This window comes from Rhinolophus hipposideros (genome assembly GCF_964194185.1).
Source record: "Rhinolophus hipposideros genome assembly, chromosome: 3".
In the NCBI taxonomy this organism is placed as follows: domain Eukaryota; kingdom Metazoa; phylum Chordata; class Mammalia; order Chiroptera; family Rhinolophidae; genus Rhinolophus; species Rhinolophus hipposideros.
In genome coordinates this window covers 105583802-105727980 of record NC_138049.1, presented here as the reverse complement: position 1 = coordinate 105727980, position 144179 = coordinate 105583802, and the positions used below count along the sequence as shown (strand labels likewise).

General features: G+C 42.7%; 6 protein-coding genes and 1 pseudogene across 11 annotated transcripts; 2 read left to right on the top strand and 5 right to left on the bottom strand.

The window, feature by feature from the left end:
- Positions 1-10528: 10528 nt before the first annotated feature.
- On the bottom strand, positions 10529-11137 carry LOC308495500 (HIG1 domain family member 1A, mitochondrial-like). Its single transcript, XM_081043854.1, has 2 exons — positions 10771-11137; positions 10529-10666 (listed from the first exon to the last, which is right to left on the bottom strand). The coding sequence occupies exon 1, from the start codon at positions 11089-11091 to the stop codon at positions 10810-10812; it is 282 nt and encodes a 93-aa protein (XP_080899980.1). The 5' UTR covers positions 11092-11137; the 3' UTR covers positions 10529-10666; positions 10771-10809.
- An 18516-nt stretch (positions 11138-29653) lies between these two features.
- LOC308494695 (otoraplin-like) lies at positions 29654-30032 on the top strand (annotated as a pseudogene). The gene has a single exon. The product of its transcript is annotated as an otoraplin-like (transcript).
- Positions 30033-46904: 16872 nt separating this feature from the next.
- On the bottom strand, positions 46905-53335 carry LOC308495463 (HLA class II histocompatibility antigen, DO beta chain). Its single transcript, XM_081043740.1, has 6 exons — positions 53182-53335; positions 49911-50180; positions 49171-49452; positions 48591-48701; positions 48307-48338; positions 46905-48163 (listed from the first exon to the last, which is right to left on the bottom strand). Exons 1-6 carry the CDS (start codon positions 53270-53272, stop codon positions 48128-48130), a joined length of 822 nt encoding a protein of 273 aa, XP_080899866.1. The 5' UTR covers positions 53273-53335; the 3' UTR covers positions 46905-48127.
- Positions 53336-65547: 12212 nt separating this feature from the next.
- TAP2 (transporter 2, ATP binding cassette subfamily B member) lies at positions 65548-76427 on the bottom strand. The gene is made up of 12 exons (XM_081043548.1): positions 76261-76427; positions 75335-75835; positions 75133-75247; positions 73006-73136; positions 72528-72733; positions 70204-70401; positions 69903-70031; positions 68612-68800; positions 68254-68427; positions 67925-68084; positions 67497-67633; positions 65548-67129 (listed from the first exon to the last, which is right to left on the bottom strand). Exons 2-12 carry the CDS (start codon positions 75825-75827, stop codon positions 66950-66952), a joined length of 2112 nt encoding a protein of 703 aa, XP_080899674.1. The 5' UTR covers positions 75828-75835; positions 76261-76427; the 3' UTR covers positions 65548-66949.
- A 1579-nt stretch (positions 76428-78006) lies between these two features.
- On the bottom strand, positions 78007-81282 carry PSMB8 (proteasome 20S subunit beta 8). Of its 2 annotated transcripts, none has more exons than XM_081043720.1 (6): positions 80838-81282; positions 79960-80107; positions 79691-79802; positions 79139-79268; positions 78573-78777; positions 78007-78337 (listed from the first exon to the last, which is right to left on the bottom strand). In XM_081043720.1, the coding sequence occupies exons 1-6, from the start codon at positions 80982-80984 to the stop codon at positions 78249-78251; spliced, it is 831 nt and encodes a 276-aa protein (XP_080899846.1). In that variant the 5' UTR covers positions 80985-81282; the 3' UTR covers positions 78007-78248. The 2 variants fall into 2 exon arrangements, with proteins under 2 accessions (XP_080899846.1, XP_080899845.1); XM_081043719.1 differs by having other exon boundaries at positions 80829-81017.
- A 913-nt stretch (positions 81283-82195) lies between these two features.
- On the bottom strand, positions 82196-89898 carry TAP1 (transporter 1, ATP binding cassette subfamily B member; the record flags this gene model as incomplete). Of its 4 annotated transcripts, none has more annotated exons than XM_081043513.1 (12): positions 82196-82835; positions 83477-83613; positions 83874-84036; positions 84269-84442; positions 85015-85203; positions 85361-85489; positions 86324-86521; positions 86942-87147; positions 87911-88041; positions 88204-88318; positions 88805-89034; positions 89622-89843. In XM_081043513.1, the coding sequence occupies 12 exons, from the start codon at positions 89678-89680 to the stop codon at positions 82623-82625; spliced, it is 1944 nt and encodes a 647-aa protein (XP_080899639.1). In that variant the 3' UTR covers positions 82196-82622. The 4 variants fall into 4 exon arrangements, with proteins under 4 accessions (XP_080899639.1, XP_080899640.1, XP_080899641.1 ...); XM_081043514.1 differs by having other exon boundaries at positions 88805-89022; positions 89622-89809; XM_081043515.1 differs by lacking the exon at positions 88805-89034 and having other exon boundaries at positions 89622-89898.
- PSMB9 (proteasome 20S subunit beta 9) lies at positions 89587-94908 on the top strand. Its single transcript, XM_081043843.1, has 6 exons — positions 89587-90054; positions 91921-91988; positions 92700-92831; positions 93446-93575; positions 93820-93961; positions 94507-94908. Exons 1-6 carry the CDS (start codon positions 89995-89997, stop codon positions 94632-94634), a joined length of 660 nt encoding a protein of 219 aa, XP_080899969.1. The 5' UTR covers positions 89587-89994; the 3' UTR covers positions 94635-94908.
- Positions 94909-144179: the final 49271 nt, after the last annotated feature.

Here is a 144179-nt window from a genome sequence, read left to right as displayed (position 1 = left end):
CAAAATGACTGACCCCAACACTTGCTCACGGCAGACCTCGGAGCAAAGACTGAGGATAGAGGGCTGAAATCCGTGGTTTAAGCCCTCACTGCCGAGCAGAGAACGGAAGCCTTAGGCACGGAGACTAGCCGCCCCTCCCTACCCTCCCAGAGCTCGCCCCGCCCCCACATGCCCCGTGCTAGAAGCGATAAAGCAGCAGTGTCGGATCAAAGGACAGAATATTTGCTGCTCTGAGAACTGTGGACCACAGACACAGATTCGCAGCTCAACTAGTTCCGGCAAAGGGGAGGGAGCTGTGGAAGCAGGACTGGCTGTGGTGGTGGTCGCCGCCAATGCTCTGGGCCACCTCTCACAACTCACCCCGCCCCTGGCCCCACCTATCTGGATGGATCCCTGCAGGAGTAAACAGAACTGCTGAAACAAACGAGCTCTGAATCTGGTGCAGAAAGAGCTTTGGAACTCCAAAAGCTCTTCGCATACCTATTAACCTGTTGCAGAAGCCACTCCTGTAGATGTCTAGGAAGAGAAATAGTAAATCAGTGATTGCCATGAATAACCAAGGCAACAAGATAGCTCAGAAAGAAAGTGAAAAGTCTCCAGAAAAGGAATTTAGAGATATGGACATTTGTGATTTAAATGACAGAGAATTCAAGATTGCAATTCTGAAAAAACTGAACGAGATGCAAGAAAACACAGAAAGGCAGTTTAATGAACTCAGAAACACAATCAAAGAACACCATGAGCATTTTACAAAAGAGATTCAAATTTTGAAAAAGAACCAAATAGAATTTCTGGAGATTAAGAACTCAATAGAAGAAATTAACAATAAAATATCCAGCTTAGGTAGTAGAGTTGACCAGATGGAGGAAAGAATCAGTGACATCGAAGATAGGAACCTGGAATTTACACAGATGGAAGAAGAAAGAGACGTGAGACTTAAAAGAAATGAAAGAACTCTACAAGAACTTTCTGACTCCATCAGAAAGAGCAATATAAGAGTAATGGGCATACCAGAAGGAGAAGAAAGAGGGAAGGGAACAGAGAATATATTCAAACAAATCGTCGATGAGAACTTCCCAAACTTGTGGACAGAACTGGATCCTCGAATCCAAGAAGCAAATAGAACACCTAATTACCTCAATCCCAACAGGCTTTCACCAAGGCACATTGTATTGAAGCTGTCTAAAATCAATGACAAAGAAAGAATCCTCAAGGCAGCCAGGGAAAAGAAGACGGTAACTTACAAAGGAAAGCCCATTAGATTATCATCAGATTTTTCAGCAGAAACTCTACAAGCTAGGAGGGAATGGAACCAAATATTCAAACTATTGAAAGAGAGAAATCATGAGCCAAGAATAATATATCCAGCAAAGACCTCCTTTAGATATGAAGGAGGAATAAAGACCTTTCCAGACATCCAAAAGCTGAGGGAATTTTCTAATACACAACCTGCACTACAAGAAATACTAAAGGAGGCTATTAGACCACCATCAACAGGGACAACTTGTGGCAACCGAAACATAAAAAGGGGGAGCGTAAAGGCCTGAACTGGAATATGGGAATAGAGAAAGTAAACGTACTGAAGAAACTGGAATACTCTAAATATCAAACTTTCTTTTACATAAACTCAAGGGTAACCACTCAAAAAACATCCAAATCTGAAATATATACTGTAATAAAAGAAGAAACAGAGGGAAACATCATAGAATACCACCACACAGAAATAACAGACATCAACAAAAAGGCAAAGAAACAATGGAGACACAGACTTACCAGAAAACTAAAGACAGAATGACAGGAAATCCTCACATATCAATAATCACCCTAAATGTAAATGGACTGAACTCACCAATAAAGAGACACAGAGTAGCAGATTGGATCAAAAAACTAAACCCAACCATATGCTGTCTACAAGAGACACATCTCAGCTACAAGGACAAGCATAGACTCAAAGTGAAAGGGTGGAAATTGACACTCCAAGCAAATGGTACCCAGAGAAAATCAGGTGTAGCCATAATGATTTCCGATGAAACAGACTTCAGGGTGAAAAAGATAACAAGAGACAAAGATGGACATTTCATAATGGTAAAGGGGACTATACAACAAGAAGACATAACAGTCATCAATATTTATGCCCCCAAACAGGGAGCACCGAAATATACCAAGCAACTACTAACAGAACTAAAGGGAGAAATTGACCAAAACACAATTATACTAGGGGACTTAAATACATCATTGACAGCTATGGATAGATCATCCAAACAGAAGATAAATAACGAAATAGCAGCCCTAAATGACACATTAGATGAATTGAATTGACATATATAGAGCACTTCATCCTAAAACATCAGACTATACATTCTTTTCTAGTGTACATGGAACATTCTCAAGGATAGACCATATATTGGGACACAAAACCAGCCTCAGCAAATTTAAGAAGATTGAAATCATACCAAGCATATTCTCTGATCACAAAGCTTTGAAATTGGAAATCAACTGCGTAAAGAAAGCAGGAAAAAACACAAATACATGGAGATTAAACAACATACTTTTAAAGAATGACTGGGTCAAAGAAGAAATTAGAGGAGAGCTCAAAAGATACATAGAAACAAATGACAATGAAAATACATCCTACCAAAATTTTTGGGATGCCGCGAAAGCAGTTTTAAGAGGGAAATTTATATCATTACAGGCCTATCTCAAGAAACAAGAAAAATCCCAAATAAATAACTTCATGTTACACCTTAAAAAACTAGAAAAAGAAGAACAAGCGAAACCCAAGGTCAGCAGAAGAAAGGAAATAACAAAAATCAGAGCAGAACTAAATGAAATAGAGAACAAAAAGACAATAGAAAAAATTAATGTGACAAAAAGCTGGTTCTTTGAAAAGATTAACAAAATCGACAAACCCTTGGCTAGACTCACTAAGATAAAAAGAGAGAAGACACTAATTAACAAAATCAGAAATGAAAAAGGGGAAGTTATTACGGACACCACAGAAATACAAAGGATTATCCAAGAACACTATGAAGGACTATATGCCACCAAATTTAATAACTTAGAAGAAATGGACAAGTTCTTAGAAACATATAGCCTTCCAAGGCTGAATCATGAAGAACTGGAAAATCTTAACAGGCCGATCACCAGTAACGAAATTGAATCAGTCATCAAAAACCTTCCCAAAATCAAAAGTCCTGGACCAGATGGCTTCACCAGTGAATTCTACCAAACCTTCAAAGAGGATCTAATACCAATCCTGCTCAAACTCTTCCAAAAAATTGAAGAAGAGTCAGTACTCCCTAACTCATTTTATGAGGCCAACATTACCCTGATACCAAAACCTGGTAAGGACAACACAAAAAAAGAAAACTACAGACCTATATCTCTGATGAATACAGATGCTAAAATCCTAAACAAAATTCTAGCAAATTGAATACAACATTGCATTAAAAATATTATTCATCACGACCAAGTGGGGTTCATCCCCGGGGCACAAGGATGGTTCAACATTCGCAAATCCATCAATGTGATACATCACATAAACAAAATAAAGGACAAAAATCATATGATTCTATCAATTGATGCAGAAAAAGCATTTGATAAGATACAACATCCATTTATGATTAAAACACTTACTAAAATTGGTATAGAAGGAAAATACCTCAACATAATAAAGGCCATATACGACAAGCCCTCAGCTAATCTCATAATTAATGGTGAAAAGCTGAAGCCCTTTGCTCTACGTTCAGGAACACGACAAGGTTGTCCCCTATCACCTCTGCTTTTCAACATAGTGTTGGAAGTCCTCGCCAGAGCTATCAGGCAAGAGGAAGAAATAAAAGGCATCCAAATTGGGAATGAAGAAGTTAAATTGTCACTCTTTGCAGATGACATGATGCTATATATAGAAAACCCTAAAGACTCCACCAAAAAGCTATTAGAAACAATCAATGAATACAGTAAAGTTGCTGGCTACAAAATCAACGTACAAAAGTCCATTGCTTTCCTATATACCAACAATGAAATCTCAGAAAAAGAGATAGAAAAAACAATTCCTTTTGCAATTGCAGCAAAAAGAATAAAATACCTAGGAATAAACTTAACCAAGGATGTGAATGATTTATATGCTGAAAACTATAAGACATTTTTGAAAGAAATTGAAGAAGACACAAAGAAATGGAAAGACATTCCGTGCTCATGGATTGGAAGAATCAACATAGTTAAAATGGCCATATTACCCAAAGCCATATACAGATTTAATGCAATCCCCATTAAAATCCAAATGGCATTTTTTAAAGAAATAGAACAAAAAATCATCAGATTTGTTTGGAACCACAAAAGACCCCGAATAGCCAAAGCAATATTAAAAAAAAAAGAACAATACTGGAGGTATCACACTCCCTGATTTTTGCTTGTACTACAGGGCTACCACAATCAAAACAGCTTGGTATTGGCGGAAAAACAGACACATAGACCAATGGAATAGAATTGAGAACCCAGAAATAAAACCACATAAATATGGACAGATAATTTTTGACAAAGAAGCTAAAAACATACAATGGAGGAAAGACAGCCTCTTCAATAAATGGTGCTGGCAGAATTGGATAGCTATGTGCAAAAGAATGAAATTGGACTGCTATCTGTCACCATGTACCAAAATTAATTCAAAATGGATCAAAGACTTAAGCATAAGACCTGACACAATAAACTGCATTGAAGAAAACATAGGTACTAAACTTATGGACCTTGGGTTCAAAGAGCATTTTATGAATTTGACTCCAAAGGCAATGGAAGTAAAAACTAAAATAAACAAATGGGATTATATGAAACTGAAAAGCTTCTGCACAGCAAAAGAAACTATTGACAAAATAATGAGGCAACCAACTGAATGGGAGAAGATTTTCGCAAACAGTTCCTCTGATAAGGGGCTAATATCCAAAATATACAAGGAACTCATGAAACTCAACAACAAAAAAACAAACAACCCAATTGAAAAATGGACAGAGGACCTGAAGAGACATTTCTCCAAAGAGGATATACAAATGGCAAATAGACATATGAAAAAATGCTCAACATCGCTAATCATCAGAGAAATGCAAATGAAAACCACAATGAGATATCACCTCACCCCAGTCAGAATGGCTTTCATCAACAAAACAAATAGTAACAAGTGTTGGAGAGGCTGTGGAGAAAAAGGAACTCTCATACACTGTTGGTGGGAATGCAGACTGGTGCAGCCGCTATGGAAGGCAGTTTGGAGGTTCCTCAAAAAATTACGAATAGAATTACCATATGACCCAGCAATCGCTCTCCTGGGTATCTACCCCAAAAATATAAAAGCATTTCTCTATAGAGACACGTGTACTCCAATGTTCATTGCAGCTTTGTTTACGGTGGCCAAGACATGGAAACAACCAAAATGTCCTTCGATAGATGAATGGATAAAGAAGTTGTGGTACATATACACAATGGAATACTATTCGGCGTTAAGGAAAGATGATATAGGAGCATTTGTGACAACATGGATGGATCTTGAGAGAATAATGCTAAGTGAAATAAGTCAGACAGAAAAAGCAGAGAACCCTATGATTTCACTGATATGTGGTATATAAACCAAAAAGAACAAGACAAACAAATGAGAAACAAAAACTCATAGACACAGACAATAATTTAGTGGTTACCAGAGGGTAAGGGGGTGGGGGGTGGGTGATGAGGGCAAAGGGGATCAAATATATGGTGATGGAAGGAGAACTGACTCTGGGTGGTGAACACACAATGGGATTTATAGACGATGTAATACAGAATTGTACACCTGAAATCTATGTAAATTCACTAACAATTGTCACCCCAATAAAATTAATTAAAAAATAAAAATAAAAAAAATAAATCATTATACATTATGACCAAAAAAAAAAGAGAAGTACAAACTGATAGACACAAAATATCAGTTTTGGGGATGTAAATTAAAGCATAGGGAATATAGTCAATGATATGGTAATAACTCAGTATAATGCCAGGTGGATATTAGACTAATCACGGGATCACTTCTTAAATTATATAAATGTCTAACCACTATGCTGTACACCTGAAATTAATATAAGATAATATTGAACGGCAACAGCAATTGAAAAATTGTAAAAGGGGGGGAAAGGTGAAGGGGAATAAGAGATTAAAATTCAGTTACAAAAACAAATAAGTCATGGGATGTAAAGTACAGAATAGGGAGTATAGTCCATAATATTGTGATAGCATGGTACGGTGTCAGATGGTTGCTGGACTTAGAGTGATCACTTCCTTAGGTATAAATGTTGAATAACTATGGTGTACACCTGAAACTAACATGATATTGTATGTTAGCTATATTTTAATATAAATCTTTTGAAAAAGTGTACAGTACAATGGTTTTATGTATATGCACATTACTGTGTAATAGATCGCTAGGAATTTTTCATCTTGCAGAATGGAAATGCTACAACCATTGAACAAAACCTGTCCATTTCTGTCCCTCCACGCCAGTAACCACCATTCTCTCTTCTGCTTCTAAGGGTTTGACCACTTTAGACATCCACGTAAGTGAAATCATACAGTAGTTGTCTTTTTGTGACTAGCTTTATGTCTCCTCATTCACCCAGGGCCCAGTTTTGCAGAGAATTTCTACTTGTCTAATTGCTCTTTCCCCTCCCCACCTGTCTAAGCCCCATCTGTCCTTGCTCTGTGGCTCTCAGTGGGGAGCCCTTGCAGTGGGCACATGCCTGGAGGTGGTGGTGAAGGAGAAACAGAGTATGTTAGCGACTCTTCACACATACCCCTGGCGATTTCCTATGTGTACTTGTCGTCACAATACACTTTCCCTGAAATTACCTTTCAGTAAGTGTCTGTGTCCGTGTTGTTGAAGACCTAGGGGAAGATGCCATAACCTGGCAGGAGGTGATCTGCATTCCCCCTGACTACCTTGTGAGGCCATTTTTTTCACTTATGGCAAGCTGGTGAGATTGGCAAGCTGTGACTCCAACTCTCTCTCTCTCTCTCTCTCTCTCTCTCTCTCTCTCTCTCTCTCTCTCTCTCTTTTTAAATATTCAAGCACTATATCTATCTCTCCATCTTTAAATATTTAGAATCATTTTAGCATAAACACAATTATCGGTATACTTTATCATGAACCCCACGTTGCTTGTTACCTAAGTCAACATTCAACATTCATCTCCCTATAAATCTTCCCTCTGTATTTGCCTGACTGTTTTCAGTCACGCTGCAGGCGTCATTAGGCAGGTGTGTTAAAGGCTCTGTGGACCGTCCCCGAGGGAAGCTCCACATCTGCAAAAGACACAGAACATGTCACACCAACACATTCCTAACTAAATGTTCTTTTGTTGGGAATCATGTTTCCCTGCTTTTGGTAAGTTTATGAAGATTGCAGAGAAATTTATTTCTCAGTGACATGAATAAAGTATAAGGATATCACAATAGGATGTCACTGTTGACCCACAATCTCTGCTCCGGGTTAATAAACCCTCCTCGGTGCTCCAAGGCTCAGTTACCTGTCTTGACATCCACCCTCTTGCCAATCGGCCCGCCTAGGTCTTGTTTAGACAATGGAGGAATTCTACCTCTGGGAAGAGGAGAGAAAAGCACTATTTGGCACAGCACTTAAGGGTGAAGAAAGAGTCTGTTGGCCAGTTCTGCATCTCAGTTTCCTGCAATTTCAGAACTACTATGATGACAAAAAGGATCAAAGAACAGTCCTGTGCAGAAAGGGGAGTGAGTCATCCCTAAATGTGGCAGCTCTGAGACACCAGGACCCTCAGTATCTGGAACTCTTCTGTGTTGTGTCCCTTCTACAGTGACTATGGTTCCTTGCTATTTTAATCTACACGAGTGTCCTGAGCGAAGAGAGAAGGCATATCTAGACTTAGAGAAGGAAACCTCAATAGTGTGCATACGTTATAAACATTTGCTAATTATTTCATTTTTCTATATTATTTATTTAAATGAGTTTTGTATTTCATTTTACTAGCTGCACAATAAACTGGGACATAGTGAATTGAGAAATCACATCAGCTTTCCTGTGTCAAAAAGCCCTGACCAATGAGGTGAGAAGGAAACAGTCCTTGTTTAGAGTTGAGAACACAATGGGCTGGGCCGGAGGATTTTACTTGGAACTAGAAGATCAGCGATAATATCCCTCTCCTCCTCATGAAGCTCCGCCCTTTTACCCTCTCCTGGGAGCAGGAGCGGCACAGCACCGCCACCTGGTGGTCTCTGGTTTTCCTTTCCCGGATCAAGTACCTGTCCCTGAGATCCACCTGTCCTTCCTATGCGCTGGACAGCAGGCCTGAGTTGACTCTCTTGTAAAGCAGAAATGAGGTGGGGCTATGGTGGGGGAATGGTGTCATCTCCAGCTCTGGAGAGATCGCTGCCATCATGTTCAGGGGAAGGGCCAAGCTTCACTCCCATGCGGAGCGGCCATGACTGGCCTGTGCGAGAGGAGGGGACTTGCTCCCTCACACTGATGGCCCCGGAGCCTGCGGACTGGAGGAGCCTTCTCCTCAGCTGTGTGGTAGTCAGGTTCATCCATACGCCCAGGAATAGACCCTGCATATTGCCCAGGTGATGTGAGCTAGATGCACATTTGGAAGTGAGGTCGCCCTGACAGAGGGTCCTTGGGCCTCCAGTTATTCTGGGTGCTCAGTGCTCCCAGAAGAAGGTGGGTAGGAGGTCTCGTGTAAGATAGACATTTTTTATCGTTTATTTTATTTTAGTTTTCATTACCCATTTTATTATAAAACAAAACACAGATACTCTCTTATATGTGGAATATAAAACAAAAACACCAAAACCACCAAGCTCATACATAGCTACAGACAACAGAGGGTAGTTGTCAGAGGCATGAGGTGAACAGTGGGAGACATGGGTGAAGGGGGTCAAAAGGTGAAAACAAAAATAATTTGAGCAACAGAAATGGACTATATTCATGAAATATTGGAATTTTGCCATCACCCAAGTGTATGTTTAGGAACCAATGTGTAGCACAATTTGGTATAGCTATTAAAATAACTTCTAAATTGTTCTTTAGACATTATAGGTTTTCCGTAAATAGCTATATTTAGATTTTATGATTTTTTTTTGTTTGTTTCTAAAGTTAATATAATTTGTGTCCTTTGCAGATTTGGATGTGTAATTCCCAAAAAGAAAAACAGTAATTAAAAAAAATAAAATAGTAGAATGCTCCAACTCAAAAACAAAACCAAAAACTGCAGATACCAAAACAAAAAACAAACAAACAAAAAAACTATATAAAAACAGGGTCCCTTAATAAAAGGCAAATACCCTTACCCACCAGAAAGATAGAAGTTTGTCAACCAACCCACAAGCCCCAGCATTTGCCCCGTATCAATCATAACCTCTCCTCTGCCCCCTAAAATGTTGACTTTTATGATAATAACTCCTTCGCTTTATTTAATAATTTTATTGTTCAAGTTATAGTTTAGTTTTATCTTTAAAATGCTTTTTGTTCTCTTTTGTTTTGTATGTTCCTCATTTATGTCATCTATCCTCCTGAAATTTGTCTTGTAGAATTTTCCATAGTTTGGCTTTTGCTGATTGCATCTCCAAAGTTTATTTCAACATGCTTCTCTAGTGTCTGTATTTTATAAATTGGCAGTTGGATACAGAGGCTTGATCATATTCAGGTTTGATTTTTTTTTTCCCTTTGGTACAAGTACTTCATTGGTGGCAGGTGACGTTCTTCCATCATGAGGCACTTCATTTCTGGGTTTCCTTTTATTGTGATGTTAATTGCATTGCTGTTTAATGGCTAAATCTGTTCATTCACTAGAGTTTGCAAAAGAGCTATATTCTAGTCTCTCATTCTTTCCTCATTCATTAGCTGAATAATTTCTAAAATAAGAAATTTACCATCTTCTACAATTTGTTTACTTAGTAGAAACTTGTTTTTTTGTTTTTTTTTTTTGTTTTTTCTTTTACAGGTAATTCGTTCAATTTAATCTTTATAATTCATACAGAAAAAATAAACATACTGCACACATTTAAAAAGTGTTTTTCATTACTTTGCATTAGCACTTAAAATACATGTTTCTATTTCAAGATGACATTAAAAAATTATTCTAATATAACAGCAACAAAAATATAATTCTGCAATTACAAAAGAGCTAATTTGGGATCCATATTTAAGTTATTCTTATGTTTACAAGTAGGATTCTGAAATAAATACTACTTTCTAGCAGGCCTACTATCGGCATTTTAGGGTTGGCTACACACACACACATTTTCAGCTGTGGGGAGGCTTGTAACGTTGCATGTCATGCCCTGTTCTGAAAGCGTTCTTCAAGAGCCAACCAGCCCTAAAAACTGAAGCACTCTTTCAGTCCATGAGACAGGCAGAAAAAAGTTAAATTAACAAGGGCAAACGGGATTCCTCCATAACATCAAAAGCATGTGATATTCTGCAGCAACTGGGAGTACTTCAGGATTGGCATGTTGTTTTCTTTAGAACTGATTTCAGCAGAAGGGTTTAACAAGGTGGACATTTTACCACTATCCAGTGCATTTGAAAGTGACATGGTTCTTAGGTGCTAACTTGACTCCTCTGAACAACGTAGTTAGTGAACTCTAGTCACTAGTAATTTAGTCAGCAGGCAAAACAAGCCTGCAAGAAAGGATGCCAATATGCAAGTTACCATGTTATTGTCTGACCCACTCAAACGATTTATTTTCAACACAAACATATAACCTCAATGTGAGATGTCTTACTACAGCAAGCTTCACCAACCAGACAAGACAGCATCTCCTCTAGGGCTTACGTTTTGCCCAGAATTCCTGGTACATAGAATAGCCCATACCAAGAGTCATTGCTCCCACAACAAAGCCTTGGGCTGCCACGCGCATGTGGATCAGGTGAATGGACATTTTGGTATTTCCCCTGCTCTTCAATTTATATAATCCATATGCAACAATTGCTGCAAAACCTGCCATTCCAATGGGGGCAAATGGTGCCTCTTTAGCTTTTCGGATAAGTTTAGATCCCTGACCTTCATCATATGAAGAAAGAGAAACATCTGAGTTGGATGACATAGTGATTGAAGAATCTTCAAAGAATCACAGACTCCCCCAAACTTCAACCGGCTTCTGAAACTTGTTTTTTAAGAGCCATCTTAAAGTCGAGTATTTGCAGTTTCTGAGAATTCTGCTACTAAAAAGAGATGATCTGATCAGTGAGTCTCCTCCATCTACTACTGGTCAGTCCCTCAAAACAGCACCCACACGGGGGGCCTGGCTCAGGCACAGCCCTGGCCCAGCACTATGGTCAGAATAGCAGGGTGCTCAGAGCGGGCGCTTTATAAGGATGCAGGCTGAATGCTTAGGGGACATGTGTTAGTCAGGGCTCTCCAGAACACTAGGTTTGAGATGTACACACACACACCCCAAACATAATCATAACAAAATAAGAAGTAAACTTATGGAATGACAGTACTTGTTTCTGTCACTGGCCACGTGCTGGTGTTTAGAACCACTTTCTTCCAACACCCATTCGTGTTCCCTTTGCCCTCAGCACGCACAACAGCTGCCTGTGGTTCTCTGCCTGCAGGTCTGACCAAACTTTCACTCCTGAAGGCTTAGGGCCACTCGTAGTCCTTCCTGAATTGGGGTGCCGTGTTTGCTATTGACTTCCGTCGCAGGACATGGTAATGCTAAGAGACTCTCCCAGGGACGCCCACATTCCAGACAAACTCTTCCTCGCCTCCACGTGGGGCAGCGGCCCAGTTTCCTGTAGGTGGTCAGGATCAGTCGCCCGGCCTGCACAGGGACTCCCCTCCGCCTGCTGAGTCAGAGGCTTGAGGGCCCAGAGTGGCCGAGTGGCCGTCTCAGCAGCTAGTCCCACGGAGTCACTGCTGTGTCTCCTGGTGGAAGCATTCCCCTCTTGAAACGAAGGCCTCTAGGCCAGCAGAGCATAAGGTCAGAAAGACGGGGAAGCTTTGCTGGTGGACAGCTAAGGGCCATAGTGAGTGGTCCGCTCCACCTCCACTCCTGACTCCCGCACCTGTGACTCCTGGCCCTGGAGAAACAGCACCAGTAACTGGACGCCGGTTCTGCGCACGCTCAGCCTCCTCCAGAGCCTCGCCCCAGCGCCGAGCAGTGCGCCACCTGGCGGTGACTGCGCCTGAGTCCTCCAAGGCCACTCCGCTAGTCAGGCTGCAGGTAACGACGTGGGTGAACGATGGACGGCGTATATGACAGTGGTCCCTTAACATTGGAAAGGAGCTGAACAATTCCTGTCGCCTGGTGACGTCGCGGCGGTTGTAACGTCGTAGTGCAACGCGTGCGTGTGGAAATGCTGGAGTAAACACGCCTGCTGTGCTGCTGGTCGTATGAAAGCACAGCACACACAATTGTGTGCAGTACACGACACTCGACAATGATAGTAAACGACTATGTTACTGGTTTATGTCCTTACGACACTGTAATTTTAATCGTTATTTTAGAGTGTGCTGTTCGTACTCACAGAACGTTTGCTGTAAAGCAGCCCGCTGTGTTTCTCTGGCAGCAACCTCCTCTATGTCATGTTTACGGTGTCTCTCGATCGCATCCTTTTCTCTTGTGCTTGATTTAACCTCGTGTTGTTTATCGCAGCGCCTAAGCGTATAAAATCCACCGCTAACACTGCCAGTGCGAGGCCACGTTGAGTGACTGGCCCGGAAATAAAATTAAAAGTGATTAAGGACCATGAAGGGGGAAAATCAGTGATGGTTACCGCTTGCCAGGCAGGCATGTCCCATTCCACCACAGCTACGATCGTGAAGAACAAGAACAAGGTGATGGAAGCTGTTAAAGGATCTGCTTCATTGAAGATGAGAGACTTAGCAAACATTCGAGAAGGGCCTACATCAGACGTGGAAAAACTTCCAATGACCTGGATTGAGGACTGGACACAGACACATATCCCTCTCAGCACCATGACGATCCCAGACAAAGCAAACAGGTTTTTTGTGATGTTGAAAGAAAAGGCTGGACCCCACTATGATGTTGAATTTACTGCTAGCTCTGCATGGTTTAAACAACTTAAGGATTGTTACTCATTACGTAATGTGAATGTGAGGCGTGAGTCTGCGAGTGCCGATGTGAAGGCAGCTGAAGAATTTTTGTAAATTCTAGATGAGCTGATTGTGGAGGAAAATTACTGCCAGAGCAGATATTCAATATACATGAAATCTCCCTATTCTGCAAACTGCTGCCTGAAAGGACTTTCATCCATAAGGAGGCCAATTTCATGGCAGGTTTCAGGGCTTTTCAGGACAGTATACCAGTGTTGCTTGGGAGCAGTGCTGCAGGTACAAAAGGAAACCCTCTGTGACCCGGCGCAGTGGGAACCCAGGGCCTCCATGCATGTCAGTGAGCACACACCGCCGGAGTCCTACAGGAGCAGTAAGAGGTCATGATGACAGCTCCTCTCCCAGGTGCCCTCTACTTTGCTCCTCCAGGGAAATGGAGGAGTGCTTTTGGATATTACATACCTTTCAAGACTGTGCTTATTGTAGATAATGTTCCTTTTATGCTGATCTTCATCCCAATAGCGAAGTGGTGTTTTTTTTCCCTCCAAACACCACCTGTTTGAACCAATCAGTGGATCAGCTTTGAACGCCTTTTAAGGACCTTTGCCCAGGCTGCTGCTGCCAGTGAGGGAGACACTGATGCAATTCTGGGAGGGTTACAGCGTCTGTGGTGCATCAAGATCCTTGCTTGGGCTTGGGGTGATGTCACCAAGGAGTGTGAGTGTGAATGGCATCTGGAAGGAGACACTCAGGAGGTTCATTCATGACGTCAGAGGGTTTGCCAAGGGTGAGGAGGCTGCAGGAATCAGCGAGGCTGTGGCTGAGATGGCCAATAACCCGAACGTGTCAATTCATCTCACAGATGAGATGACACTGTGGAGCCCTGGAGGTGGTTCCTGGGAGCCGACTGATGGGGGGGGGGTTGTTGGGACTGGAAGACAACGCATAACTGAGGCAGGGGCAAGAGAAGAGGAAACTGCAGGGGAAGCAAAGAAGAAACTGCAAGAAAACTCACAGTGAAAGGTTTAGCAGAAGCTTTTCCAGACCTCAGCCAGCTCCTTAAAAGATTTGAAAACATGGACCCCAATACTGAAAGGTTTTCATTAACAGGAGGAATGTTCGTGGTGCATTATCTGCTTACAAGCAAATCTACGATGAAAAAAGAAACAAACCCAGCAAACCACCATGGACGTATGTCTGAAAAGCATGACAGCTCCTCAAGAAGAGCCTCAGGCAGGTCCTCAGGAGGTGTCCCAGAAGAGGACACTTGTCACGGAGATGACAGCTGCATGGGTGTCACTGTCCCTGAAGACCTTCCAGTGGGACAGGATGTGGATGTGGGAGACCGTGATATTGACAACCCTGACCCTGTGTGGGCCTGGGCTAGTGTGTGTGTTTGCGTCTTAGTTTTTAACAAAAAGTTTAAAAAGTAAGAAAAAGTTAAAAGTAGTAGCCTGAGTGCACAGTGCTTATAAAGTGTACAGTCGTGTACAGTACGTCCCAGGCCATCATATCACTCACTGACTCACCCAGAGCACCTCCAGGTCCTGGGGCTCCATTCATGGTACGTGATTGTCCTTTAGACAGGTGCCATTTTTAATCTTTCACACTGTGCATGTTCTATGATTAGTTACACACATGCTTACCATGGTGTTATACTCGCCTACACGATTCAGTGCAGGAGCAGCTGCACAGGCCATAGCCCAGGAGCAACAGGCTGTACCACACAGCCTAGGTGTGCAGTGGGCTGTGCCTTCGAGGCGTGTGTCAGTCTCTCTGTGATGTTCACACAACGACAAAATCGCCTAACAACACATCTCTAAAACTGTCCCCATCGTGAAGTGACACATGACTGTATTTGATGACACCAGCTCCTTCAGGATGGTGGGAGCATGGTGAGACCCGTGAATTCCATGAGCAGGCGCACTGGCACATGTCAGTGGCTGTGAAGTGAGTTCTCTGACTGGGAGCGATGCTTTGTGCAATACCATGATGGTGGGTAAGGCATTCTGTGAGTCCACGGATGGTACATGTGGCGGAAGCAGCGCTTTCAGGGAGGACAAATCTAGAGTGAGTGTGTGTTCCAGCATGAACAGAATGCTGCCCCTTCGGTGCTGTAAGGGATCCAGCGTAACCACCTTGCCACTAGGTAGCTGCCTGACCCCACTGGTGAATGGCGCCCTAGGAGGGCTCAGTGTTGCTGTCTGTGCTGGTAGACGGGGTGCTCAGCAGAGGCCGTAGCTGGCTTGGCCTCGGTGAGAGGAAGTCCGTGCTGTTGGGCCCAGGCATGACCTCCATCCCTGCATCCGTGACCACTGTTTTCATGAGCCCATTGGGCGATGACAACTGAGCATAGGACATTCCCCATGAAGCCATCAGTGCAGGCTGGGAGACAGAAAGTGGTGCAGTAGGAGTGGGGACCATAGGCTTTTGGGCCCTTTTCATGTAACTTAATTGTGCTTCCGGATTGCTCAGGTCTGGTCTCTTATATCCCACTTCCGTTTGGTGAAGCTGTACTGCTGTGCATGCCTGACTCTACAGGTTAGTCAGGTAACACCCAGTTCATGATGGGCAGCCCAGCTGACGTGGTGGCCGATGGTTAAGTGTTTTCTCTATGGCAGGCCAAGACCTTTTTCTCAAAGGAGAGTAGTTACCTGCAGAGGGTGGCAGGGCCTTGCTCCAAAACCCACAGGCCTGCACTGTGATTCCCCTTAGGGGTTGCTAAGGGCCCCAAACAGCTCCCCTGTCTACTAAGGACCCTTCAAGCATCCTTGAGTCTGCTGGCTCAGGTGGCCCACATGGCAGAGCAGCCAGCACAGCAGCCTGGACCTGCTGCACGGCCTTCTCTTGTTCTGGGCCTCATTCAAAGCCAACAGCTCTTTGGGTCACTCAGTAAATGGGCCAGAGTAACACCCAATGAGGACGGTGCTGCCTCCAAAACCCACAGAGGCCCACCAGGCATTGTATTTCCTTCATGGTTGTAGGAGGGCCAGATGCAACTCCTTAGGCCTCACCTTAGAAGGAATATCTTGTTTTCCAGCTTTATTGAGGTATGATGGAAATTGTGTGTCTAAGATGTATGACATGATGGCTTGATACACGTATATTTTGCAAAACAATTACCATAATACAGTTAGTTAACACCCCCATTACCTCATATAATTACCACTTCATTTTGTGTAAAGAACGTTTAAGATCTACTCTCTTTCCAACTTTCGAGTATATAATACAGTATTGTTAACGGTAGTTACCATGCTGTACATTAGATGCTCCAAATGGATTCAGCTCATCACTGAAAGTTTGTACTCTTTACCTAACATCTCCCCATTTCTCCTAATGGATCAGGAAGATAACATACCACATCTTCGTGATCTATTCATCCATTGATGGACACTTATTCCATGTCTTGAGTGTTATAAATAATGCTGCAAGAAACATGGGAATACAGATATTCTTTCGACATCCTGTTTTCATTTCCTTTGGATAGAGTCACAGAAGTGAGATTGCTGGATCATATGATAGTTCTATTTTTCAGTACTTGAGAAACCTCCATAGTGTTTTCCATAGTGGCTGAAACAATTTACATTCCCACCAAGAGTGTGCTAGAGTTCCCTTTTTGCCACGTCCTCGCCAACACCTGTTGCTTCTTGTCGTTTTGCTGATAATCATCCCAACAGGTGTGAGGTGATATGTCATTGTGGTTTTGACTTCCGTTTCCCTGATGATGATCATACTGAGCAACTTTTCATGTACCTGTTGCCCATTCAGATGTCTTTTTGGGAAAAGATTTGTATAGTTCCTCTGCCCATTTTTTAGTCAGATTGTTTTTGTTGTTGTTGTTGTTGTTGTTGTTGATGAGGAGGAGTGTGAGCTGTTTATCTGTTGGATATTAATCCCTTATCCAATATATGGTTTGCAATTATTTTCTCCCATTCTGTAGATTGTTTTTTCTTGTTCTTTTTTCCTTTCCTTTTTTTTTCCTTCACAGAAGCTTTTTAGTTTGATATAGATCTACTTGATTTTTGCTATTGTTGCTCATGTTTGTGCTTTCACATCCAAAAATCAGTCAAGACTAATGTCAAGGAGATTATTGGCTGTTTTCTTCTAGGACTTTTATATTATCAGGTCTTATGTTTAAATCTTTAATTCATTTCAAGTTAATTTTTGTGATTGGTAGAAGATAGGGGTTAAATTTAATTTTTCTGCATGTTTATCCAATTTTCCCAATACCATTTGTTGAAGAGACTATCTTTTCCCCATTGAGGATAGTCTTGGCTCCCTTGTCAAATATTAATTGGTTACATACGCAGGGGTTTATTTTGGGGATCTCTATTCTCTTATGCTGGTCTCTGAGTCTATTTTTATGCCAATATCAACTGTTTTAATTATTGTAGCTTTGTAGTATAGTTTGAAATCAGGAAGTGTGGTACCTCCTGCTTTGTTCTTCTGTCTAAAGATTGTTTTGGCTATTTGAGGGCTTTGGTGATTCCATAAAAATTTTAGAATTTTTTTCTATTTCTGTGAAAAATGCCAATTAAATTTTGATAGGGATTGCATTGAATGTCTAGATGGTTTGGGGTAGGATGGACATTTAACAATATTAATTCTTCTAATCCATGAAGACAGGATTTCCCATTTGTTTATGTCTGCTTCAATTTCTTTCGTCAAAGTCTTGTAATTTTCACTATGCAGATCTTTCACTTCCTTGGTTAAATTTATTTTTTTTCTTTTTGATGCTATTGTGAATGGAATAGTTTTCTTTATTTCTTTTTCAGATCTTTCTTTGTTAGTGAATAGAAACTCAACTGATTTCTGTGTGTTTATTTTATATCCTGCAACTTTACTGAATTTGTTGACGAGGTCCAAGTTTTTTGTTTGAGTCTTTAGGATTTTCTATATCTGTCATCTGCAAATAACAACGATTTTTCTGCTTCGTTGCCGATTTGGATGCCTTCTACTTTTTGTCTTGCCTAATTGCTCTAGCTAGCACTTTAAGTATACGTTTAATAAGAGTGGTGAGAATGGGCGTCCTTGTCCCTGATCTAGAGGAAAAGTTTTCTATCTTTCACCATTGAATATAATGTAGCTGTGGGTTTGTTGTAGATGGCCTTTATTATGGTAAGGTATATTCTTTTTACACCCCATTTTTTGACAGATTTTTATCATGATAGGATGTTGCATTTTGTCAAATGATTGAGATGATCATATGATTTTTTTTTTAGCTTCGTTCTCTTATTGTGGTGAAACACACTTACTGATTTGTGGGTGTTGAACCACTTTTGCATCCCAGAAATAAATCCCACTTGGTCATAGCATATAATCCTTTTAATGTGTTGTTTACTTGGTTTGCTAATATTTTGTTGAGAATTGTTCCATCTATATTTATCAAAGATATTTGTCTGTAGTTTTGTTTTTGTGGTTTTTTTTTTTTCCTTGTAGTATCCATGTCTGGCTTTCGTAGCAGGTAATGCTAGCCTTGTGAAGCGAGTTTGTAATTGTTCCCTCTCTTAGATGTTTTAGAATAGTTTAAGAAGGATTGGCGTTAATTATTCTTAAATGTTTGGTAGAATTCACCAGTGAAGCCATCTCATCCTGTGTGTTGGGGGTTTTTGATTACTGATTCAATCTCCTTACTCATTATTGGTCTGATCATATTTTCTATTTCTATCTGATTCAGTCTTGGTAGGTTTAAATTTCAGGGAATTTATCCAATTTTTCTAGGTTATTGAGTTTGTTGCTCTAAATTGCTCATAGTAGTCTCATGATCCTGTGTATTTCTCTAGGACCAGTTGTAACATCTCCTCTATTGTTTCTGATTTTATTTATTTAAGTCTTCTCTCTTTTCTTCCTATTTATTCTAGCTAAAGGTTTGTCAATTTTGTTCATCTTTTCAAAAACCAGCTCTTAATTTCATTGATTTTTTTCTAGTGTTTTTCTAGTCTGTATTTCATTTTTTTCTGCTCTGATCTTTGTGATTTTCTTCCTTTCTGCTAAGTTTGGGTTTACTTATTACTTCTTGAGGTGGAAAGTTAGGTAATTTATTTGAGATCTCTCTTTTTTCTTAATATATGCATTTGTCACTATGAACTTCCCTCTCAGAACTGCTTTTGCAGCATCACATAAGTTTTGGAATGTTTGTTTCCACTTTAGTTTGTTTTGAGATTTTTTTATTCCCCTTTTCATTTCTTCTTTGAACAATTGGCTGTTCAAAAGTGTGTTGTTAGAGCTTTTCCATCTTTCCTCTTGTTGATTTCTAGCTTCATACCATTGTGGTTGGAAAAGATACTTGGTAAGACGTCAATTTTCTTAAATTTGTTAAGACTTGTTTTATGGAACATCATATGATCTATCCTGGGAATGTTCTGTGTGCACTTGAGAAGATTGTATATTCTGCTGTTGTTAGATGGAACGTTCTACAAATATCTGTTAGGTCCATGGGGTTTAATCTATGGTTCAGTTCCAACATTTTCTTGTTGATATTCTGTCTGGATGATCTATCCATTGCTGAAAGTGGGGTACTGAAGTCCCTACTATTATTGTATTGATGTATATTTTCCCCTTCAGATCTGTTAGTATTTGCCTAATATATTGAGGTGAACCAATGTTGGGTGTGTATATATTCTCGATTGTTATATCTTGATGAATTGATCACGTCATTATATAATTGTTACTATTTTTTGGCTTAAAGTCTATTTTGCCTGATATAACCGTGTGTGTGTGTGTTTTTTTCTTTAGGTTTCCACTTGCAAGGGATATTTTTTCCATCCCTTCAATTTGACCCCAGTGTGCCCTTAAATCTGAAGTGAGTCTCTTATAAGCAGCGTGTAGTGGGTCTTGTTTTTCATACACCCAGCCACCTTTTGATTAGTGAATTCAATCCATCTATATTTAGGGTAATTATTGATATGTAAGGACTTATTAATGCTATCTTATTAATTGCTTCCTTGTTGTTTTTTATTTCCATTGTTTCTTTTGCCCACTGTTTCTACCTATCTTTGTAAATTGCTGATTTTCTATGGTGCTTTCCTTTTTCCCTATCTCTTGTGCATCTACTCTAGGTTTTTGCTTTGTGGTTACCATGAGGCTTACATAAAACATGGATAAAACAATTGATTTTAAACAGATAGCAACTGAACTTCTACTGTATGCAAAAGTTCCACCCCCTCTTTTCATTTTTGATGTCACAATTTACCCTTTTTATTGTGTTTTTTAACAAATTATAGTAGCGATAGCTATTTTAAATATTTTTCCCTTTAATCTTGATACTATAGTTAAGTGATTTGCACACCATCCTATTACACAATTAGATTTTTCTAAATCTGACTGCATATTTACCTTTATTAGTGTGTTATATACTTTCTTATGTTTTCATGTTGCTAATTAGTGTCTTTTCATTTCAGCTTTAAAAAGTCATTTCAGCATTTTTTGCAAGACAGACGTAGTGGTGATTAAATCCCTCAGCTTTTGTTATCCTGGGCAAGTTTTTATTTCTCTTACATATTTGAAGAATAACTTTGCCAGGTAGAGTATTCTTGGCTGGTAATTTTTTTCTTTCAACACTCTGATTATGTCATTCCACTGTCTCCTGGCTTCAGTAGAGTTTCTGGGGAGAAATCTGCTAATGACTTAATGAGGTTTATTTGCATATTAATATTTTTATTATCTGGCTGCTTTTAGGATTCTATCCTGCAGAACAAGATCATTCTTACACTATGCTCAACAAGAGAGCATATCTTCCTGTGTATCACCGATTGTCCCATGGTTTATTTCTGAATCCCAAACTAGATCACTCTATTGAAGCTGGGCTCGATGGTAGTCATGATGAGGAAAGGTAAGCTCCTTCTCCTCTTCAAGAACAACATAAAATAAAATACTAATTAAGTTTAGATTATTTTTTAAATAGCTCTTATTTTAAAAATGTATCAGTAACCATTAAAACAATAAAAATAGTATGTATCATAACAAAACCAATTCAAAAGTACATGTGGTCAACACCACCACTTAGATGATGAACTCCACTTCATTCCAGGGGTTGGCGAAGTGTGCCCATGTGATAGAATTCTGGCCAGTGATACAGACGTGGAGATTCATGGGTGCTGCTGCTCGGAAAACAGGACGGGCTTTAAAGAGGACGGGCTTGATTCAGTCACAAAGCCCTTTGAACATTCTTCCTTTTCCGTATCCTTGCCTGGAATGGGGCCATGATGCCTGGAGCTACAGCAACCAATGTTCTTGAGATGAGAAGCATGAGGAAAAGGCCAAGAGAATTTGAGACACTCTGGTTCTGACGTCATTAAGGGCAGAACTAACACGAGAAGTTGCCTATTTCCAAATAAAGTCCATTTATCTATATCATTTATACTTAGTCTTCTCTCTTGTAACTCAAATACATTTGTTGCTTACAAGCACAGAGTAAGGAAAACTCAATCAAAACAAAATAATGAAATAAAGGAAAAATACATAATTTTAAAACATAAAATGTGATAGTATAAGTCTAAAAATATCAGCAGTCACAATAAATGCAAAACTCTTAACTCACCTTTTAACATACGGAGATTTTTGGAACTTATTTTTAAACAGTCCAGTTAGTATTTGGCATTTATAGGAGACACACTAAAAAACAATTTTCAAAATAAAATAATGGAAAAGGATATTTGAAGCAAATGCTAATCAAAACAGAGCTAGCATGGTCACAATGTTGATTTAGAAGTAGAATTTTCTTAAGAATGACTGGATGTGAAAAAAATTTACTCTTGATCAAAAGAGTCCTCCAAGACAATAAAACAGTCTTGAGCTTTGAGGCACCTGACAATAGAGCCTTGAAAAGTATAATGGAAAAATAGGTAAAATTATGAGAAACACTGACAATCCTATTACCGTGGTGGAATTGTTAGCACAGTGCTTACAGAAACTGATAAATCACACAGATAAAAATAAGTAAAGTATAGAAGACTTGAGTAATACTCAGAAACGATGCCTGTCTATATTTATGTATCTTTCAACAATCAGGCACTTACCACATAGCAAAATTTTGGCTGCTAGCGTAGCCACGGCAGTTATATTAGTGGCCAATGGCTCACTGGTTACAGCTGATGGCCAGCTAGCCACAGCTGATAGCCATCCAATCATAGTTGATGGCCATTTACTACCCGAGCCAGCACCTTTCCACGTGAGGCCAAGAGCCTGGAAACTGCTCTCCTGGCTCTGTTCCCACAGCAGGAAACCATATAATATTCACGAGTGCTCAAATAATGAAAGTACTAAATGTAAAAACATTAAAATTTATAGCCTTGAGTGCATTTATTTAAAAAAATAAAGATTGGAAATAAAAGAACTAAGTGCTCAGCTTGAGTAGATAGATAAAGCAAAACATAATAAAGAAGAAAAGATACCATAAAAAGGTAAAAAACAAAATTCACAAATTACTGAAAGAAAAAATGGGGATGACCCACAGAGCTATAAGCTGGGTGTCTGAGAAAACAAGCCTGTGACAATGGTGAGGAAGACACACACGGTGGTGAATGAGAGAAAAGTCACAAATAAGATTATGGAGAAAAGAGACGTAACTCTAGATACAGGAGGGATTTAAAAGATTACATGAAAATAGCATGAACTTTGTGCTCAAAAGCTAAAATACAGAATTGTATACCTGAAACCTATGTAACTTTACTAACAATTGTCACCCCAATAAACTTTAATTTAAAAAAAAAGTCAGAAAACCAGATGGAACAGAAAGTTAAATTTTTGATTTAAACAGAAGTTACCAAAATGGACTCAATTACTAATAAAAAGCCAGAACACCACAAAGCCATGTGGCATGGTGCTGAGAACATGACATCTGGGTGAGAACCTGGCCCTGCCACTAACTCACTATGTGACCCCTAGCAGGTGTCCCGATCTTTTTTGCTTCAGATTCTACACCTCAGTAAACTGTTGTTAGGAGCAAATGTTAAAATTAAGACATTGAACTGGCACTTAAAAGTTCTCCCCATCTTGCTCAAACAATTGAAAACGAGACTGAAGGAAAACTACACATCTCCTTTTTGAATTGAAAAGTTTGATTCTCAAACCAAAAGGAACCAGAAAAGAGAATTGTATGATAACTTTTGTTATGAACATAGACACAAAAATCATGAACAAAACTCTTACAAGCTGCACCAGATTCACATGTGGATAAAAAAGGGGCCACACACTAAACCTGACAAGCTCAGGGGAGGCCTGCATGGCAGGCCCTACAAACTCAGAGAGCAAAATGAAGCACAAAGGATGGCCTGAACAGAAAAATTCTTAACTAAAAGAGGGTCATGGCTGGTAGTCACATCCTTGGCCGGTAGCTTCCTTGACAAAGGTCAATCTTTACCTGAAGTGAGCCTGTCTACTGTCTTTTTGCATCTAAGAAAACTGACTGTTAGAATGTCAGAATATTCCCTTTTCTAGAGCCCTCAGAACACAACCCACCACACCAGAGCACCAGACTACAGAACCCAATTATTATCTTGTTCCCCAGATACCATCTCTATGTGCTGTTAATGTTAATTATTAACTATCCTGTACCCACCAATGTAAAAGAGGTATGTGTCTCTCCATTTTACTTTTGATCCAATCCCAGAGATTTCCCCACTTTGCGTTCTCCCACCCCCTTAATATAGATTCTAAGGTATAAAATAAGCTGCAAAACTGCTACTGGTATTCTCCAGACCATTTTATGAATCCATTGAGATTTTGCTTCCAGATAATTGTCAGTTTGGCTCAGATAAAGTTATTAAACTTTTCTACATGTTTGGACATTTCTTACATCGACACATACACTTATACACACATATACAATCACACTACCCCACCCCCTTTCTTACAAAAAACATCAGCAGACTGTATGCACTTCATCTTGGGGACCCCTTCATATCAGTACAAAGAGACACTCTAATTCCTGTGCACCTGCTGCCCCCACTGTGGGGATGGCCCCCGGTGTCCACCAGTCCCCTGTCCTGTGAGCACGAGTGATTGACTGTGTTTTGAAGCACGCCATGTTTTGCCTTCCTTTCGTCCTAACTTTTATTTTTTGCTATACATTTATTTTTCAGTAGTTTGAGGGAAGGTAATTGTGAACAGTGGAAAGTTTAAAAAAAACAAAAAAGTGCAGATAATGGTACACAAAGCAAAGAACAAGAGAAGTTCAACTACTGAGCAAAAGCTGTGTGTGTGTGTGTGTGTGTGTGTGTGTGTTGCCAATGATAAACAAAACTGAGCAGTAGCTGAAGCAGTGAAAACAGCTTTTATTCAGTAGGTCCTGACAGGAGGGGAAAGAGCTAAACCCCATTCCAATTTGAACAGAAGTGACTGGGCATTTTAAAGGGAAAATGAAGGAGTGGGGGGAGGGGCAGTGGGGCCAGTGTAGAGTCAGGAAGAGAAAACTCACAGAGGCGGGTCGTTGTAAATGCGATTAGGCTGCTATGTCTGCTGCTGGCAGACACATCCAAGTTACGGGTTTTTTAATTATTATTTTTATAAAAGTGTATTTGAAGTAAACTGACACATATGCTGGAAGCAACATCTCACATGCTCCCCCAGTTAGGATTCTATCCCCCACAGAGACCGGTAGGCAGAGGCCATGTATTTCCTGATGATCCCATTTTAAAGGAATGGCTTCCAGGTCCCTGAGAAAGATACTCCAGAGTTGTAGGAGATGCATCTTCATCTCAAAGGGCAGGAGGAAGGACTCACAGTTGTAAGCCTCTCTGCAAGCTTTAGGAAAGGGGGGTCAGGTGTCTGTCCACAGATGTTGTCTAGAATAAATGGTAAATCAAGTTCTTTTGACAGCCTTGTGCTTTTCCAGGCTGGGACTCAAAGCAGGGACTAGGTCATCCCAGGGGTATGGCCTTAGGCTGCCAGAAGCCATACTGATGTTTGATCAAGTCTCTGAAAGCTGTGATATGAATGGAGTGTTCCTTCTAGGAGTTTTTATAGTTCTCTGTGTGTGTGTGTGTGTGTGTGTGTGTGTGTGTGTTATACAGGCAATTGAAAATAGAATAAACAACATCATATTCTCCTTATGGCTACATTGTTCTACTGTATATATAATATTAGCAAATAATGAAAACAAAAAGTCATGAATCATTTGCATTTTCTGGAAAATTGCTACACATCAGGAAAAACAGTCATGAAATATTGGAGACTCCATGCTCAGAAAACATACCCACTAATAAGACTATTCTTCCTCCTTTGACAGGTACAAGAAAACTGTACATTAAGTTTTGTGGAAGTCTTTCTATATTTACCTTCAAGAGCCTAGCTATTACTTATATAATAAACTTGGATTCATTGCTCTATTTTTCTATCTGAAAAAGTTGTCTGTTAGTCTTGTATTGGCATAAAAATGTACCTGCAATGACGAGCAGGAGAAAAAAGCCAATTTAAAGAAGGTGCTAATGACAGAAGATGTGTGTGTGTGTATATATATATATATATATATATATTTATAGTTATACAATGTATATACAATGTATATATAATGATATGCCAAAGAAGCTCACCAAACCATAGGGAACCACACTGGAGGTGAGGAACCAGCCAGAGCTCACGTCCGCGCTAGAATCTGGGGCGTCTCCCAATGCTATATGCAAGTTTCCAAGAATGCAAGAATGATGAACCACCAATAAATAAAAAGAATCCTGTACTGCCAACTGAGGTCTATCTATGTATCTCTTCAGATGCACTTTAGAGACAAGTTTCTTGTTCCTGCCTCCTACTCTTGCCTCCCTGTTCCTGCCTCCCCCTCAGGGAATGGCCAGTTCCAGGAGGGTTCGGCAATCACTGTGATAAAAATATTGTTTATGTGGCTGAAGGGTCAGTTTATCCGGACAAAACAACACCTACTGTTACCACTTGGACCATCGGCCCAAGGCGTTCCAAAAGCTGGCAATGTGCCTGTCAAGTCATGGTGATTTAATTTGGTTACTTCTTCACCTCATCTCTCCTCTGCCTGGGATGAGATGAGGGAGACACAGACAACATGAAACAATGAAGCTACATCAGCCAAAGAAGGTAAATTTTCCTAACATCTTCCCCACAATTCGTCCTCAAAATTGGCATAATAGGTCATCATTGCCACTCGTTACGAGTAGTATTCCCGCACATTTGATAAAATTGCAAACAGCATGGGATAAGGATATCGAAAAGGAGGAAACCGGCAACAACTATAATAATACTCTTACTGGTCCAGTTCATATTGGAAAACCAAGTAGCTACACAGTCCTCTCGCAAACTATCAATGGGAGAAACATGACTTTTCGTGTCTTCCACAAGGGATGAGACATTTATCCTACAGTCTGGGATGTATATATAACAGCTTTTATTACAGCACATACCCCTCCTTGAGCTGCAGTAAGCAAGTCTAACAAACACCATCTGATTTTGTAATACAAACAGTAGTAGGGATATGAGGCCAACCCCACGCACATCATCCATTCCAATGGGGTGGAAGACGTCTCCACGCAAAATGTCCACGTTTCCAAAGGGCTCCCCAAGGAACAGGTGAGGAAAGAGAAACATTCATGGAGGCCATAGGTGGGGTAAGAGTGACATTTAGGATACGAGTACAAAGACTAGTATGAGTCCATCCTACTGTAACATTGGTCCATCCATGAATTTTTAACGCACCAATAATTTATCTGCAGAAGATGGACTTCCTCCTGGAGCCCTGACACTTCTCCCCGCAGTCGCCATCCGCTCGGACGAAGGGCGCTCCGGCGTGGGGCCGATTGCGGGGCACCGCGGCGTCCGCACACCGCTCCTAAGCTGGGGGTCCCGGAGGTGGAGCTGGCCCGGACCCCGCCCGGCTGAAAAGCGCGGGCGTCCTGCGCCGCGAGCTGGCGGACGCGCTCCCAAGTGTCCGGCCGGAGAAGCTGGGGGTCGCTCAGGTTCGGCCACGAGGAGGCCCGGGGGGGTCGGGGGGGAGGGCGGGTCTCAAGGCTGTTGTCCGCTGAGGCCCGGGGAGGGGGCCCATGACGCCGCAGAGGCGTGGGCACTGCCCTGCGCAACTGCTGGAGAGTGGCTCCAGGCGGGGCGTGGCTCACGGGGGCGGGGCTACAGGGGGCGTGGCTCCCGGAGGGCGTGGCTCCCGGCTGCTGCTGCTCTGCCGCCGCGGCTGCCCGCCCCGGTGCCATCCCTGGGACAGAACCCAGCGGTGGCGGTGGTGGCGCACCGTGCTCCCTGGAGCCTAGACGGCCTCTGGCAGCTTCCGACTCCCAAAGACATAAACTCCAACAGTTATAATCACCATCTAAAGAGACCTGCAGTTCTCCAGGCCCTTTCCTCACAGGTCAGAAGTCTAAAGCAGTTTGTACTGTCATTTTAGCAGCCTCAAATGAAGCTGCTTGTTCAGGTCCCCAGGAAAACTCGTATTTCTTCCGTGTGACTGAATGCAAAGGCCTTAGAACAGCACTCAGGAGTGGCATATGATGTCTCCAAAATCCAAACAAACCTCTAAGTTTTTGAGACTCCTATTTGGTCTCTGGGGTGGCAAACTCCAATACCCTGCTTTTTGCTTTATAAACAGTCAACAAACACTATTTGCCTAGCCAAAATCCCTCGACCTCCCTTTCCCAGGACAGTCATTAACATCTGCCAGACATCCTCCGGTTCGACAAGATATAAAACAGCATCTCAATTTTCTCAGAGGCCCACCCTGCGAGCCCATTTTTTGCTAATACTGCGAAGTGGGTGTCCTTCCATCCCGGGATTTGGGAGGAGACCCCAGGCCCCCAGGACTTTCGAAATAAGAAGGCCATCCTGCCAGCTACACCAATTTGTAATGACGAGCGGGGAAAACAAAGGAGTACACACATACAAGTTTAAAAGGTTTTAGTATATATATATATATATATATATATATATATTTAGTATATATATATTTAGTATATATATATAATAATATATATTTATTATTGATCAAAAATCACTTGGCTAAATATACAAAGTTAATAGGGAGCATCCAAAAGAGTAATAAATTCTACAGGATAGCAACTATTAGAGTAGATGCCAAAAGCTCATCAAACCGTGGGAAACAACACTGGAGAGGTCGGCAACCAGCGGACATCACCAGTCCCGGCTGGAAGTCAGGGCCTCTCTTGGCACTGCAAGCTGCATACAAGTTCCCAATGTCAATGCCAGAGTGGTGGTGACTGACGAATGCACTGCCAGCTGAGCTGTGTCTTATGTATCTCTTCAGATGCACTTTTGAGCTAAGTTTCTTGTTCCTGTCCCCCCCACCCCGTCACCCCCTCACCCCCGCCCCTGGAATAGCCAGTTCCGACAGGTTTCCGCAGTTACTGCGATAAAGATATTGCTTATCCTACTGAAGGGCCAGTTCATCCGGACAAACAATGCCTACAGTTCCCGCCTGGGGCCATCTAAGGCTTGGCAACATGCCTGTCCGTCACTCTGATATAACATATATGTAACTTATATATATAACATCTGATAGAACTTCCTCACCTCCTATCTCCTCTGCCGGGGATGAGATGAGGGAGACACAGACAAAATGAAACATCTTCACTTCATCTGCTGATGAGGGAGAAACAGACAGCATCATTTGCTGATGAGGGACAGACGACAGACGGACAACAGAAACCTAACCATCACCTCATGAGGGACCTACCATCACCTCATCAGGGAGAAACAGACAACATGAAACAATGAAGCTGTATCAGCCAATGAAGGTGAATTTTCCTAACATCTTCCCTATAGTACCATAATTTTTTACCGTTAGAACAAATTTTAATTTATACCATATTTGCGCACTTTTGGCCCAAATTTGTGAGGGAAAAATAAGGCTGTGCATTATACATTGGTAGTACTAATTCCATATCTATATAATTATTTTACTTATGCTTATGCGTTAAAAGTGTAACTAGAAATTAATAACGATATCTGTATGCTGACTAATACCCTGGAATACAATCATCAGTTTTGTTGAATTGATGACAAACTTGCAGTGACGAAGAGTTCTTCACCTTCTGTGATGCGTAAATACCATAAATTTGTTATTGGTCAATAAAAATTCTTGTACCTTGTGTTTTGTGTTTTTATGTTTTGTAATTACTTATTACATAAAATTTTTTGTACCATAATATGTTAAAAATAAATGCTAAAATTTCTTTATGACACAAAAAACAAGTACCTAAATGTAAACAAATAAAAACTTGAATTAAAAAATTAAAACCAAAGATGTTTTCCCTGAAAGTTTGGGCCAAAACATGGGTGCGCATTATACACGGGAAAATATGGTAAGCTGTGAAACCTCAAAAAAAGTCACAATGCGATAGTGTTGATGTTGTCAGATTTGGGAAAACTCCCCAATTAACATGACGCTGTAGTGGAATTACAGTTAAATTTGAATTCATCTGTGAGGCACACAAAAAAGTCATGAGCGTGTGAAATGCTAATGACAAGACTGGAAAGTAAACTGTGAAACTTCATGTCTAACACAGATCCAACTTTCTATACTGTGTTGATACATTTAGGTGATATTAAAAATGGTAGCCTGCACTTCCACTCAAAGCGTGATAGTATAAACAGCAAAAAGGAAGATGGCAAGACTCCTGTTACTTTTCCTTCTAGATCTTGTGGCTGTAGGCGCCACGCAGGAAACATTTATGGACAGACTTGCTTCCAAGAAGCTCTGTACACATGACGAGTGTGTCTATCCTATTTCTCTGGCCAGAGCTGAAGAAGATTAAAATGCCCCAGACTGTAGATTCATTAACGTTAAAGGGGCAGCAGATCTATGTTTACTCAAAGCTGGTAGAAAACGAAGCTGGAGAGTTTTGGGCTGGCAGTGTGTAAGGCAGTCGCTCTGAGGACAAGATGGGAACGGTGCGTTATTTCCCCAACACCTTGGTAGGGGAGCAACAAGTGTCCCACGAAGCCACCAAGGAGGTCCCTACCACAGATACCAACTTCTTCTAAGAGGAAGAAACTGGACAAGTCTGCAGATAGAAAGAAAACACCAAAAATAAAGAAAAAAGCTAAAGTAACCAACAAAACATATGTCCCTAATTTCTGACTTCCGTTTCCAGGGTTTGTTACCTCACAGGAGGGCTGGGGTTGGGGCTAGAGGCTGCAGACAAAGGACGGGCTTCAACTCACTCTCATTTTCTGTTGGCGTGGTTGTCCCATCATTTAGCAGGGCAACATTTGCCTCAAGTGGGCGAATTGAAAGCAGAGAACTATTTTTCAGCCTTCTCTTGCACAGGGACGCATATAGAAGGTGGGTTATTTGTAGCTATTTGCAAACAGTAATTCTTCCCAGCTCTTTGGCTCCCTGTATAAAGTTGGTAGGTCTTCCTTTTGGATACGTTTTCTATTTCTTTGTCTCTCTGGCTAAGGAAGTGTTATAATGTACCCAGAGGGGCTGTGTCATCAAAGAGTATTCTAGGATTGTTGTTACTTTTAACATTTAATGCCTTTGGGATGTGAGCAGTCAGGGAAAACTAAAAGAGATTTTTAGACTCATAAAAAATAAATAAAAATGGTAACCTGTTAATTAAAATTTTAATGAGGTTTACATCAAAACCAACATTTCACAAATGCACTCTGAAGGCACAAGGAGGGTCACCATTCGAGGCAGTGAAAGTGGTTTCTTGGCACCCGTGATGCAAGTCATAGATAATCCAGAGAAGTGGGCTTCATTGCTACATGGGAATTACATTTAAATTTAAGGGCATTGTATATAAAGCAAAACTACACACCTAGCAATTGTGGCATATTAAGTTATAATATTTTTTCTAGAAAGCAGGTGATGTTTGTATTCATGATAAAAAAAATTTGATACAAAATCCACTGCTGCAATCTAGTCCCATGGAGAAAATCAGTTTTTATTATATTAGTAACTCAAAATAATATCACCGTACACTTACTGAATTTAACACTTCAAAAGTTTTCATTAAGGACTGTTTTGATAAAACTGCCATTTCTTCTCATTTAGAATCGTGTTTCAAATGAAGAGAATATAGTTTCACTAAGTGCCCCTCCTGTGCCGACAGACAGTCTTAAGAAGACAAAATAAGCATCTTCACAGCCATGGGGTTGCTGGGGCGTGTTCAGGGTTTTCTGTGCAGTCAGTGATGTGAGGACATCCACAGTGTGAAGTGTTGGACATGGTTACCCAGCGCGTCTGTATACGTCAGTACGTCTGTAAACCATGTTTTGCAGATAACTTTTCAGTTTTCCCTGATATTTTTCAATATTTTTATTACATCGGTGTTAATTTTGAGTTGGCAGAGGTAACCTAAGGAACTACCATTATGTTTTGATACTGTTCAATAAAGTTATTGAAATGCAAACAATAAAATAAAAATTAAGAGAATTGCCAGGCCCCTAGTTTAATGCGGCTGCTGTGAGATGGGGCTGGGAGGGTCTGCCCCCTCCGGGAACACAGAACATGCTTCTTTTAGGTCCCTGGGGAAGGCAGTTAGCCAGTGTCTGGGGGCCTCCAGGAAAACCCTCAGAGGGATTCTGTCTGCCAGGCTGCCTCCATCAGCAGCTTCCCCTGAAGAAACCCTGACATCTTAGAAATCAGTTAAGGACAAAGATAGTCAGTGAATCTGATAAATAAAAAAACAACACTCCACCAGGCAGCAGGGAAACTACTAGACTATATGTTCTGCAGATGGAAAAGATACATTGAACATAGAAGTGGGAATTTATGCAAAAATGAGAGGACATGGTCACCTCAGAAAACCTCATGAGACATTCTTCAGGAGCTGGACCCAGGGTGAAGGAGGCCTGTGTTTCTGACCCCCTGTCATATCCACAGTGATGGCGCTTAGTCCTGGCATGAGGAGAACTGAAAATGTGGGAACGCAGGCACACAACCAAACCGATGACTGGTGTCCGTTTCCCGTGTATTTGTCCGTCGCTCTTGCTCTGTCTGCTCTCGGGGAAATTTCCTGAAAGAAACAGCAGAAACACTATTCTTGGCTCCAGACCTGTTTGCCTTTCCCATAATCAGAGGACAGCCTGCAGATGGCAAACTAGCCATTCTGTTTTCTTGTCCCTGTTTTGTCCTCCAGTGCCGCCCACAGGGAAATCAGTCTAAGGAGAGGGTGGGGCCTCAAGGTACAAATCAAGAAGGGCAAGAATTTTCTGTCATCTGAGCTGGGGAGTTCCTTTGTGAGGTTGGGAATAGAAATGTCCAGCTAATTCAGAAATGACAAATGCTGCTCTGGAAAAAGGCAAAAGAAATTAAATAATGTTACATGTCTTTGCTTCTCCGCTCTGAGCTGCTGATTTCTGAGAGTCTAAGAGACGCTGAACATTCAGTATAAAGCGAGACACTTAAGAGTCCTCAGAGCTTCCTCGTCATTAATTGTACTGGGAAACACTTTGTCAATTTCATCCTCTCTCTCTTTCTCTCTCTTTCTCTCTCTCTCTCTCTCTCTCTCTCTCTCTCTCTCTCCTCTGTCTGTCTCTCTCGCTGTCTCTGTCTGTCTCTCTCATTTTTAAAGAAGCTAAATATGGATTTCTTACAAAAAACTACCAATAGATGAAATAAAATACTGTGTTGGGTTCACCTCAGAATAACGCATGTGGGTTATGGTTGGGGATACAGATAAATCATGAATGAACATGACTGATCATCGTAGCTGAATGAAGGATACGTGAGGTTTCACAGTACTCTGCTCCCTGCTTTTGTATATGTTTAAAACTTCCTTTGTACAGAGTTTTAAAAACAAGTACAAAGGTGACCTAGCATCCAGTGGAGGTGTCATGGATTCTGAAGAATCAGGAGGTCCTGGTTATAATTTCAAAGCAAACCTCCAATAAAGACAGACATTTTGGAATGAAACCACAGGAACAACATGCCTTAAATATGAACAAACTTCTCCATTTCCTCTTCTCAGTTCAGATGGGTCACTGTGCTTCCTTTCATCATCGGTTCCATGTGGGTGAGGGCTGGAGCCCCCCCCCTCCCATTGGGAAGAGAGGGGGGATTGGAAAACACTATATTATCATCAATGATAGGAAATAGGATTGGCACTGAGAGGGAGGGGCAGGCAGGAGATACCTGGACAGCTGCTGTTCCCAGGAATTTCTTTTTCCCTCTGAGAGAAGGTGTAGATGGAACCATAGATCCTTGGTCTCAGGGTCTCGTAACCTCCTGAAAATTGCATAAAAATGTGGGGTGCAGTTAAGTGATTTTAGCTGGGACAGGCACGGGGCAAGGCCATAGCTCTCATCAGAGTGTCACAGTGTCTGTATCCATCCGACTGACTCTGAGGGAAAGCACTGGAGACAAAGGCGTCAAGGGACCTAAGCCACCAGCAGGGAGCGGAGGGGTGTGACCCCTTTGGCAGTCATTGTCCCTCAGCTCTTGCTTCAGCTGCTGAGCTTCCTGGAGGCTCCCAGGTCCTGCTTCCAGCCTGAGTGGGGTGACCCTGACGCTCCTGGAGCTGAAGCCCAGAGCCCCTCACTCCACAGATCCTATCCTAATAATTACTCACTTTTTTATTGAATTTAGTATTTATGTCTTTGTATCCTTTTTTGCTAATGGAGACCCCAAATTGTGTAAACTCTGGCCCCCACAAAACTTGCTGTTCACACTACAGAGATGGTCCCATGTGTATAAATCTCAGAAGTGAGAGGTAAGATGCTCTCTGTCCACTGCCCCCCAATCACCGGGTTAACCCCCCGCCCCTTCCCCAGGAACTGTTGTTGCCAATTGCTTGTGTATCTTTGCAGAGATTGATGAAGCATTTAACCCTTACACTGTTCCCCACACAATAAAGATTTTTCCGTCTCGTGTCTGGCTCTGTGAGCTGCTAGGAATTCAGCAGTGTGCGTGGGCACTGCTTATTGTCCTTGCAAAGGCAGAGTGTTCACATGCGAGTCAAGCCAAGGCCTCAGTTTGGCGCAGACACCCCCACGTCCTTCCTGCTGACAACCGAGCTGCCCAGGACCTCACCGCAGTTCCCGTGGGGACTTAGGTGAGCTCTGCCCTGATGCTGTCGGTGTGGGCTTATATTCTCACTGACCTTGAGCAGAGAGCCATACCTGGGTCCTGGCCCTGCCCCCCACCAAAGCCCGTTAATGCCTCCGCACTCTCCACTCTGCACTACTGTAGACAATAGAAAATTGGGTGGAAGAGAGACAGGGCTTTCATCCAGAGTCAACGCCCATGCACTTTAGAAACTTGGATTCTCCTTCATGAAGGACAAAATGGAAATACTGCATATGCATAAATACAATGATAGTAATGATGTGTATTAATTTTCTTACCTGGCAATAGGTGGCTGATATTATAATGCAAATTTTATGGGACAATTCAAAAGAAATACAACAAAAATTGACATTTTAAAGGGAAGATCTACATATCCCATTTATGTGGGATACATTCAAAAATCATGCTCAGTACTTTCGTGGTTCTCGGCTTTCAGCACCTCAGGCAGGGAGAATAAGAACCCGGGAATGTGCTAAAACCCCGGGAGACAAAAAATCCTGTGATGTGTTTAAGGAAGAACTTACGTAGATTTAAGAGGTCCTTGCTTACAAACATAAAAAGTATTTACAACTGTAATTTTTAAAAAATACAAAATTGTTTTACTAAACATCCACTTGAAACATTTCCCAGAGAAAGATTGGGATCGAATAATTAACATGATTTAAAGAAGCCCATTTCATGCAGATCTGAGAAAATAAGCCTAGTAAAATTCCTTCTCAATAATATAAACTAACACACGGAAGGGCGAGCCCAGAGGGCAGATGCCTTAGAGCCCACTGTTGAGTTTATTGAGAACATCTCTCGCTCACTCAGAAATCCCAACAAGAAAACTGCAGAGCTGCCGACACTGTGAGAAGTCCATGCCTTCATTTTCATTCTTGCTCAGAAAATCTTTTCACCTAAATTTGCTGTGAAGGGAGCTACAAGGGAGACTAAAACTAGGGCTGAATTTTAATCGCATGTCCTCCACCAGGTTAAGGTCCAAGCACAGGTTTAGATACCAGACTCCAAGTGTCACAGGCACGTGGCCCTATAGAGAGTGTTTTCGGCAAACTATCTCCAACAAGAGATTTTGCCAAATAACTGTTTTACTTGGAAATTAGTCTGAGCAACACATGCCTACCCACCTCAGTACCTTTGCACTTGCTTTGCCTCCTCCCTGGAATGCTTCTCCCTGATTTCCCCAGGCCCTCTCCCTCACTTCTTTATGTGCTCAGTGACGCCTACTCTGTTTAAAATTTCAACCCCTAGCACTCCCTACCCTCCGTATACTTTCCCTCCCTTGATCGTTCTCCATAGCATGAATCATGAGCTGACATACCACATCACTTAGTTATTTAATTTATTGTTTCTCTTCTAAAAGTATAATGAAAACTTCATGAAAACGTGGGTTTTTTTTTTCAATTCTTTGTTTTCTGCTTTCCCCCAGCACGCACAGGATTCCACGGCAAATTGTGGGCTCAATAAACATTTGTTGAATGAATGAATCTTAATGTAATTTGTTTTCTTGTTTTCTTTTTTCTTTTTTTTTAATTAAAGATTTTATTTGGGAAGGGGAACAGGATTTTACTGGGGAACTATATTTCCAGGACTTTTTTATTGGAGAACAGTGTGTTTTCCCCAGGAGCCATCAGCTCCATCCAAGTCAATTTGTTGTCCTTTCAGTCTTAGTTGTGGAGGGCACAGCTCAGCTCCAGGTCCAGTTGCCATTGTTAGTTGCAGGGGGCACAGCCCACCATCCCTTGCGGGAGTCGAACCAGCAACCTTGTGGTTGAGAGCACGCACTCTAACCAATTGAGCCACCCATCTGCCCCATAGTTTGTTTTCATTAGGTCACATTCTGTAGGGCCCATCAAGAGGAACAGCTGTAGAGTATATCTCCAAATTTGCTAATCAAGTTAGTCTTTTTCAGTGTAAGAGATTTGTTTTGTTTATTTTTATTGAGTTCACTTTTTTGGTCATTGTTATTGATGATGGTGGTAGAAAACCGTGTTTACTTACCCCATGGAATCGGCTTTCAGTGCACACTTCATTAACGTTAGACACACTCTTAAGAGTCCTTTATTTCCATTGTCTCCTCATACCATCCATTTCCTACACCTTTTGCCTCTCAGAGTTCAGACTTGATCTTGCCCATGGCCTTCAAGGTTAAGGCCAGAGACACCGATGTCCTGAGCGCCTGGGGGACAGTGCACAGCTGCCCTCGGTGCACCCTCATTCCCATCCTGTGGCAGGGCGAGGGATGGAGCTCCTAGGACATGAAAAAGAACCCTCTCTTGTTAATATTGATCAGCTCATCACTTCTCATGGCTCCACACATGGGGTGGGATGACGAAGGTGTAAGAGGCTGACAAGAGACCTGGCGTCACTTAACAGCTCACTCACCCCTACCTTGTCAGAGAACATTGGAATTGGAAGAAAATGTGAACAGTTATTGAATCACCTTAGAAACTGAAGAGTCTAAATAAGAACAAGAGAAATAAACTACATGTAGAACCATCAATAGACACTATTGAGAAGAGGGGAAATAATAGGTCTAGAAAATATTCAAGTTGTTGATGAATGGATTGTTGATTGGGGAAGTAGGACCATGTAATAATATTCATTTAAAGATTGGAGGGTAGATGCCCATCAGCTTCCCCACAGATACAGACCCTGTAGACACCTGGGCAGTCCCCGTGTGCCACCTGCAGCCCCAGGGCTGAGATGCAGCAGCCATAGAGGGGGGAGCACCCCAACATGCTCCCTGGAAGGTTGTTATGCCAGAGCTGGGCCATTCTTGTCTCACTCATGGGTTGTTTGCTTTTGTTGTTGTTACGTTATTATTTTATTTCTTTTTTATTAGATAATACTTTCAAATTTTCTGAAGTTTAAAAATACCCAAAGGCGTAATGTGTAAAGTCTTTTCACTGGTGTCACCCATTGTCACTGTTTCTATTGCTCTCCCTCTTAGAGAACCATTGTTCTTAGTTCCCTGAATGTCTTTCCAGCTGCATGCATGTAATTTGTATGCTTGTGTATGTATCTATGCATGTATGCATGGATTATGTACGTGTGTATTATGTATGTTTGTGTATGTGTGTATTATGTATGTATGTATGCATGCATTATGTACATATGTATTGTGTGCATGTACTGTGTATGTATGCATGTATGTATTATGTGTGTATGTGTGCATTATGTATGTACGTATGTATTGTGTGTGCATGTCCTGTGTATGTATGTATGTATTATGTGTGTATGCATGCATTATGTATGCCAGTGTGTATGTATATATTGTGTATATGTGTATTATGTGTGTACATATGCATTTATGAACAGTAAGTGCTCACTTAACATCCTTGATAGGTTCTTGGAAACTGACTTTAAGTGAAACAATGTGTAGTGGAACCAACTGTACCACAGGTTAATTTACATAAACAAGAGGTAAGTTCCTATAGCATATTTCTGGTCACGAAAACATCACCCAACTGTAAATAAAAACCCCAACACTTCTAATATGAAACATTGAAATAAATGTGAGCTATACAGACATTTAAGAAAGATAAATACAAACAAGTAAGATAATGATTTTCCAACCCGCTAACTCCACTTCAAGGTCTCAGGTGGCTGAGTCCATCCCAGCACCTCAGGACGCCAGGCGGGAGCCCACCCTGGACAGGACGCCCTTCCATAGCAGAGCCACTCACACCCACCACACTCATCAGACTGGGGCAATTTAGACCCACCAGGTAACCTATATGCACACCTTTGGGATGTGGGAGGAAACCAAGTGCCTGGAAAACACCCACGCACACGTGGGGAGAACATGCCAACTACACAGAGAGTGGCCCTGGCCAGGAATCTCTTTTCTTTATCTCATCAGTGTTATAATGAAACAACGTTGAATGAAACCATGTTATTCGAGGACCTGCTCTGTATATGTGTAAGTACAATAAATTCTTGTTTCCCCTTTTAAACAAAAGGTAGCATAGTACACCCAGTTCTGCAACATGATTGTTTTCAGCTAACAATTGAATTTGGAGGTGTTTTTATCAATACCTAAAGAATTTCCCCTTTGCTTTCTCTTTTTTTAAAAAAAACAGCTTTATGGTATTCTATTATGTGGATGGATTTAACTGGTCATCTTGAGTTGTTTCCTCTTTTGCTATGAAAATAGTGTTGCAGTGAATAATCTATGTATATCATTTCTAGGTGTGATGATACATCTGTAGGATAAATAATCAGAAGGGGGATTGTAATTTTAATAGATATTTTATCCCCATGGGAGTTATAAAGAAGTACTGTTGTTCTTCATTATACATTTGGGCAAAATTAGGAGAAGTGCCAATTCCATATCACTGGGAATAATCAGATCTCTCAGTTCCTGACCTCAAACCTGGACAAACCAGCCTCTCCCAGCTCACAGTCACAGAGGACCGTTTACTGTCCTGGGTGAGACTTGAAATGAGCAGAGCTGCTGTATCCTTAAAGGACTGACAGGCTTGGCTCAGGAGTTGAGCAAGAGACAGCACAGCGCCATTTCTGTCTCCAGAAACTAATGAGTCAGCCACACGGACTGAAGGGGAGACAGTGGAGAACCCTGGAAATGGGAGGTTACGGTCCACGGAAGATGGGCTGGGGTGGGTCTGAGTCACACCTGTAGCGGCAGAGCCTGAGAGACTCAGGTATTCAGACATATATGTGAATTGTCAATGTAAGAAATATCCAAACCTGTGGAGAATTATTATGAAAATTTACTTGAGCCAAAAAGAGGATACACCTGGAAGATTGCAACAGACTGAGATAAATGCTTCTGAGAATAACAGTTTGCAGTTTCTTTTATGCATTTGAAATTACAGAAGGAATGTAAGGAAGATGACATGAAGTGGGAGAAAGCAAGGTGGGATTGGATTACAGGATACTCAACAAGGTCATGTGCTCTCAGCTTATTTCATAGGTGTCTTAACCAAGGTGGACCGAAACCATGGACAGGGCGTGCAGAAGGCATAGATAAACATTTTACTAAAAAGTGATAGGCCTGGGGCGTGACTACCCACCATGACCTGCCCAGTTAGGAATTTATGATCAGATCACCCTGGGAGACTACTTTCCATAGAACCATTTCTTTCTGCACAGGATGAATAAAGAAATACTCATTGAGGCAATCTGGGGAAAAGGAAGGAGTACGTCAGCACACAACTCTATTTTACACGTGAAAACCTTCAGACCTGATGCTTTCACGAACAAATGAAGGAAGAAATCTCAAGAAGAAGGGGAGGCACAGAAGACTGGCATCTAAAGGTCCCCTTGGGAACCAGGAGCCACCAAACCCTACTCTATTCTATTGTGTCAAAGAAATGGATGCTGTGCATGGCTTTCTGCCCCAAGTCGGCATGAGGGGCTAGTCGTCCTTACTTTTCCAATCTGTAGTTGATAGGGTGACAATTTATGAGGCTCAGATAATAAAATGGAATTGAGACAGGTTAGCTAGTATGTTGTTAGGTAAATAGGGAAGTCCTTGGTGAATAAATAAGGCAGGCAGTTAGAGATAGACATCGGGTCTCTGCATTCTTGCACATCCAACATCACCCACAGAATGCGACCGCCCAGAAGACCCCTCTCAGCCCAAAACTTCCCCTTTTCATTGTAATTACCTACCCCTATGAGGAAACAAATGGGTACAAAATTACCCAACTATATTAAACCGGTCACTCCCACCTGTGCAGTAAAGGCCACAACGACCTTCATTTCACCTGGGCCTCATTATACCATCATTATAATATCATACATATGCCCGGAAGTTCATTAATATCATAATAGACTGAATTCTGGGAAGGAACATGCACAGTCTAAAAAGATGAGGTAATAGCCTCTTGTCAATCACAGGTGTCAATCAAGTGGTCCCACACCAGGAGAGGAACAGCCCATTCTAGAGAAAAAAAGGGATAAAAACTCCAAGTCCTTGTCTGTCAATGCCTTTTGGCCCCTTCTTTTGCTCAGCCCACTCCAAACTCTTTGGCGCTCCAAACTGTCTTTTCTAATAATGCCTTTGGAGTCTTGCATTTGCTCAAAGGCCCCCTCCAAACCCTTTGGAGTATAATTTTTCTTCTAATAATGACCCTGGAGCCACTGCTTTCTGCTCGGGCCCACTTCTATTTCTTTGAAGTATATTTTTCCTTCTAATAAACTGCACTTTCACTACTTTATCTTGGTATCAAATTCAATTCTTTGCTCGAGACGCCAAGAACCTGGACTCCACTCCAAGGAGGGCACATTCTCCCGCCGAGAAGGGCCCACTCTCCGGTGACAGAAACATCAGTGCAATTCTTCTCTTCACACCTCTGAGAAAGCCCAGCATGCATCTCACCTCTCCACACGTAAGAAGCACTGAGACATGGTGGCCTGTGACACGCCGGTCTTCCCCCTGACTCACAGCAGTGCCCTTTTCCAGCATCCCTGAGGTCTGGGTCATTTTCACCTCTTCCTCGTTTTCAGAAATCTCATACCCATCAGACTAGGATCTATCTCTTGTCTTTCACTCCACTGTCCATCAGCCACCCCGCCCCCATCTCAGTAAAGCCAGTGAAAACGAACAAGGAGAAGAGGAGGAGTCATTTCCCTTAAGCCACGATGAGAACAATTTTGGCTTATGTTCTGATAAGTTGAGGCTGCTGAGATGCAGCCACTTCATGATACGTGTGGTCTTGCCTCAAGGACCCAGGCGGCTGTGCCCTTGTGCTGATATTTCCTGCCCTCTGACGATGTGCGCCAAGGTTTGCTTTGGACGCGCCCATGGGTGACTCATTCCCACACACTTCTTTTATTGTCTACCTCAAAGAGATCATTGTTAGGTTATGAAGACATAGGAGATGCTATGTTTCTTCCTCGTGTGTTGAAAAACCTGTGTTTCAGTTTGCAACATATTTATTCTTTATAATTTCACCTTCAGTTGGCTACCTAACTTTCCTGTTTCCAAACCTCTATGGGTGATACTGAGTGCCTACGAGTGAGGATACGCACCCCCATTTGTTACTGAGTGGTGAAGAGCTAACGACTGCAGGTTTGTTTCCACATTCACTCTGCCTGACCGACTCACTGCTAAATCCAGCCATTCTGATATCACTGGCTGATATCACTGGCTGGATCTTGAAGGGTGGGGATGGAATTTATAGCTGGGTAATTCAAAATCAAATCCAGAGGATCCCCATCAAAAATCTCCACCCAGGACTGTCTTTTAAATTGTGCATCTGAAGGCAAGCAGTGTGTTTGAGAAGAAACCCAAACTAGAATTCTCAACTCCTGCCCTGTACTCAGAAATAAACAATTAAATCAGGGAGGGGCCACCGTAGACCCCTATCTAGTTACAGGTTGGTCTGGTTTCTGAAGAGATTAAAGAATCAACGTTCTGAAGTGTGGGGAGCTAAGATCAAACACGATCCTGGGTAGAATATTTTTGGCCTCCTCCTTCTTATTTTAAGCCAAAAATCATGACATTCAGGACACTTCTACAGGCAGATGAGCACAAGATTGGAGTCAGGGTATAATTGGGATTAATAAACTTTAATGGAATTGATGCAAAATTAGAAAATGCAACCTTAGTTTTACTCTCTCTACCTACTGTAAACCAGCTCATTACCATTTGGGCTAATTGCTCCAGTGGAAAGATTGATCCTCCCCAATTTTTTCCCTATTATTTCTCCTGAAATTGCTGCTTTCATTCAAACATATTTCCCAGTCCTGCCTGCACATTATAATCACACAGGGAGGTTTTAAAACATATGGATACTTGGAGGAGGGCAGATGAATTAAATCAGGAATCTCTGGGAGTGGGTCTCAGAAATGGTTATTTTTTAGAAATTTCCCAGTAATTCTAATGTCCAGCATTGGTTATGACTAAAGGAAAGAAAGGAATCCTCAGGCTGAGGTTAAGAGGAAACTACCGGAAACAATCCCACCCCTGGTGATGTGGTAGCTCTCAGTGGTGGAGCGCTTTTTCTGAATGTTCTAGACCCTATGGCTGATGGGGTGGCTCTGTTAGGTAGAAGTTAGAAAATATAGAAGAAGGAGGAGGGATGTCAAGGGGTCCTTAGAGCCTGCAGAAAAAACTCCTAACTAGCTTTGATTAACTGCCTCCAGCCACGTATCTGTTTTTACAACAGATGACAAGAGGTTGGTCTGGAGCAAGATAAGAATCTGGGTCAACAGACCTCCACCCTTCCTAGGACGTGACACCGTCCTGTGGAAGAGCATGCACCACTTTTCCCACCAAATCAATATGTAACTCCCTTACCCCACCCAGCAAACTATAAGTCCTCTGGACAAGAGCTCTCTCTTGTCCTTTATTTACACCAGCTCTCTCCCTCTCTCCCTCTCTCTCACCTCGGCTACGTCCATTCTCTTTCCTGAGAACGTATCACTAATACCGGGTACTTGGGCTTCTCTCTCTCTCTCTCTCTCTTTCTCTCTGCCCTTCGCCCCCATCTCAGCTAGGCCCCTTCTCTTCCCTGAGAATGTATCACTAATATACCCTGCTTGCATATTTAAAAAAATATATAGGGGGAAAAATCCTGATGGTTGCTAGATAGGAGTGGGGGGATGGGGAGAAGGTAAAGGGATTAGAAAGCACAATTTAGCAGTCACCCTATTGTCACAGGGATATGAAATACAATTTGAGAAATATAATCAATAACGTTGTAAACATCATGTAAGGTGCCAGGTGGGCACGGGACTTATTAGGGACACACCCTGAATCAAGATGAGTGGGAAACTGTGGCGACAGAGCCCCAGAAAGCAGTTTCCAGGCTCTTGGCCTCACGTGGAAAGGTGCTGGCTCGGGTAGTAAATGGCCATCAACTGTGATTGGATGGCCATCAGCTGTGGCTAGTTGGCCGTCAGCTGTAACCAGTGCCATTGGCCACTAATATAACTGCCGTGGCTACGCTAGCAGAAAAATGGGGCTAGCAAGAAGATGGTGGCTGAGCTAGCAAGAGCGGATTGCAGAGAGGCAGATGCTGCCAGCGAGAATACAGTGGTATGACTCCCCCATCTATGGCTCCATGGCTGTTCCTGTTTGGCCTCACAATGTCCTGCGTTCTTATGTGGGGAGCGGGAGCAGAGACCCTGCAAGCCGCCCCACACAACACATGGCGCAGCGAGCAGCGTCCCCTGCATGACAGAAACCATCTCAATAAACACATTTTGGACTTTAAAAATCACTCAAAAATGAAATATTTCGGTATAATTTTAACAAAACATGCAAAATTTGTATGCTGAAAACTACACAATATTGATAAAATAAAATAAAAAAATATCTAAATAAATGGCAAGACATACTGCATTCATGAACGGGAAGACTCAACATAATAAAGATGCTGATTCTTCCAAACTGAGAAACATGTTCAACTCAATATCTATTTTTAAAAAAAACAGTGAGATTTCTTTTATATATAGACAAGATTATTCTAAAATTTATATAGAAAAGCAAAACAACTAGAGCAGGTAGAAACAATTTTGCAAAAGAAGAATGATATGGGAGGAATCCATTTGCCTGCTTCAAGGCTTGTTACATAGAGTAATGGAGACTAAGGTAGTGGTGGAGATACAGACACACAGCTCAATGGAACAGAATAAAGAACTCAGAAATAGACCCACACAATATGCCCAACTGACTTTTGACAAAGGTGCAAAAGTAATTCAATAAAGGAGAGGGAGACTTTTCATCAAATGGTGCCGCAGCAATTAGACATCCATAGGCAAAAACATCACACATTATATAAAATTTAACTTAAAAGATGGATCACAGACTAATGTGTAAAATGTAAAACCAGAAAACTTTTAGGATAAAATCTTCGGGATCTAGAGCTAAGCAAAAATTCTTAGACTAGACACCAGAAGCATGATTCATAAAAGAAAAAATTATAAATTGGATTTCATCAAAATAAAAAATGTTATTCTCTGCAAAACACCTTTTTAAGAGAATGAAAAAACAAACTACAGATGGGGAGAAAATATTTGCAAATCACATAAATGACAGGACTAGTACCCAGATATATACAGTCAGGTCTCCATATCCTTGGTCCACCACATCTACAGATAAAACCAACCACGGGTCAAAAATATTCCCAATTTCTGTTCTGTTTGCTCATTTATTACATTCTTTAGATTCCACATATAAGTGAGATCATATGGTATTTGTCTTTCTCAGTCTGACTTATTTCACTTAGCGTAATGTCCTCTAGGTCCATCCATGTTGTTGCAAATGGTAAGATTTCATTCCCTTTTATGGCTGAGTAATACTCCATTGTATAAATGTATCAGTTTCTTTATCCAGTCATCTATCGATGGGCATTTCAGTTGTTTCCATATCTTGGCTATTCTGAATAGCGCTGCAATAAACATAGGGGTGCATATAAGATGGGACGGGGTGGGGATGAGGGAGAAGGTGAAGAGGTTAGAAAGTGAAAACTTCTAGTTACAGTATAGTCACAGGGGTATGAAATACAGTTTGGGGAATATAATCGATAATGTTGTAAAGATTATGTAGGGTGCCAGATGGGCACAGGACTTATCAAAGGGATCACGTCATAGACTGTGTAGACGCCTGACCAATATGGTATACATCTGAAACTGAAGTAGAATAATATTGAATGTCAACTATAATTAAATATATATATAAAAAGATGATAGATAGATAGATGATTGATTGATAGATAGATGATAGATAGATAGATAGATAGATAGATAGATAGATAGATAGATAGATAGATACAGTCTGCAGAGTGCATCATAGGGAAGATAGTCCATGGTATTGTAACATGTCAGACGATGTCAGAGGGGTAGTAGAACGGGGGTGGGGGTGGTTATCACTTTGTGAGGGGTGTAAATGCCTAACTATTACATTGTTTCGTACACCTGAAACTAACGAAAAAACAAAACGAGGGGGAAAAAAATTTCCCAAAAAAGTTACACTGTTGCTGACATGTACTGTGTAGTTAGGCCTACAATGGTTGCATCTGTATTGAACATGTGCAAACTTTTTTTCTTGTTATTGTTTCCTAAATAATACAGTATAATAACGATTTACATAGGACTTACATTGTATTAGGTATTACAAGTAATCTAGAGACGTGTGTAGGTTAATTGCAGATACTACATCATTTTATATAAGTGACTTGAGCATCTACAGATTTTGGCATCTGTTGGGGGTCCTGGAACCAACCACCTGCAGATACAAGGGATGACTATATAAGGAACCTTCAAAATTCAACAGTAAAAAGCAAACAATCCAATTAGAAAATGGGCAGAAGACATAGTGACATTTCACCAAAGAGGATATGCAGATCCAAATAAGCATATAAAAGATGTGCAACATCATTAGCCATTAGAGAAATATAAATTAAAACTAAAATGAGATCTCACTACACACCTATCAGAATGGCTAAAATTAAAAACAAGAACACTACCAAATGCTGGTGAGGTTGCAGAGAAACTGTCACTCATACATTACTGGAGGAAATGTAATATGGTACAGTCACTCTGGAAAACAGTTTGGCCACTTCTTTGAAACCTAAACATGCAACCACCATACAACCCAGCAGTTAGACTCCTGAGCATTTATCCCACAGAAGTAAAGATTTGTGTTCACACAAAAACCTATACTCTAATGTTTATAGCAGCTGAACACAAGGGGCCTGGGTCAGTTTAGAAGGGAGTCATCTTACTGATAAGAAGTCTCTAAACTGACCATCCAGGCACCTTTCGAGGGCAGGGCTGTACATGGAGGAAAACTTAGGATAGTGGAATCAAACTTGAGCCAGGCGGGGACAAGGAGATGAAGGAAAAGTAGTGCAAAGCAAGGGATGGAAATAGAGTCGGGAACTCCCAAAAGCAAGCTGCCCTATTTTTGAGCACGATGCAAAAACACCAGAAAAGGGAGCTCTGTGAAGGAAAGGAAAGTACCCTGACGTTGCCTCCTTCTAAAATTCCAGAAAATGAATTTCATGTAAAAAAAGCAACAGATTAAAAAAAAGCAACAGATAAGGACTAAAGCTATATCTTATAAAGAGTTAGAGTGAGTAAGAAGAAAATACGGAACAGAATAAAATCCTTACAGACAAAGAAAGAACATCAGAAAAATCATGCTACCAAAAAGATGAAATTATAACCTCTTTCAAAACAAGCTAAAAGTCATTAAGAAAGTGTTAGAAGATATGAAATAACAACATAAATCACAATGGGAAAATCTCAAAATAGACAATAATATCATACAATAATAATGTAATGTGATAAATATTTCTCCAATATAATCGTACTACTGTAATACCCCTAAATTTACAAAATGCAACGTGTCAAATTTATCAAATAAAAAATTATAATTTTTGAGAAAAATCAGAGAGTCTCAGAAATGTGACAGTACTCAGGAAATAATTAGTAACTTTTAAAAAAACCCATTTCAGAAATGAAGATTGAACTAGAAAGAATAGAAGAATAAATAAACACAATGCAGAAGGCCTCAATAGAAAGAGAGGTGAAAAGGAGCTCTTTTTTTCCCCCCTTTCTTCAGCCTCCCGCCGCCCACTGGTCGCCAGTCATCAGTGGGCGGCTCACCTCTGCTCACCACAGCTCACTCCCGCCGACCTCCGGCTGCTCAGGGCAGCCCAGCTCCAGGGAGAGCTGTTGTTCACACTCGTAGCTGTAGAGGGCGCAGCTCACTGGCCCATGTGGGAATCGAACCCGAGATCTCGGTGTTAGGAGCGCAGCGCTCCAAATACCTGAGCCACTGGGCCGGCCGGGAGTTCAACTAAAAAGTATAACTCAATATAACATTGTTAAAACTAAAAAAGATTTGAACAACATATTGAAAGAGAATGTGGTTTATTTGAGAAACACAATTCAAACGACCAAGGCCAAGATATATTTTAATAAAATTTCTGGACATGAAAGAAAAAGAAAATACCACTTGGGCATCCCAGCAAAAATAGTGACTTAGATTATCGTCAGACTTTTTGAGAGCGATGCTACATAAAAATGTAACATTATATTAAGATACTGCAATAAAGCATAGAAATGAAGGATTGGTATAATTAGAATATCCCTGTTCTGCAATCCCCAGTGAATTAAAGGACCGAGGCAATGAGCATCAGTGGTTCCTAACATAACAAAAAGAGAGACAACCAGACGTTGTGTGCCTCCTGGTGAAAAACCACAACCCTCTCCCCCATAGACTTTCCAAAGGAACCACAGCTAAATCTGATCCACCTGCTGCATCCAGATGCCTATTTGCAGAAAAGGCAGAGGACGGCAGGATATGTTAAACTGCACCATGTGTGTGCAATCAGCAAAATCCAGACTATGGAAAACTCTGCAGGTCAAAAGTTCAGCTAAGGAAAAGAAAGGCATGGAGGAGAAACCTGTCAAGTATAAGGGACATAAAAGACAACTGAGCTATATTGTCCAGGAACTCATACTTGAGGGAATAGACTATGCAGAAACACCAAAAGAGGGTTACCATGGCAGCCAGGATATGATTACCTCTGAGAGGACAGAGGGGTTGACGGGCCTGAGGCACGTGGAGACCACAGTGGCCGGCAAAGTTCTATTTCTTGACCTGAGTGGTGATTACAGAGGATTTGCCTTAAACAATTCATTAAAGTATACATTTTGTGTAGTTGTCTGTATCTGTTTCATTTTACAATAAGATTTTTTTAAACAGTGAAAAGGAAAGCATCTGTCTTCTGAAGACTGTGGGGGTGGAAGTCGGAGGAGAGAAGGACTTGGGGGTAACAACTCAAAGCTGAGGGCCGGACCACAGAAAGTGAACAGCTTGGGACTGGAAGGAGTTAGGTCTTAGGGGAATTTCTGGGCACTGTCCTTGGAAACCGGGACTCCTGGCATATACAAGAAGGAGGAGGAAGGGCGGAAGCGTGAGAGATGCGTGATCTCGGAACACAGAACTGCTCCAAGTCCTCACAGAAAAGGGCCACTCCAGAATAGTGACCTCACGAGTGTCCGTTACTCTAGTGTGGGGCCCACGCCAGGCAGTACTGCTCCAGGCTCCAGGCGAGAAGCTTCAGTCAGGACCTCAGTATGGCGGTGGTGGGGAGACAGCTCTTGATACCTGCAGGGACAGTGATAAAGTCTCATGAGGGACCCCCACTCTCCCATTCGAGGGCTTCAGCAGACAAAGCCACCCTTCCATCATACCCCCGTGAAGGGTTGAGAGAATGATCTGCCACCCAAAGACAGGGAGGAAGACATTACCTCATCACCAGATAGCTGAGTCTCCACATATCCTGGAAAGAAAGAGAGGGAAGAAACAGAACATTCCAGTTAGGACTAAATATTGTCATTATCTGAGGAGTGGGGGACGACCTGCCTTATCACAGCTCCATCACCGCTGACCCCGGATGTTTCTGCTTCAGAAAAGACTATCCCAGTGATCCTGAGAAGTACAACAAGCCTCCCCGCCTCACATCTTTGACATTAGGAAAGTGGGAAGTGGGGAAACCCCAGAGCCAGTGGCAGGTACTCCCAGAGGCCATTACCTTTCCGAACCCTGAGATGAATGGCGATTCCCACCAGAAGGAAGACAAGCCCAAACAGGAAGGCTACCACTGCACTTAGCACCTTTCTCCAAGAGAGCTCACACTGGGCTCCTAGGGAAACAGGGCTCCAAGTTAGTAAAAGCTGTCGATATTTGGTGCACCTTCCTGAAATCCCAGAGCCTTTGCTGGATATCAATTCAATGCCATCTGAAGAACATACATTTAGAAATGGTTCTTTGAAGCCCAGGTTTTCACCCATTAAGTTTCTGTTACAGAATCTTATAGCCCATATGAATGCCCCCTAATACCAAGACCAAAGTATTAGAAGATACTAGTTCCCCACGCTGGAAGTGAGTGACAAGGTGGTTAGATCTCCTTATTTCTTGGAAGATAGAAGGACAGGTATCTGCCATGCTTTCTCCCACCCTAACTCCAGAACGCCTGTGATGCCCTGACTCCCTCAGATCGGGGCAAAGAAGAATTAGTTTTGTGCCCAAGATGAATGTGGAGGTCACAGGCCCAGTACTGAGTCAGCAGGACCTCGAGTCGGGCCCAGAGAGTACAAGAAACTGGTTCTCACTCCACTCCACAGACACAGGGCTTGGCAGACTGGCATGCTCAACGAGGCATGTGTAGACATCTCCGAGTTCAGGAGTCATTTCCAGCATCACCATTTTCTGAAAGGTCCAGTCTCCATTCCCAATAAGGCCAGTGGACATGACACCCACTCTCTCCTCCTGCCCATTCCGGAACCATCTGATCGTGATGTCCCCTGGATAGAAACCGGTCACAGAGCAAAGAAGCACATTGTGGTGCTGCAGGCTTGGGGGCCTCTCCGGGTACACTGTCACCTCTGGTTGCACTAGAAAGGGAGAGAAAAATGACACTGTGAAGGAAAACCATAAAGCCAACACCCGAGTTTCTTTGGGGACTATCTCTGCCCCTTATAAGCTCTTTCCCAGACCATCCAAGAAGAAACTGAAAATGTGAGGAAATCTCGGAAACTGGATGTGGCTGTGCCCCCGGGGAGGATTTAGGCCTTATCAGACAGTCCCCCGCTTATCCGTTACCCATTGTAGTTGAGATACACTAGTCCTAAAAGTCCCTGCGAATCTGGGGGGCCTAGGACCAAGGTCACAGTGACCTGACCTGTGAGGCTAATGAGTGAGTCACAGTTGGGAACAGAACCTATACACAGACTCCCCTGCTCCTAATCAGTTTGTGCCAAAGCAGGAAGTCGCTTCTCATAAGGAGGAAGAGTGATGGCCAGGTTCACACGGGGAGCTCCCTGAACCCACCAGACCCACCCTCCCACCTCACCTTTTCTCCCCACAGTGAAGGGCGCACCCAGCTCGTAGTTATGTCTGCAGAGCATATCCACAGCAGCTCTACTTCTCTCCAGTATGTCTGGCCGATGGTTCCACAGCTCAGCATCAGGCTGCCCCAGCTCCGTCAAGGCCACAAACTTCCCCACATCACTGTCGAAACGTGCATACTCCTCCAAGTTAAAGATGAACCTGACCACAAACTGCACCCTTTCTGTCCCGTTGGTGAAGTAGCAGTCAGCTTTGGCCTGAATCACAAAATCTTCTGGGGGAAAAAACAAAAAACACTATAAACCAGCCCCTACCTTTAGGAAACCCTACCAGGTAAATTATGCTAGCCTGCATGGATTTGAGAGATGGCCTTTGATCTAAGTAAATAGGCCCTTGGGCCCCACCCTGGTTCCTCTTAGCAAAGATATCCACAGTGGGACGAAGCCTGTGGCCCATCCTATCAGGCCAGCTGAACAGGAGACATGTAACCCAAGAAGCAAACCAAAGAGAGTCCCAAGAGACATAAACATTCAACAAATATTCATTCATTCATTCATTCATTTTCAACAAATATTTATTGACTGTTTTGCCAGACACTGTGTTAAGTTTCTCCAAACCAGGTTTTCAGAAGCCCAAGGTTTGAACTCCATTATCAAGTCAAAAGATTCCTCCCCACATAGAATAATTCAGTAGTATTCTTGACCTTAGCTGGTTCATTCCATACGTTCCTTCTGGAGTAAAATGAAGGAATAATGAAGGTGGGGCAAAGAAATGCAGAGTAGGTACATAGTAGGTGTGAAATCAACTCCCCTTCTTCCTTCCACTCACTATAGGTTTTCTCCAAGAATTTTGTCTGGACCTTTTCCTTTGTACTCTTATTCAGAGACCTCTTCCCTGCTGTTGGCTCTAATGAGGTAATGACCTCATGACCTCTATTGATGTTGGGTGAAATAACGTTAATCCATGAATTCAAGTTGCCTTTCATCACCATCATCACTGACACATTATACCTACAATCTTGTAGTTGCAACAACATGGTGATTGGGAATATAAAGTTAGTTTAAACCTTCTTTGGGAACTTTTAAATTAAACACTGCCACCTAAGATGGAATAAAAAAAAACGCAATTCCATTCTCTATTATGATTTTCTACTTTCAAAGTATTTTACTAATATTGATAGTGATTAATTTGAGCCATATATTAACATTCATATAATGTACCTCATTTTTAATCTTCTCATGTTCTCCAAAGTAATTTAATTGTCCAAAGTTATTCAATCAGTCCTCATAGGAAAGAAAAAGTATGCCTCTTACTGGTAGAGCATAGTGTGCTATGGCTGAATGTTATGTCCCTCCAAAGTTCATATGTTGAAATCCTAACCCCCTAAGATGATGGTATCATTAGTTGCTGCCTTTGGGAGGTGCTTTAGGTCATGAGAGTGGAGCCCTGATGAACGGGATTAGTGCTCCAGAAAAATCCCTCACCCCTTCGACCATGTGAGGACCCCGCGAGAAGGGGCCAGCTATGAACCAGGAAGAGAGTTCCCACCAGAACACGACCATGCTGGAGCCTTGATCTTAGACTCCCCAGCCCCAGAACTGGGAGAAATAAATTTCTATTGTTTATCAGTCACACAGTCTGTGGCATGTTGTTATAGCAGCTCAAACAGACTAAGACCGTGCTATGTGTCTTACATTTGAAGATCTGGAAAAGTTTAAGAGACACGCTTGTAAATAGATCTGGGATAGGTCTCAGTTGATATGAGCTCTAGTTTTAAATCTAGTAGATTTACATAGAAACAGACACTTACCCTCCCTGACTTGCTTCCCCATTGATAAAAGAGTGCTTGGGTTCACACACAACACTGAGGGACAGCTCAAAAGCATCGTATTGAGAAAAGAAAACAGAATGTGTTTAATGCACAATGACATTAATTAAAATACACACAGAAAAAAACAATGCTACATGTTTTTAAAGGCCACCCTCGTACTTAAAGACACACCAGACACATGAGAATGGATATTTGTGGAAGAGAAGGAGTGAGAATAGAGACAAGGGAAGAGAGGAGAGAGTCTACTGACGAATGATTACGATGTGCTGTGAACTCACTGGGTAAGAGTCGATCGATTCTATGCACTTGAGAACAATGATGAAAGGAAATTCAAATGGGTTAATAATGCATGTTGGCAGGAAAGATCTCCCTGAAGAAATGGCATCTAAGTTGAGACTTGAAAGTTCATTGTTACTGGTCTTGAGTTTTAAATTTATTTTCCTCTCTAAGTTCAGCAGGCTCCTTCAGGAACGGCAGAGCTGAGCTGCCAGGACGACAGTGTCCTTCCTGGGTCAGCCATACTCATCTCTCACTCAACAGCTGATTTCATGTGATACTCTCACCTCTTATTCTCTGTTCCCTCTTACGGTCAAAATCAAGGGGAAATTTTTTTTTCAAATTAGATCTGGTTCAGATTTAAGATCTGGACTAATTTTTTTTCCCCATTTGTGTTGTTTAATGGGCATTACAAGCTCAGAAAGTTTTCTCTTCTCTAAGAATAATGATCTTCTCCTACACACCCTCCCCCAGGTTTGTTCCTCTTTTGTATTTAATGAGACTTTGACATTCAAAGGGGTTTTGTTTATAGCTCATTAGATCCTGTTTTATGCTGATAAATGTATTTTATGCTGCAACATTGCTTCATGTTTGCATAGCCTACCTCGTCAGCTAGAAAAATAACAGCAATAAATACAGGTACGCCATAACCTGAGGACAGGAATAACGTATTCAACTCTTATTTCTCAAAATTGCTTGGTACAATTCTGACCATATAATAGGGGCTTAATAGATGCCAAAAGAAGCAATCTTTGTTTCCAACTTCTTTTGTTCATATATAGTCCAATTGGATAAATACAGAAACAGTCACAATCATCAGAGCAAACTCGGGGCTGAAGAATGGCAGCCAGTCTCAGACTGCCTCCATTTTTGTAGTTCTCCTGACGGGCGTTGGTCCAATAAGGACCCTAAACAGGACAAAATGTTTCCCTTCATCCTGCCTCCCGACACCTTGAATCTGTGGCTCTGGTACAGGAAGCCCCTTTTCCCAGCAGTCCATTATGTGTGGGAAAGGGTAAAGAAACACTTCTCGTCAAAGGGAGAACACTGTCTTTGAAGCCAGAAGCCACGTCCAGTCTGGTCTGTATCCTGGACCTATATGGAAAGGTATCCCTCCCCCATGCCAATTCTTGCATGCACACCTGAAAAAAAATCCTTCTGTTCTTACCTGGAGCGTCTCTGTCTTGAGTCATAGAGAAATTCAGCCTGATCAGATTCACTATCAGAGCCACCACCCAGGGAACCCTCCCGGAACCCATTCTGGAAGGAAAAAATGAGACAGGAAAATCACCAACCTCTTCAGAATGGGGCTTGCCCTTACACAACTCAGGCAAAACATGTTCATTAAGTGTATACCTTCCTGGCCTACCCAGGATTGGAAACTTCCCACACTGACAACCAATCAAGATAGAGAAGCTTTGCATCATTAGGTGCTGGGTAGAATATTTTCATAAACGTGCTATACTACTCGAGAATTGTTTACATGTGGAATCACTGACAGTAGTTTAGGTATGTGGAAAATGGGCTAGGAGAAAAAGAAAAAAATATTCTATACAGTAGGTGGTCCTAGAAGAACTGAGCACATTGTTTATTATGTACCCTCCTATCCTCATTTTGCACTGTCCCTGGCTTGTCCTTGCCAAATAGGTCTCCCTTCCTATGGGGTGGTTGGTGTTGCCAACAGAGGGTGTGTTAATTAAGAAGAAAGTAGAAAGCATTCTGAAGCATATGCCTTCAGAGGAGGTGGTGAATGGATTATCAGAGAACAAATAGAAGAGATTGAGAATAACCTAGAGAGTATGATTTCCTATAAACCAAAACAGGGCCAAAAAAAACAAAACAAAAAAACACAAAGAGAGGATTCTCAGAGAACAAAATGCTGCAAAAATCTTCATGAGGATAAAATACAAGAAAACATTATTGTATTTTATAATTAGTTGGTCACCAATAACCTTTAATGGGACATGAAGTGTTAAAGGTAAAAGCTATGTTTCAAAACAGTGAAAAGTAAATTGGAAATGAGAAAATGAAGGTAGCAAATATAAAAGTCCCTCTAGAATTTTGAAAGTGAAAATAAGGAAAAAGATGAGACTATCACTTGAGAGAAAAGCAACACTAAACAAACATTACTTTTAAGATAGGAAAGACCTTAACAAGTTTCTGAAGCAAATAGAAGGCACCCTCCAAAAAAATGCTGACTGGAATTCAAGAATAATAATTGTCAGGCTTGGCAATGAAAACGAACGCTTCTTCAGATGCACGAATGAAAACATTGGAGTAAGAATGAAAGATGTGGAGTAAGAAAGATGGGAATGAGGAAATTTCAGTTGTATGACTTTCAATGGATTCAATTTAAAATGAGATAAAATCTTCTGTTAAAAATGAGCTGCAAGAAAATACATTTGATAACTAAGGAGAGCAAGACTCCTCTTCACCACAGTGGATTATAAGTGCATTATCATGTATTTAGCACAGAGCTATCCATGCTCAATGTTATGGGCTGTGCAATGATTGAATAGACAAGTCCCTTGTCCCCAAGAAATGTATAACCTATGTGGAGTGACGGGGAAACAATCCACCATACTGTCAGGAAGAATGAATAAATTTGTAATGTTGGAGCACACAAACAGACTAAACTCTAACAACTTTGTCTAGAAAGAGCTCGTGATGAAGTTAATATTTGATGCAATTGGCCTAACAAATGGAAAATTTAGGAATTCAAAATACCCAGTAGATGAAGACAATTGAAAGGAGATAAACAGTGAAACAAAAAAGTTTATCTGGAATCCCTTTAAAATGACTGATGATCCACAATAAATAAGTATATGCACACTACTTCATTGAATGGGAGGAGATACAATAGAATTTTTTTTTTGCTTCTTCACTTCCCTAAAGAAACATATGCTTTGATGGGTATGTAAGGTGGGATTACGATGGTAGTTGACCAGGAGACCCAGAAATACTTGATTTATGCCTTACCAAATATGCTGGGATGCCCTCGGGAAAGCTCTACCCATAAATAGTAATAGCAAATTGAAAATCAAAAGTTTACTCTATTATTAGCTGGTCAAATCCCTGACATGCCAAAGAGTTTTATGGTAAGCTTCTCTGAAGCATAAGACCCCACACAAGGTCTCATGTTCCCTCTTAAATCCTACATGTATCATTTGCCAAGTGTAAATCCTGAAGGATTAAGAACTTCCAAGCACATGAGTTATACTGTGGGAAGAAGAAAGATGATTGGGTCACAAAGGGACTCTGTTCAAGACAGCAGAAATAGGGTTCAGAAAAGAGAAGTAAAATACACCTATGTAACCTTTTAATGTACTCTGACGCACTCTTAGTGAACATGCCTTATCCTGGAATCTGACCCCTCAGAATAAGAATTTCTTCTCTTGGAGTTCATGATAGATAAAGAAAAAGATGGAGAGGTGTGGAAGACATCTCCAGTGTTCACCAGTTTCCTCTACTTCCTGCGTACATGGAAAACGATACCTCCTAGTCACTGGGACTATGTGACTAGTTCTAGCCAATGGTTAGTGAACAAAAAGTTCTCGATCAAAAATTTAACTATTATATCATTGCATGATTCTTCTTCTCCTCCCCTACCAAGTCAACCAAGACAGACTTGTGTTGAAATGGTGGAATCAAAATATAAAAGTAGTCTAATTAGCTGAATCATCATGGAAGGCAGCCACCCTGAAAATCACTCAAATCTACAACAGATGCTATATGAATGAGAGATAACTTTTGCTTGATTAAGGCACTGAGCGTTGTTTGTTACCGCAGCCTGGCCTGACTTAACCTAACTAATATAGGACAGGCACAGAAATGTTGACTCACCCCCACCACATCCCTCAGGTAGACTTGAATATTCATGAATAAGAAGACCCACCACGGGCCAGAAAATGGTAGACACTGCATACCAAGCATGTGACCCATGACTTCTAGAGGTGGGTGGTGGTGTGGATCCCATTTGGGAGGCCATGTGTGAAACTGAGTAAAAAGGCGGCAAGTTAGAAGGAGTTCAAGCCACTGAATTTTAACTTCCTCCCTTATTCCTACCCACACATACTTTAGTCTTCCCCATGTATCTCAACTTATTTGAAAATGGAGAAAAACATTTGACTTGAGGCTGAGTGAGTGAGGTTATCAGAAGTAGTAGAAGCACGAGAGGGCATGAGGCATAAGTCTAAGTCTGTTTCCTCTCCTCGGCAGGCCGTACCCGGGCTGGGCTTCTGCAGCTTCTCTCAGAGGTAAAAGACATTTCATGAGGAGAGGAGAAAGAATGGGGCTTAGAGAATATAGATTAAATGGGGGCTTGTATTTCAGAGTGAGGAGAAGGAGTTCCCAGAGGGTAAGGGGCGGTGAGAGAGCACTGGAGGGTAGGGATGCTGATCCAGAAAGTTAGGAGGGCTGCTCTTTCTTACTTCGGAGGTAAATGTGTCCCAGGCCCATCAGCGCTAAGGTCCGACTTGCCTACATCATCATAATAAGAGCTAATATTTGCTGATTGCTTCTTGTGAGTCAGTTTTCTAAGCACCGTATGAAAGAATATGTGTGATGCAATCCCCATCAAAATCCCAATGGCATTTTTTTAAAAAATAGAACAAAAAATCATCAGATTTGTTTGGAACCACAAAAGACCCCGAATAGCCAAAGCAATCTTAAGAAAAAAGAACAGTGCTGGAGGTATCACACTGCCTGACTTTAGCTTGTACTACAGGGCTACAATAATCAAAACAGCATGGTATTGGCGGAAAAACAGACACATAGACCAATGGAATAGAATTGAGAACCCAGAAATAAAACCACATAAATATGGACAGATAATTTTTTACAAAGAAGCTAAAAACATACAATGGAGAAAAGACAGCCTCTTCAATAAATGGTGCTAGAAGAATTGGATAGTCACGTGCAAAAGAATGAAACTGGACTGCTATCTGTCACCATGTACCAAAATTAATTCAAAATGGATCAAAGACTTAAGCATAAGACCTGACACAATAAACTGCATAGAAGAAAACATAGGTACTAAACTTATGGACCTTGGGTTCAAAGAGCATTTTATGAATTTGACTCCGAAGGCAAGGGAAGTAAAAGATAAAATAAACAAATGGGACTATATGAAACTTAAAAGTTTTTGCACAGCAAAAGAAACCATCGACAAAATAAAGAGGCAACTGACTGAATGGGAGAAGATTTTTGCAAATAGTTCCTCCGATAAGGGTCTAATATCCAAAATATACAAGGAACTCATGAAACTCAACAACAAAAAAACAAACAACACAATTGAAAAATGGGCAGAGGACCTAAAGAGACATTTCTCTAAAGAGGACTTACAAATGGCAAATAGACATATGAAAAAATGCTCAACACCACTAATCATCAGAGAAATGCAAATAAAAACCACAATGAGATATCACCTCGTGCCCCAGTCAGAATGGCTATCATCAACAAGACAAATAGCAACAAGTGTTGGAGAGGCTGTGGAGAAAAAGGAACCCTCATACACTGTTGGTGGGAATGCAGACTGGTGCAGCCGCTATGGAAGGCAGTGTGAAGGTTCGTCAAAAAATTACAAATAGAATTACCATATGACCCAGCAATCCCTCTCCTGGGTATCTACCCAAAGAATCTGAAATCATTTATACATAAAGACACGTGTGCTCCAATGTTCATTGCAGCTTTGTTTATGGTGGCCAAGACATGGAAACAACCAAAATGTCCTTCGATAGATGAATGGATAAAGAAGTTGTGGTATATATACACAATGGAATACTATTCAGCGTTAAGGAAAGATGATATAGGAACATTTCTGACAACATGGATGGATCTTGAGAATACAATGCTAAGTGAAATAAGTCAGACAGAAAAAGCAGAGAACCCTATGATTTCACTGGTATGTGGTATATAAACCAAAAACAAGACAAACAAATGAGAAACAAGAACTCATAGACACAGACAATAGTTTAGTGGTTACCAGAGGGTAAGGGGGGTGGGGGGAGGGAGATGAGGGTAAGGGGGATCAAATATATGGTGATGGAAGGAGAACTGACTCTGGGTGGTGAACACACAATGGGATTTATTGATGATGTAATACGGAATTGTACACCTGAAATTATGTAATTTCATTAACAATTGTCACCCCAATAAATAAATTAAAAAAAGAAAAAAAAGAAAGAATATGTGTGAGTGGGAGTGAGAGAGAAAGAGGAAGAGAGAGAATCATCACAACCCTTCACAGTAGATGCCATTATGATTCTCCATTATATAAATGAAGTAATGAAAGAATGAACCAAAGTTCACGTAACTAGTAAGTCTATCGTCTGTGCTTTTTCCATTGCACTGTATGGGAACCAAGGAAAGCTTTGTTTCTCAACCTTCAGCATCTCTGTAATGATAAGATGCACAAAGGGGCAAAATAACTGAAGAATTTTATTATGACTGTTTGGTGTTAGGACAGACATGCACCATAGCCTGTCGCACAAAAGGAAATTGGTGTTCGCGTGTATCACAAGCAAGGAAGGGCATAGAGCCTATTGTAGGAACTAAGTAGAGATAGCAAAACCAACCTGTGAAACTCCCTTGTCAATGGTCTCTGATGCAGCTTAAATGAACTGAATCATCTGATTTGTCCAGTTAGAAGCTTTGTTGAGTCGTTTTCTGTGCTTAGTGTCAATGTCTACAATGAGAGGATCTGGGGTCCCCAGGCTTATCACAGACTATACAGTTCTGGGGGGACAGCTAACAAAGGGAGAGGCTGTGGCCTGTTTCCTTCCCCCCATTTTTGTTTTTGTGTTCTACTTATATGAGTTTGAAAAACAAGGTGGGGCATTTTGAGTTTCTCTTCCTGTCTGACTTCAGCCAAGAGCCCTACTTAATATAGATACAGGCTTTTCTGAGATTTTTCATGTAACTTCATATTTTGCATCTCTCTTCCTCTTTCTCTCCCTATTCTCTCGGGGGAGAAGTTGGGCGTGATCTATATGGTTGTTTCTTGAGGTGGGTAGCAATTATGAATATGTCAATTCATATTAAAAATATGTCAATTATCTGACATAAATTCCCCTTCAATTGCTATTTTGATGAATTTAAATTTGAAATACGCTGTACATTTAAATTCACGTTCCTCTTTCCACACCCATCTATCACCAGAAACATAAGCTGGCTTGGAGAAGTTAGAAAAATATTCTGAGCTACTAGACAGAACATTAAAACAGTTTTAGAGAACACTGTGTGTTGAGCTACAGTTTAATTGAAGGGGTTTTACCAGGGTAAGAACACTGCCAGCTCAAAACACTTAATTCTCCCTCAGTGGTGCTTGTAGTCCCAACCTAGAGGAGCTGTCACATGAGGGGAAAGGGAAGAAGAAAAGGATATGAGAAACAACAAAAGCAGTTGGAATTTGGAATGTCTGAAGCAAACTCATGGTCTCACCCAGAGAATCCATTTGCGAACTGAGGGACTAATGGTTCTGGCTTCTAAATTAGCAATCACTCCTTTGATACAATGTCTGGATGGGTGTATCCAGCCAACATTGAGTTTTGTGTATTACATGATACCATTCTCCTATGATGGCTTTGTCTACCACCTCATCTTGGGAAAGTGGATGTTCGTGGTCTTTTGTTCCCCTAATTTGTTCAGTTGAACTCACTGTTCCTAGAAATAATCACTGAAATTATAGTATTATAAACTTCACAAAGGTTTTCTAGAACAAACCCAACTTGGTCCTGATGGTTTCTTAAAAATCTGTGCTAGAATCTGTTTGCAATACATTTTTAGGACTTTTGCATCAATATTAATAAGTAAACTCATCTACAGTTTTTATTTTGTGCATTGGAATAGTTTAACATCAATATTATACTTACTTCATTAAAAGAATGATTTTTATGCTAATGAGACATTTAATTAGAATTGGAATTATCTTTTTTTTTTCTCCTATAAAGACTATTACATTTATATCTGGACCTTGAGCTTTTCTTGGAATAACCCAAGAACTCTACTTCTTCTATGGAAATTATTCTATATAGATATTCTAACTATGTAGGGGTTGGTTTGGTATATTTTTCGAGAGAATTATTGATTTAATCCAAATTTTCAATTTTATTTCTATAAAATTAAACAAAGTAGTCTCTTCTGATTTTTCCTCTGTTCCTGTATTAATTTTATCCTTGTCGTTTCTTATTTTCTTTACTTGCAACTTCTCTATGTTTATGTTGATGATGTTTATCTTACTGAAACAAATTTAAAGATTTCGAATTTATACATTCTACTGGTATTTAGTTTTCTAACTCTTTGATTTCTGCTTTTATCTTTATTATCTGCTCCTGCTTTCATTTCACTTTTCACTTAATTCACTGATTTTACCCTTTCCTTTCACTGATATAAGTAATTAAGGTCATGAATTCTCCTTTGAGCACTGCTTTAGCTATATCCCAAAAGTTTTGACATGTGATTTTTAATTGTCATTTTTCTGGAAGTTTTTCATTTGTCCCTCTTCCCCCCTCTCCCCCCCCCACCCCCGGCCTCCCCCTTTCCCGCCCCAACCGGCCCAAGAGACCATTTCTTTAAGTTTCTATGTGGAACAGCATTTATCTTTTTTTATTTTCTTATTATTATCTAGCTTGTTGCATTATGGTCAGAGAATAGTATCTGTATCACTCCTACTTTTAGGAACTTATTGTGTTTTTTTTGTGCCATAATATGTACTCGATTTTCATTAATGTTTTTTTGGCACTTGAAAAGTCATATTCTCTATTTTCAATGAAAAATGTCAAATATATATCCATCAGATCTAATCTTTATTATATTAATAATATCTTCTGCATTCATACTTATTTTTTGTTTACTTGGTCTAAGTCCTGAGATAGTGAATTAAAGTCACCTATTAGTAGTACATTTCTGAATATTTTCCTTGTATCTAGCTCCTTAATTTCTGCTTTATGAGAGTTGCTTATATGTTACTTAGAACTTATACATCTCAGATATTCATTATTAATTTTACACTTTCCATTATAAAGTGACTTATTGTCTTACTCAATTTTTGTTGTTTGGTTTTTGGTCTGACTTTCAGACCAAATAATAAGATTTATAATTTTTTGTTTAAGATTTTGACCTTTGCTTCCTTTTTGTTTGCATTCTTTTATGATGCCTTTATTCATCATTTTGTTTGTTGAATAAGTGAATGAACCTTTCTGAATCACTTTATTTTAGTCTTTCGTATATGGGAAACAGCAGAGTTTTTCTTTTAATCTAATCTAGAAATATTTTTATTTTATGGATGAGTGAAGCCCACTTACAATTATTAATATAGCAAATAAGCTGTGTAAATTGGAGATTATTTTGTTAAATATGCTTTTTACATGAGTATGTCTTTTTAAAAACCTTTCACTATGTCTTTTTTGTGGTTTTCTGAATTGCAGTTTTTCAGCTGCTTAAGAAGTTGTATATTTAGGGATTGTCTTGATAATTTTATTTTTATATAATACAATTTGTTCCTTCTTGTTTTGGGTAGTTTGTTATTAGTTTTCTACTATGAACATCATAAAACTAGCTTATATCTTCTCCCCTCCTGTCCCACTTTCTTTGTGCTAAATACCTTCTAATACAACTACTTGTCTTATCAGTTTTAAGGGGTATCTTTTGACTCCCAGATATTACAGACAAGGCCATTAGCAAGCTTATTCAATATCCTTACTCATTTTTCCGCTTAATCTGAAATTATTAAGAAATGTGTTTTTATTGATCAATTTCTTCTTGTAATTCTGTCTACATCTTCTTACATATTTTGTGACTTTGTTGCGTGGTGCAGAAGGATTCAGTTTTACTATAATGTTCTGATGACTTCTTGTTATCATTATGCAATGATCATCTTTGTCTGTACAGTTGCCTTTGGTCTTAGACTGCATTTTTAAATATCAATGTAACCACACTAGCTGTTTTCTGTTATTGTTAGCTTTGTGTATTGTATTGCATGTCTTGATTTTAATCTTTTCATGTCTTTAGGGATTTTTTTGGTGACTCATGTGATGAGTATATAACACTTCTATTAAGCCATTCTGAGAACTTCTTTCTTTTAACTCCTAAATTTAAGTTATTTACATATATTGGATTACCAAGTTTTCTGGATTTGTTTCTATTATCACATATTGTTTTCTATTTTATGTTTCTTTTTTCTCCTTTCATGATTTATATTAAATTGATTACATTTTAAAGTAATTTCTAATTTCCCTCTACTGGCTTAGGACTTTTAAGTTCTATTAGTTAAGAGTTACCCCTACATTTTTAACATGACAACTTGGCAACAATTGATTAACAATTGAAGTTAATCAATATCACTACCAAACAAGACAAAGATTTTAGACTATTTTTGTTTATCTGCCTCATTCTCATGTTATTTCTGATTTTTCTGTCTTGTTTTAAAATTTAAGTTATTATTGTTAGTGATTTTTATAGTTATAGTCATTTTACTTTACTCTTTCTAATTTACCAATATTTTAGACAGGCCTGCTGTTGTTGTTGTGTTTCTCATTTTTGTTTCTTGCATCCCAATTTTTCTTTCTGGGTTCTACTTAAGTGGTAATAAAAGAAAAGCAAACGACAACGATATGGTGCCACCCTTTAGCCATAAGATTGGCAAAATCTAAAAAGTTAACAAAACTCTGTGTTGGTGAGAATGTAGGAAAATAGATAAACTCATATATTGCTGGTGGAACTGTACATTAATACATTCGTTACGAAGGCAGTTTTGTGGTATCTATCAATATTAATAATATATATATTACATAATATATATATATACACACACACACTTGGACTCAGCAACTCCCCCTTCAGGATTTTATCCCAGTGAATTTCATGCACATGTGTATTATAATGGCTATGCAAGCATTGATTGTAATAGTGAAACACTTTCAATAACCCAACTACCCTTAGGTAGGAGGAGACAGGCTAAATGAAATATGGTACTTCTATAAAAAGAATACTATATAGTCATATATTTCTACAGTTTAAAAAGTAAAGTTCAGAACAAGGAATTTAGGGAACTGCTATTTGTAAAAATAGAAAGAATATATACACATATATGCTTAAATATACATTAAAGTTCTCTGGAAGGATAAACATAAAGCTCAGAGCATGGAATGCTTATTGAAGAGTATTGGCAAACTATGGGGAAGGATGGGAGTGAGACTTTCCTCTGTATACCTTTTCGTGCCTTTTGAGTTTTAAACCACATTAAAATATTGCCTATACAGATAAATTGTATCTTTAAAAAAGAGAATAGTAGGGGGGTAAGTGCATACAGGAAATACAGGCAACTCTTTCAAGGAGTTTTGTTATAAAGTTAGGCAAAGTCTACCTGTTCTTAGCTGTGTGACCAGGCAAGTTACTAAATGTTTCTAAATCTCCATTTTCTCATTCCTAGAATTGGGAGCAATATCTACCACATACGATTATCTTGAAGATAAGAAGATATACGAGTATATCATGCACTTAGCACAGCAGTACCATGCAGGAAGGACTCAATAAATGATCGTTATCATTATTGAATTATTGTAAGTCCTTAAAACTTTGAGTTGGAAACCCAGTATTTCCTCGAACCACTAGATGGCATCAGACTCAAATAAATGGGTGCCCCTTTCACTCACTGATGAGCCCAATACAAGGAAGATCTTTGTTTTCCTCATTCCCTAGTCCTTTCCCCAAAAGTCTAGCTCCACTCTCGCTCATCTTGGTTCACGACAGCCATGCTGTGGTTACCCCACTTGACTGGGGCACAAAGGACTTGAAATTCAATGCTGGGCAGGGCAGATGGGGTGGAGGTTGTTTGGCTCCAAAGAAATCTGAGCGTTTCCTAAGGCTCCCCCTTTCCACTCATAGCTTCTTTTGAAAAGAGTAAAACACGATTGAGTGGGGAAGATACTGAAGGTAAGTGACAAGAAGAAAAGGAAATCAAATGTGTTGTAGGGTAGCAGGGGTAAATGAAAAGAACTAGAACTTTGGGACAAGTCAGAATTACTAGTATCTATGGTTACCAGACACACCAGGTGTGTAGGGGTTTGTCTGTCTAGAGCAGGGGTGTCCAAACTTTTTTCAAAGTTTTTTACCAAGGGCCATATGCGGTTAAATACACAAACAGCCGGGCCACTCACTCGAGGTGAAGTACGTACTGCCTCACCTGGTTTATTTAAGTAAACTAAATATATTTTTGGAATTTGCTGTGGGCCGATTAAAAATGGGTTGCAGACCGCAGTTGGCCAGCAGGCCGCAGTTTGGACACCCCTGGTCTAGAGGGACTACTTCGACTGTCAGGGATTATTTTTCTGTGTCCCTGACATAAGGCTCACCTGGATGTTTCCCGAGAGAACAAATTCCAGGTCTGCTGCATCTTCCTGTACTGCCTGCCCATCAGAATGCCCGTTTTCCTCCCAGATCTACTGCTGATTGGCTGTCTGATTTCAGGCCAGTTTCCCTTTCTATGAAGTAGGATTGACTGCTCCATTATTTTCATGATGCCTTGCAGGTTTCAAGTATTGAGTCTGAGGGTGTCACTGTACTGAGGCTATCAGTGAATTTTTTTTTAATATTTTATTGGGGAACGGGAACAGGACTTTATTGGGGAATAGTGTGTACTTCCAGGCCTTTTTTACAAGTCAAGTTATTGTCCTTTCAATCTTAGTTGTGGAGGGCGCAGCTCAGCTCCAGGTCCAGTTGCCATTTCTAGTTGCAGGGAGCACAGCCCACCATCCCTTGCAGGAATCAAACCGGCAACCTTGTGGTTGAGAGGATGCACTCCAACCAACTGAGCCATCCGGGAGCTCAGCGGCAGCTCAGCAGCAGCTCAGCTCAAGATGCTGTGTTCAAGCTTAGTTGCAGGGGGCACAGCCCACCATCCCTTGTGGGACTCAAGGAATTGAACCGGCAACCTTGCAGTTGAGAGCCCACTGGCCCATGTGGGAATCGAACCGTCAGCCTTCCGAGTTAGGAGCTTGGAGCTCTAACCGCCTGAGCCACCAGGCCGGCCCATCAGTGAATTTTAACAGATCATCTTCTTCAATGACAGCTGAAGTTTCCATAAGGTTGGGAGATACAGAAATTATTATTCTCCTTTTATGAACAGAGGCAGGGCATTTGGTGGGGAGGGGAAAGAACCAGGCCAACCTTCACTGTGACCAAATGCACATTTCACCCTAGTGATATCTGAGAGATAAAAGGTGTGGGGCAGCTAGCTAGGCAGCAGCAGGACAAGCAAAGGCTTATGTGCATAAGGAACGCCCTGCTCTGGCCCCACCCTGCTCCCAACAGTTGCCAGGCAGAAAAAAAAATCCAAAACAACACAAGTTCTGGCTGGTTCATTGCTAGGGCTGGAAAGTACCTGCTATTTCCCAGAATGTGAAAGCTTCTGTTTCCTAGAATAGGAACCTTCAAAAGTAAGTCCCTCCCGGTAACCAATTAATGTGTACAGCTTTGGATTTCAATGGTTGGTCCATGTAGGGATGATGAAGAATGAAGACAGTGGACGAAAGAGATTTATGCATTTATCCAACAGACATTTATTATTGTCCACTATGAATCGAGCCCTGTACCAGGCAGTATAAAGCTTATTATGATACATGGCCTCCCTCCCCGCCTCCAGGAGTTCATGTCTAGTGGAAGGACAAAGGGGGGGAGGGTTACAGAGTTTAATAAAGGCTGAGAAAGAAGTGCACCCCCAGTGCAATGGTGCACATGGAAAGGGCACTTCCTCTGGACAGAGGAGATAACGGAAGGCGTCCTGGAAGAACTAAACCCTGAGTTAAGTCTGAAGAACTTGGGGTAAATCACGGGAGGGTAGTGCAGAGAAATCACATGCAAAGGCACAAAGGTATTAGGAGGGCAGGACTTTGGTATGTCTGGAGCAACAGGAGAGCACTGGACAAACAGACTGGAAAACCCTGTGTGCGCTGAGAAAGACCTGAGCAGAAAGCAATGCAGAGCACCTGAAGGGTTTTACAGAAGTGACATCGTTCTCTGTGCCTTCTAGAAAGAAAAATCGACTTCATGCACAATGGCTGGAAGAGGTGAACCAACAATAGGGAACCCTCTTTGGAGGTGAGATAGTTAAAACTATGAATAAAAGTTATAACCATGGGACCAGAAAGATAATGGAATCAGAGCTATTCAGAGCAAGAAGGAAGAGCTTTACTTGATCTCATTATGAATTAGAGATAACGAACACAAAATGCAATATAATTTGCTGGTTGGGAGTATAGACTCTGGTGTCAGGCCTGACTCCAGATTCAAACGCTAACTCCATCACTGTAGAAACTTGGGAAAGTTATTTAATCTCTTTGAGACTAAGTTTCCTCATCTCTATAATGGGGATAATAATAACCAACTTCACAGGGTTGAGGATAAGGACTAAAAATGATAATACAAGAAAAACGCTTAGCATAGTTTCTGCCCATACTAAAACTCCATAAACAGTAGCTACTATCAATTTTTTATTAACATTCATTATGGAATTGTGCTCTACCCCTCCATGCCCTAGTTCCCCCCAATATATCCGACACTGGTGGAAATGGGGAGGCTACAGGAAGGCAACCTCAGGAATAGTTATGCCACATTGCCTAATATGTACATTAAGAACAGATAAAACACTGGTTATCTCTGGGAAGTGAAACAAGGGTCAGGTTTATTTTTCTATATGAATGTGTGCTATTCATATAATAAGGAAAAATATTTTAAAATATACTTATTATGCCACCAGACAAAGCTCTGTTCATCAGCACGCCGTCCCCGGCCCTGGCAAAAACACACGTGGTCCAAATGTCCATCATGCTCCCAGCTCCAGGAACAAAACTAGGGTACCAGAGGCACGGCCGCAGGGAGACTCCAAGCGGGCGCTGCTCGGGTCATGACGATGGCCACGGGGGGCGCAGGGTCCCTGGGCCTCAGTCCTGCCCCTGCTGCTGCACTAGGCGGGAGTAGAGGTCGTGCCCCGCCATGAGCTCGGCGTGCTCCTGCAGCTCCCCCTGCCTGAGCACCAGGATCTGGTCAGCACTCTGAATCGTCTGCAGCCTGTGAGCGATCACCAGCACCGTCCGGTCCCCGCGGGACTGCCAGTCCTGCAGCTGAAGGGGGGATCATAAAGCCTCAGGAAGGTAGGAGTGGACAGACACCACACCCCAGTGGGCACCATCTCTTGTGGTTGCGGGTAAAGAAGGCATGAAGCATGAGAAGGTAGGAAAGAGCAGAAGGTAAAGGGCTGCGCCGCCCTTCTCTCAGTGGTATTAGCGGATGGGAGATGCAGCCATGCAGAATCCCCAGTGGGACTGTCCCCACATCCATGTTCTCCTTTCCATTCCCCACCGCTAAGAAGGCAGACACTCCTTCCACTGTGGGCCGTCGTCCCCCCTCTGGCTGATTCTGCACAGGCTGGTCCTTCACACCTGACCTGTCAGGTCCCATGTCCCCTGCCCCTCCCGCCCCAGTACTCACCGCCTGCTCACACTGGACGTCCAGCGCACTGGTGGCTTCATCCAGGATGAGGACCCGTGGGTCCCGCACAAGGGCCCGAGCAATAGCCAGACGTTGTTTCTGTCCCACAGCCAACTGGTTCCCTTTCTCCCCCACATCTGAGGAAACCGAGAAGTAACCTTCCTCAGACACAAGTGACCATGTCGACAGCCCCCTACAAGCAGGGACACAACTGGTGTTTCCACTAGCACCAGGTAGGAGGTCTGAGGGCCCTGCGTAAGGAGGGTGTTGGGGTGGAGACCCGCTGGGGCTGCATGCGGACAGCTCGAGGTGCTGGGGAAGGCGGGGAAGTGGGAGCCGGAAAGGGCAAGGGAACCGCAAACACGGACTTAGAGGGACACAGCCCTGCCCCCACGAATAAGCTCCGCTTCTCTTTTGGCTGAGGGTACCTGTATACAGTCCATGCTCCATTTCTGTTATGAACTCATCCGCTCTGGCAGCCTGGGCAGCAGCCATCACCTTTTCGTCACTGCAGCTCTCCAGCCCATAAGCGATGTTGTCCCTCACAGAACCCGAGAACAGCACAGGCTCCTGCCCAACCAAAACCACCTGTGCGGAGTAATGGGAGCAGAGACCGGGGTGTGATCCCCCAGGGCAGGGCTCCTCTTTGCCTCCCTGCCTGCCTCCCTCAGAATGGACTCGTTTCTTCCCACGTATCTCCCACACTCTGCACATGCTTCTTCCCTCCTATCTCCCATCCTTCTTCCTCCCCACACACCTGTCGGTGCAGGTAGTGGTGTTCATACTGGGAGATGGGCTCCCCATCCAGCAGCAGCTTCCCCCCGGTGGGCTGGTACATATTCTGCAGCAGGGCAGCCACTGTGCTCTTCCCAGACCCATTGGGCCCCACCAGTGCCGTCATCTGACCGGGATGTAGGGTGAACGTCAGCCCCTAGAAAAGCCAGGAAAGAGTAAGGGACCTACCTCTTCTCCCTCAGGACCCCTCCCCTTCTCTTTCTATCAGAGGTAAGATGGGCTTCTCAGAAGCCAGTGATCTACAGGCCATGAGGCCTGGTCACACGTCAGCAGCAGGGAGCGAGGAGTCCAGTTCCCTCCACGTGGCCTCTTTCAGGCACCTTGAGCACAGGCTGGTCAGGGCGATTGGGATATGCAAAGGACACATCCTGGAATTCCACTCGCCCCTGCAGAGTGGGAGGGGCCAGTGTCCCTGGTGGAGGCAGATTTGGCTGTCGGTCCAGGTAGCAAAAAACCTTCTCAGCTGCCCCCACGTTGCTCAGCATATCCCCGTACATGTATACCAGGGTCTGGAAAACAGGAATGGAGGGGGCAGCTAATCAAACGTAGCTCCACCAGAAACCAACTTCCCAGCTTGTCACATATCTCTGCCACAACCCGGCCCAGCCACACTTCTCCCCTCATCCAAAAAGGATTCTCTACCTTTAAATGTGTGATTTGGATGGAATTTAAACAGCACCAATATCCCACTGTTCCGACTGTAAAGGATGGAGACGTCCATACCCTCCCACACAGCGCGACTTCTATCCCAGCCCTTTTCAGTTACTTTTGTGTTACTTGTGCACTGGGCCATCTTGCCTAATCAGACAGGGAACACCTTAAAAGCAGGCACTGTGCCTGCCTCACTTTGGTAACCACCCGAGCGCTCCACATATAAAAGGTGTTTCACAAATGTCTGGGGAAATTATAAAATAAAGCCCGAGATGAAATAACTAATTATTTTTGAAAACTGGTAAATATAGGGAAAGAATTAAATGCATGACTGGGTAACCAAATAGTAGATGAGGGGAAATCTCTTCCAGCTAATGAATAAAGGAATGGTAGTGTCACCATTTCTGCAACTCCTAAGTAAATGGATGTAAGCACTGAGCATCATTGGCTGATGTCACCACAGACATATACGAGAGAGATAAATGTAATATATACACTTATAGTACATGTATCAGACAAGTGGAAATTTGAGCACTGACTGTATTTGATGAATTTTAGGAATTATTGCTAACTTTTCATCTTGGCTTTGTGACACTGGCTTTGTGGTTTAATTTTTAATGTTTATATTTTAGAGACACATAGTGAAATATTTACAGGTGAAACTATATCTTGAGTTTGCTTCAAAATAATATGGATGGGGGCAGAGGGTGGGGTACAGACGAAACAAGACTGGTCATGAATGGATAACTGTTCAAGCAGGTGATGGATACACGTGGGTTCGTTATAGTTTATCTTTCGGCTTTTATGCCTATGTTTTAAATTCTTCAAAACACAATAAACTGGGATTGTCTTGTTTTGTTTTGTTTTCTACTTTTAAGGGGAACCAACAAAGCCGAAGACTCGGAAGCCAGAGAGAAAAACAGAAGGGAAAAAGGAGAGCATGTGTGGCTCCCAGCTCACCTGCACATAGTGGCCCACGTCCTCCTGGAAGAGCAGAAAGGAGAGCAGCCCGCCCCGGGTGAGGTTCCCGGCCAGGATCTGCTGCAGCCCACAGCTCAGCATCAGCACCTGCATCCCCAAGTGCACCATCTGGCAAGGGTGGGGTGGGGTGGTAAGGCGAGGCTGAGCAAGACTCTTCCCACTCTTTCCCCTCCCTATCCCCAGCACACTGAGCAGCAGGGACCCCAGAGCCAGCCGCAGGCTTCCCACGCTTTCCCCTGCCCCTCCCTGGGCCCATCCACCTGCCACTCAGCCTTCTCACCCTCCGTAAGAGCAGGTAGAGAGCCCGTTCCAGATCTCGGCGCCACCACAGCTGTCGGCATCGTTCAAGGGCCTCCTTATAGCGACAGACCTCATGCTCCTCGGCCCCAAAACTGCGCACAGTCTGCAGCCCTCCGACTGCCTCCCGCACCACCTGCCCCGCCTTTGCCACCGCATCCTGGATCTCCAGAAGCACTGCCTGGAAAAGCATGAAGGAGACATCAGGGTGATTCTACAGAAGACAGCAGACCCCATGTCTCGCTCCAACCCCGGATGCTCTTCAATCTACCTAAAAATATCATACTGTTATCTTTCTCTCTTCCTTACATTTATGTCCAGAAGGAATAATGAGAGAGAAGGAGGGAGAGATTTTTATTACTGAGCTCTCAGTGCTGGGCAGTAGAGGAGATACTCTTTTTTTTTAACCTTCTTTTGAGCTAATTCAAACCACCCCCAGTGTCTGAATGAACAAAGAATTGGTGGTTCCCCAAGGAGGCACAGCTAGTTAACAGAAGGTGGAGATGTAACTTAAAACGGATCAAAGACCTAAACCTAAGAGCTAAACCTGTAAAACTCTTAGAAGGAAACACAGGGGGAAAGCTTCATGACACCAGATTTGGTAATGGTTTCTTGGATATGACACCAAAAGCACAGGAAACAAAAAATAAAAATAGATAAATTGGATTTCATCAAAATTAAAAACTTTCGTGCATCAAAAGACTCTATCAGTAGAGTAAAAAGGAAATCCATAGAATGGGAGAGAATATTTACAAATCATATATCTGTTAAAGGGATAAAATCCAGAATATATAAAAAACTCAACAATTTAAAAACAATTCAAAATGAGCAAAGAACTTGAATAGACGTTTCTCCAATAAAATGATGCTCAATATCACTAATCACGAGGAATACAAATCAAAGCATAATGAGATATTACCTCACAATCATTATGATGGCTATTTTTTTAAAAAAGGTGATACACACACACACAATTATTCAGCCATTAAAAAGGAAATCTTGCCTTTTGAGACAACGTGGATGGACTTTTGAGGGCATTATGCTAAGTGAGGTAAGTCGGACAAAGATAAAAACTGTATGAGCTCATTTACATGTAGAATATAAAAAAATAAAACACCAAATTCATAGAAAAAGAGATCTTAGGAGAGATAGGGAATAGAGAGATAGAGATAGGAGGGTAGGGACGCTGGATGAAGGTGGTCAAAAGGTACAAACTTCCAGTTACAAGATAAATAACTATTAGGAATGTAATTTTTAAAAACAGAAGATAACAAGTGTTGAAGAAGGACGTGGAGAAACTGAAACTCTGTGCATTGCTAGTAAAAATGCAAAATGGTGCAGCTGCTGTGGAGAACGGTATGGTGGCTCTTCAAAAAAATCAAAAATCAAGTTACCATACAATCCAGCAATCCTACTTCTGGGAATGTACCCAAAAGAACTGAAAGCAGAGACTCAGACAGATATTTGCACACCCCTGCTCATGTAGCGTTATGCACAGGAGCTAAAAGGTGGGGGCAACCCAAGTGTCCATCACTACATGAATGGATAAATAAAATGTGCTCTGTGCATCGATGGAATATTATTCCGCCGTAAAAAGGAGGAAAATTCTAACACATGCTACCACATGGATGAACTTTGGAGACATCATGCTAAGTGAAATAAGCCAGTCACAAAAGACAAATACTGTGTGAACCCATTCATAGACTATCTAAAGTAATCAAGGCCATAGAGACAGAAAGCAGAATGGTGGTTGCCAGGGGCTGACAGTAGGAATAGGGAATTATTGTTTAATGGGTTCCGAGTTTCAGTTTGGGAAGATGAAAAGTTCTGTAGATGGATGGTGGTGAAGGTTGCACAACAATGTCAAAGTATTTAATGCCACTGAAATGATTCATTTAAAAATTGTTAAAATGGTAAATTTTATGTTATGTACATTTTAATACAATTTTTTTACAACAGAGAGAGATGGTGGAGCTAACACTCAGACTCAGGTCTTCCTGACTGCACGTTCCACTTCCGTTACACTCCTGCTGATTATCAAGGGGGAAACTCTCTATCTAAAACCCTCTAATATGGCATTTTTAATCTTTTGTGGGAAAGGTACAGACTCTTTTGAGAATCTGATGAAAATTATCCTCTCCTCAGAAAAAGGTGCCCTCCCTCCCTCCTTCCAACACACACACACACACACACACACACACACACACACACACACACGACACCCAGGGGTCGTGGGCATGTCAGAACTGCCATCCTAAGGACTGAGGAGAGAAGACCTCCAGAAGGGCCCCCTACGGCCATACATACCCGATGGCGGACATTGTACACCTTTTCAGCCGCCATCATGAGAGGCACCTCGAGCAGAGACAGGAAGGTGAGTCGAGGCGACAGGCTGAGCATGAAGCTGTACAGTCCCACCACTTTCACTAGGCTTCTCAAGAGCACATTGGCATTAAGAGGAAGCCAGGAACTCATCAGTTTGGTATCCGAGTTTAGCCTTGAATTCAGCTCCCCTGGGGAGGTCCGAGCAGGTGAGGAGACCATGTGTAATGAGAACCCCCAGAGATTCCCTTCTGACCGCCCCTCTGGCACAGCCCCTCCTCTGAACAGCCTCCCTCACCTTTGGGGACACCAGTGGAGGCTGCCTCGCCACCCCGGCCCAGAAGAGAGGGAAGCAGCTCAGGCCCTGGCCCCATGGGTGCAGGCGACGGGAGAGGCTGAGTGGTGGAGGGTAACTGAGCGACAAGGGGCCAGGGGAACCCCAAACCTGGACTCCAGGCCCCACCTGTCTTAGTCTCCTGGAAGAAACCGAGGTCCTGGCGCAGGAGGGAGGAGAAAAGCTGCTCCCGGATCCGCAGATTGATTCTGGACATGATGAAGGTAAAGGAGCCTCCTCGGAGGCCGGCAGACAGCGAGCTGCAGGGTCGAGAACGGACAGGAGGATGAAGGGAGAGACAGAGAAGGAGGGAATAAGTGAGGAAAGCGAGGAGAAAGCACAGCATGAAAAGAAATACAAAGATGGGGCAAGAATAACATGAGAGGCAGGACAGAAACAAACAAGAGGGGAGAAAGGCGAGAGGGGCAGGAATAAACAGAGGAAGACAAAAAGAGGACATGGTGAGCTAGACATGAGAACAAAATCCTAACACGCACAAACTCACCAGTATTTATGGAGTTCACTCCGTACTAGACACAAGGGAAGAATACGGTAGAAATGAAGATACTGGGAACCTGGCCTCCGTCGGGGCTTCCCTCTGTCCCCCTCAAAGTCCTTCCTAGTCCCAGATACTTCACTGTGGGAACCGCAGCAATGAACTCCCTGCCGCCCAGTTTCTGGAGCCCAGAGTCAGGCCGTTCCCCATCTCTATCGCCCCTGGAGTTGGAGAACTCCTCTTAAACCAACCAGATTTTTACAATAAAATGTGAAGGAAACATGTGAAAGCATGGAAGCAGGTATTTTACAAAATATGGGTTTCTAATACAAATCCAGTTACCATGTTTAGAAAGCTGTTGGGACATAGTCAGACATAAAACGACGAACGTTTGGACTTCGGTGATCATAGTGAGAAAGGGGAGAAAGGAGCCACAGGAGACACATTTTGAAAGTAAAAATGACAGGGCCAGTTGTGAACATGAGAAAGGCATCACAATGCTGCTGCTTGGGGCCCAGGATTCTGATGGTTTCCTGCCGAGGAACAGGAAGAGGGAGCCACCAGGTGGGCGTGTGATGTGCTTGCAGCTCTGGGGATGTGGAGTGAGATGAGAGTGGGTTATCCAGGGGAAATGGCAAGGAGCCAACTGGATTACGAGACTGGAGCTGGGCATGGAGATATGGATCTTGGAGTCTCCTGCAGAGACGACCTGAGTTAGCTCAATCGGAAAAACGTTCTTAAAAATCAATGAACTGAGTCGCGAGAAAAGTCCGTATTTCAGGGTCCAGAAAAGGAAAATTCTCCAGAGGAGGGAGAGTGGACTGGGAAGTAAAAAGGGAGTTCATAAAAGCTAACTGAAAAAAGAAATCAGTAATAAGATATTATTGAAATGCCAAGTGCTACAGAGAAGCAAAGAGAACTGAGGACTTAACTTTTTTTTAAAATCTTGATCAATGAGAAATTCACTTTTGAGTAATTGGTTTCAATAAAGAGTAGCAAGTATGCAATGAAGGCATGAAAAAAAATTGGTTTCAGAGGCATTCTAATGAAACATGACCACACAAAGGAGTGGCCTTAGGCTGGTACTCGGGCAAGGCCACAAGGGACTTGCATGACCTTGGGAGTGAGCAACTCCTTAAACAGTGCACCCTAGGTGCCTCACTCACCTCATCCTAGTCCCTGCCCCATCATATAGTTACTTACTAGTTAGTTAGTCAGTTAGTCAGTAGACAGCAGACTCCCGGGTATGTCTAACAAGGGAGGGAAAAGCAAATGATGTAGAAAAGATTAAAGATGCTGGAAAGAAAGGTGATAAGCATCGGAATAAGATCTTCAGCAAGTGACAAGATGAGTGAGGGCAGAAGGGCCCGGAGGGAGAAAAGTTACCCTGACAGGAGGGTAACTTTGGAAACAAAGTTAGGGTGGGAGGTAGAAGACAGAAAAGAGAAATGGAACTTCACGGAGATAAAAATGTTGAGAGGCATCTGAGAGACACTGCATTTGACACATGAACTCCTTTTGTACGACACACACCATACTTGTACTATAATAATATAATATACACTTTGAAAATGGGCAAATATGGTGAATGAAGGAATGCATGAATGGATGCATGAAATAGAATGGTTAAATAAATAAATACATGCACATTTTAGTTTAACTACTTTGTACTTCGTGCACAAAAGGATCTGAAAACAGGAAAGTGAGGGCCCCTGTATATATTTGGGGCTAACAAATGGACCCAATCACCCATCGCCTACCTCCCAAAGGAGAAAAGACACATAAAAAAGATGGCGCTGGCAAAAGCTTCAGGGTCAAAATCACCTCCCAGGATGTCAATCACGCGACCAGAATAGTAAGGGATTAATGTCTCACCTGAAAGAGCATAAAGGACAAGAGATGAATGTGCTGGTGCCAAGGGCCTTCTCCCACCTCCACTTCCCAGTACCTCTCCTGACTCACCCCACACGGCAATCACAAGAAAGAAGAAGGCGGCGGCCAGGAAAGGCAGGTCTGGCCTGGAGAGCTTCAGCAACCGCCACATCAAGGCCTTATTGTTCTCCTGGCCCTGCTCCCTGTCCTGGGCTCCCGGAGGGCTCAGCACAGCCCACACTGCCCCGCTTAGCCCTGCAGCCCCATAGCCCAGCAGCAGCCAGCTCCAAGGGGCTGAAGCCACTCTGACTGGGGGAGCACTCCAGGCCCCTGGGACCAGGGCCCTCAGGGACAGGAACAGGGGGGTCAGCAGGCAGAGCAGGGGCAGCAGTGTTCCCACAAATCCCAGCAGCCCTCCCAGCTTTAGCAGCCACCACAGTCCTCCGAGTCGCAGCGTCCCCTCCAGCCATAGGCCTGGAAGCCCTCGGGGAAGCAACGTCCCCAGAGTCCCCTGAAGCAGCCAGAGTAAAGCCCAGTCCGCCAGCAGCAGGGAGGCCCAGGGTCTCAGGTCAGGGAGCCGCATGATGGGATCTACGGGATTAAGGTGAGAAATTAGTGAAGTGGAGTCCCAATCCTTGACCCTGTACCCCCCACCCCCACTCCGCCCGACCCGTCCATGGGCTTCTCATTTTCTCCGATCCTATCCTGAAACATCCCCTGGGTGCCCCGTGCCCCACGACAGAAGGCACTCTGCCTGTCAGAGGAAACCGGGAAGCCTGGCCTTCAGGTGCCTTCATCCTTAAAAAAATATATATATAAAAAAAAAAAATCCCGTGGCCCCCTCCCCCACTCCGCCCCCGCCTGCTGCAGGCGGAGTTCCAAAGAGCTGGGCAGTCGCTGCCCTTACACCCTCCGGGTTCCCGGGGGACGGGAAGCTGGACCGCGGCGGGGCGGGGGAAGGGTGGCTTCGGATGCACCCCGGGTAGCGCTCCAGGTTTCCATCCGCACCAACTCACCGGCGGCGGTTCGGGACTGCAGTCCCGAGGTCTTTTCGTGAAGTGCTGCGGACTGAGCTCTGAAATCCACTCCCGGGCCTCAACTTCGTGTCCCTCTTGGTCCGCGGCGACGCCTTCCCAGCGAGGGCGTGCCGGCGCCCGCCGCTTTCGCTTTCACTTCCCGGCCCAAGGCCCCGTTTCCCCGCAGGGCGGCCAGCGGGCGGCGCGCGACACCTGCAGAACACGCACCCGGTCCCCAACTCCTGCCCGCGCTTGCCAGGCCCCCAGCGAGTCTCTCAACCGTATCAACAGTTACTCTGTAAAAGGAAACTACGGCAATTTACAAAAAAGAAAAAAAAAAAAGTAAGTAAAATAAAGCTATTTCAAGGATTGGGATACTTTGTAATTGGGAAACCGCTGGATTTTCTTACCTCAGACTCTTGTACCTCAAGCTCTGAGCCTGTTTTGAGAACGGCTCTCTCCGCCCAACCCAACGTCCAGCTTTAGGGTTTTGGGGTAAAAAAAGCCAAGTTCTGAGCGAGAAATACGCAGGACCTCTCCTAAATAGAAGGCTCCAGCCACTCTCACCAGGGCCTAAGTAGGTTTCCACTTACAGATTTTGAGCTAAAAAGGCCCTGACCCTTTATCTTCATCTGTCTTTCTCAACACAGCACCTTGACTAGAGCACGTGTTCAGATGCCTACAAATTTGTGTTCCAAATTATGTGGGAGCACCTAATATGAGGGAATGGCCTTGGTTTCTTGGTCTAGTTTAACACCGATTAGGACAGTGACCAGGCTTCCACAGGTCCTGCCTGACCCAGAGCCTATCTATGGAGCATGCAGATTTGTTGATTCCAGAAATAACTCTTCAGGGTGAAGCGACCTCCCACACTCAAAATATCCACAAAGGAGTGATCATTGGGATCTGAATGACTCTTTTGAAATGTTATTGGTATGACTACCAATGAGTCACTTCAAATTGAAAATTATGGGGGTTGGGGAAGAAATTTTAAGTATGGGGATTACTAAATTTTCTCCAACCCTGTCCATTCTGGGATTTTCAGGATCTCTCCCTAATGAAGAAAGCATCATGCGCAGCTACTTTCTACTTTCAAGTTTTTCCTTTAAACTCTTTCTCCTTTAAGAGGTAATGTGGTCCACACTCTGTGCAGTTCCAGCATGAGTCTGAAAATCTCATATGTCTGTCTCATTTTTCCAACCGGGTTACTTTTTCCTCATATTCCCCACTTGCGGGCATCTTCCTTATCACTTCCTCTTCGATTGTGGTCCTGTCATCTTGCAATTGAGCGTGACACATCATGAAACTGAACCCCTAATGGCCATCTTTACATTTGATATCCAATATCTCTAAAGCACTATTTGAGGTAAATGGCTCCATGTTTAGAATAACCACATATTCAAGGTAGAAACTTTTTCATCCAACTCTGCAATTTGAAAATACTTGTTCTGGGTGCCCTACTCCCAGACACCCAAACCATTAATAATGGACCACACACAGAAGTCTCCAGGTGGTGTCCCTATAGAAAGGACCCTCACCTAAATTAAATTGCAAATAAGTGACCACAGACGATCAACCTTCCTGGGGTCCTGGAGCGATGAGTGTGGAAGGAATACCCAAGATAAATATTTGGTGAAGCTCCATTTCTTAGGTAGGGGTTTCAGTCTCTCTTAGGAAAAATTTGTATTTCCTGTCCCCTCCCCCACCCCAACAACCACAGTCCCAAGCCTACAACACAGAGGCTTTCATAACCATTTTCCTTTATTGTGCTTAGTGGGGAATCCAGAAGATTGAGGTGGGGGGAATGCTCATTGAAACAGAGAACACACAAAAGCATGAACTCTGCCCCAACCCCCCTGGCCGCCAGCTCTCTATCTCTGGGCTCAGCTTAGCCCCTTTCCCTTGCGGTGTAAGCTGGCCCAGGTCCCTGAGTTGGCCAGGCTTTCCCAGAGGAGGCCTGCCCAGCTGCCATTCACCGCAGTTACTGGTTACTGACTGGCCTCCCGGTACTGGTGCAGCAGGTCACTGACGTCTGTGCTTTCCACTTTCACCCAACCATCTTCCTTCATGTGGTACACTGTGGGCAAATGAGAAAGAACATGGAGTCACCTTTCACTTCAGCAAGTTCCTGTTAATGATGTTATGTTGAAGGCCACGACAACACTCACGCTCAAAGCCCTTATTACTGGGACTTCAATGCCCCTCTTCTGACTCTGAACACCTCCTCCCTGCCACTCTGCATACCCCAGTCTTCCACTCTCAAAAGCCGCTTCCCAGCCCAAGTCTTGGTGGTGGGAGCACTAGTCTCTTACTGTTGACGACGCCTCCAGAATAGCTGTCTCGATGGGTGGCATGAACAATAGCCCTGCGGCCCAGATCATAGGCCTCTTCAAGGCTAAGATTGTGCCTGTAGCCACTGTCCATGACCCCGTAGGCATAGCTGTTCCCACTACCGGTGGAGAACATAGTTCCTGAGAGCCGAGTCCCATTTTCATCCACATAGTAGAGTCCAGGACCCTAAGGAATGCGAGAAGGGTCCAGGTTGGAAATGGAGAGGAAGTTGTTGGTCACACACAGGTTCAGTGTGCCACAAAAAGTGGACAAAAGAATAACACTTACCACAGGAATATTTGAGCTAGGACAGCACTTCAGTAACAATTATAGAACTTGGGGGTGGGTGGGAAACAAAGTTGAAATCAACTATTTTATCAAAAGGGACAAGTTTATGAAACAATGGTCCACATCTGGACTCAGAAATAGGCCGGGGGTGTGTTGGCACAGTTCTTTAACAGACCACTCGTGGGGAAGGGCTGGAGTGTACGATGGGGAAACTGATCTCTCATCCACAGAGGGACTATGGGGAGTGGAGAGCACCCACCTTCTTGTCCCAGCCGCAGATCATGCTGCCCATGGACAGGCCCATGCCCCGGTACTGGCACATCATGTTGGAAAGCAGTTTGGAGGCTGCTGACACTGAGATCCGCTCCCCATTCCGCAGGTAGTACAGCCTGGGTGAGGACAGGTCATAGGGGAGAGAACTTAGAGGTGGCAGAAGGCCAGCTCTCTGAGCTGCCATTTGATGGGCAGGAAGTGACTGGAGGGAGAAGCATTTGAAGGGAATGGATTTGTAGGATCTAAGGATCCGGGAGAGATTTGAAATTTAAAGTATCAAAACCACAGAAAGAAATCCTAGTCAATGATAATATCCCACCAGGATTGATGGTGTTGGTGCTAAACAATCGACAAATTATCAGGCTTTTTGACAGGCGCACAGGCTGAAATTTGGGAGAAGGTTTTTACCACCAAAAGGCTGTTTTGTGAAATACTGCATTAGCACCAAGATGCTACAGTCACACAGGAAGAAAGGGTGAGGAACCAGGATCCAGGACTGATCACGAGGCTCCGAAGGGAGAGGAGAGGCCTCGCCTACCTGCACTCCTTGGCCAGCAGACGCTCCCAATACTGACAATCTGCTGCACAGCCAGACATGGTGCCAAGCAGGTAAGGGTTAATCTCAATTACCTTGTTCACCCTTAAGGTGGCTGGAAGAAGATGGAGTTTTGAGAGAGGAGAAATGACCCCACAGCTCTCCCTGTGTGTCCTAAGTCAATATCTGCTTCCGTTTGGGGGCCGATTTTGGGCTCCTGCTGAGACACGAGCCCCGCTCCCCAGTCTGCCTGCTGGAACACACACACTTACCAATGTAACTCCCTGCGGAGGCTCGAGAATCCACTGCCACGATCACTCCATGTTGAAACTTGAAGGCAAGCGTGGTAGTGCCATGGGCCATCTCAATCTGAACGTTCTTTCCTCCATTCCCACCCAGGGACTGGAAGAATTCAGTAGGCTAGTCAAAGAGATAAGGCAGGGAAAGGGGCAATGAAAACTTCTGAAGTAGGAGGCTCCAGGAAAGGGTTTTAGAGAGTGTGAGAGTGAGGAGATCCCCAGAAATTCTCCAGTCATCAATAAATGGAACAGTTAAAATCCCGTCTCTACAAGGAAATGGCTTGGGAGAAGGAAGAGAAGAGGCACACGACTCCAACTTTTCCATTTTCCAGCGCAACAGAAAAGAAAATAAATGTTACCATAACTAAAAATTTTAAGAGTGATTTTAATGTTTTTTCTATCAATAGGTCATTTAACCCTCACAAAACACATTTATTATTGGCATCCCTATTTTACAGAAGAGGCCCCAAATCTAGTCTAAGTGGCTTGATCCAAGATACCCAGTGAGTGGCTGAGGCGAGGCTAACCGCCGGTTAGAGGTTTTCCAAGACACTGCACAGCCCGGTATCATATGATAGCCCCGTGGAAAGGTCTTCCTGATTTGTGTGTGATGGAGAACAAGCAGAAAAGCGCTCTTGTGTTCCTAGGGGCGCCCCCAGCTCACCTCTAACTCTGCTTTTCCTAACCCTCAGACGGTCAGCCCCGACTCCCTGGCTGGTCCCTGGACGTGGCTCTCCTGGCCTGAAGGATGCCCCCCTCCGCTCGTCCCCGCCTCTGGGCAGTCTCCAGGCAGACCCTCCATTCTCTGCCCCTTCCTCCCCGCCTCCCTGGGGTTCTCTTACAGCCCAGACCTGCATTCCCCGGGGGAGGGCGAGTTCCGGAGATCGCACAGAGAAACTGTAGTGTCCAGGGTCCGAGCGATGCCGGCTCTCCGCGACGGGGCAAGCCCAGCCCGCCGGCTGCCCTCGCTGAGCTCCGCACACCTCCAGCAGCGCCATGATTGCCTAGACCCGGAGATCTGCCCGCTCTCTGAGAAGGAAGCGAAAGCGAAAGCCCGCAGCCTCGAGGGGAGGGAACCAGAATTTTTTCCACATCCCCCTGCCCTTCCCGAGAAGAAGCCCGTGGGTGTCTGGGGACCGGGCAGATCATACTGGGAACAGGCTTCTCTGCTCCGCCTCCATGAAACAATCGGTCCAAGACTTTCAAAAGAAAGGAAGAAAAAGAGGGGGCGGCTTCGAAAGCCCCCTTGACCATGAGATTACAGTGAGGGGCACCGACAGTCGGGGCATCCTCTGTAACAGTTACCGGGTGGGTGGGAGGGTTATCACCTAAAGGCGTAGCCTCAGCCAGAACGCTGGACGGCAGCAAGAGGCTGGGAGCAGTTTCACGTCAGGATGGAGAAGGGGTGTTCATATGAGCATCATTTTACAAAAGTAGAGGAGGTATAGGAGTACGTGCGGCCACTGAGTCTCGAGGACAAGTTTTGGGGCAACGGACATCCGAATATACCCTCAGCTTGTGGGGAAAGGGGACACCAAGCAGAGCGCACAGTCTCTGAATCTTTCCACGTGGTCCTTCATAGGGCCTCACCCAGTTCAACGGTCTTCCTACCCTGTAGCCACCCACAAGAACTGCTTTTTCTGTCCGCACCTGCTCGCGTAATTCTTGCCTGACGGAGTAAAACTGAGTTTAACTCTTCTAAACCCCGCCTCTTTTTGCAACCTGCGTTGGCCTAATCTACCCAGCAACTGTAACGTCACATACCGTGGCATTCCCTGATTGGAAGAGACTTACTAGACAACCCCGCCCACTAAGCTGAGATTTCCCAGGCAGGTGCCACTTCTGGGGACCCCTACAGGATACGACCTGGGCGGCGAGGTGATGAAGCGTGAGCTCTTCCGCTAGCGCACTTGCGCTTCCTGTAGCCGCTGTCGCCCTCCATCTTCCACCTCAGAAAGGCCACGGCTCTGAGCACAGCTGCTAGTGCCTTGGAGGGCTCTGTATGAGTCTGGCTCATCCTTGGGGGCGGGCGTGAGGGGATGGGGAAGTGGAGGGGCAACCATAGGAAACAGAACACTTAAGGGAAAAGATGGCACACTTAGGGCTGTAAAACATTGCGGATGCTGAAAGAGGGGAGTCACCCGGCTCCCGAAAAGTGCGCTGCAAGAGTCAGTGAGCTATTTGGTATGTGCACTAAAAACGCGAGACGCCACAGTACAAAACACCAATTTTATTATAAATATCAAGAAGCCACAGGGCATTTGGGGGCCAACAGATGTCTTTAGTCTTCTTGGAAAGTACCTGATCTTTCCTTTCTATATATTTTAAATATTTCTTCCCATTTTCAGAGTGCTATCCACACAAACCACGGCTCTAAACCCAGTTACACTAAAGTCATAAACCCTGTTTTCTCCCAGGAAATCTGCATTTTCAAGAGGAGCTTGGAAAGGAGGCAGGGGAGGAGGTAACATTCATGGCAGAATTTCAAGTATCACCTGGGGATTACATCTTAGAATGTCACGTCTAGAAGTAGCTGACTACTCTGCAGCTTCAGTAAGACCCTTGCTCCCAAATTCTCTACTATAGAGAGAAGAAAAAAAGGAAGGGAGATGGAGTGTGCAGGTATGAGAAGTCTTTCATTCTGGAGCACCCAACCCACCAGGAGCCTGCACCATGGTCCAATAGTGTCCCCTGTTTTTCATGAGCTGCTGGTGGGTTCCCGCCTCACAGATGGTGCCTCCTTCCAGAAAGAGGATGTGGTCAGCCCGCTCCACCAAGTTAAGACGCTGGGTGATGAGAAGCACAGACCGAGAGCACCGCTCGGGACTTTCATACAGGATCCGTTCCACCTGAGAAAAGACATGAACTCTGTCAGAGCTGGGGACACTCCCAGCCCAGGGAGACAACTGTTTCCAGAACTGTGACAGACCTCGCCAGCTTCTGCCAACAACCCCGATTCTATTGAAGAGTCTCCTTCTGAGTGGTTCTCTGTCAAACCTTTGACTTGTTAAGGACAGTTTACATGAGGGGGCAACAGTGGAATGAAAGTCAGAGTCCTATGGTGAAACCCATAAGAAAAGACCGAAGGGTACTGAAGAGTCTCTCTACCTATGGACTGTGAATTTTTACATTCTGTTTTAAGGAAGCATGAGCATTTCAAGTCAGACAGAGTTGAATTTTGGTCCAAGCTCTGCTATTCAACAGCTGAATGACTTTGAGTATATGCAGAGGACCTAGTCGCATGTTTGGCGACAATATATGCTCAATTAATATTAATATTAGGATGGTCTTTTCCTTATGTTTGGCTTCAGAGATTCAAAGTCTGTAGATAGTCTCTTTTAACTGGTCCTAGGCATCTTGGGGAGCAGCTAATGGGAACTGAGAATTGCAAGGACTGGTTTGGATGATTCTGATGTTAGTATAACTCATGTAGGATGGGTGAAGGAAGGAATGCCAGGTGGGGTAGGGCATTAAGAAGACCACTCCTCACCCGCAGCTGGCTGTCTGCGTCCAGAGCGCTCGTAGCATCATCCAGGACGAGGACACGTGGTTTCCGGATCAGTGCTCGAGCCAAGGCCACTGCCTGTCGCTGGCCACCTGATAGCTGGCTCCCAGCCTCACCTACCTCTGCAGACACAAAAGCCAAGGTGAGAGCCAGATAACCGCATGTGCAACACACACACACCAAGGACTGATGGACACGGCTGAAAAGGGAAGTTTCTGGGAAGATTAAGGAGTTCTGAGGATATGAAGATGAAGGAGCCATAGGGACGAGATCTTACAACTTCAAATTGATGTCAGTGGGGCAGGAGGAACTGATGAATAAAGGAAGGACTGCTGGGGTTTCAGTAAAGATGTCTGGATGGTGACATGAGTAGAGAGAGCACCTGTGTTGTAGCCCTGCGGGAATTCAGAGATGAAACTATGGGCTCCAGACTCCATCGCAGCAGCTGTGATTTCCTCCATGGTTGGCTTCTGGATTAGGCCGTAGACAATATTTTCTCTGAAACTTCTTCCAAATAGCTGTGGCTCTTGTCCCACTGCAGCCACCTGGGGCAAAACAGGACGGAGAGTCATGGAACAGGAGCACAAAAGTGGTCATATAGAGATTGAAGACTCAAAATCTGTACTGATATCCTACCACAAAAGTACACACCCTCTCACCTGATCACACCATCATCTCCACCCTAGGTCTCCTATCATTCCCTAACCCTCCATTCAGAGTGCTCAATGAGGGTATTCTTCTTACTTGGTGCTCCCCACCTTCCCCCTACTTGCTCACCTGTTGGTGCAGGTAGCGGTGTTCATATTGGGGAAGGGGCTTCCCATCCAGCAGCAGCTTCCCCCCAGTGGGCTGGTACAGATTCTGCAGCAGGGCAGCCACCGTGCTCTTCCCAGACCCATTGGGCCCAACCAGTGCCGTCACCTCGCCAGGGCGTAGGGTGAAGGTCAGCCCCTGGAGGGCAGAGAATCAATCACACAATAAGAGGCACACTGACGCCCCTAACCTTGAGCCGGTCATTGTCTTGTTACATAGCATGGTGTCTTACTCCAGGGAAGAAAGGAGAAAAGTGGAGAAATACAATAACTACCAGCCTCCCACACGCACAGACTTCTGTTCCTCAGGCATGATACCTCCCCAAGGAGTGGAGATGAGGCAAAGACTGCGCCCCACTGTGCCACACATTTGATGCCAGATACCATGAGAAAACAGAAAAAAATCATATTCCAAATCACAAATGGAAAGAAAAAGCAAAGATGGAAGGCTGGAGACACACATTTTGCTTCAGCAGTTCCCTAGGATGTGAGAGCTTCATCCCTGAGAGCCTCCTCTCCCATTTTCCTTGGAAATCCAAACTGGTTCTTAGGTTTGGAACAGTTTTATGGCATAGATGATGCTCATCTTGGCCTTGGGGACTTAGGAGGGATCTGTGTGTGCCTCGTGTGAAGCAGGCTGGAGGCAGGAGGAAAATTCAGGAGGGCAGGGTTGAGAGTGTGTTTGATGGCGCAGGCAGTGGGAGGTTGTACCTGCAGCACGAGGACAGCTGGCTGGTTTGGGTAGGTGAAGGAGACATCTTGGAACTGAACGAGGCCCTCCAGCTTTGAAGAAGTCAACACACCACTGGCTGGGCAGCAAGGGATCCGGTCCAGATACTCAAATATTTTCTCTGAGGAGCCCACAGCCTTCTGCACCCTGGGATAGCTGGAGAGTAGTACCTGGAGGGGAGATATGCATAGTGAGGTGGGGTCCAAACATGCTTGCCAGGGCTATGTGATGGGAGAGGGTAAAGAATGGGAGGAGAGTGACACACAGGGTGACACAGAGGGACAGGGCAAGGAAGACCATTGGGGAGTGCAACTGGGAAGGCCTCACCTCAACAGCTGTGGTGAACTGGATCTGGTAGAGAACAAACGTGACAAGGTTCCCACTGCTGACAGCCCCACTGGTCACCAGCTGCCCACCGACGTATAGGATTCCCACCTTCAGCAGCATCCCTGAGATCTGTGGAGAGATCACGGAGAAAAAGGATTGTGGTGGAAATCTAACAGCGGAGAACAAAGAACCAGAATCCTTAGCGTTAAGGAGATATAAAGTCCCTTTCCCCATGTAACAGCAGGACGCTCCGTACATAGAAAGGGAGAATGAACCATAGAGATGCCGTGGTCTTACTCAGTTACACGTGACAGAGTCACCATCATCATCACCATTACTGGCTTGTTTGGGGAGCATTGTGCTTGTCACAGGAGGCTTATGTGAATATAATGTAAGCTAATATTCATATCAAGAGCTCTGTAAATGAGGTTATAGCACTCCCACTTGTTAAAAATGAGGGAACAGTCTCAGAGAAGGTAAGCTACTAGGCCATGGTTACAGAGCTAATAAATGCCAGCGCCAAGCCAGGAACTTCTGCTTGCTGGTCTAGGCCTCTAAAGACACAGGTGCCCCCCGATCTTTGGCTTCTGCTATTCCCACGGCTCTCACTAGCACATCACACAGTCCCAGCAAGAAGCAGGCCCAGGTGCAGGAATTTCTGGCTCCCTGAGCACCCTCTGAGAAGCAAAGGAGGCTCTAGAAGGCATAGAATCTTCCTAAACAGGGGGTTGGGCAGATTTTGTGTGCCACGGAGAAAGAAAGCCATCTGCCAGGTGCTTGCCTAAAAGGAGGGAGTGGGTCAGGAAGCCTGAGTAGGGTAACTGAGCCTCAGGTTGCTAGGATGAGAATACTGAATCCCCCATTGCCCAGTGGAGGAGGAGTGTGGAGCCAGGTCATAGGAAAGAGAATGGAGTCAAGGTATGTTGGAGGAAGGGGAGCAGGCATTCATCTCCAGGTTCTCACACTAGTGGTCCAGAGGTTGACTGCATAGGCCAGGGCCTCCTTCTGGTTGAGTGTCTCCATTTCCTGCAGCTTTTGCCTAAACTTCTGGGCTTCAGCCTCCTCGTTGGCAAAGCTCCGGACTGTAGGCATAGCTGACAGGACTTCAATGGCCACCTGGCTGGACTTTGCCAGAGATTCCTGCACTTGTACTGCCAGCACCTATGGAGACATGTCCAAGCCAGGGTTGGCAAACCATAAGGGACACTAGTACCTGAGTTACCTGGTTGGAGAGAAAAGGTGAGAAGAGACAGAGGGACAGGAGAGAAGAGAAAGGGACTTGGCCATATCCCTGGGATCCTAAAGAAATCCAGAGGAGAGGAAAATGACTCAGAAGCGTGATGGGATCATGTTCTTGAGATTGGTGAGTGTAGTCTTAAAGACAGACGGTGGGCAGAAGTTAGAAAAGAACACACAGAGACCATGAAGAGTGAGCAATGTGGGAACACAGACTACAGCAGTGGGGAGTCCCGGGAACATGGAGAATCAGCCAGGGTGCGGAAAAGAAAGCCAAGAGGAACTGAGTCCTCCAGGTGAGGGAGATGAGGATCTGTGTAGGCTGAGGCAACTCCTTGGACATACCTGGTACCATTTTCCCAGCTTCTTAGGCAGAAGGAAAAGCAGAGGCAGGGAGATGAGGGTGACCATGGTGAGGGACAGTGACCCCCAGAGCATGAGCCCCAAGAGACACAGCCCCCGCACCAGGTACCACAGCAATGGGCTCAGCTCATCACTCAGAGACTCACTCAAGGTGGACGTGTCCTCTGTTACTCGAGATGTGATGGCACCTGGCAGGGGGTGGGGAGAAGAGAGAGGAGTGCATGATGGGCTCAGAGTGATGGGAAGGACCAGGAGTGAGCAGGGTCCAGGGGGAGGGGTGTCAACATGGTATTCTAAGGAGGCTGGGGAAAACAAGTCAGGGGTACAGGGGAGTTTGGGGGTCTCAATGCAGGGAGACTCTGTTAGAAAGGGAAAGTCTGGCCAAAAGCCTTCATTTTAATTATAAAGAAATTGACGCCCATAGAAATTCCCATTTTTCTGACAAATTTCTGTTGCTTAAAGAACTTGTATACCCCACACTGTACACATAGGCAGGAAGAGCTCAGGCTGGTTATATCACAGCTGGAGGAAAATGGAGGATGCTGCTAGAAAGCAGTCCAGGAAGCTTTGGGAATCAAGAGATGGGTTCTGTCCTCAAGTTCGTCTCTATCCATACGTGACCATGCAAGTTTCAGCACTTAAGAGGTTAGGCCTGGTTTCTTCTCTGTAAAATGAGGCAGTTGGACTCTGATATCAAAATGTCCAGGTTTGCAATGTTATAGTTTCTATCTAAATACATAAATAGAGATAAATTATGAAAAAAATTTGGCTGGAAAAACTAGGCTTTTCTGAAGGTAAAGAGTACAATATTTTGCTCTTGAGGCATACCAAGAATAAGAAATGGCAACGTCTATGCGAGAGAAAGAAAGAGGGAGATAGTTATAAGTACAAGGGGATCTCAGGGAATATAAATAGCATATGGATGTACAATGAAAGAGTTTCGTGAGAAACCTGTTTGGTTCTGTTGGAAAAACTCCGTTTCCTGGCGCAGGACAGCCCGAAACACCTCTCCCTGCAGGTGGCTGTGCACGTGGCCCATGGCGCAGTTATAGATCCCGTCAGCCATGAACTCGAGCACTGCGCTGGAGACAGACAGAGATGGAGGCTCAAGGGTCAGCATGTGCTCAGGGGACAGAGCAGGTCCCTGCACTTTAGACGGAAGCCTCAACTTCCACCTCCCTCTTTTGCAGCCCCCCCCCCACCACCACCACCTGTTCTCAGCCTTCCACCTTCAGCCCCCAGACCTGGCTATGGTGAGAATGCACATGAGAGTTATGTTTCGAGTGAAGGCAGCTGCTGCCTCATCTTGGAGAGTCCAGTCCGTGAGGCGGCCGGTGAAGAAGGGAATGGCCATCTCACCTGCGATGGGACAAGAGAGATGTGTCAGTCACAGATATCAAGTCTAAGCAGGCCAGCCCCAACCAGACCACCCCCTCCCCCCAGTATCCTGGAGGGCAGCCGCAGAGAGTCATCACACAACACAACCCAGCACCTGAGCAGGCCGGTTTGGAACTTAAGGCCCTGCGGCCCCACCAGACCTTGAGGAGTTTAATTAGGAAGCCTAGAGATCATGGAGTATCTTAACATACCCTTGTATGAAAAACACTGCCTCAGAGGAAAGGACGTGCCTGCCCCAGGAGGCCCAGTGAATGATGCCTGGGGCAGCACTGGAGTCCAGGACTCCGTTTCCCACCCAGTCCAGGAGTGGTCTCCTCAAGACCCGAGCTGAGTCACCTTTCTCTGACCCACATTTCCCAGAGCTCAGTAACCTATCTCACGGACCATTACTCTTGATTCCTGCCCAGTTCCCTAGCGTCCATCCCCTCTTGTCCCGAACCCCCTTACCAAGGCAGGAGAGGACCAACAGAACCAGAATGAACGGGAGGCGACGTATCTCTGAGCCCAGACATCCCAGAAGCCGTCGCACCGCGTCTCCAGAACCCCTGTGACCTCCCAGCATCCAAAGGCTCCGGAGCTTATGCCACAGGGCGGCTGCGGGCAGTGCCGCTGCGTAGCTGAGGACGAAGGCGTCCAGGCGACTTCCCCAGTGTAGTAGCCTGGTGCTGTCATTGTCCCTGGGGAACCCCCACGAGCTCAGCTCTCGGCACAAGGCAAGTCCCGGCAGAGCCAAGCCCAGCGCCGCCGCCAGTGGCTCCAAAGCAGCCAGCCATCCCTGGACTCCTTTGCTTTCACTCTTGGTGCCAACTGTTGCCCTGAGGACCCCACGGGTCCCCAGCCACAGCACTGCCCAGCGGCTCAGGCCTACTACCCAGACCCTGAGCAACGGCAGCGCGGCGGGCACCAGCAGGGATGACATTCCGGGCAGCGCCGGCCGGAGCAGCACCCAGTCGGCGACAAGCAGCAGCGCTGACCCCAGCCACGCGTGGAGCGCTCGGGAGAGGAACTGGCACCGGCACGGCGCGGGGGGCCCTGAGCTTGCCATTGGCGCGCGGGGGTCGCGCCCGGGTCCCCGCTGGGCCCGAGGCTCTGGGTGCTGTCCGGGTCTGTCCTGAGCGCGCGGGGAACCAGCGGCGGGGGCAGGGAGTGAGGGGCGGGCCGGGGCGGCGCTCTCGGAAAGTCCCGGGAACCGGCTGAGCCTGGTGGCGCGGACTAGAAGCGAGCCGTTTAGGGGAAAGGGAAAACGAAAGCGCCGCGGGCTCACCAGATCCTCCCACTTGCCGACGCGCCGGCCCACACTCTTTTGGGAGTGGCCGTTTCCATCAGTACTGAGGTTCTGGGAGGCTGCCTTGGTGCTCCCCCTTCTCCATCACGCACACCCGTCCGTCCTCCTTTTCTTGCCACCTCCAGCAGGACCCACTTGTCAAGACTTGGTTACCCCGCCCTGAGAGTGGGGCTCTTTGGTCACCTGTCTCCGGGCAGATCTGCCGCACACAGGTTAGCGTGGGGCGCTGAGCCTACGGAGAGGACGCTGGCGCCCCCGGCGGGCGAGGAGGAGGGGCGGGACCGCCCCGTGCGCGCAGCCGGCTGTCCCAGGTCCAACCAGTGCCGCGGGCGGCGAGGAGCGCGGCGCCGGGATGCTGCGGCTCGGAGCACCAGCCGGGGACCTACCCCGGGCCGGAGAAGTCCACACTGGGGTAATGAGCCTGGGCGTGAGGGTCAGCAAAGGGGTGCAGGAAGTGGGCGACGGGGGACTCTGGAAGCACCAAAGAGTGAATACTGATGAGAGACTGATGAGAGTGAGGAGGTAGCTTGTAGCACCCAGTGCTTGCACCGCGCAGTGAATACAGGGCGTCTGTTCTGAAGGGGATCATCCAGGGGTCCGCACAGGGCCTGGGCACGCGAGGCTGGTGGAGAAAAGGGTGCTTTGGCTCTTAGCTGGAAGCGTCAAGGGGAAGCTGCTCTAAAGCGCTTTCGCTTTCACTCTGGACTAGAGAGAGAGGGGCTGGTTAAATCTGCAGGGGGTTGAGGAAGGTGCAAAGAGATCAGGAAACGGTGCCTGGATGCAATAGGACATCATTTGGGAGAGGAGGGTATGGGCACTGATTGAGAAGAGCCAACTCATCACACAGACTTTGAGAAACTGGCACCTGGGTAACTCATAGCCCCAGCACTGATAATGGGGGGTTCCATGGGAGCCCGTGGTGCCCTTCCCCAGCTTGGCCCAGGAGGGCACCTGCTTGGCCCAGGTACTGCCTGCTCCCTTCCCTGTGCCTTCCCTCCCCACTCCCACGCACGTGCTGGGGGGCTTTGCCCAGGCTGGGCTCCTGGGGCAGATGGCAGCCCACCGCTGGCTGCCTTCTGCTCCCAGACTGTTGCTACCATTCATAGCTTGGGGGTACTTTATTACAGAGGAATAGCCCCGAGGATGGGGTTGCCCCTGCTCTCTGGCCCTCTATTCATGGTAAATCAGTATGTGAGAGAGGACTCATGGGCAATATCCTCCCAGGGCAGGGGGGAGGGGCAGCATACCTTATAGAGTGGTGAGAAAGAGAGCAATAAACCCACTTATAAATTAGAAAATCTCTCCTCACTGCCAGATGAGCAGCGGAAAATAGGAAGCAGAAGCCAAACAGGGTGGACCTGGGTTTTAGTCCTGAGTCTGTTATTAATTCTGAGTGACTGGATAAGTCACTTGCCTTCTCTATGACTCAGTTTCCTCATTTGAACGAAGGATCTTTATGCCCTTTTGCAACTCAACAGGACTAGAAAAAGTATAGCTTTATCCCTCTTTACTCTTCTTTAATTTCTTTTCTTGACCTTAAAAAGTCAGCTCAAACTCTCCAATCAAATCCTCTCTCAGTACAGATTTCTTCCCCTGACTAATGGGGTATCTTTTTGCCTCTTAATCAGGAATCCTTACATGAAACCTTTATTTTAAACTGTCTCATATAAACCTTTATTTTAAACTGCTTTCTTCCTTTCCTGAGATGTGGTCCTGCTGACCATGGACCCCCTCGGCGTTTTCCAGTGTTCAATAAACTGAAAGAGCTCACTTCTGACTAAGGGTGGGGGGTGCAGATGGAGGATTCTGGACCCCAAAAAAGACCTGCGCTTGTTTCCCAAGGTCATGGTAACTTGCTTCGCCAAGTCTGTACCATATCTGCACATACAAGCACATGAGGTAGAGTTAATTTACTTGTGGGGCTGACTCACCAGAGCTTGGAAGAGCCCACTAAGCCAAATTTCTGCCTCTGGGAGCCTCATCCCCACCTCTCTCTCTACAGTGGAAAAGATTCCACTTTGGAAGGTTGGGGCTTAGGGATGCAGTTCTTCCTGTATTGTACCACGGCCAGGCTGTGTCATTCCCTTGAGCCGGGAGAGACAATAGAGAAAATGGAAAGATGGAGAAAAAATCCTGTACTGGAGTTAGCTCTGGCCTGAGTTACTGTGTGACCTTGAGCCAGTCCCCTCCCCTCTCTGGGAACATTTCCTCTGGGAATGTGACAGGAGGGGATCGAGGCTGTTCTTGCTCCGACATTCTATCCTCTGTGTCTCTGCAGACAACCATCATGGCAGTAGAGTTTGATGGGGGCGTTGTGGTGGGTTCTGATTCCAGAGTGTCTGCAGGGTAAGTACCAGCTTTGGAAGAAACCTAAGGGCCCCAAATATGCATTTTCCTTACCCATTCATTAAGAGGCTGGTGAACTGGAGCTTTGGAGAAATGGAATTAATCTTTCAGAAAGGTTATTAATAAGCTATTAAGTGGGTGCTTGTGTCTCTGAATTCAAGGAAGATCGTACGGGGCCTGAATGCTACGTGGCCTGTCCCTGGAAGGAATAAGATCTGAGAAGGGGATAGTAACAGAGATTTGAGGGGCCCTCGTTCCATCTATAGTTAGAGTCAGAAAAGATGGTTCTGACAAGATGAAATTCTGGTTTCTCATCTATCACATGTTGAACTAATTTTGTCTTCTTCCTGGTCAGTTTCCTAACATGCAAAATGAGTACATGGGCTTAGATCAATATTACTTACTTTATGTTTAGAACACATAACTTCCTCAAGATGGTTACTAGCAAAGAAAAATGATGAGGAACATTAGTCTTAACTTAATATTTTTTATTTTGTTATAAAATCTGAGCCTAAAAAATAAGTCTAATTTTGATTACTTGCAGTGTTTCGTTTACTTCAGATGACTGTTTTGCTCCCGGCTTTAATCCGACCATTACATTTCGTGCACGCCGTGGTCGTTCTCTTGTCAAATAAATATGAGGAACATTAGACAATTAACCTCAATCTTTTTGCAACTCCAACACCGTGATTGTCGACCCCTTCCTGACAGAGAGGCGGTGGTGAACCGAGTGTTTGACAAGCTGTCCCCACTACACCATCGTATCTACTGTGCTCTCTCGGGTTCGGCTGCTGACGCCCAGGCCGTGGCCGACATGGCTGCCTACCAGCTGGAGCTCCATGGGTATGAAGCTTTGGGGTCCTCACACTACACCTGCTAGTGCTCCCCCAACCAGGGAGCCCCCTTAGTGTCCTGTTCCAGGAGCACTGCAGTGGAAAATGAAAAAATCTTGTTTTGGCTCCTGCTTTTATTAGCTTTTAACTGGCACTTGAATCTCTCAAGCTGGTTTCTACATCTGTAAAGTGGGGATAATAGTACCTGCCCTCCCTCACCAGCTGGTTATTTTAAGAACCAAGTGATATAGGTGAAGGCAGTTTGAAAACTAAATCACTATCCTGATATTAATAATGAGAAAAAAATGATAATGTGGCCCACGTATCAGGTTACCGTATGAGAAGTAATGTTTATCTGCTTTTACCCATAAGCGCAGGGCCCCCTTGGAGCCAAGAGAGTTATGTGATTGGGGGTGGCGGGTGGGACAGAGGGGATATTCGAGATCTTCTTATCAATTGGCAGTGTGAGACTCAGGTTCCCCTGCACACGTGGGAGGGGAGCTGGAGTTTGACCCTATTGTAGCTATAGGTTTCAGGTGTCACTTGGCAGGGATGATGGGAATGGCACAGGAGGGTGGAACTTCAGGAAATTACATTGACCCCTATTCCTAACATTTCCTTCAGGGTGGAACTGGAAGAACCTCCGCTTGTTTTGGCTGCTGCAAATGTGGTGAGGAATATTACCTATAAATATCGGGAGGACCTGTCTGCACATCTCATGGTAGCTGGCTGGGACCACCGTGAAGGGGGCCAAGTGAGTCTCTCCCAAGGCACTCCTTCCCTGGGGGTTCCCCACGCCCCTCGAGAGGAAGTGGAGGTCTCATGTCCTTCTAGCAGTGAGCTCCAAAGACACTGCCTCTCTAGGCAGAGTACACTCTCCACCAATGGAGGTAGAAGATCCTCAGGCTTCACTGCAGAGTGTGGAGATCCCCTGCTTATCTCAGTGTCAAGGAGAAGATCGGTGCTTCTCTATTCTGACATGAGGATGCCTCCCCCAGGTATATGGAACCCTGGGAGGAATGCTGACCCGACAGCCCTTTGCCATTGGGGGCTCTGGCAGCACCTACATCTACGGTTATGTGGACGCAGCATATAAGCCAGGCATGTCCCCTGAGGAGTGCAGGCGTTTCACCACAGATGGTAATTAACCAAGTGGAAGGGTACCAGAGGGAGGGTTTTTAACGTCCAAAGGAAGTAGAGTATCAGAAACAGGAAGAGGAATACATAGGTGACCATTTAACTTAATGTCAAAACTGGGACACTTTTGAGAGTGAAAGGGGCAAGACAAATGTTAAACTAGATGGGATTTCAGGATAAAAGGCATAAACTTGCTGTAGACTGTTCTGACTACAGCAAATTAAGATATGTGGCTACCGTAAGGACCAGTGGTGTGCTGGAGCTGGCTTGGGCTAGCTCATGAGAGCCAATAGCTAAATATTCAAGGATCTGTGAGCTGCTTGCTAAGCTATTTATAACTTGAAATTGATCATGGTGGTCCTGAGACCATGGACATTAGGATATGCTACATATGAAGACTTCTTTTGTTTTAAGTTGATTTACCAGCACACCACTAAATACGTCTCTCTGGGAGATAAGTTTTGAGGTCTGAAGGTTGTATGGTAAGCATATGGATAGGAGGGGAAGGAAAAGAGTTTTGAAGCTAAGCCTCTCTTAACTCTCTGCAGCGATCGCTCTGGCCATGAGCCGGGATGGCTCGAGTGGGGGTGTCATCTACCTGGTCACCATTACAGCTGCTGGTGTGGACCATCGAGTAATCTTGGGCAATGAGCTGCCAAAATTCTACGACGAGTGAATCTTCCTCAGACTTCCTTATTTTGTAATAAACTCTTTGAGACCAGAAGTTGGCATGGTTGATGGGGAATGGATGCTCAGGGAGATGCAACTTGAGGGAGGGGCCTTCTTCCCTCCCAGACCCTTTTTATTCTTTTGCCCCCAGGTCTAAAACATCTTCCCTAGAGGAAGGAGGGCGAGGGTGAGGGCAGTATACTAGAAAGATGACAGGTCATCCTGTACTGAGTGATTTTGAAATATCAGCAACAATAAACATTCTCATTCTGATGCCCCAGACAAGAGGCTGGAAGTGAAGAATTTGGACTCATTCATTTTAGGCTAGGACTGACAGGTAGATAAGGCAGGAACACATGTGAGAATTCTCTAAGAGCACCAGCAAATTCACATGTTAAAGAATTCCTTTCATAATTCATCCTTCCACACTAGAAGTCAATACATGGTAAATACTTAAATTTTTAAAAAAACAAAAGCATTTCAAAAGGGGGCACTCATGAATTCCAAAGAATAACAATAATCAAGAGAAACTACATTTATTGAACCAGGTATTCACTAAATGCTTATAAACTTTATCTCTTAGAACACAATAAAACCTGTATAAGTACTACTACTACTTCTATTTAAGGACAGGTGAAGGCTTAGAAAGAATAAGTCACTCGACCAAAGTCACATTGCTGAGATCTGGGGATTAAATTTTACCATATGTCCTTCCTCTACTACTACATAAAACTTTCCATTCCCTCAAGCTTCTTATATCATCTCCTCCTTGAAATCTACAATAACTAGCCCAGCACATTCGTGGCCACTTACTGTGTTTCCCCGAAAATAAGACCTAGCCAGACTATCAGCTCTAATACGTCTTTTGGAGCAAAAATTAATATAAGACCTGGTTTTATTTTAATATAAGACTGGGTATAATATAATACACCGGGTCTCATATTAATTTTTGCTCCAAAAGATGCATTAGAGCTGATGGTCTGGCTAGGTCTTATATTCGGGGATACATGGTAGGAAGTTGTTACCAGATGTGTGAGTAACTGTAGGTATTAAACAAGTCAAGTTCTGATCCTATCTTTGCCCTGCTCTTCCTGAGTGACAGGCCAAATTATACTCCCACTGTGAGCCTTCGGTTCCTCTTCTGTCAAGTAAATGTGGTTTAGAGCTTTGACTTTCAGTGCCATTTTGCTAATAAGTGAGAACGAAGAGGTATATTTAACAGACATACTGGTAGGCTACCCAGGAGGCTTTTATCTGCTTTTCTTAATGGACCTCAGGCTAAACATACACATTCAAAGTACCCTAAAAACAGTCCTATGCCCTTGGGAGTGTGTGTTTGTTGGTGGTCGTGGGGTGGGGATGGGGGGGGCGACATTTAAAACTACTAGAGCCTTGAGTTCTTTCTAATCATAATAGTTAATTTATTTTGAAGTTTAAAATAATAATTTAAGAGCCTATCTCACCGGCTGATCACAATTACTAGAAACTGGAGAGTAGACGAACAGCAAGTACTAAAGGACTCTGAAAAGGAAGCAAAAGCTGGTGGGTTGTGAAGAGAGTCAAAACTCGGAGAGGCAACACCCCTGGAGTGGTTTTCAATTGTTTTCCTTCTTTCCTCCCACAGCTTTGCCCTGAAGTCAGGCTAAAGCTACATCATCCTGCCAAGGGAACTGAGGAGAGGCCCTGGTGGGCAGGAGAATATAGGGGAACCCCCGCAATGAGAGCCCTGGAGGAGGGGATTTCCTCATTCTAGGTGTGAGTCCTCAGGAGCCCAAGCTAACGGTTGAGCTGCACAGGCCTGTGACACGCCTGAACCAGCATGGCAAAGACTTAAACCTTGTAAAATTAGAAGGCTATCTTTGTCTTTAACGGCCAAAGAATTGTATTCTTATGCCTCTCATTCCAAAAGTGGCTGGAATCAGCTTACGGGACAGATGCCATTTAAAAAGAAGAAGAGAAATTGGGGCAAACAGAAAAATAAGTGCAGCCAAGGGATAAAACTAATATACAACATGAATATCTTAAAAAAAAAAAAAGTGGCATTCTGGAGCTGTCTTATACGGGCTAACAAGAGCAGATTGTAAAGTGTTCAGGAATTTCCAAAGGCAGTTGTTAACCATTGGCAGCTTTATATTGATCATGGTGGAAGTATTTATGCCACAGAAATCAGTAATGCCACAAGTCAGCTTTATTTCCTCCCCCAGAGAGCCAGTTTAATAGGACACATGTTTATCAGTTGACCATAGACAGGGGGGTAAAAAAACTGGCTCTGAGATACAGGGGAGTGAAAGCAAAGAAGGAAATGAAATTAGGTACAAGAATCAAAAGATTCAGTAAGAAAAAAAAAAGCCATCCAAAAAAAACGTATAAAATGTTTCAAGCACAGAACATTTACTGAAATAGAACAAGCACTATGTTGTAAAGAAAACTCCAATAAATTCCCAAGTATTAGTATCTTTGAAACTCTACATTCCATGTCCAGACTGTAATAAAAGTAGAACGTGACAACAAAAGGATACCTAAAAATTCTCATCGTTTGCAAACTAAGAAAATATTGATAAATAACATGGATTTAAAAGGAAGTCAGTCATAAAGGAAATTAACTCATTTAAAATCAGTAAAAATGTTACATATCAAATTTTGATATGTAAGTTAAACACAGTTAAAAACAGTACTTAGGGGCCGGCCCGGTGGCTCAGGTGATTAGAGCTCTGTGCTCCTAATTCCAAAGGCTGCCGATTCAATTCCCACATGGGCCAGTGGGCTCTCAACCACAAGGTTGCCAGTTCAACTCCTGGAGTCCCGCAAGGGATGGTGGGCTGTGCCCCCTGCAACTAAGATTGAACACGGCACCTTGAGTTGAGCTGCCTCCCACATGGCTCAGTTGGTTGGAGCGTGTCCTCTCAACCACAAGGTTGCCGGTTCGACTCCCACAAGGGATGGTGGGCTGTGCCCCCTGCAACTAGAAAACGGCAACTGGACCTGGAGCTGAGCTGCGCGCTCCACAACTAAGACTGAAAGGACAACAACTTGACTTGGAAAAAAGGCCTGGAAGTACACACTGTTACCCAATAAAGTCCTGTTCCCCTTCCCCAATAAAATCTAAAAAACCCCCCAAAAAAACAGTACTTAGAATGTTACAGCTTCAAATATATTTATTAGAACAAGATAACTTAAAAATAAATAACTTTAAAAAATTCTCCTAAAAATTCTGGGAAAAAAAGAATTGAGCAAACATAAAAAAAAAGACAGAAGGAAATTAGAAAGATAAAAAATAAAAAACAATTTAATAGAGAACTATGTAGTAAAGATTCCAAGAGCTGCTTCTTAAAAAAATATTTGTAAGACATTTGGACTTAGAACCAGACTGATCATGAATAAAGGGGAGAAAGAAATGAATAAACAAAATAGAGAATGAAAAGGAGAAAATAGGTACAGAAATAACAGATATAAAACATAATAAAGGGTTTTTTTGAATGAGTATATGCTAATGAATTTGAAAACCTCTGTGAGATAAATTCCTAGAAAAATTTAACCTACCAAAATTAGCAAGAAGAAACACAAAATTTGACTATGCCAATAAATATTGAAAAAATGGACAAAGTTTCCAAAGGCCTTTGATAAATTTTTTTTTTTTCCAAAATGCCCAGATGGTTTCACAGGTGAGTTACATCAAACATTCGAGGGATATTGACATGCGGGGCGGCCTGCGGGGCCTCGGTCCTGCTCCCCACATAAGAACAGAGGACGTGGTGAGGCCAAAAAGGAACACCCACGGAGCCGTAGGTAGGGGAGTCATACCACTATAGTCTCTCTGGCAGCCAGGCAAGACACACATAGTAGTAGCCACACGATCCACAGTCTGCCATTCACTTCTCTGCCTGCCAACCAACCAACCAATTAACGCAGCCCTGCAGCTACATCAGTAGCCAGTTGGCTAACTGGTACAGCTGATGGCCAACCAATCACAGTCGATGGTCATCCACTACCGGAGCCAGCACCTCCCCACGGGAGGCTAAGAGCCTGGAAACTGCTCTCCGGGACTCTGTCCCCACAGATATGCAATTTCTATGTATTTTTTTTGGAAAACAGGAAAAAGCAAAAGCGGCTCAGCTAATTTTATCACGCTAGCATGATCTTTTTTTTAAAAGAACAACGAACATTTATTATCTCACAGTTTTTTGTAGTTGGCAGTACAAAATGGTTTAATTGAGCAGTTCTTTGTTGTTGTGGTTTTTTTTCCTTTTTTTATTAGTTTCAGGTGCACAAAACAATGTAATAGACATTTATCACTTATATCCCTCACACAGTGACAACCCCCCTCCCTCCATCCACTACCCCACTGACATCGCACACAGCCATTACATTTCCACTGTCTCTATTCCTAATGCTGTACTCCGCTTCTTGTAACTATATATATGTAACTATATATATATACATAACTATATATAATTATATATAACTATATATATAATTATAGTTGACATTCATTATTGTTCAACTTCAGCTTCAGGTGTACAGTGCAGTGATCAGGCATCTACATCATCCCTGAGGTGGTCTCCCTAATAAGACAAGTGTCCATTGGATACCCTACAAAGTCTTTACAACATTATTGATTACATTCCTCAAATTGACTTTCATTTCCCTGTGGCCATCTTGTAGTTACCGACTCTGCTTTCTAATCCCCTCACCTTCCCCTTTATCCCCACCCCTCTCCCATCTAGCAACCCTCAGTTTTTCCTCTATGTCTCTGAGACTCTTTCTGATTAGTTCATTCATTTATTTCTTTTTTTAGATTCCACATATAAGTGAGATCATATGGTATTTGTCTGTCTCTGTCTGACTTATTTCACTTAACACAATGTTCTCTAGGTCCACCCATATTGTTGCAAATGGTAATATTTCCTTCTTCTTTATGTCAGCATAATAGTCCACTGTATAAATGTACCACAGTTTCTTAATCCAGTCATCTACCGATGGGCATTTCGGTTGTTTCCATGTCTTGGCTATTGTGTATAGTGCTGTAATAAACATAAGGGTGCATAAATTTTTTTGAATTAGACTTTTGGATTTTTCCGGATAGATACCTAGGAGTGGAATTGCTGGGTCATAAAGTAGTTCCAGTTTCAGATTTTTGAGATACCTCCATACTGTTTTCATAGTGGCTGCACTAATCTGCAACCCAACCAACAGTGCACAAGGATTCTCTTTTCTCCACATCCGCACCAGCACTTGTTGTTTGTTGATTTATTGATGATAGCCATTTTGACTGGGGTGAGGTGGTATCTCTTTGTGGTTTTTATTTGCATTTCTCTAATGATTAGTGAGTTTGAACATTTTTTCATGTCTGTTTGCCATCTGTATGTCCTTTTCAGAAAAATGTCTTTTCATGTCCTCTGCCCGTTTTTTAATTGGGTTGTTTGTTTTTTTGGAGTTGAGTTGAGTGAGTTTTTTATAAATTTGGAATATTAACCCCTTATCAGATATATCATTGGCAAATATCTTCTCCCATTCAGTAGGATCCCTTTTTGTTTTATTGATGGTTTCCTTTGCTGTGAAAAAACTTTTTAGTTTGATGTAATCCCACTTGTTTATTTTTTCTCTTACTTCCCTTGCCCAAGGGGATATATCAGTAAAAATCTTACTCCGAGTAAAGTCTGTAAAGTTTCTTCCTATATTTTCTTCTAGGAATTTCAGATCTTACATTTAAGTCTTTAATCCATTTTGAATTTATTCTTGTATATGGTGTAAGGAGGTTGTCCAGCTTCGTTTTTTTGCATGTATCTGTCCAGGTTTCCCAGCACCATTTATTGAATAGACTGTCTTTACCCAACTGTAAATTCTTGCTTCTATTGTCATAGATTAAATGACCATACAGGCATGGATTTATTTCTGGGCTCTCTATTCTTTTCCATTGATCTATGTGTCTGTTTTTATGCCAGTACCATGATGCTAGCATAATCTTGATTCCAAACTGAGGTACGGAAAATTCAAGGAAAAAAAATAATAGGCCCATTTCACCTTGAATATACATGAGAAAAATAAATATTTATGAACTGAATGTAACAATATTAAAAATAATAATATATCAAGAGCAAATGAAAAATCCTTAGAATGCAAGGATGTTTCAATTTCATAAAATATTTGTATATTACTATAATTTACCATATTTCTGAACTAAAGAGGAAAAATCATCTGCTTTTCTCAATCAGTTAATAAAGGCATTTTATACAGTTAAATATCCATTTATGATTTGTGAGACACAGTTAAGGAACCAGTAATCAAATGAAACTTTCTTATCTTGATAAAGGGTATATTCCAAAAAATCTATGACAAGCAGTATACATAATGGATAAATCATAGGTACCCAAGAATGTTCACTATAATTACTAATTAAACATAGCATGGAGTTCACGCTAATGCATAAGAAAAAAAAGAGAAATGAGAGGACTGAATAAAACTTGTTACTTGAAGATTATGTAATCATCTAATTAGAAATAAAAAACAGCAACAGGAGTAGCAAACTATCAAAATAACAAAAGAATTAAGAGTTTTAGCCATAAGAACAACTTACAAAAATTAATAGCATTTTTCTACGCCAAAATAACCAGTAAGAAATACAATAAAAATTAGAAATAATTTACAATGGGTAAAAAACTATAAAACATCTACTGATTATCTTAACTAAGAATTCACAGAAAAATTTTAAATTCTAAAAACGTTATTGAATATAATTTGAAATAATAGAGTCATTTTTGTATTATTGGATGGGATCACAATCTTATAAAGATATCAATTGCCCCCCAAATTCATCTTTAAATTGAAGGTAATCCCAGTGGAAACTCTACTTGACCTTTTTGAGGAAATTTATGCATTTACTCTAAAATATATAAGATAGAATAAACGTCCTCAAATAGCTAAGCAAACCTTTAAGAAAAAGCAATATATAGGAGAGACTTGTCTTAAAAAACATTAAGACATTCTATGAAACTATGATTATTTTAAAAAGACACTATAAATCCAATAGTTACTTAAAAAGACAAAAAGATAAATTGACAGGGTAATGGAATTCCAAAATTAGGTATAAAAATAGAGAACTCACAGACAAACCCATACATATCTGCAGGAACCTAATATACAATAAAGTTGGCATCATAAATTATTAGGTGTTATTAGGAAAAATAGCTCACTATTCCGGAGGTACAAAAAAAACGTATACACATGACTTGTAGTTATCTTTTGTTATTGGTATATATTGAGTATTACAATTTTAATACATTTTTCCTTTCTTAAAATGTGTATACATTTTTTGGCACACTCTGTATAAAGAAGCACAAAGCTGGATTCTGACCTAATGCCACACACGATAGCAGGTGAGTTGAAGCCCCCAAAGAGTGTGAAGCTTTAAATGTAATAGAATAAAACGTAAAAATTATCTTTGTGACTAGTGACACAGAAGGACTTTATATAAAATCCCCCAAACCATAATGGGAAATATTTCATTGCATCAAAATTAAAGATTTTTTTTTTAACGGAGACCATGGACAACTCTTATAAACAAATAACAGCATGGGAGAGTATATTTGCATTATTTAAAAGCAATCAGGGATAATATCCAGCATATACAGTGAACTCCTGCAAATCAGTAACAAAAAGGCAGCAGCAACCCCTAGACAAAATGCACAAAGGGCATAGACATGGACTTTACAGAAGAGGAAACCAAAAAGGTAACAAACGTTTGAAGAGATAATCAAACTCAACAATAATCACAGTAAAACAAATGTATACATTACTTTATACCCATCAGACTGGAAACAGTAGAGAGTTAGGTAATGCCAAATGTTGGTGAGCAAACAGGGATGAAGGAAGCCTCCTGCTCTGCTAGTGAAAACATAAGCTGGTACAGCCCTTCTGGAGAGAACTCTGTGATAGATACTTCATCAAATTCAGTGCCGAACATTCCAGGATCCAACAATTCCACTCCTGGGTATACACCCCCTTCCCAACTATCTCGTAGGCCCATGAGGAGACGTGGATAAGGATGTTATTTGTAAGCCCTTAGTGTTAGCAGGAAGATAAAGAGCGACAAGCTCTGCGTCTACCAGAGAGACGGCAGGAAAAATGCTGTGAACATACAACCTAGAGTACTAGGAAGAAGTTAAAAGAAGTGCATTCAATGTACACACAGTAACATGATGGATCTTTAAAAACAGAGGGTTGAGGAAACAAAAAAACAGGTAACAGAATGACCTATTTAGCATAAAAGCCACTCTCTTTAAATAAAAAATTAGTACATACAAAACAATATACATTTTGCAAAAATATAGGGGTGGCCGGATGGCTCAGTTGGTTAAAGCACAAGCTCTTAACAACAAGGTTGCTGTTCAATTCCTGCATGGGATGGTGGGTTGTGCCCCCTGCAACTAAAGATTGAAAACGGCAACCAGACTTGGAGCTGAGCAGCATCCTCTACAACTAGACTGAAGGACAATGACTTGGAGCTGATGAGCCCTGGAGAAACACATTGTTCCCCAATATTCCTCAATAATTTTTTTAAATGGTAAGCTTTGGTGTATATATTTAAAAAAAACATACAAAATGCATTGGGATGGTTTTCTTTATTGAGGGGAAGGAAATTGGAAGTGGGAAACAGGGATAAAAATTAAAAATGAATAAATAATAAACAGAAGAGATTTTGTGTGGACCAGTAATGACCATGTGCCATGAACTGAGTAATATAATTAATTCTACCATTTACATCTAAAACTTTTAAAAAGTCAATGACTCAAAGAAAATTGTAGTGCTAAGAGCAATTTCTTCTATATTTCCATGACAAATAATAGATAATTCCATATTTTTCCCTCTAATTAAATAAATAGGAAATATAGTTAAAGTATTCAATTGAAGGACACAATTTAGAGAGGGCAGAAATTACAAATAATACTTAGATTTTCCTTCTCTTCAATGCATGTGTATTATTTTTTTATTCTAAATATTTTTTAATCTAATAAACATGTTCTATTTTATGAAACAAACCCGAATATACAGATTCTTTGGTCCTCCTAACCAAATTCTTAACTCTGCTAATTATAGGCATACATTATAAAAATAAAAATGTTTTAACTCTGTTGGGCTTATTCAGAAGCATTGGAAATTGGTTCAACAATATTCCGCTCTACCCAACAATGTTTATGACAGAATTCTATGTGTAGTATATATAATACAGAATATACGCTCTCAAAAACTCAGAGGTCAAGTATGGAGATTCAAACTGTGTTGACATGGAAGAAACCGGATTTTCCTAGGAAATAGTCTTTTCTAGGGTATTTCTAGGGTATTAATAGTCAGGGTTCTCTAGAAATAGAAGAAATAGGATGTATATAGAGAAGAGACTTACTTTAAGAAATTGGCTAGTGCCATTATGGGAGCTGGCAAGTTCAAAATCTGCGGCAGGTTGGAGGCCCAGGGAGGAGTTGGTATTTTAGCTCAAGTTCAAAGACTGTCTGGAGGCAGAATTCCCTCTTTCTCAGGGGACCCCATTCTTTTTCTCTTAAGGCCTTCAACTAATTGGAAGGCCCACCCACATTACGGAAGGTTAGCTGCTTTATTCAAAATCTGCTGATTTAAATATTAATCTCACCTAAAAAATACCTTCACAGCAACATCTAGACTAGTCTACCCAAATAGCTGGGCACCCTTGCCTAGCCAAGCTGACACAAAATCAGCCATCACATGGCTCAAAGTGAAACCAAGATAAATGTGGCAAGAGTGTTGAGGAAGGAAATGGACGTATGTACTGACCAATTAGGACAGCTGAACCATCACTGAAGTGTACTGAACATTTTTGCTGGAAGCGGCAGACCCACTGTGTTAGTTATCTATTGCTGGGTAACAAATGGCATCAAAACTAAGTAGCTTAAAATAATGAACATTTACTATTGGGTATTATAGGGACACTAGGGGAAATTTGAATATGGATGGTGTATTTGATAAGACTGCATCAATTTTAAAGCATTTTGCATGGTTATGTTTTCTGTTTATGTTGCAGGTGATGATGGTGCTGTGGTCATACAAGGGAAATGTTCTTGTTCTTAAAACACACGTGCCAAGCTACGTAGGGGTGAGATGTCAATGTCCACATTACTCTCAAGTGGTTTAACAGCAAATGGATATAAAATAGAATATGTTCATATGATGGAATACTACATAAGCAACAAATATTAATAAACTACTGACAATGAAAAAATGGATAAATCTCATAAAAACAATATTGAGTGAAGAAGCCAGACACACACAAAAATACACAACATATGTTTCAGTTATCTGTTGCAGTGTGGCAAACCACCCCTAAACTTTGTGGCTTAAAACAAAAACATTCATTTTATTATTTCTTGTGAGTCTGTCAGTTAACTGGATTTCAATAATGTAATACCTATGTATGGAGTCAGGTGGGTACTAGACTTATCAGGGTGATCACTGCAGAAGTTATATAAATATCTAATCACTATATTGTACACCTGAAACTAATATAATATTGTATGTCAACTGTAGTTGAAAAAATTTTTAATTTAAAAATAAATAAATAAATAAATAAATAAATAAATAAATAAATAAATAAATAAATAAAAGAAACACTGGTAGCACCCAAAGCACTCACAGCAGCCATTCCACACAGCACCTCACATTCTGTGTATGTGTCCCGACCGGCAGGACAATGCAACGTGGGACGAGGGGAAGAAACCTGTTGAGGATGAAAAAAAAAGGGGAGACAGGAGACGCGAAGAATGGAGGCAAGACAGGGATCTGATCAAGCCTCAAAATTTTATTACGATGGCGGGTTATATATATAGCTATGTCAGATGGGGGTGGGATATGCTATGTCATAGGGTGGCGAGGTACTTGTCGCGGGCTGATAGGCTAGGACAGGGCGATGCCATATGAGGTACAAGGAAATGGGCAGGCTCTGGGTTTGGCGCGCGCGTGCTCTGGGTTTGGCGCGCGCGGGCTTTTGGTTTTGTGACCAGGAAGTTCTGCCTAGGCAAGGCCTGGGGATTTCTATGGCTTCCGACATCTCCTCCCTTTTTGTTTGTTTTAAGGAGGTGGGCCTTGACCGAGTGAGGGAACAGAGGCCTGGTTCCTCCAACGAGCAGAGCTCGTTATTGGATGGTTTTGGGTATCTTTTGTGGAGGAGAGGTAGAGATTTTTTGATACCAACCTCTATGCAAACCAGGTATGTTCTCAGGAAAGTTAAAGGGAGCCGACCGTTGTGAGTCGAGCCCTTTCCTTGCAAATGCTTTGCTTTGCACTCACCTCGGTGCCCATACCCCTCCCCAACTCGTGGGGGGAGTAGACATACCCTTAGTATTATGTCGTCCCCGTGGGGAGGAAGCCAAGATAGCCTTCTTCGAGGCCGTCCCCTGTTGCTAGCCGCTGATAATGGATTTGGATTGGTTTGGCCAAAACAGCATCGATTTGGTTTTTAATGAGGTCAGTAATGCGCCTAAAAGCCCATGGCCCGAAGGCTATTAAGAGAAGGATGCATAGGAGGGGGCCAAGGGTGGGGAGCAGGTAGGGGAGAAGTCCGTTGAGACCCGTCCAGAGTGGGTTTTCGAAGAGTTCTTTGCGTCTTTTTACTAGGTCCTCTTGTAGTTTTTTGATCTTGTCTCGGACGATCCCAGACTTGTTAGCATAGAAGCAGCAGCGTTCCTGTAAAGCTAAGCAGATACCTCCCTGTTCTGCAGTGAGAAGATCTAGGCCTCGACAGTTTTGTAAGACTACTTCAGCTAAAGAGTCAATCTGATCTTGGAGATCATTGATGGTCCCAGAAAGTGTTTGGACATCATCTATCAGCTGGCGTGATAGTTTATTGTAGGACTGGACTGCAACACCTACTCCCGCGGTACCCGAGGCTATTCCAGCAGTAATTCCTAGCCCTACGAGTAAGGGAATGGCTGTAATAGCACGCTTGTGGCGCCCGGTGGCAAATTCTAGGCTGGGGAGAGGGACAGGTGTGTCTCCTGGGATAATAGAGATATCAGGGAGGAGACTAGCTGAGACACAAAGTCCAGTCCAGTTGGTGGGTAACGTGGTGTAAGCGAGGCTGTTCCCACATATGAAAACTTGTCCAGGGCTAGAACACAAGGTTCCGTTAACTTGAATGATGTCAGAACAGTTAGTAAAAGTGACAAACCCTAGATCTACATCAAAAGTGTTGTTTTGAAATCGTCCCTGATAGCAGGGGGAGGTATTAAATCCTACAGGTTGAACTCTAAGAGGAAGGGAGAGACGGGAACAGTTAGAGATTTGTGTGTTTACTGTGATATTGGAGGGGATTGCAGTAGGTATGGGAGTTCCCATAGTCATGCAAAGCCAGCAGTCCTGGGCAAGAGAAGGGTTGGAATGATTTAAGGCCCAGAAGGTGGATTCGAGAATGTTGTTGGTTTGTGTGTCTAAATCCATATCCCGGGATTTTGGGAGAGCCAAGGGGTGGTAAGTTAAAGGGGGGAATAGGTGGTGGAGTATTTTTTGAATGTGCTCAGTGACAAGAGTCTCTTTTAATATGTCATTTGGCCCTCCGCCATCTGAAATGTGGACAGGCATTTTAGTTGGCCAACAGACTTTATTTCCAATTGTACCACTGCAGCCCGCCTGACTATATTTGTTATTGTCAGAGAGGGAGGTGGAGTCCCAATCACCTCCGAATGTGGCGGACCTACGTCTCAATAACATGGCTGTGAGATAAGTTTGGTTGTCTGAGCCAGTACAAATTTGGGTGGTTGTGTAGCAGGAAGAATGCATTTGATCAAAATAGCTGCATTCGCTGGGGCAGGGCGGTGGTAGTCCTGCAATGGGGGGAATAATGCGGGGCTTATTGGTACAGGTCCATTGTGTTTCATCTATTCCTAGTCCGAATCCTCCCTTTATATTAGGATTATAGGCGAGGTAGGCTACTTTATTACCGCAATCAGTGGATGCTAAGTATGCTAAATCTACCTGTCCTTGTGGGGCTGGCTCCTCGGTGTGGGCACGGAGGTATCCACTGGGCACTGTGCCTCCCGGGCAGTCACATGGGTTGCCATAGAGCTGTCTGTATAGCTGCTCGCGGCTTACGGGGGGCCCAAACCCTCCGTAAACGGGGATGATGAGGAATGTGAAGAGTGTCAAAGTGAAGGACTCCATGAAGAACTTTATGTCCTGTGAAAAGAGAGAGAGATTTTCTCAGGGAAGATATCCCTGGAGTCTTTATGTGTTATTTGGATTTGGGGTGTTGACAGGCTTAACGAGACGCTCTGGCAGCCATCGCGCGCCGCCTTCCTGAGAATCATAAATGCAGGCTGACCCACGTCCCCAAATGAGGACTGGATCGGGGCCGTTCCATTTGGAGGTTAATGGATCTTTCCACATAACTGTAGCATATTGATTTTTTGTTTCTTGGTGCCAGAAGCGATCGGCAGCCGATTTTCCCTGAGCGTCAAGTTGTAGGAAATTAAGGGTAAATAATGCATGGCTGAGAACATTACGAGGAGATCCTTTGGTCGGATAGGCAGTGGTGGTTTTTAACTTGTTGATGGTGTTTTTGAGTGTCTGGTGGGCTCGCTCTACAATGCCCTGGCCTTGGGGATTGTAAGGGATGCCAGTGACGTGTTTGATTTGGAATTGAGCACAAAAGGCTTGAAATGCCTGGGAGGTATACCCTGGTCCATTGTCTGTTTTTATAGTTTGAGGTTTTCCTAGTGTGGTAAGGCATTGGAGGGTATGGGCTATGATGTTTTTTGTAGCCTCGCCCCCATGAAGGGTGGCAACCATGAAGCCGCTGAAGGTATCTATAGTTACGTGTACATACTTTAAATGGCCGAATTCAGGAATATGTGTAATGTCCATCTGCCAGATTTGTCCAGGGAGTAAGCCCCTTGGGTTAACTCCTAGGTGAGGAAGAGGCAGAAAGGTTATGCACCCTGAGCAACTTTTAACAATGTGTCTAGCCTGATCTCGGGTAATTTTGAATAACAAGCGAAGTGTGTGGGCATTGACATGATGTAAGTTGTGGAATTGGGTGGCTCGCGTTATAGGATCTAAGGTTAAGGGACATACTAAGCGGGTATGATTGTCTGCTATAGCATTGCCCTGTGAAAGAGGTCCAGGGAGGTCAGTATGAGCCCGAAGATGACTAAGGAAAAATGGGGTCTGTCTTTGTAGTATGAGATGTTGTAGTTGTTGAAAAAGTTTGGCAGCGCTGGTAGAGGGCTTGATATATGGCACTGTTTCTAGTTGGGGCACAGACAGGGCGATATAGGCACTATCAGTGTACAAGTTAAAGGGTGACTCCTGTAGTTTTTTAAACACTTTTATAACGGCATAAAGTTCAACAAGTTGGGCAGACTGAAATGGAGACTGCACCTGAAATCTTTAATATGTTTGATGCCTAGCCGGTGATATTTTTGGCCAGTGGGATCATTGGAGTTGGGAGTGTTATCTTCTGGGTCTTCTGTGTCAGAGGCCTCATCGGCCGAGGGGGGATTATGAGAGTCGGGGGGTTCATTGTCAGTCTCTTCCATTGTATCCCCTTGAGAGGGTGGGCCACGGTTTTGGCTGCGGGTAACTGGAAAGGTCATTAGGGTCTTTTTATTAAATATTGGGCCTTTTTGAGGTTTTTCAGGGTTTTGGTTAGGCATTAAGGTTTTAAGTTCTTTTTCAAGGGCATGCAGCTCCTTTAGGAGTTGCATATGTTCGCGTTTTTGTTGGAGTGTCTCTCTAAGAGAAGAAATTTCTTGGGTTAAAGATATTTTTGCCTGCCTAATGGGATCGGTTAAGGATGGGGTGTTTTGAACTAGGGTGTCTTGAGGGAATAGGGGTGGGTTTGGGTTTAAGACTGGGTTATAGAATGTTGGGAGTTCCTGAGGGGGGACATAAGGGGGAGGGGTATGTATTTTTTGTGAAGGGGCGCGCAAGGTTGGCGCGGCGAGGCCCCAGGGATCTTCTTTTTTATTATAGCGGGCAGCTTGTTCCTCTAAATCTATCTGGTCTCTTGGGGAGAGCTGGTCCTGATTATTAAAGGCCAAAAGGGAAGGGTAGATTTTAGGGGGGTCTTTTAATGGGTGATTCTCTAAGGCAGAGGCTTCCTGATTATCAGCTTGTTTTTTAGGTTCCTCTGGCATGTCTATTGAAACAGATCGGCAGACAGAAGGGGGGCGGGAACTCTCTTTTAGGACTGTTTCCCCTGTCTGTAAGATCTTTCTAACATCTGGGTCTGAGGAATGTATTTTTAGGATATCATTAATCAGATTCCAATATGAGAATGCCGATACAGGGACCTTGTTGGGTCCAAAAACCCGATAGTAATCATTAAAACAGTCTCCAACTCTCTTCCAATATTTTTGATCAATCGTTCCTTCTTGGGGGAACCAGGGGCAGATATCAGAGACAAAACTGAAAAACTCACGTAAATCTTTTTTTCTAGCCTTAACTCTCCGCATCTTGAGAGATTCCTTAATACCCTTAAGGAAGAGTTCATGTGAACTCAACTCCTGTCCCATGTCAATCACCTACTCACCAATCTCTCGTCCTTCGCTGGGCGGCTACTCCAACGTCGGGCAAACTTGGAGTCTTTTCTTACGGGTGAATACCTCGTGAACTCCAAACGAGCCTTTTTACTGCCGAGGGGGCTGTCGAGTCTTGTCCCTTACGGGCTCGAAACAAGCCACACTCGCGCCGGGGAGGCCCTCGAGTCTTGTCCCACGAGTGAAAACTGCGTGGGCTCGAAAGAAGCCAGCCCGTGGAGGCTCAGGGAGGGGGGGGGGGCCGCGGCGGTTTCCAGAGTAGGTGTCCTCATAGAATCTTCGTACCTCGGGCCCCACGTTGGGCGCCAAAATGTCCCGACCGGCAGGACAATGCAACGTGGGACGAGGGGAAGAAACCTGTTGAGGATGAAAAAAAAAGGGGAGACAGGAGACGCGAAGAATGGAGGCAAGACAGGGATCTGATCAAGCCTCAAAATTTTATTACGATGGCGGGTTATATATATAGCTATGTCAGATGGGGGTGGGATATGCTATGTCATAGGGTGGCGAGGTATTTGTCGCGGGCTGATAGGCTAGGACAGGGCGATGCCATATGAGGTACAAGGAAATGGGCAGGCTCTGGGTTTGGCGCGCGCGGGCTTTGGGTTTTGTGACCAGGAAGTTCTGCCTAGGCAAGGCCTGGGGATTTCTATGGCTTCCGACATGTATGGACCCTGGTTATGTTTTCTGTCTGCCCATCAAATTTGAACATCTTTATAATTCTGTAAAAATGTCTCCTACCCATGAGTCTTGCTGCCCCTCCCCCATTTCCGTAGTAGACTTCACAACACACTTCTTCTCTTTGAAGCTAGGGCACAGAAACAGGAACCAAGTCCCGCCAATCAAATTCATCCCTCCCCCACAAACACACACACTTCAATTCAAAACTGAGCAACAGGAGGAAATGGGGACCCATTCTGCCTTCATTTCGCTGGCAAAGGTGACAGAAGAAGCAACTGGCTTTTGGGGAAGGAGTGGTAAGAAACAAACAAACAAAAAGGCGAAGTTCTTGGAGCAGAAGTGGCTTAGGAGGTGTTTCAGTACTAGGTACAGTCAAGTCCCGTTGGTTCCTAACAACAGAGCCCATAGCTACATGCAGACGCGGTGGGGCAGCTGCAGCGACGTGGTTTATCAGGCCCGTTGGTGGGGAGTGGGGCACTTTTATCCGTTTATAATGGCCATGCCCATCTGTTGTTCCAGCGTTTCCACTCTAAAAGCCTAATTCTTAGAAAACTTTATTTCTTAGACTTTTCAAAGTTTTATCAAACCGATTAACCAAGAAGAATACTAGAGACTTGATTCAAAGAGTATTTGCAACACAAAGATGTATGTAGTCAAGCACAATTGCTATATTTGAGATTCAAAATGGTTACTATACTACAGGGCAATAAAATCATAACCTTGGCATTATCTTCTTTACCAGAGAAAAAGCAAAGTCATCGTACCTTATCAGCTTTCTACAGATTAACAAGTGCCAGTCTTGTTCTTTCTAGTCACATTACAATCCCTAAGACACTCAAAGTTTGATCAGGCAGGATTATGAGGAAATGTTCAAGTGTGGTATCAAATAATCAAGCAAGCAGCATTCTGCCTTATTTATAATTTTTGGAACATATTTCCTACACAATTCCTGCCCTTAAGGTACAGAATTAACCAGATAAGATTTTTTTCAGAAATGTTCTAATTCAGTATCATTAATTGGATAGTCTCTTTTATTTGCCCTGTTTTAGGATTAGGACATAAAGACCTCCTTGTTGTGTAGTTAACAAAACAGAGGTCTTATGATATTAAGGGTAAAGAATTCACATGTCTGGAAGGATTTAGCCCATAAGATCATAATTTTCATCACTTTAATCATAACTAGAAATATTCTTATTGCCACTCATCAGCTCATTTATTTTGAGAACGCTCCCTCGACTCAGCCCCTCAGAGTTTTGCTTACAGTGCCTATAACTGCGGAAAGAAATCACATTTTCTCTGAGATGCCCGGATTTCACCAGTGATCCTGGCTTGTGAGAAGTAGCATCCTTTTCCACCTGTCAGGTGGGGACATAAAAACTATGAACCATCATACTAGGAGGGCTTTGTAGGCTTTGTTTCCATATATGAACTGCAGCCCTTTCTCTTTTTTAATTTAATTTTATTTTTTATTTTTATTGGGGAATATTGGAAGACAGCGTGTTTTTCCAGGACCCATCAGCTCCAAGTCAAATCGTTTTCAATCTAGTTGTGGAGGGCACTGCTGCCTGGCCCATGTGGGAATCGAACTGGCAACCTGGGTGTTATGAGCACCACGCTCTAACCAACTGAGCCAACAGGCCGCCCAGCCCTTTCTCTTAAATCGTGACTTGTCATACCCAATAGAATGAGATTTTCCTTTAAATGTGACATTTCTGGCATGATCGTGGTTCCAATTTGGAGGCAGAAGGACTGTTGAACCACTGCACATTACTTCATTGCCATAAAAACAAAGCAACCCACAAAAGCACTTTGCAAAGTATTGGCAGAAAAGAATTCTGTATCAAATTTTCTATAGAATCATCACGTATTCTACCAGTGATGCTGTCTACAAAAATGTTTTTGTTTATAGATGTGTGGTAGTTATAAAAAGCAAAATTCCACCCAATGTCTTTTAACAAAGGATTTTCTGAGTTTAAAAAATTGTAGAAGCATTTCTCACAATTCCAATTAGTAGGGTCATCATCATCCACAATTTCTCCTCATTTTTACTCGTATACTTTGTAATTTATATTAAGATTTACTGTAGGATAATTTTTCCTGAATTCTGAAGTCCAATTGGAAAAAAGACACCACTCAAAGAATATTTGGTTTCAGTTTCCACGGGCATAGGCTAAAGTTGAAGGTTACAGATAGACAAATCAAGAAGAAAATTAAATGGTTTTCTCATATGCTTATCAGAAAATAAAACAATATTCTAAAATGAATTATCATATTTAAATATTGGTTAACAGTTTCATCTAGTTTTATTTCTTGTTCCACTGATCTTGGGCTAGCAGACATTAATGAATTCATCTGCTTCTGTCCTAAAACAGTCCTATAAATTCCAATGTTTAACCTGGTAAGTTTGTTCTTATAATTCTATTCTCTGCAATATTAAGAATACCTGGTAGAGAAATTTCCACTGAGCTTCTGAGATTGTCCTTTTCTGTTGCTTCTCTCAGAAGACCCAATTTTTGATGAGAGCTTGTAGCAGAGGCCTTCAGGCAAGCATGAGAAAAAAGCAGAAAACATTTAAAACAAGACTGGATGACTCCGTTTAGTCAATTACAGTAACCAACAATATCAGAATAGAGAAGTAGAATTTTCTATATATCACAATTTCACAAAGAGAGAAAAGATCAGTTAATAGAGATGACTTGCTCCAGTTCAATTCCGTTTATAATTTACTTATTGCTCCCAATTAAATATTCATCATGAGCAAGAGTAGACAAATGTATGCACCTGAGTATTTCATTTTTCCTCATTTTGTGAGTGAAGTGTGTGTGTAGGGGGGGGGAATCATAACTTAAGCTTTCCTTAGAGGTTACAGTTTATGACAAGTATTTGGCTTATGGGAAGTATGTGAACATATCTGCATTTTATCTGAAGAGCAATCACATGCATAAAATATTATGAGTAGAATATTCAACTAGTCATTGCTCTGAAGGTAAGAACGTGTTCTAGACAATGAGTGCATTGATAACTGTCCACAGACCTGTCATCCATCTTATAAAGTGTGTTTCAGGATTCCTAAAAATTGACAAAGGTATTTTAAACCCAGAAACAAAATCTTCTTTAAAATGAATGTACTAATGCCTGACTTAGAATGTGAACAATGAACAAGAGTATTCTTTTACCTTTCCTGAAACATATAGTCGTTAAGACATACATTAATATTTTTACCTAAATAAAATTAATCAAGGAAAGATTGAGTTCCTGTGTTTTATTTGTCAGCTTTTTCCACATTGTAGGTTTGATACACAGAGTAGCTCTTTCGATAGTATAAAATTAATTTAACATATATAAAGCATGCCAAATACATCTAATTATTTCTGGCCTCTTTCGTTTTATAAGGTTGTTAACCTAAAAATAAAAGTACTTTCAAAGTGAGAGTCAACAAGCATTTATTTGAGATCAATAAGAATAGCTATTCGGGAAGGATTGATTCAGGGAGAAGCCCAAACAGTGTTCTAATTAGGTGACAACCGCAATGGGTATTTATGAGAAGGGGAAGGGGAACAATTACATCAGTAGAAGAAAGGCATTTTATTGGTGAGTTAAGTTAACATAGTGCTATTAGTTCTAAACAATGTTTTAAATTTTCAGTCCCGTAGTCATCAGTCTGGTAGTCATAATATCTGCTTTCTTTTTGTCCTTTCAAACAGTTCTTGGGGATACAAGGTTGTTTCAGCCCAGTCCAAAGGTTGATTTGCCATTTTAACTTTCTAAAGGTCTGAGGCATAACATGTGCCAGGCAGTTCTTCTGGCATGGCAGTTCCAGCTCCATTTTAAAATGGCTCCAATTACATATTTTTTACAAAGATTAAGCCTTTGGTGCTATCTAGTGGTCAAGTGGGTAGTGACTACATAGTGGGAAAAACCCAAAGATTTTTTTTAGAGTAAAACATAGCTTGACAGTTTTAATATTCTGAATTCAGGGTCTAGGCTTTAGGAAGGCAATAATAAAAAAGAATTTTCAGAGGAAACTAGTCACTTAATTAACATAAGTGCCCAGGTACCTGAGAGTGAGCAATTATAGCTTTTGCTATCCCAATAACCAGAGTGACAAAAAAACATTTAAAAATAAATATAAAAAAGGTAATTAATAATTATAAGAAGTTTTAGGTCTCTCAGAAGCAAAGGGCTTTTGTTGCCTGTATTAAAAAGGATTTCGGATGATGACACCATCAGTACAAAGCACTCAAAGTTATCAGGATATTGAATGAAAGTATTCTGACAAGAATAGAAATCTCTGCTAGCTGGGCTGATTATACTAAAGGGAAAAAAAACCAAACCTTTTCCTACCTCTTTTGAAGAATACAATGAGTATTTCAAGACCAATTCTGAACTACAAGACCTCTCCTTTTTTTAACTTATGAATTTTAATTCATCATTATGTGTGTTTTAAACACAAATACACATTTAGTTTGAAGACATTATTATTTAAAGCTTTTGACATCAGCTTTAAAATGTAACTAACCTTATTGATACAATACACTAATGTATATGCCACAGTGAATTTACCACCTCAATTTGAGTTTTGCAAAAGAGTAAATATGGACAAGACTGTACACATAAAAGCTGCTTAGTGACCCACTACTTTTTCTCTGTGTCTCTATGAATCATTGTTTCTTTTAAGAATTTTGCAGGTAATCAGAAATCACTTACTAATGAAGTCAATTTAAATTAGTCCAAAGTCATAAAATCATTTAGGTTGAGACTACAGAGCAACATAATCACTATTGATTTCAGAAGTTTTTCAAAGAGGTAAAATTTTTAAATTTTACAAATAGAGTAAGTGGAGTGATTAAGTCAAATGATTTGCAGCATTGTCCAAAGTTCACAAGAGCCAATAGTTTAAAAATATAAATGCATCTCTTGTAATAATTTAATTAGATTAAATGCATATGTTTTCACTTAGGTTTGCTTCCTAGAAACTGAGACAGTAAATGAGTCTCTAAGGACAGGGAACAATTTTTTTTTTCAAAACCAATTTACAAAAGCAAATTAGTAGCTGTCTAGAGTGGGGGGTGCAAAGGGGCTAGGAGGACTGACTGCAAAAGGGCATGCAGGAACCTTGGGGGCAAGAAAATGTTCTGAATGTTGATTGGGGTGGTGGTTACAGCTGCACACATTTATCAAAACTCATCAGACTGAATACTTAAAATGTTTCCATTTGTTTTATGGAAATTATTTCTCAATAAAGTTGATTTAAAACCACAGAATGAGATCAAAAGTTTTGTTTGTGGGGTTTGTGGGCTTTAGCAAACAGAGAACCAAATGGGTCATTATGTCAAAGATAATGCAATCAAGCATACCTTTTCCCTTTTTGCCCCCAAATTTAGTAGATTAGTTTTTTAAATTCAGTTTATTTAAACTAAAAACAAAAACAGTTCACCCATTTCTCTCACCCACTCAAATCTTTTTTGTAAATCAGCTAGTTTCCAATTCTTTGCTTCCAACACATTAGAGAGAGGACCTGATCAAGTTGTCAGCTATCACATCATTTAAAGTAATTCCTGATGACACTTTACTATGTGATTTATGAAATACAATTCCACAGAAATTAGTTAAGCAAATTGCTATGACAAAATTCCATCCAATACCATCTACTTATTTATGTACACAAAGTTTCCAAGTGTGTGTGCATAAAAGGAACATTCAAAATAAAACTGATGCTAAATTTTGTCTCATTCTAGAAATAAGAATTATTCATATATTGATACATTAAACTAATTGAAAAAAGCTCCATCTATTCCACTGAGACGTTCGCTGCCAAGATAATTTTACTTTTATGATTGACAATTACTGTCGGGAGCCATAGAAATCCCCAGGCCTTGCCTAGGCAGAACTTCCTGGTCACAAAGCCCAAAGCCCGCGCGCGCCAAGCCCAAAGCCCGCGCGCGCCAAACCCAGAGCCCGCGCGCGCCAAACCCAGAGCCTGCCCATTTCCTTGTACCTCATATGGCATCGCCCTGTCCTAGCCTATCAGCCCGCGACAAGTACCTCGCCACCCTATGACATAGCATATCCCACCCCCATCTGACATAGCTATATATATAACCCGCCATCGTAATAAAATTTTGAGGCTTGATCAGATCCCTGTCTTGCCTCCATTCTTCGCGTCTCCTGTCTCCCCTTTTTTTTTTCATCCTCAACAGGTTTCTTCCCCTCGTCCCACGTTGCATTGTCCTGCCGGTCGGGACATTTTGGCGCCCAACGTGGGGCCCGAGGTACGAAGATTCTATGAGGACACCTACTCTGGAAACCGCCGCGGCCCCCCCCCCTCCCTGAGCCTCCACGGGCTGGCTTCTTTCGAGCCCACGCAGTTTTCACTCGTGGGACAAGACTCGAGGGCCTCCCCGGCGCGAGTGTGGCTTGTTTCGAGCCCGTAAGGGACAAGACTCGACAGCCCCCTCGGCAGTAAAAAGGCTCGTTTGGAGTTCACGAGGTATTCACCCGTAAGAAAAGACTCCAAGTTTGCCCGACGTTGGAGTAGCCGCCCAGCGAAGGACGAGAGATTGGTGAGTAGGTGATTGACATGGGACAGGAGTTGAGTTCACATGAACTCTTCCTTAAGGGTATTAAGGAATCTCTCAAGATGCGGAGAGTTAAGGCTAGAAAAAAGATTTACGTGAGTTTTTCAGTTTTGTCTCTGATATCTGCCCCTGGTTCCCCCAAGAAGGAACGATTGATCAAAAATATTGGAAGAGAGTTGGAGACTGTTTTAATGATTACTATCGGGTTTTTGGACCCAGCAAGGTCCCTGTATCGGCATTCTCATATTGGAATCTGATTAATGATATCCTAAAAATACATTCCTCAGACCCAGATGTTAGAGAGATCTTACAGACAGGGGAAACAGTCCTAAAGGAGAGTTCCCGCCCCCCTTCTGTCTGCCAATCTGTTTCAATAGACATGCCAGAGGAACCTAAAAAACAAGCTGATAATCAGGAAGCCTCTGCCTTAGAGAATCACCCATTAAAAGACCCCCCTAAAATCTACCCTTCCCTTTTGGCCTTTAATAATCAGGACCAGCTCTCCCCAAGAGACCAGATAGATTTAGAGGAACAAGCTGCCCGCTATCATAAAAAAGAAGATCCCTGGGGCCTCGCCGCGCCAACCTTGCGCGCCCCTTCACAAAAATTACATACCCCTCCCCCTTATGTCCCCCCTCAGGAACTCCCAGCATTCTATGGCCCAGTCTTAAACCCAAACCCACCCCTATTCCCACAAGACACCCTAGTTCAAAACACCCCACCCTTAACCGATCCCATTAGGCAGGCAAAAATATCTTTAACCCAAGAAATTTCTTCTCTTAAAGAGACACTCCAACAAAAACGCGAACATATGCAACTCCTAAAGGAGCTACATGCCCTTGAAAAAGAACTTAAAACCTTAATGCCTAACCAAAGCCCTGAAAAACCTCAAAAAGGCCCAATACTTAATAAAAAGACCCTAATGACCTTTCCAGTTACCCGCAGCCAAAACCGTGGCCCACCCTCTCAAGAGGATACAATGGAAGAGACTGACAATGAACCCCCCGACTCTCATAATCCCCCCTCGGCCGATGAGGCCTCTGACACAGAAGACCCAGAAGATAACACTCCCAACTCCAATGATCCCACTGGCCAAAAATATCACCGGCTAGGCATCAAACATATTAAAGATTTAAAAGGTGCAGTAAGCTCTTATGGCCCGACAGCGCCCTACACCTTGGCAATTCTGGAAGGTCTCAGTGACCGTTGGCTCACACCCAATGATTGGTTTAAATTAGCTCGTGCCACCCTTTCTGGGGGGGACCATGTCCTCTGGCACACAGAGTTTAAAGAAAACTGCCGAGAGATAGCACAGCGCAATAGTGAAAACTCTTGTTACTGAACACATTCAAAAAATACTCCACCACCTATTCCCCCCTTTAACTTACCACCCCTTGGCTCTCCCAAAATCCCGGGATATGGATTTAGACACACAAACCAACAACATTCTCGAATCCACCTTCTGGGCCTTAAATCATTCCAACCCTTCTCTTGCCCAAGACTGCTGGCTTTGCATGACTATGGGAACTCCCATACCTACTGCAATCCCCTCCAATATCACAGTAAACACACAAATCTCTAACTGTTCCCGTCTCTCCCTTCCTCTTAGAGTTCAACCTGTAGGATTTAATACCTCCCCCTGCTATCAGGGACGATTTCAAAACAACACTTTTGATGTAGATCTAGGGTTTGTCACTTTTACTAACTGTTCTGACATCATTCAAGTTAACGAAACCTTGTGTTCTAGCCCTGGACAAGTTTTCATATGTGGGAACAGCCTCGCTTACACCACGTTACCCACCAACTGGACTGGACTTTGTGTCTCAGCTAGTCTCCTCCCTGATATCTCTATTATCCCAGGAGACACACCTGTCCCTCTCCCCAGCCTAGAATTTGCCACCGGGCGCCACAAGCGTGCTATTACAGCCATTCCCTTACTCGTAGGGCTAGGAATTACTGCTGGAATAGCCTCAGGTACCGCGGGAGTAGGTGTTGCAGTCCAGTCCTACAATAAACTATCACGCCAGCTGATAGATGATGTCCAAACACTTTCTGGGACCATCAATGATCTCCAAGATCAGATTGACTCTTTAGCTGAAGTAGTCTTACAAAACCGTCGAGGCCTAGACCTTCTCACTGCAGAACAGGGAGGTATCTGCTTAGCTTTACAGGAACGCTGCTGCTTCTATGCTAACAAGTCTGGGATCGTCCGAGACAAGATCAAAAAACTACAAGAGGACCTAGTAAAAAGACGCAAAGAACTCTTCGAAAACCCACTCTGGACGGGTCTCAACGGACTTCTCCCCTACCTGCTCCCCACCCTTGGCCCCCTCCTATGCATCCTCCTCTTAATAGCCTTCGGGCCATGGGCTTTTAGGCGCATTACTGACCTCATTAAAAACCAAATTGATGCTGTTTTGGCCAAACCAATCCAAATCCACTATCAGCGGCTAGCAACAGGGGACGGCCTCGAAGAAGGCTATCTTGGCTTCCTCCCCACGGGGACGACATAATACTAAGGGTATGTCTACTCCCCCCACGAGTTGGGGAGGGGTATGGGCACCGAGGTGAGTGCAAAGCAAAGCATTTGCAAGGAAAGGGCTCGACTCACAACGGTCGGCTCCCTTTAACTTTCCTGAGAACATACCTGGTTTGCATAGAGGTTGGTATCAAAAAATTCTCTACCTCTCCTCCACAAAAGATACCCAAAACCATCCAATAACGAGCTCCGCTCGTTGGAGGAACCAGGCCTCTGTTCCCTCACTCGGTCAAGGCCCACCTCCTTAAAACAAACAAAAAGGGAGGAAATTACTTATAAAAATGTGTAATAAATTTGTACTGTTTTGAACTGTTGTGTGCTGTACCTAATTGCAATAAGTCAAACAAAAGAAACATTTCAATTCTTAGAAATTTATGGCCACAGAAACTTTATATTGATTGACTCTTGTTCCAGAGAATTATGATATGGTGATCAATCAAAACAAAATTGCAAGTTTAAATTTAGGATAAAATTCTGGTAGGCAAGTTGTGAATGAAATTGGGAAAAAGAGAAACAATGTCAAATGTCTGTTTGTTTATATTTATGAAATAGGTGATGACATATATAAAATCTTGGATACACTTTTTAAATGATGTAGCAGTTTTATTTTTAAAATGCCAATGTTGACCAGAAATTTATATATATTTAAATTTACGATAAAAATCTTGTTGTCAACTTCAAAATGTATGAGGAGAAGACTTCTGCTTCTGAGAAATAGAGTAGATGTACTTTTTCCTGTTCCTCCTGCTAAGTACAACTAAAGATCCTGGACATTGTTTTAAAGAAGACTCGGAAAGATGGAGAGAAGGCAGAGTGACAAGGGACTTCAGGACCCAAGGAACCACCCGGTGGTGAGTTCCCTGGCTTTTCTCCTTGCCTTATATATCTCAGGCTTAGAGCTCAAAAAGCCAGCAAGCCAGAAACACCAACAGTCACAGGGAATAAAGGTGGTGGGTGTGTCTGTGTGGGGGATGAAGGGGGTGGACAGCCTAGCAAGACAGACAGAAAATTTTTAGACAACTGCTCCACTACAGCCAAACCCTACAAAACCTGACTCCACCCCCACCAGCAAAGGCCCATCGAGGAGCCTAGACTTCCACCCTCAACAGGCAGTAAAGACTGCCCAACCCCAAACACATACACACACACACACACACACACACACACACACACACACCAGAGTGCTGTCAGAGGAAGTGAATAGATTAAACAGAATGTTCATCCCTTCTGGAGGAAAGGACCCCCTACCCCCAACCTGTGTCAGTGGAGACTTAGATTCCCCCCAACCCTATAATGAGACTTATATTCCCCACAACCCTCTGGGGTGGTGCCAGACAATGCCTAGTGGAGAGTCAGGATTTTTATCAGCACCCAGGGCTATCAGGCAACCATCCCCACCCGAGGGTGATCTGCACCCTCATCTTGATGTCAGTTCTTCTCCCTTGTGAGGAATAGTAAGTGGCACTACCCCAATCAGCAGGGAGGTATCAGTGAACACCTAGTAGGGAGTCGAATTCCCACTCCGTAATGAGGACCTCTCTGGGGTGTCAGTGGAGGCTGAATGGGGAAACTGGACTTCTGGAAGTAATGAGTCTCACCCACCTACCTCTGTTAGAGTGACGTCAGAAGAAGCCACACACACCGTATGATTCCATTCATGTAACACACATGAAATGACAAAAGTAGAGAAATGGAGAAAAGATTAGTGGGTGCCTGTGGTGAAGGAGGTGGTGGGAATGGGAGGCTGGTGGGGAAACCATGAAAGGGCAAGATGAGGGATACTGGAAGAAAATAATCTGTATCTGGACTGCATCAATGTCAATATCCTAGATATGACATGGTACTACAGTTTTGCAAGACGTTACCATCGGAGGGAAACTGAGCAAAGGGTAAAGGGTTCTGTCTATATTATTTCTTGCAACTCCATGTGAATTTACAACGATCTCAATGTAAAGCACTTAATTTAAAAATATACAAGAAGACGTTGATAAATTTTTCAAAATATTTTTAGGAAATGTATGAGCAGAAAATTGGAGTGAACCATAATTATGTCTGGAATTCTGGTTGCAAGTAAGTCCGGGAAAATTTAGCCCAGCGCTTGTGTGACCCTGTTCTAGACCACTGTTCTCAGTTCGGCTATTGTTCACTGTTCATGCTGAAGCCACATATCTCTTGAGTTGCAGGATTATCAAAACCCCATGATCCAATTCCCTCTCACTCTCCTTGGCCTTTGGGAGAGAAAAGAGAAAGAGACAGAGGAGTATTTTCCCTTTGCCCTATTGACCTCAGTTATGGGCTGAATTGTATTTCTCCTACTACCCCTCCAAAATGCGTATGTTGAAGTCCTCACCCCCAATACCTCAGGATGTGACTGTCGTGCGGGGACTCATGCAGGGTGTCAGGCGGGGTCTCTGCTCCCGCTCCCCACGTAAGAACGCAGGATATGGTGAGGCCAAAAAGGAACACCCACGGAGCCATAGGTAGGGGAGTCATACCATTATATTATCGCTGGCAGCTGGGCTGGAGACACAGGAAGCAGGAGCCATACTGTTCGCAGCACTCACTGCTCCGCTTGCAGGCTCAGCCACCATCTTCTTGCTAGCCCCCATTTTCTGCTAGCGTAGCCACGGCAGTTATATTAGTGGCCAGTGGCTCACTGGTTATAGCTGACGGCCAACTAGCCACAGCTGATGGCCAGCCAATCACAGTTGATGGCCATTTACTACCTGAGTCAGCATCTTTCTATGTGATGCCGAGAGCCTGGAAACTGCTCTCTGGGGCTCTGTCCCCACAGGTGAGAAAACCAATTTCTGTTGTTTACAACTCCCAGTCTGGGGTACTTTGTTATGGAAGCCCTAGCAAACCAATACAATCTCTCATATCTGGACCTAAGCCTACTCCTTATTAATTAAGGAACTGCTGAGATAAGACTGTAACATTGAATAAGACTTTACTGAAAGTTTGGGCACAACTGAAGAAAATGACAATAGAAAACCCTTTCATTTTGATGGAAAATATTATGAATCTTAGAGACCCCAGGCCCAAGCCCATCTAAGGGTTTCCAGACCAGCTGTGGCCGCTGCTCCCAACGCCTCAGGCGTCACCACTACAGTGCACCCTGGCTGGGCTTCCTGCTACCAGCATTCACATCTCCTTCCTAATGGCTTTGTCCAATGCCACACAAGCCACTCTGCGCCACTCACAACAGACTGGAATTGTGGGGACAAAGCCCCAAAAAACAGTTTCCAGGCTCTTGGTCTCACATAGAAAGGTGCTGGCTCGGGTAGTAAATGGCCATCAACTGTTATCAGATGGCCAGCAGCTGTGGCTAGTTGGCCGTCAGCTGTAACTCGTAAGCCATTGGCCACTAATATAACAGCTGTGGCTACGCTAGCAGAAAAAATGGGGGCTAGCAAGAGCTAGAAGAAAAAATGTGGGATTGCAGAGAGGTGGATGCCGCCGGTGAGAATACAGTGATTTGACTCCCCTACCTATGGCTCCGTGGGTGTTCCTTTTTGGCCTCACCATGTCCTGCATTCTTATGTGGGGAGCGGGAGCTGAGACCCCGCAGGACGCCCCGCATGACAAATGGCGCAGCGAGCAGGACACCCCGCATGACAGGAATAGACAGGGAATTCATATGCTGGGAAGCAGCCTTCAACAAATCACAGATGGGAGTCAGCGTGTAAATACTCAGCTCCCACACTCCTCAGCTGGGATGACTCCGAGGCAAGTTTTCCACATCATTTCCCAGAGTTTCCCTGTGGGATTAAGCTCCAGTCATTTGCCCTTTATTGGCTGCCCTCCCTTCCCTAATTTCCCCCCCCCCACCCCCCCATCTGCTACTGAAGTTTCCTGCAGCTCCAAAATAAACTGCTTTCACTCTTTCTTGTCTCAGGAACTGCTTCTGGGAGAAACCAAACTAAGGCATCTAGCTGGTTTCTTATTTGCTTCACGATGGTCCAAGCCAACCTCTCTCTACCCGTTACCCAAGTGTGATTGACCATATTTAACCTCTATCATGGTACCTGGTACCTGGTACCATGGTCTCCAGCTCCCTGTCTCTAATAACGCGTTATTCCTTTTTTCCTTGCCAAGATCTTTCCTTCTCCAGCATGGTGACAGTCCATCCTATTGAATATTGAGCAAAGATAGTTTCTAAATAGTTGGAAATACTTTTATTTTCTTCAAATTTGCAATGAGACTACACACCATCTCTGGTCCTACCCAAAGCATGTGAGTTGGGGAGAGCACTGATCATCTGAATTACAGCGTACAAGGCCCCCAGGCCAGTCCCGACACCCTCTCCTCAGTGCATGTATCAGCAGCATCAACTCCAAGACGAGACAACTGCCTCCAACTGCATCAAGAGTCCTTTCCAAATCTTATTATTATTTATGGCATGAGTGTTGACTTCAGGTAGTTACTGATCTAGGCATTTCCTTCATCTTGCCTCTACCATAGTTTTCAAAAGTAAATTTTAGGGGCAGCCGGGTGGCTTAGTTGGTTAGCATGCTACCTCTCAACAACAAGGTTGCAAACTGGCGACTGGACTTGGAGCTGAGCTGCGCCCTCCACAATTGGATTAAAGGACAACGACTTGGAGCTGATGGGCCCTGGAGAAGCACACTATTCCCCAGTATTCCCCAATTTTTTAAAAAAAGTAAATTTTAAATTTAAAAGCTTAATCTTTTGGCCATCATTGTTTTGCTGTGGTCACCCAAGGCATGAAGGGAAAAGGCCTTATCTGTCTCTATCGTAAAAAGACGAAACAATCCTCAGTCTCTGTCTCAGAACTCTCCCTGCCTTATGCCTGAGTGAACAGGAAATGTCCTAGCAGGAAATGGGAGGGGGAAATGACAAGGACACCGTTTATCCTAAGCTGTTCTCTATAGTTTGAAACTTTGTACCAAGAAGGAATTTAGGTATTTATGTGAAATCTTTGTAAATGATAAAAAATAGGACTTTTTAAAAAACGAATGAATTTCCACGAGGTGGTTGTGGAGAATCATAATATCAGTCTGAAACTGAAAGGTAAAAGGAAATATTGCTTAAGCTGAGAATCAAATGCTGTGGTCCATTTGCAGCTACAAATATTTATTAACTAGTTCAGTTTAAGGTTTAATTTCTTTATAAATGTCAGATGATGTGTATTATGCTCTTTTGTGGCCATGTTCTCCTATAACCTGCTTTTCTGTTACCTGCCTTGAGATATACCACTACTGAAATTGATCAGCTGGGGTCCATTATGGTCAGAATTGATAGAACGTTGAGAAGAGATAAACACACTGATAATAAAAATATATACTGTTTTTCCTTAGGGGATGTAAAATTGTGGTGGCATACACTGGACCTGCACACATCCCTCTCCCTGTCTCCCCAGGTCAGATGAAGCACAAGTATTCTGAAGGAGGAGCAAGCACGAGGGGGCTGCATGCAGCATCCTTACCTAACCTCCGCGTGGTAGACAGGCTGTATTACTGACCACTGTCTTTGCCCAGTGGCTTGGCCCATTCTTTTTACTCTACCGCATCCCCAGGTGGGCCCCAGCTGTGATCTGGCCAGGAGGTGTACAATCTGGATATTCTCACCAGTGATGTGTTATTGCTTTTCCCCAGAGGCCAGATTTGGTTTCTAACAGCCACCTGTATCATCTTGCAGGAACCCTTTGAAAATGCATACCAGACTCACTTCACTATGGCGGAGGGCCACCATGAACCCTCAGATTTATTTCCCTTTGGATCTAAAATCTGCCAGAGCTGAACGGCAGTTTAATCCGTGCATGTGTTCTATGTATTAGAGCCTGGTTTGTGACCCTTGCGTCTCACCCCCCAATGCCAGCTGTGCCTTAAATTCAGTTACTTTGATTCTAACTAGTGCCAATTCCAGTAGAGGCACAAGTCAGGCTCTTTCGTCATTGGTCAGAGTTCCCAGCAAATTGTGCTGGAAACCCTTAGTGTTATAACAATATAATCACGCTCCCCTATGGCCAATGGGTAAATAAGGCCTATTTCTTTTCTTTTCTTTTGGTTTTTAAAGATTTTATTGGGGAAGGGGAATAGGACTTTATTGGGGAATAGTGTGTATTTCCAGGACTTTAAAAAAAATGCTTTTTAAATTAGGGGACAGTCTGTTTTTCCCAGGACTCATCAGCTCCATCCAAGTCAAGTTGTCCTTTCAGTCTTAGTTGTGGAGGGCACAGCTCAGCTCCAGGTCCAGTTGCCGTTGCTAGTTGCAGGGGGCACAGCCCACCATCCCTTGTGGGAGTCCAACCGGCAACCTTGTGGTTGAGAGACCGGGCTCCAACCAACTGAGCCATCTGGGAACTCAGTGGCAGCTCAGCTGCAGCTTGTCTTCATTCTAGTTGCGGAGGGCGCAGCTCATTGGCCCATGTGGGAATCGACTGGCAGCCCTGTTGCTCAGATTCACGCTCTAACCAACTGAGCCACCGTTCTGCCCCAGGCCTATTTCTGAATTCAAAAGTCTCTCTGTCTGGGTCACTTAATTTTTTGTTTAGTTATTTCATTTCAATCCCCACAGCATTTCTGTCACTTACTATCTCCAGATTTAATGACTTGCTTGTTCTTGTGCGCTTTCTCCCACTTCAGTCCCTTGCCAAGTAAACTTGATAATGTTAGACATTTTTATTTTTGTCTATCCACTAATTTTAAAATGTGATTTCAAAGGCAGTTCTAATTCACAATTCTCTGGTAACTATTGTGGATGTACATAACTTTTTAGATATTTATTGGTCATTTATATTTCCTTTTTTGTGAAATATCTATTCACATCTTTTGACCATTTTTCTCTTGGATTATTATTACGTATTCTGGATATAACCTCGTGTAAATTGTGTGATGCAAATAAATCTAGTTTGTGGCTTTTCGGTTTTCTTTCTTTAAACTGTACTTCGATAAGTTTCTGATTTTAATGCGGCCAATTTTATGAAACTTTTAGTTTTGTTTTTTAAAATTTGTGTCTTGTTTAATAAATTTTTCCCTACCTTGAAGTCATACAGTTATTTCCTTTACATTTCCATTTGAAAATTTTAATGTTTTGTCTTCAACATTTTAGTCCTTAGTTCATTTGGAATTTATTTATACATATGATGAATGTATACACAATTGTTCCAATGTCATTTATTGATTAGTTCATCTTTTCCCTACCTGTCATTAATGCCCATTCTTCATATACAAGGGAGCCTGCTGCTGTCTTTCTATTCTATTCTATTGTCCAATTGACCACAGACTCAACCATCATCAGTAGTGCATGGTTTTGACCACAGTGGCATTATAGTATCTTGCTGTATTCTTGGGAAGGTCCCCAAATTCCTCTTTGTCTTCAGCAGTATCTTGCCTCTTCTTAACCTTGTACTACTTCATTTCATTTTAGAATCAGTTTGTCTAAATTCCATAAACACCCTGGAGAGATTTTTCTAGGAATTCCATTGAAGCTATAGATCATGCTGGGGAAGACTGACATTTTTGTAATATAAAGGCTTCCTAACCATGAATATGGTATATCTCTTCGTTTATACAGAACTTTATCAATGTCTTTCAAAGCTTTTAATTTTCCCCATTAAGATCTTGCATGTCTTTTCCTTCTTAGATTTTATTACTGATGACTATAAATTTGCTTTTAAATGATTAAATGGGACTATTGTATTTTATCACATTTCCTACATTTTTATTTTGATAGAAAACTGCAATTGAGATTTTGCATATTTATCCAACCACCGTGCTAAACTCTCTTATTCTTATGTCTTAGATTCTTTTTATTTTCTCTGTAGACAATCATGTCATATAACCTATGAATAATGAAAGCTTGCTTTCTTCCCTTTTCATCCTTCTAACTTTCTCCTTTCCATCCTTTTTTTGGTGACTAATGTTAAAAGTCCCCCATTCCCTGTCTAACTAATCCTATGATGCCAATTTCTATTTTACATTATAAAATTTGACTTTCTAAAAGGGTCTGTCTCTTTTTAATTCAATGCCAATAAAAGAATTTTAGTTCTTAGCCTTGAAATGCTGGTGACAAAATTCTCAGCCAGGTAAGAAGAAAAAAATGTCCTTTCCTGCCCCCAAAGCTGGAAATGTTTTTTGGGTTTTTTTTTAACATAAATCTGTCTTTGTAAATACTCCTTCTAACAAGGATAATTTGTCAAACCCCTAGGCTTCAAAGACTTTAGACAAGACCTTTTAAAATGACCCTTAACCTGTAAAACATCTGTAATTTGACCATTCATCTTTCTTAATAATTGAGTGCTCTGGTGACAGTTAACATCTCCATCTACAGGAAGGTAAAATTATTTGTGAATATTGTCTGTCAAACCAGAAAAGAATCATTGGCATTTCCCTTTTCTCACACACACACAATAAAATGGCTCTACTGGATTTTTATTAAACAAAGTATGAGAGACTGTTGGATGACAGAACCAAGCAGAGTGGAGACGTAAAGAGGGGGATTTCATGCTGAGCTTAAAAATAAGCCCACAATTTTTTTTTTTAATTTTAAAAAGTCAAGTAAGATGAATCTCTATTTGGGCCTCAGTGGGAGCCTGCCTGCCTCTGGGATCTTTCCCTAGCTAGCTCAAAATTTTACATAAATTTTGTTGTCAACAAATTATTTGTATTGAATATGCAGAGCTATTAGAAAGTAAGAAAATATGGGATTTTATTTTATTGTTGACTTTTGCCTAGAGGTCGCTGGTGGTATATGTCCAGGTGGAGTCTTATCTGTGCATGTGTAGCAAGTGAATCAGAGCAGGCCGTTCCAAACTTGAGTGCGTTGGAATCTCCTGGAAGGTTGTTAAAATGCAGATTCTGGGGCCCCACATCCACAGTTTCTGAGTCAGTGAGTCTGGGTTCAGATCTGAAATTTTGCATTTTTAATGCATTTCCAGGCGATGCTGAAGCTGGTGGTCCAGAGATGTTTTGAAAACCACTGACGTAGAAGAGGAAAATTGCAATTCCAGCATATGTCCTATCACTCATTTTTCTGAGTTGATCAAGATGTAACTTTCATGTGACTCGAAATGATTGTGAGAAATGAGACTGAGATAGAGTATTCCCACCCTGCTGGTGGGCACAATGCATAACAGAGGTTCCAACTGGTTGTTTTTCCTCAGTAACAGAGACCCACAACACACCATCCAAGATTTTAACAAAGAAGAAGGAAAAAGAGAAGAGTGGTGGAGAGAAAGAAACATAGGAAAGCTGTGTGATTCTTTTTTATCCTTCTCTCTCTCTCTTCTAGATACGTGTATTTTCTCCTTGGTTTTTTTTGGAAGGAAAGTACTATTGTACAATCTCCAGCTTTCCCAAGAAGTTAATGAATTCTTTTATTTGAGTGTGAGATTTTGTTTCCCTGTGTGAAAGCCAATGTGAACTGTGTGTTTAGGACTTTTATATCTATATGTATGGGTAAGACTGACTTATAATTTTCCTTTCTTGTAGTGTCTTTGTCACGTTTTTAGTATAAAGGTTATACTAGCCTCATAAAATGAACATAGGATACATCCTCTTTTTATTTTCTGCAAGAACTTCTGTAGGATTAGAATTACTTTTTCCTTAAGTGTTTGGTACAACTTGCTGGTATAGCAATCAGGGCTTGAGCTTCCTTTGTGGGAAGACACTCAACAATTTAATTCGTTCTGCAGATGATGATTAAAATGAAGGATTCAATGTGACTTAAAAATGAGTTAATTGTTATATGACAACTCTAACCAACAACTGTTTTCAGAAAGAGCAAAGCCCCTTCCTTTCCATCACCTGCCATTTCCTGAAGGAAGGTCATTCTTTGGCTCAGGGCTCCTTTCCTTATAGATGAGTCTAAGAGGTGGGTGGTGGTAGGGGGTGGGCGGCTCAGAGGAGAAGGCCTCTGGGTTACTTTAGGAGCAAGGGCTCCAGGAGTTCAGTTCATGGAGAGGGATCCGTGAGTGTTTTTCAAACTTAAAAAAAAATTACATATATATATATATATATATATATGCTAATACACACAAAAATATATATTTAACTAAAACAAATGACTTTCCGGTCGTGGATGGGATTTGGAAGTGGACTCAGGAGCACGACCAGTGCTGGGAATTCCCACGACCCCACATTTTCACATCTGTGATACCTGCAGTTTCAGGTTATTCTGTTCAGGGGCAGATGACGTCCCTCTTTGCCACCTGCCAGTGGAGAAGATTCCAGGGTTAGTCAAGATTCGCATCTGTAGTCAGCTGGCGTGGACTTCGATGCTACGCTCCTGTTTCATGCGGTGCTATCTGGAAAACCAGACAGAGCCGCTGGAAGTCTCCATCCTGCTCGAGGCCCAGAGGTGAGCAGGTGAGTGGGAACTGAGCTGAGAAGCCATCAGAGTTGGATCAAGAGCAGAGAAACTACCCTTGAGAGGAAAATGCTGGCGCGGTTACACTCCCCTCTCCCGCAACCTTCTTCCAACTCTGCCAGCCGCCCCTCTCTCCACTCTGCACCCCCTCTCCCTCCCCAGGTCCACCTCTCCCCTCCCTCCATCTTACTTACAGGGGAATAACTCGCCGCGTAGCAGCTGCTCAGGGGCTGTGAGCGCGGGACGTTTACAAGAAGCCGAGAGGTGGGAGTCGGGTCGCGGGGACGCTCAGTCCGGGTATTTCTGGGTCTGGGAGCCCCGAGCCGCGCAGGGGGGAGGGGGGCTGGGGGTGAGTCTGGAGCGGACGAGGCGGAGTGCAGGGTCGCAGGTCTGGGCGCGCGGACCGCGCGCACTGGAGGAAAGAACCTCGGGCGGGGCCTCAGGGCTGGGCATCTCCGGCCACCGCCCTAAGGGACTTGGGGGAACCGGCTCCTCCCTGGGAGCGGGGAGAATTACCCCAGAGCTTTCAGAGCAGGGTTGGGCGGCGTTCCCGCGCCCCACAGCGCCCAGCCCTGATTGGCGTCCAGTCGGGCCAATCATAGCCTCCGGACCTGAGGTGGGTGGATCCTGCGGGGGCAGATCCCCAGGGTGCCCGCTCCCCAGCGGGCCTGCTCCCTAGGGGGCCTGCTCCCTACGGCACCAGTCTCGCGGGGGTGACGCATGGCGAGTCCTGCTTTAATGACGGCTGTCGCTGAAATGCCTGGGCCTGGAGACTTGGACAGAAGTGGACACTGAGGCTCGAAACCCCAGACTCAATGGGAGATGCCTATTGTGCAGAGTCCCGGGGCGCCTGCCTGGAGGAAGAGGGCGTCCGGAGACTCTGCAAATACACGAAGAACGCGCAGGAAACGCCATTGCAGGGTGAAATCTGGGACGGTAATTGTGTCCCGCAGCGATCACCCAGCTGGGGTGGTGAGGAAGGCATTCTTCTCTCAATCCCTGGGCTGTGATGAGGTAGGAGAGCAGTGAGAATGGGTCTTGTCCCTGATGAGGGAGGTGGGGAAGGAATCTCTTTAGATCTTTAGACCCTTTACCTGTGAGAGGTGTTCTCTGAGTGCTCCTGTTCTGGAAGGATCATTAAAGGAGTCCAGGTCCTTGGGGAGGGTCCCAGGAGAATACTTCAGGTGGTGCGTTTATTCCTTCAGTTCTCACAGCGTTTGTTTGGATATATAACTCTTAGTTCCTTTTAACTTGAGGTAGCCTCAGTTTGTGCAACAGCCGTTTTCTGTCTCAGACACCACCCTCTGGGCCTCTACACCCGAGTCCCTCAGCCTGTGATGGGCTACAGAGGGATACGGAGGAAAGGGCATCTCCTCTCAGGCCGGGGAAATAAATCAGAAGCCATCCAGGGAGCCTTAAGCAGGACCAGGTTCCAGCCTAGAGAAAACCATAAGTCATCTCCTCCTCTCCCCTTCCCAAAGCCATCTTTCTTACTCTTCCTCGGTGCTCTGGTTATTAGAGTGGAGTTTGGATAATATAAATGAAAACCTCGAATAGAAAGGGAGTGAGGATACCAGGCGTCTTCAGCTTGATTTGTAGTTTCCCTGCTCTAAGTAGGTAAGGTACACAGTATCCCACCCCTCCACTCTCTGGCCGGAGAGGGGGCCTCACTGGTGTGCTAGGAGGCTGAAGGGAGTAACACCACCAGGCAGGCAGGTCTCGGCCTGGAGGCAGTAGGTGTGGCCAGAAGCCCAAACCTAGGGGGCCCGCCCATTCACGTGAGTTCTTCCTGCTGCTTGGGTCAGAGGAGGTGAGGCAAGGGCCTGGTAAAAACTCACCCTGGTGACCAGTCTGAGAAGCAGTCAAGGTGGAGAACTGCAAAATCAGCAGTTCGGGTTTTCCAGGAGTTCTAGTGCCCAATGTCAGACTTCTGCCAGGGCTGGTCAGTCCCAGTGGGCTCAGCTCCATGTGCCTGGTGTGCATTCCGATCTCCCCTGCTTGTTGGTAGGGGATGGGGAAGCTGAGCCAGGAGCCTGGGGAGTGACCACAAGGGCACCCAGCACCTGAGAAGCACTGCCCTTCTCTCCAAGAACACTGGTGCATTTCCCACAATTTTCCCCAGTGATTCAATGGGAGGAAACCAGGTCCCAGACTTGATTAAAAACAAAGGAACAGAAAAACTCTAGGTGAGCATGTATGTGTGTGTAAATGGTGTTACACAACTCTGTGATTGGTTCAAAAGGGAAATCTACTCCAGGTGTATATGAGGAGCAAATTTGGAGTCAAAGAAACTTGGTGTCGTCCCCAGATGTAGGGTTCATTGGAGGAGAGCCAGTGCTCCAGCACAGACTTCCAGGAGTGCAATTGTCTAATGCCAGCCACTGATGTCTCTTTTCCACCATTGTTTCCAGATTTTACCCTGGGTCTAGCATTAAAATGTTTATACTACTTCAAGTATAAAACTAATGGTTTTCTGTAGGACCTCACAACCCCCACTTCCACCCAGGCCTCACACGGGTCATTTTGTTTTCACAGGTCAGTTTCTCTTCACAGGTAGCAGAAGAGGGTAATATCCTCATCTTCAAGTAAATAAGGGAGAAGAATTCTAATTATAAGGGAAAGGAAACATTGGTTCTTTGATGTGGGGAAGAATTGCTGAAAATTAAAGAACAAACTACAGAACTAAAGGGAGCTTTGGGTTTTGGTGATTTGGGATGTGGGGTAGGCCCTCCAGAATGCCAAGGACTTCAAAACTAGTGTGTCTCTCCCTTAGTGTTTCCTTCCTCAATCTGAGAGGGCTTTCTGGCATAGAATTGAAAAAACAAAATGTCCACTCCTTCATGTCTCTGCTGACACCTGGATTCTCATCTCCAGTTGTGTGTCCATGTTCCTATTAGGTTAAAACAAGAAGAGGGAAGGCTATTTCAGTGGTCTCTTCACATTTCCCCTAAAGTAAAAGATCATATACCTCCTCCCACAAGCTTAAGTTGACCTAAAATTCTCAGTGTGGATTCAAATAGTTGCAAGGAATGTAATTTCCAACATTATTATACATATATATTAACATGTTTAAATAAAACTTTTAATCATTCTGTCACATGTCCCGTGGAATCTAAATACCATAGTGTTTTGACACCCATAATTAAAATCTGAAATCCACAAAAACCCCACTTCTTAACAGCTGGAAATTTTACGCTGCTCCCTTTTTTTTCTTTTGAATATTTTACTCCCCTTGTAGAATTTTTTTTTTTTTTAATTCTCAAGCCTGACTACATCCTAATATATTTTTGTTCAGGGAAATCTTTATTATGCTTCTTTGCAACAAACTGTGTTCTTAAAATGAATTTATTTCCAGTTCTAAGTGTTTAAAAAGTCAGATGAATTAAGATACTATTACAATTATTAGAAATACACAGTTGATCAAAAACAATATAAATAACACAGATTTTGGTAAATAAAAACAATAAAAAGTATAAATTTTTAAAAAGTAAAATGTAACTGCAAATGCATCTCTTACTGAGATGAATAGGGGCTTTATTTTCCCAACTTCGTGTTGATGAAAATTACTTACTATTATGAGGCTGGTTCTATGTGATTTCTATTCTTTAAAAAATTTTTAACATGAAAGAATTAGAGAACATTGTGCACATAAATAAGTATGGGAACAGAATAAGGGTGGGAATGGAAAGAATTTTATTATAGCAACTTCACCCAATTTTTAAAAGTTCTTCTGAGTTTTATGCCAAAAATCACATAATGAGCTATTATTAAATGCTGTTTTTAATAATCTCATAACTGAAGTGTAGAGTTCTTCAGTTTTGTTGAAGCAAAGAATTAGAAACTACCTGATATGCAAAACTATTTTTACACATCCATTAGGTTCTTTTACTCTCTCAGTTCTTAGAAGAAGTAAACCCAAAAGGCTTTACAAATTCTTATGAAATAACTAATAATTATACCTGTTAGTCTTTCAGTTAAAGGCATCTTGTTTGTGAAACTCAAACTAAATGAAACTGGGGTTAGAAACAAACCTACAAATATGGAAATTTAAAATCAATAGGTTCTCAATAAAGATGTTTTCCTCATTTTTATGTCATCTGGAAGTATCTTTAAAAAGTATGACAGAGATGGACACTTTAATGTGTGTATATAATTTCATTTCACTGTCGAAAATGATTAGTTTTATAATTATGATGCATTTGACAGATGTAGAACAGTGTGTCAACATTCAAGAGGGAGAAATTCATCCAAAATAAATGAACCTGGATCTCTAAAATTCAGGGCATTCCATCCAAGAAGCTTCAGGGAACATTTTGTTTTGTATTAGACATAAGTGGATTTCTGCTTTGAAGAGCACAATTTAATCTACTTAATGGAAATCAACAGCAAAATGAAGAGAAGGTATTCAATCATCAATAAGTGTAAGTTTATAGAAATTCTATTCCTGATTGCTCTGTGTATTATTTACAGCAGATCCTATGAATTATTTCCTTCAGATTAATCTGAATCTAATGGATATATAAAATAAATAAACGAGCAGAGAAGTAATAGTATGTTGTAGACCTGTCTGTACCTGAGAAGAAAAATGTATTTACATGATTCAGTAGTATTTGGTAAAAGTTAATGAAAATATTTTTCCTATGTGTCTGAATAAGTCCAAGAAAATATACATTAAAGTACCCTTATTACTTGTTTATTACTCCAGAATGTGATGTTGCTATGTCAGAAATAAACGTCGAGATTTTTGCCTTCACTGTCTTGAAATCATGCAGAATAAGCAAGTGAAATACAGATGAGTCACGAGTGAGAGGGTCTCTGTTGGTACAGAGTACTTTGCAGTAAGTCAGTATTTCTTTACATAACTTTTACAAGTTTAGAACATTCTAATCCTAAAACAGATAAGGACTGGAACTTCACCATGAGGTTGTCACTTGAATGAATTTTTCAAAATGTCAGTATTTCATGCCAGTGCTAAGGAACCATTCATTTTTTACAATTATGTATCAGGAGAGGAAGCATCAAGGTCATCAGAAGAAAAATGTTCAGCATTCCAGCTTCTCTGCCAAGGAATTATCTGAATCCCAAATATTGTAACATAAGCCCAAACTCCCCTGTTTCTGATGCCACATGTCACCCACATTACAAGGTTATTCAACCTGGAGCGTTATTGACATTTGAAGTTGATAATCCTTCATTGTAGGGGGCTGTCCTCCGCATTGTAAGACGTTTAGCAGCATTTCCTACTTCTATCCACTAGATGTCAGTAGCACCAACCCCTCAGTTGTGACAACCCCAAACGTCTCCAGATATTGCCGGAAGCTCCCTGGGAGCCAAAATAGTTGAGGATCATTGGGCTCAACAGAAATATACATGCAAGACAAGGACACAAAGCTGTGACCAAGGGAGGCTACACGGACACATCTTGGATTGTCCTTTTCTTTGGTACTCAGAAACAATCTTATTCCTAGGTCAAAGTACCATCGTTGAATTTGGGGTAGGTAAGTAGTATGCTTTTCTTTTGTAAAGTGGGAGAAAAATGATTGTGAAGGGTAGGTGGGAATAGAGAACTGTGAGAGCAGTCATAATCACACCACTTTAGAAAACTCTTAAAACAACAAGCATTTGATAAAATGTGTGTGCATGGATGTTGAAGGTCTAGATTCTTTTAAAACTTTCTGTACCTATGTATTCCTTGGAAAGTTTTCTGATACCCCCCAAAATACAGGAACCCCAGTTTGAAGACTGCTCCTCTGGGGGACTGGTACAAACTGCTACAAACATGGTGGATAAAGCAGAGAAAATAAGTTATGTGTGCAAAGCAGGAGCCTCTGCTTTTTCTCTAAGGTGAAACAAAGTATCAATTCCCTAGTTAGACCATTTCCACTACCTGAACATTTAGAGAGATTCAGCACATATTATCTAACACACATGTCGGAGTGATTCTTCCTGTGATATTAAGTGGAACGTGAAAGCGACCTCGGCATTTAGAGACTGTGAGTGTTTTGTGAATTGTTCTGACAGTCCAATGCATATTATTAGTGTATCTTTGAATTCCCATAGAAAATGTCAGCTGTGTTATTAACCAGATTTAAATATTTTACAGTATCCTCAGCAGAAGGTGACACAAGGACTGTTAGAAATGTCAGCTCCTCCCCTTACCGTGTTTATATTATAATTGTCCACGCGGTCACAAGAGTCATTAAAAATGTTAGCAGACATCTGAGAAGAGAAACATGCTCAGGCGCAACAATCTGGGCAGAAACTCCCAGTCTTAGGTAGCAAAGTCAGTTAGAGACCTTAGAAATTACATTAGGCTAATATTAAACAAAAATATAATCACCGATATTAAGAATTTGTCGAGAAATATGATACCTTAACTTTTAGCAGGTACTGTAAGTGGAGTAACGAGGATCACACATCATTTGCAATATTGAATGTTGAAGTTGTATTTCAATTTATTGGACCACCCATGACTACATTTACGCACTCTTAGACATCAAGGAATAAAAAAATAGTCTGCTGTGTAGGGTAAGTGGATGAAATTCAAGATACTCCATGTCGTGCCGGGGACCTGCTCGCTGCACCATTTGTCGTGCAGTGGGGTCTCAGCTCCCTCTCCCCGCCCAAGAACGCAGGACACGGTAAGGCCAAAAAGGAACACTCATGGAGCCATAAGTAGGGGAGTCAAACCAATACATTCTCGCTGGCGGCTGGGCTGGAGACACAGGAAGCAGGATCTACATAATCTGCCTAACAGCAGTCCGTGCTTGCCAGCCACCATCTTCTTGCTAGCCCCCCATCCTTTCTGCTAGCATAGCCACAACCGTTATATTAGTGGCCAATGGCTTACGGGTTACAGCTGACGGCCAACTAGCCACAGCTGCTGGCCATCTGATCACAGTTGGTGGCCATTTACTACCCGAGCCAGCACCTTTCTATGTGAGGCCGAGAGCCTGAAAACTGCTTTTTGGGGCTTCGTCCCAACACTCCATTTAATCTGGCATTTCAGTTTTAAAAGATGGGGGCTGCCAAAACTTGTAATAAGATGTCCAATAGGTAAATGGATTAGCAAACTGGTATATTCATACAATGGAATATTCAGCAGTTTTTTAAAATGAGCTATCAAGCCATGGAAAGACATGAAGGAATCTTAAATGCTATTACTAAGTAAAAGAAGCTATCTGAAAAGGCTACATGCTGTATGATTACAACTATATAACATTCTAGAAAAGGCAAAACTATGGAGATAGTGACTGCCAGGCATTCACAGGGAAAGAGGGAGGCAGGGATAAACAGATGCAGCTCAGGGCATTATTAGGGTCTGTATGATATTATGAATGATACTGCAATGTGAATACATGTCATTATACATTTGTTAAAACCCGTAGAATATGCAACACAGCGTGAACCCTGATGTAAACGAGGACCTTTAGTTAATAATAATGTATCAATATTGGCTCATCAATAGAAACAAATGTACCACCACATTGATGCAAGATGCTACTAGAGGAAACTGAGGGAAGGGGAGTGAAGGAAGGGTGAAGGCGTATGAGCACTGTGCTCCACTCAAGTTTTCTGTAAACCTAAAACTGCTCAAAAAATTATTTTTAATGGGGGCATGATTTTATAAAGACAAACACAATGATTTTATTTTTTCATAGACGGTGAAATCAGAGCAGGGACATTTTAAACTCAAAACACAAAACAATTTAATTTATGGAACTGTTTACCCACATCAGGAACATTAAATAAACGTAGATTAAAATTAAGTTCTCTTGAATTTATTCTACTGAGTCATCCTCTAAGCACTGGTTTAAATTCTTAGTGCAGAAGGATTTTCAGTCTTTTTATGACCACTAATTAATGGTCTACAGTCAAGTTGCATATCTTTGATTTTTATTTTATAACTTAACAGAGACACTGAGACCATAAAACCAGAATTATATTTTCCCCTTGATCATACAAAAATGTTTTAGAGACAGAAGGTATTTTTATTAGAAAACAAGGCAGTGTGTAAGCATTGATAACATTTTTATGTGGGTTTGTACTTTTTCATCTTACACTTGTCAGAGTACAATATTTACTTTTAAACCAAGGTTTTATAATAAATATATACTTTTTAAACTTAAAAAGCAATGTTTCCAAGTAGAAAAATCATTAAAAGTTTCCATCCTCTGAAGACTAACTTCCTTAACTTACTTAACCTAATTGTGTAAGTTACAGATTGGAATTTTCCTCTGCATTTTCTTAAATACAGGATGCAGAGAAACCCAGGTTCACCGATCCTGTACTTCGATTTTATCCCAACCTGGAATTTTTCTTATGTCAAGAACATTTAAAGCATTACGAATCTTGGTTTAATTTTTTTTCCCTGGGTATATTTGAGACTCCTGTCTTGGATTCATACAAATTAATAATAATCTCTTGAAATCAATAAAAACAGGGGCTCCGTTGAACATGAGACATTGGTTTTTACTTTCTAATGTCCTCCAGATGAAGGCCTCATCTTAATTTAGTGGCACCTCCTGTAGGAGGCGCCTTTCCTTTGATATCCATAGTCTAGTCATTCCTGTCCTGGGGAAACAGACAGGCCTTTACATTTCTTACTCTGGAGACCAGAAATATATTCTTAAGTCCCTAAAGAAAAGAAACCTATGATTTTAAAATTTATTTTATTGTTAAATATTTTAAATGTAGAGAAAGACTAATGAACATCCATTACCCAAGTACCCAGATTTATTAAATCTTAATATATTGCCTTATTTATTTCAAATCTGTTTAAAATAAATCAGACTGGAAAATCCAATATGGTGGAGTAGATACACGCTGTACTTGCCTCCTCCAGTGACCACATTAAAATTACAACTAAATTATAGAACAATCAACCTGGAGAACCATCTGAAGTCTGGTTGAACAGAAGTTTTATAACTAAGGATATAAAGAATAAGGATATAAGGATATAAAGAAGAAGCCACGATGAGACTGACTTGCACATTTGGATTCAAATGCTACAAACTAAACCCATCAAAAACAAAGAATATATAGATGCCCCTGAATACTTCCATATCCTTTTCTCCTCCCCCAGATGTAACTGCCCAGCATAAAGTCAGTTTTGTCATTATCATGCATGTTTTTATCACCTTTACTGAACACTTGTGAATCCGAACACATGATAGAGTATCATTTTATGGAGTGTTAAGTTTTATAAAATGTTATGTGTATCTCCTACAATTTTTGTTCCTTCAACGTTATATTTTTTAGTTATACGCATGTTGATAGATGTAGCGCTAGTTCATTCATTTAAAGGGCTGTAATGTGTACTGTTATATGACTTTACCACAATTTATTAATCCTTTTCAATGCTGATGAACTTTAGGCTGGTTTCTGGATTGTTTAGTTTTTTGCCCATCATTGGACTTTCTTTTGTTTGATTTCATTAGCTTTTGCTGCAGTGAACAATTATGTACATGTTGATTTGGGCGTATTTGTGGGAGTTTCATTAGGTTCATTTTTTGTTAGAAATTTTTCTCACACTTCAAAAATAATTTAGAAAGTAGTATTATCAACAATGAAGAAACACTAATCTCAACTTCAGCACTTCTTTTAGTGCTTTCCATTTTTTTCTATTAACTTCAAATAAAAATTAATCTTTCATCTCATTTAATTCTATCTATTTGTATATATATATATATATATATATATATATATATATATATATATCCCTAATTATATCTAGGTTGGATAACAGTCATCCTTTTAAACAATAATTTCATAATACTTGTTTCTCAGTGGAGAAATGCAAAATAATTATTCCCTCTTATCTTTATACTTGCCCTATATTGCTTGAATTTTTGATAACAAGTAGGTATCCATTTTTATAAAAGTACTAGATTGTTTTAAAAGTTAAATCCAATAGTTTGAATGAGGAAAATCACATTGTGACTAAGTAGGCAAAGCTTCTAAGTGGCGGAAAGAAGGGAAATTGGAAATTCAAAAGAAGAGAGAAAAGGTAGGAATGTTCTGGGCTATGGAGCCAACAGCAACTTAAAACCCTCCTCCTGTGCTTCTCCAAATTTCTAGGAAATAGATAAGGAAAGAATCCTAGGAACTCCTAGTGACTGCTCTGGAGAGGCAGGGCTTGAATCGTTTCTAGATAGCAAGGGAGGCTTGTTACTTTAAAAAAAAAAAAAAAAACAAGAAAAAACAACCCTGTAATAACTTGTTCTGAAAAAGAATAATCACACATAATTTGTTACATATTAAAATAACTACCCTTACGTAGTGGTGTGGCCTTGCACAAGCCTTTTCTAGTTTCTCTAAGCTCCAGCTTTTCCTTATCGATGATAGAAGGGTATAAGACCATGTCTGAGGTGTCTTCCAGATGTACCAGGTCAGACAATTAAGTTCGCGAACTCATCCTAGAAAAAGTGCTATGTACTTTATTGCTGAATATCACTACAGTCACCTTCTAAGTCCTCCCCTTGGGAAGCTATGCACCGACACCAGCACCTAGTCCACCCTTCAAAGTAATTTTGGAACTCTTTTTCTGGAATGGCCATCAGAGCTGTCCCTTGATGTCCTGAATGTCATCAAAATGTCTTCCTTTCAATACTTCCTTTATCTTCGGGTAAAGAAAGAAGTCATTGGGGGCCAGATCAGGTGAATAGGGAGGGTGTTCCCATACAGTTATTTGTTTACTGGCTAAAAACTCCCTCACAGACAGTGCTGTGTGAGCTGGTGCATTGTCGTGATGCAAGAGCCATGAATTGTTGGCGAAAAGTTCAGGTCGTCTCACTTTTTCATGCAGCCTTTTCAGCACTTCCAAATAGTAAACTTGGTTAACTGTTTGTCTAGTTGGTACAAATTCATAATGAATAATCCCTCTGGTATCAAAAAAGGTTAGCAACATCGTTGCAACAAGTTCAGGAACTTAATGGTCAGACTTGTAAATCAGATGTCTCCACTGGTTTGCTTAAAGGATAATTTTGGCCATTTATGAAAAGCTTGTTTCACCAAAATAATTCACTGAATGTTCATTGGTTTCAATTTTATGAAATGGTTTGTCACAGGCAGAGTTCCTTTAAACACTGGGGTTTCAACCATTTAAAAGACATTCGCCAATATGCACTATGAGTCTCATGCTATTCATGGTGCCGAGATACAAGTGGGAATGACACAGGTGCAGTCTCTTTCCAAAGCTTCTGGTTCAATTAATATTATTTAAAATATGATTCAAGGCTTTCAGGAACACAGCCAATCCATAAAGTAATAAAGAGAAATGTTTCCAATATTAAATCACTGACTGACAGGAATAAATTAATATATAAAAACTAAATGATAAACTTTTCTTTTAAGTAGACTAAGAAAACAAACATACACTGTATAATCCTTGAGTAAAATCACTGGTAAATTGTGGCCTATAGATGTCAGCAAAGACCCACCCACAGGCAGGGAAACATTTGCCAGGGGAAGTATGTTTAAATTTCTATCTTGTCATTCTTTCCCCCTCTGTATATTCAGTTTTGTCTTGTGTTCTCTCCCTCAAAATAGCTTATAACGTGTATCCAAAGCAAATGTTTCCTATTATTTGATTAATTTACTGAATATATTTGTTTGCTGAATTTTATTCAGTTCATTTACCAGTTCTGGTAGTGTGGGTTCGCCCTTATTTTTCTCTTCTCTAAAATACTTGTTGTCTGTGGCATAAAACTTAGTGCTTGATGATCCGCAGGCACGAACTCTTTTCTAAAGGCCTGGTTTTCACATGGGTGGAAAAAGAGTGCTGCAGGGAGTGTGCAAAAGATCCTTCGGGGAGAAAACAGTAGAATTTCCATTTATATTTATTTGGCAACTTTTAAACTTTCTATTTGGAGCATTATAGTGTGTACAATCAAATCATATTACTAGTACCTGTGCATAATTTATGATAATTTATAAATAAACAAACATATGCATACAAGGGCTCAAATATTTTTTTACTGAGAGAGCTTAGTCTGTTCGAGCTTCTATAACAAAATGCCAGAGACTGGGTGGCTTATAAACCACAGAAATTCATTTCTCACAGTTCTGGAGGCTGAGAAGTCCAAGATCAAGGTGCCAGCATGGTCTCATTCTGGTGCAGACTCTTCCTGGTTCTTAGCTGACACCTTCTCACTGTGTCCTCACGTGGTGGAAGGGGAGAGGGAGCTCTGCAGTGGCTCTTTTATAAGGGCACTAATCCCATTTATGAGGGCTCCACCCTCATCACCTAAGCACCACCCAAAGAACTCACCTCCTAATCCCATCTCATTAGGCATTAGGGTTTCAACATACGAATTTCAGGGGGAGAGACACAAATATATACACCACAGCAAGGGCTTTACACTTTTTTGGAAAAGTTTGAACACCACAGTTCAAATGTGTGTTTAGTCTTGTCTACATAACTGGAATAATGCTCTTCCAGAGAATGATGGGGTCTTACCTCCTTACTCTGTCCAAAGGACCTTGTACGTAGAAATGTTAATAAATACGATGTATTCATTACATATGATTAATACATACGATGTATGTATTGAACTCCACTGACATACAGTTCAGTTCTTGAGACCATCAACCTAGTGGCCACCCTTTGAACACACTTTGAAAACGTTTTCATGAAAGCTAAGAATGTCTTCGAAATTTTTAATTAAAAATTAAAACTAAAAGGGAAAACAAAGATGCTTTCCTTTGCACCAGCAGAAAAAAGACTTAGTGAAAAATAAACTTGAATAGTAAATGTAAAAGGCACAAACTTCTAGTTATAAAATAACTAAGTCCTGGGGATTCAAAGTACAGCATGGTGAGTACAGTTAATAGTACTGTATTGTATATTTGAAAGTTGTCAAGAGTGTAGCTCTTAAAAATTCTCATCACAAGAAAGAAATTGTAACTATGTGTGGTGACGGATATTAATTAGACTTATTGTGGTGACCATTTTGCAATATATACAAATATCAAATCACTATGTTGTACACCTGAAACCAATATAATGTTGTATGTCAATTATACCTCAATGAAAACAGAAAATGTAGAAGTAATGCTGAGAGACAGTAGAGCAACTGGGAAGTATTAGATAAAGCCATCACTGGCATCCTCGAACCGAAGAAATGGCCAATTGCCTGAATTAATTCCGATTAGGTATCATTTTTCATTGACAAGAATAACTCGTAATTAATCCAGCTTGCTTACCCATGCTCCTTAAACCTGGGTATGTATAAGAAGTACCAGGAAATAGGCTTATACACAAATTCTCAGGTTCCAGCCCCAGGGATTCTAATTCAGCAGGACTAGGGGAGCCCAGAAATCAGCATTTCCAAGTACTCCAGAATATTCTAACGCTGTTATCTCTGCCACAACTTTGAAGTAAATGTCCTGACAAGCAGGTTTTATCTTGCCACCAGCCATGAGAATTTGATCAAAGAGACAGATCGAAGAGCGCATCTACCAGATCATTACTGTAGCCATCCCTTATTGCCAAATGTGATCAGAAGCAATGGTCCATGTTCTTCCTTTGGAAGCGATCACATTCCCAACTAAAATGGTCCAGATCCCTCAGGACTGGGTATGGACTGTGATCCTAATACCCAGGCCTGTCGCTGCTCCTTCATATTGCATGATGTTGCTTGATGAACATTGTTCAGTGCCGGCCTCCTTGCCTCCTGACCTACACCAGGTAGCCTGGCTGCTCTTCCTTTCCCCGTTAGGTGGACCATCTTCTGGCTCTCCTGTCATCCCCAACAGATGTGCACATGAGGAATCCTGGAGCAAGGTGAGATGCCCCAGTATGCAAACAGTGGAAACTTGCCTCTCCTAATAAAATATGCCCTAAATCCCTCCCCAAAATGCCT

Excerpts from the sequence above, each read along its gene's own strand:
- LOC308495500 (XM_081043854.1), bottom strand. The coding sequence starts at position 11,091 with ATGTCATCCAACTCAGATGTTTCTCTTTCTTCATATGATGAAGGTCAG.
- LOC308495463 (XM_081043740.1), bottom strand. The coding sequence starts at position 53,272 with ATGGGTTCCGGGAGGGTTCCCTGGGTGGTGGCTCTGATAGTGAATCTG. Across the intron at positions 50,181-53,181 it reads TCAAGACAGAGACGCTCCAG|AAGATTTTGTGATTCAGGCC; the intron begins GTAAGAACAGAA and ends TTTTTCCCCCAG. Across the intron at positions 48,339-48,590 it reads TCATCTCAGGGTTCGGAAAG|GATATGTGGAGACTCAGCTA; the intron begins GTAATGGCCTCT and ends CTTTCTTTCCAG.
- TAP2 (XM_081043548.1), bottom strand. The coding sequence starts at position 75,827 with ATGCGGCTCCCTGACCTGAGACCCTGGGCCTCCCTGCTGCTGGCGGAC. Across the intron at positions 75,248-75,334 it reads TCTTGTGATTGCCGTGTGGG|GTGAGACATTAATCCCTTAC; the intron begins GTGAGTCAGGAG and ends ATGCTCTTTCAG. Across the intron at positions 73,137-75,132 it reads TGTCTTTTCTCCTTTGGGAG|CTCGCTGTCTGCCGGCCTCC; the intron begins GTAGGCGATGGG and ends TCGACCCTGCAG.
- PSMB8 (XM_081043719.1), bottom strand. The coding sequence starts at position 80,984 with ATGGCGCTGCTGGAGGTGTGCGGAGCTCAGCGAGGGCAGCCGGCGGGC. Across the intron at positions 79,803-79,959 it reads CTCCGCAGGGAGTTACATTG|CCACCTTAAGGGTGAACAAG; the intron begins GTAAGTGTGTGT and ends ATCTTCTTCCAG. Across the intron at positions 78,778-79,138 it reads TCTGCGGCTGGGACAAGAAG|GGTCCTGGACTCTACTATGT; the intron begins GTGGGTGCTCTC and ends CGCATTCCTTAG.
- PSMB9 (XM_081043843.1), top strand. The coding sequence starts at position 89,995 with ATGCTGCGGCTCGGAGCACCAGCCGGGGACCTACCCCGGGCCGGAGAA. Across the intron at positions 90,055-91,920 it reads CCGGAGAAGTCCACACTGGG|ACAACCATCATGGCAGTAGA; the intron begins GTAATGAGCCTG and ends GTGTCTCTGCAG. Across the intron at positions 91,989-92,699 it reads GATTCCAGAGTGTCTGCAGG|AGAGGCGGTGGTGAACCGAG; the intron begins GTAAGTACCAGC and ends CCTTCCTGACAG.